Source organism: Salmo salar, chromosome 13 (genome assembly GCF_965601325.2).
Source record: "Salmo salar chromosome 13, fSalSal1, whole genome shotgun sequence".
NCBI classification, from domain to species: Eukaryota; Metazoa; Chordata; class Actinopteri; order Salmoniformes; family Salmonidae; genus Salmo; species Salmo salar.
Window position 1 is genome coordinate 85,319,592 of NC_138303.1, and position 113,915 is coordinate 85,433,506.

General features: G+C 42.8%; 5 protein-coding genes and 1 non-coding gene across 16 annotated transcripts; 3 read left to right on the forward strand and 3 right to left on the reverse strand.

Moving 5' to 3' along the window:
- Positions 1-3,357: 3,357 nt before the first annotated feature.
- LOC106567858 (ribose-phosphate pyrophosphokinase 1-like) lies at positions 3,358-21,169 on the forward strand. Of its 3 annotated transcripts, XM_014137686.3 has the most exons (8): positions 3,360-3,519; positions 3,622-3,750; positions 5,681-5,870; positions 10,414-10,512; positions 10,742-10,866; positions 11,199-11,372; positions 11,596-11,755; positions 19,092-21,169. In XM_014137686.3, exons 2-8 carry the CDS (start codon positions 3,629-3,631, stop codon positions 19,182-19,184), a joined length of 963 nt encoding a protein of 320 aa, XP_013993161.1. In that variant the 5' UTR covers positions 3,360-3,519; positions 3,622-3,628; the 3' UTR covers positions 19,185-21,169. The 3 variants fall into 3 exon arrangements, with proteins under 3 accessions (XP_082816526.1, XP_045548228.1, XP_013993161.1); XM_082960400.1 differs by having other exon boundaries at positions 3,358-3,750; positions 5,681-5,864; XM_045692272.2 differs by having other exon boundaries at positions 3,359-3,750.
- Positions 21,170-24,927: 3,758 nt separating this feature from the next.
- LOC123726086 (uncharacterized) lies at positions 24,928-29,822 on the forward strand. The gene is made up of 4 exons (XR_014380169.1): positions 24,928-27,039; positions 27,408-27,547; positions 27,683-27,837; positions 29,511-29,822. It is a non-coding gene; the product is annotated as an uncharacterized LOC123726086 (transcript).
- A 4,195-nt stretch (positions 29,823-34,017) lies between these two features.
- On the forward strand, positions 34,018-41,974 carry LOC106567857 (zinc finger protein 711). Of its 3 annotated transcripts, none has more exons than XM_014137681.3 (8): positions 34,018-34,199; positions 37,417-37,514; positions 37,620-38,066; positions 38,936-39,094; positions 39,195-39,332; positions 39,468-39,602; positions 39,765-39,908; positions 40,011-41,974. In XM_014137681.3, the coding sequence occupies exons 2-8, from the start codon at positions 37,436-37,438 to the stop codon at positions 41,186-41,188; spliced, it is 2,280 nt and encodes a 759-aa protein (XP_013993156.1). In that variant the 5' UTR covers positions 34,018-34,199; positions 37,417-37,435; the 3' UTR covers positions 41,189-41,974. The 3 variants fall into 3 exon arrangements, with proteins under 3 accessions (XP_013993156.1, XP_013993158.1, XP_013993157.1); XM_014137682.3 differs by having other exon boundaries at positions 34,028-34,199; positions 37,420-37,514; XM_014137683.3 differs by lacking the exon at positions 38,936-39,094.
- Positions 41,290-55,891, reverse strand: LOC145860074 (uncharacterized). 2 transcript variants are annotated; one of them, XM_082960401.1, is made up of 8 exons: positions 55,717-55,891; positions 55,194-55,302; positions 51,363-51,545; positions 50,666-50,756; positions 47,980-48,056; positions 47,788-47,859; positions 46,952-47,075; positions 41,290-46,758 (listed from the first exon to the last, which is right to left on the reverse strand). In XM_082960401.1, the coding sequence occupies exons 1-8, from the start codon at positions 55,790-55,792 to the stop codon at positions 46,645-46,647; spliced, it is 846 nt and encodes a 281-aa protein (XP_082816527.1). In that variant the 5' UTR covers positions 55,793-55,891; the 3' UTR covers positions 41,290-46,644. The 2 variants fall into 2 exon arrangements, with proteins under 2 accessions (XP_082816527.1, XP_082816529.1); XM_082960403.1 differs by lacking the exon at positions 55,194-55,302 and having other exon boundaries at positions 55,717-55,828.
- A 3,533-nt stretch (positions 55,892-59,424) lies between these two features.
- Positions 59,425-81,808, reverse strand: LOC106567856 (transcription initiation factor TFIID subunit 1). 4 transcript variants are annotated; one of them, XM_014137679.3, is made up of 39 exons: positions 81,536-81,808; positions 81,180-81,294; positions 80,830-80,953; positions 80,538-80,654; positions 80,237-80,362; positions 79,793-80,034; positions 79,478-79,699; positions 78,967-79,218; positions 77,938-78,139; positions 77,614-77,724; positions 77,275-77,442; positions 77,008-77,138; positions 76,789-76,896; positions 76,482-76,655; positions 76,164-76,337; positions 75,867-75,971; positions 75,537-75,737; positions 75,236-75,377; positions 70,271-70,401; positions 70,085-70,165; positions 69,834-69,983; positions 69,515-69,640; positions 69,236-69,411; positions 68,898-69,121; positions 68,592-68,799; positions 68,317-68,488; positions 67,790-68,001; positions 66,366-66,474; positions 66,127-66,225; positions 65,779-65,956; positions 65,608-65,675; positions 65,302-65,424; positions 65,001-65,093; positions 64,649-64,801; positions 63,201-63,317; positions 61,553-61,648; positions 61,210-61,426; positions 60,445-60,619; positions 59,425-60,331 (listed from the first exon to the last, which is right to left on the reverse strand). In XM_014137679.3, the coding sequence occupies exons 2-39, from the start codon at positions 81,291-81,293 to the stop codon at positions 60,124-60,126; spliced, it is 5,829 nt and encodes a 1,942-aa protein (XP_013993154.1). In that variant the 5' UTR covers position 81,294; positions 81,536-81,808; the 3' UTR covers positions 59,425-60,123. The 4 variants fall into 4 exon arrangements, with proteins under 4 accessions (XP_013993154.1, XP_013993155.1, XP_013993153.1 ...); XM_014137680.3 differs by having other exon boundaries at positions 81,542-81,804; XM_014137678.3 differs by having other exon boundaries at positions 68,323-68,488; positions 81,436-81,804.
- Positions 81,809-83,386: 1,578 nt separating this feature from the next.
- On the reverse strand, positions 83,387-87,285 carry LOC106567855 (rho-related GTP-binding protein RhoG). 3 transcript variants are annotated; one of them, XM_014137674.3, is made up of 2 exons: positions 87,184-87,285; positions 83,387-86,482 (listed from the first exon to the last, which is right to left on the reverse strand). In XM_014137674.3, exon 2 carries the CDS (start codon positions 86,448-86,450, stop codon positions 85,875-85,877), a length of 576 nt encoding a protein of 191 aa, XP_013993149.1. In that variant the 5' UTR covers positions 86,451-86,482; positions 87,184-87,285; the 3' UTR covers positions 83,387-85,874. The 3 variants fall into 3 exon arrangements, with proteins under 3 accessions (XP_013993149.1, XP_013993150.1, XP_013993148.1); XM_014137675.3 differs by having other exon boundaries at positions 87,189-87,275; XM_014137673.3 differs by having other exon boundaries at positions 87,114-87,251.
- Between the last annotated feature and the right edge of the window lie 26,630 nt (positions 87,286-113,915).

Consider the following 113,915-nt stretch of genomic DNA (forward strand, 5'->3'; position numbering starts at 1 on the left):
GTCAGTTACAATACTAGCGCAGCAATGCGAATAAACACTAGGTTCGTTTTTTTCTGTTAAATTAACCCGTGTGCTTTGCTGGAAAACAATTACGTCCATTGTGGTATGGGTCAGATTGACCCACACAGTTTAAACACATTCAAGACAGTCAAAGATTTAAGTAACAACAGCCCAAACTGTATTTTGTCTTTCCAGACCTTTAAAAAAGAAGAAATACAAGAACATTTGATAAAAATAAAAAAAACTATATTTATGAACTATTTGTTAAACATACTTCCTTCTCACAAACAAGCATTTTCTGTTTGGAACTCATTTTTGAGTGTCTGTGTCAGAGATCTGCTGCTCTTGCATTGAGAAGGAGAAGCTTGGGAAAGCTCATTTTCACCCAAACAAAATTATAAAAATGATACCAGAAAAAGTCAAAACAGAAGCTTTGCCTTCACACAGCCTGTCAGCCCACCCTTGGTGTCCATGTTGTCTTAAATTCAGTCATATTAAACACTCCAAACAGCCTACCCGACTGCTTGGAGGCATCTGAGTGGTCCTAAAGCACATTGTCACCTTGTTTTGTATCACATTCCAATTTATGTTACCTTTATTTAACTAGGCAAGTCAGTTAAGAACAAATTCTTATTTACAATGACGGCCTACCCCGGCCAAACCTTACCCCAGACAATGCTGGGCCAATTGTGAGCCGCCCTATGGGACTCCCAATCCCGCCTGGTTGTGATACAGCCTGGAATCGAAACCAGGGTCTGTAGTGACACCTCTAGCACTGAGATGCAGTGCTTTAGACCACTGCGCCACTCGGGAGCCATTGATAAAACTGTAGGGGACAAAAATCCAATTTCAGAATGGGGGGGACATGTCCCAGTGAAAGTTGCGCCCCTGCTTTAAATATCATCCCTCAAAAATCGCAAAGTAACAAAGTCGTCCAATTTTTTGCGTTCATTTAATGTTCAAAGCATCCTGAATACACCTGACCTGTGTTTAAAAAAACATGTATCCACCCTGGTCATACGCCTAAGCCATGTAAAAACAGTAGAATTGCAGGAAATTCACTTTAAAACAGTAAAATGCCCCCCACCCGTCTAGGGGTTGTGCTCGGGGGCAATGAAATTCACATAGCAAATCTCACTCCAAGCTTTCTTCAAAAGTTGGCAGCGCTGTCTATGTGCAATGCTGGATGCCATGGTTAACACAAACGCAGGACATTGAATGCTACCTGAATTGACTCAGAAAATATAAATAAGTAGGCCTACAGTATCACAGCGAGGTCAAACAGGAGTGTGTGTTAGTCAGATTATCCAGTGTCCACAGCAACACTACTGATTATTCTCTACCCCCAGTGCATGTGGTGTGTACTATGGTCTTAGCCATGTTCACACTAAGCCTCATCTTTTCTCTTTCTCCACATCCAGAGGGCCTGAGGCTTTAGGACCATGACTGAGGACACCCTGGCCTGACACCTGGATATGCCTGGCCCAATCCCAACTGGACCCCGCTACCTCCTACATTCCTGTTGCTGCCTCCACTGGTTATTTTTCCCCCTCAAGTCACTCACTCCCCACACACCCAGAAACTTGAATTCCATTACTTACCACAACGTCTTTATGAAAAGCCATCTGACCATAGGGCTTTGAAGTGTTAGTACTTTCTCTATAGTCATTATGGATATTGTCTGAACCTGCTGGCCATGAATACTGGTATAGCGCTTTCCTTATTGAAATGATGAATAAAGGAAGACTATGCTTTCATTTGCAATTAAGACAATGATGCCCAAGCATTAGGAAATCATTGGAGAAAGAATTCACACTTCCAGTTTGCACTAATCTTTATTTGACTTGCTGTAATACAGAGATACAGACCATATAAAAGCATACATTAAAATAACTGTGTATTTTGTCAGTTATCAGTTATTCCATATCAAGGATAGATGGGGCTGAATGGCAACAACTGCAATGCAACTAATGCAATGCAACTAATTAATCTCATTGGTCCATGACTGTGCAGTCTTGAATATATATGTAGATATGTATGGTCAAAAGACAATACCGCTCCCGTGTCTAGCTAAGAATCCACACCCCCGAAGGCCCAAATTCCTGCCTTTATCCTATCACTAACACACTTACCACAGTACAATGAATGGGAAAAAGGGGGAGACAAAATCTAAGATACACTATTAACAAAAGGAATATATCTCAGTCAGGGAAATATAAATCATAAAGGTATGTACCTAATATTTAATCATATACATTCATATATTTACACACACAGTGCTCTGAATGTTCTGTCTTTTATGCATATATGTCTAAATCAGCTCTAACAGAATGTTTTATTAAACCTTCAAAAGGGACACACACCTACACAATAATGGAAGTTTATCAAAGTAATTGACAGGAAAAGTAATTTACTACATCAATTATAGTAGCAGCCTCTCCCCCTTATTTGCTTAACTGGGGGAATGGGATGGAGAAAAGCTATACTATAGGCAGGGTGGGCCTCAACAGGTTCAATGCATCCCAATGGGCATCCTTTTCCCTGTATAATGCCCTACGTTTGACCAGAGCCCTATGGCCCTTGGTGAAAATTAGTGCACTATGTATAGGGAATAGGGTGCCATTTGGGACACATCCAGTCCATCTGTTGATGAAGCCACATGAAATCAATGGCTGCATATCAATTGTCTATCCAAGCATTAGACAGGTGTAAGTACTGGCTTGAGATACTTTATACCATTATTAAATCCCTGAGATGAGAAGAAATGTGCAAGTCCACACTTTGGGAGAAGGACAATGGATATGCAGCGAATGTTAATGGTCACATAACTTTGAGTCATTAGTAAAAATTCAGTAAAAAAAGGTATTCTGTAAAAGGGCAAATAACTGACAAGTTGTTGCAGTAGTATGTAAGACAATGGATGCAGAGTATAGGTTAATTATGGACTTAGAAAATTGCGGTTAACAGCGCCACACTCAGGCCGAAAACGGAATGTTATATTCTCAGCCAGGCCCGTCTTTTCAAAGCAAATTTAATTATATCTTTATTTGTATTTCTAATGTATTCCAAACACAGGTTGTAACCAGATGATCCCAATAAGTTAGGTAGTAAACGATGCCCCCTCTGGTATGTTCTGTTGCGAACTGTTTGGGACTCGTTGTTTCCCTGTTTAGGACTACTAAAAAAAAAACGAAATGAACTGCAATACATTGGTCTCAAATATACTAGCATAACTAGTCTACACAGAACCACCGCTGACCCATAGCAAAATGACAGGCTATAAATCGTGTCCCGGTGTAACATGTTTAGCTCGGTCCACTGGGGCGTGGCTTACGGAGCGCTCTCTGAAGTAAACGCTCGTATCGTATTTCAACCGATCGAGTTCTCACCACACAACCTTTCCCCGTCATCAATTTGGGCACCCGGCGTGTCCATTTCAGCACCGTATAGTAAGAGTAACCCAGCCAACCTATAGACAAAAAAATCATTCACTATCCCAAGCGCTCCTCTTGGCTGTTGGTGGGTTAGCTAAAGAGAAGACTTATGTATGTTTTTGCTTGTTAGCCGTGTATTTATGTAACTACGGGTGTTATTTGGTTAATTCATTCGTATCCCTTGTAGGTCCAAAATGCCTAACATAAAGATATTCAGCGGCAGCTCTCATCCGGACCTTGGCCAGAAAATTGCCGACCGCCTGGGACTTGAACTGGGGAAGGTTGTGACAAAAAAATTCAGTAATCAGGAGACATGGTAGGTTGTGTTTAAGCAATTGAGATTTTACCGAATACCAGTTATATTGCAAGCAAACGTTAGTTACTTTTGACATGTGTGAATTTTGTAGTAATTGTTTGCTAACGTTAGATAACGGAGAGTTATGTTAGCCCACTTGGCCAATTGAAAGTACGAGTGAGTGGTCGTTGTTGCTAGCTATAGTGGCTAAGATGAGTTTACCACAAACCGGGCATTGGAGTTTAAACAGCCTTTGGCATCTACAAACCTGTACCAGTAGTATCTAGTTAACTAGTTGTGTTGGCAATTTTATATTTACCATCAAATGAGACCGGATAAGGGAAGGAGGCCTCGAACTTCTACTCCCAAAAACCGTTTGGATTGTAATCGTGGGATGTCATTTCAATGACCTTTCATGGGATCGTCACTTGTTGCCACAATGTCAAACCCCGTCTATTTCTAAAATACATAATCAAACTTAACGTTACGCCTAACCTTACATTAAGACCAAACAGCAAATGTACCATTTTTACGATTTCCGATTTTGACGTTGTGGCTGCTATCTAGTGGAAACCCCTTCGTGGCCCTTTACATGTATAAATGGCTAGCAAGCAGAGCGGGCTAGTTAACCTTCTCCCATTAATACAGTCACAGTGAATCACATACCATTCATTGTTCCTCACGTGTGAATACTATGCGCTACTTATGCATGGATGCCGCGTTCACGTGCTATTCGGAACTAAGAAACTCAGAAATTTCTGGTTTGTTAACTGGATGAACGCAGCACGTGTATAACTACAACCAGTTAGCAAGTCTGACATTTCCGAGTTTTTTTTTTTAGTTCCGACTATTACGGGAACGCTGCATGAGACCATGGCATCATTACCTTTCTTCAGGTTGACTGTTGGTGTTTCAAGACAACTGTGAACTCGTACTTCAGAACGGAAAGTAGGAACGCTAGAAAGATGCCGCGTTCAAAACAACTGGAAACTCGAAAAAATACGAGGTCAAATCATGACGTCAGTGATCTTCATGTCGGAAATGCAGAGCTCTATAAATAGTTTTCGAGTTGGATGAACGTTAAAATCGTTTTTTCCCGCGTTCCCAGTTGTTTTGAACGCACTGAAGTCGGAGATATCAGAGTTCCCAGTTTTGAACACGGCAAGAGGCCAGAGTTTCCGATTTGAATTACCTTTAAACGATTTCCCCCCAGTTTTTCCGAGTTCCAGTTGTCTTGAATGCACTGAAGTCGTAGATTTCCGAGGTCCCAGTTGTTTTGAAAGCGGCATTTGGCAAGCTAACTTTACATCCTCCAAGTAGTGGGAATCATTGACTTCTAGCCAATTTGTCAGGCTAAAAGCTTATAATTGTATTACACTACTTCCTTTTGATGCTAGCACCCACACTGACTTTCTAGCAGTAGGAGAAGTTGGTAGGCTATATACTCTGTTGCAACAAATTATTTTCCATCCATCACAGGAGTTGTCTTATCAAACCAATTTAAATTATTTTCATATAACCATATTAATACTTCTGAGTTATACTGTGTTTTACTAGTGTTGTAAAATGATCCTTTTGACAGTAGACATGGGACTTGCTTGCTTGTTGCAGGGGTATAAGTAGCAGGTGCCTTTGACATGTGAAAAGCTTAAGAATATTGTTTACCTGGAGGTTTGTAATAATAGCGCTCATCCTGAGTGTAGGGATAGGGTTATAGGGTTCTTCAATATCCTCTGTTTCTTTTTCAAGTTATGATGTTGGTATAATGTTAGATCACAGAATAGTTGGTAGAGCAGAAATGTATGACTGTGAATATACGGAACATTCATTCATTGAGTTGTAACCATTGACCTGGAAGCCCATGATGCTATGATCTTAATGTTCTCTACCTGTTATGGTCCTGTCACCATGTATAGTCTACTGTCTGACACTGCATGATTTACCCCTGCAGCGTGGAGATTGGGGAGAGTGTCAGAGGAGAGGATGTCTACATTGTCCAGAGTGGTTGTGGTGAGATTAACGATAACTTAATGGAGCTCCTCATCATGATCAATGCCTGTAAGATTGCCTCTGCCTCACGAGTCACGGCTGTCATCCCCTGTTTCCCATATGCAAGACAAGACAAGAAGGACAAGGTGGGGGTGAGGGAAACTTAAATAGTTTGTTCTCTATTCACAGCACCAACACACTACACCAGGGGTTCCCAAACCTTTTTGGCCCACGACCCCATTTTGATATCTAAAAATTATCACGGCCCCAACCATGTGGACATTTTTTGTTGTAATTAACAGGCAATGTTAACTTTGTTTTATTTGGGGCAATGGCAGTCAATTGAAAAACATTCTAATACTATTTCTGATTGTCTTCTCAAATTATCACATACTTTTAATGTGGGGCTATGACAGTCATTTGCAAATTAGTCTGATGTCTCTTCTCACCGCCACTAATGAGATGGGTGTGCTTGATGCATGTCGCGTCAGGAGGCGTGGTCAAAAGTGTGCACCTCATCTCTGCTGTCACATCCAACCTGGATCTATATTTGGTTTTAATGCAGAAAAGATAACTGAATCCAGCTTCACACAGATATGAGCTGGCGAAGGATACCATGAGTTGTAATGCTTAGAGGGAGACGGCAGGTTATTCCCTTTGAGTTGGGAGCGAAAACTCCTACGTTGTCTGCAGCATTCGGTCACATGACCGCTTGATCAGCTGTTCGATTTCACTTACCGGCATGTCAACTGAGTCTGGATTGGGAAGTAGGTCAGAAAGTGCTCTTCCAAGTGTTGGAGGTGAGCAGCCATCACTTGTGTGGGACACTTACTGATTCTGTTATCTGTTAGAAACATGCACAGCTGAGGGAAGGTGTCATGGTTCACTTTGGAAAGATAAGAACTCCTATTCCAATAAGAATTATTTCCTCTGAATCCACTGATTCACTCATCTGTAAAATGTTTTTGTATTTCCCCTGCATGCTTGCGTTCAGTTTCCCAAATATGTCTGTTACATGACAACAGTTCATCTCTCAATGCAAAAAAATCTTTCCAACACTCCATCTCGAAACTGCCAAGCCTTGGTGTGAAATAGAACATTGTCATGCTCTGATCCCATATCTCCACATAGTTTTGCGAACAGGTGTGTGTGCAGTGGATGTAGTTTAATGTAGTTTACAATCAAAGTTACCTGCTGCAATTTATCTCAGAGTTCTGTGCTCAGCTCTTTTGCCGCCAGTTGCTCTCAGTATATCCATATGGGAGAGGGAGACATTCATAACTAGAGTGCAGAGGCTTGCCCTGCCCGCCATAGATTGAGCCCCATCTGTGCAAAAGTTCACCGTTTGAGCCCATGGAATTTGTTTTTCGTCAATATGGCCCACGCAGCACACTGAACATCTCCTCTGCCGTTTTATGCTCTTGAATCGTGAGACAGAGCAATAGGTCCTTGTGAATAGCATTCCCTGACGTGTGTAGCGAACAAAAGTCAATGCGTGGGCATCTCGGCCCTCACAGCTAATTTTCATTTGGAGAGCATAAGCTGGAGAGTTTGTCATTCAGTCAGTTTTCTTTTGATTGCTAGCAATAGCATTAATTCTTAGTTTAACAGTGTTATCTGACAAAGGTATTGATGTGAGTTTCTGCACCTCTGCCTCCCCACACATTGTTTTCACTATATCAATTGTGTCCGGTGACATGAACGTCTCTGCAATAGTGTGTGGTTTCATGTAGCGGGCCTAGCAATTCACAGTGGGAATGAAATTCTCCCGCGACCACCATTTTTAACATCAGGAGACCACACATGGGGCTCGTAACCCCTAGTTTAGGAACCGCTGCTCTGCACTATCAATATCAGTCAGTGATTTGATTTGATTGATCTCAGCAAATATTTGACTGCTTTTCAAAAACGCCCTATTGGACGAACCACTTTGGTTGAATGGACTAACTAGGGTTGCACATTTTGGGGAATATTGAGGTGGAAACTTTCCATGGGAATTAACGGAAATATATGCAAATTATTAATACCATTTCAATTTGGATGATTTTTGCATTGCATATATTTACCATATTATATGGAAACAGAAACATAAGGTAAAATGTTTATCATAAGTAGACATAATTGCAAATTACTAAATCCTTCCAATAGAAAAAGAAAATTGCTATGAATTGAACTTTAATTAAATGAGTTGACTCTTCACATGGGATGATTTCACTGAACAACAAAAGAAAGGGAATATTGAATGATCCATCGCATCTCCCAAAAATGTTTTCAACGTGCATCTGTAAAATGATAACCAAAGCTTTAGTTTCTAGACTGTCTTCCTCTCAGGCTTCCATGTCTTCTCCCTGGACCTCCTCAATGTCCAACTCTTGAACATCAGACTCTGAGGTCTCATCTTCACTGTCACTTTCCAACCTTGTTGAGGATGGCTCAAATTTGCCTGGATGGCCACCAATTTTTCAACCCTTGTATTGGTCAGCCTGTTGCGTGCTTTGGTGTGTGAGTGTTCCCAAACAAGGACCAGTTACGCTCTGAGGCGGCTGATGTTGGTGTGATTTGGAGGATGATGAAGGCAACAGGGGAAAGAGCCTCCGATCCACAAAGTCCCTTCCACCAGGTGGCTGATGAGATATGTTGGCACGACTGCTATATTGCATCTCCATCCCAATGCCCTTGCTTGGAAGTGTACTTCACCAGACTGCCAAGAACCGTGCCCTCATCCAGGCCAAGGTGGCAAGACACGGTAGTGATGACACCATAGGCCTTGTTGATCTCTGCACCAGACACGATGCTCTTGCCAGCATACTTGGGGGTCCAACATGTACGTTGCGGCGTGTATGGGCTTCAGGCAGAAGTCTTCATGCTTTTAGATGTATTTCAGAACTGCAGTTTCCTCTGCTTGGAGCAACAGTGAAGTGGGCAGGGCAGTATGGATTTCTTCTCTTACATCTGCAAGCAGAGTCTGAACATCAGACAGGATGGCATTGTCTCCCTCAATCTGTTCAATGGCTACTGCTATAGGTTTCAGGCTGCTTACCACTGTCTCCCAAAATACATAATCCAGGAGGATCCTCTTGATGGCAGACTGTGATATGGCCATTTCTTGGAGACTGCTTTTATTTATTTTACCTTTATTTTACTAGGCAAGTCAGTTAAGAACAAATTCTAATTTTCAATGATGGCCTAGGAACAGTGGGTTAACTGCCTTGTTCAGGGGCAGAACGACAGATTTGTACATTGATTCCCCGAGCTGACAATCTTGCAACCTTTCGGTTACTAGTCCAACGCTCTAACCACTAGGCTACGCTTCCCCTCCAGGAGACTGTCAAACAGTTAATTATTGTAGTTAATTATTCCTTGCCCACAAACATTTGACCACCCATCAGAGATGATTGCAAAACAGTCTGCTTTCTCTATGATTTGCTTGACCTTCACTTGAACTCTGCATCCAGAAAATGAGAAGATAAAGCATGTCTGGTTGGAGGGGTGTATGCTGGGCGAAGAACATTCAGAAAGCTCTTCCAATACACATTGCCTGTGAGCATCAGAGGTGAACCAGTTGCATACACAGTTCGAACAAGACATTCATCAGCATTTCTGACTACGTTCCTCCATTGAGTCCAAAAAACTTCTGATTCCAGGAGGACCATGAGCTTTTGCTATCGATAAGGTGTCTGATTCATAATTTTCACCTCGAATAGAAGTAGAGGGACTCTTGTCAGAGGTTGCTTGTTGTGAGAGCTGAGGGAACATTATGCACTTGGCCAGATAATTCTGCATCTTTGTTGCATTCTTCACATATGATTTGGCTCAGTATTTGCAAATGTACACAGCTTTTCCTTCTACATTAGCTGCAGTGAAATGTCTCCACACATCAGATAGTGCCTGTGGGATTTTCCTGTAAAGATTAGAAAAAAATGAGTAAAAAAATTATAAAACAACTCCATGTACGGAAATAGTTTAGCAGTTAGATTAAACAACTACTTTCTAAGATATATTTTTTTAAATGAAGCATGTATGGAAACAGGTGAATTAACACTCCTCAGTTAGCAGGCTCAAGCAAGCTAAAACCCACATGGTAGCAAAAACGAACTAGCAGAAATTGTTAACAAGTTAGAAATGATTTAAACACACTTTGCTGTAGGCTACTATTTACTAGTTAACAAAAAATAATGTATGTGATATAAAATATATTCACCCCAGCCAGTATTTTAATCAAAACTTACCAGAAAGCATGTAGTCCTTGACTCAGACAGTGTAGTAGTGTGGGCTAAATAGCATCTCATTTGTGTGCAAGATCTTGAGAATCAGCTGTACATGTGATGGAAGAATGCACTGTGCATGCAGAGGGTTACAATTCCATTGAATTGGGGATAGTTTAACCAAAATATGCCACAAGACCTATAATTAACTTATGTGTACCGCACAAAAATGGTTCACTGTTATAAGCACATTTTTTTTGATGAATTTAAGCAACATTTCCAAAATCCTAGGGCTTAACTTCCCATGAAAAATTTCGGGAAATTTACCGGAAAGTTTCCAACCCTTTGCAACCCTACTGACAAAGCTAATTCAGAAAGGAGATGGGTATTCCTCTTTTATATATATATATATTATATATATATAATTACAGTGGCTCAATGGTCCTTCAGGCATTGTATAAGCATAAAGGTTAACAATGTTTTTCTTCAGAGTCGGGCACCCATCTCTGCAAAGCTGGTGGCCAACATGTTGTCAGTGTCAGGAGCCAATCACATTATCACCATGGACCTGCATGCCTCGCAGATACAGGTGAGCAATCTGGCACATTAGTTGTCTCATTCCATCAGTATATTGCGGTCACTATTGTAGTATTCACAAGTAAGATGTAAAAACTATTAATTAGACTATACTTGTGTTACATACTATAATGAGCCACATTACATTTTCTCCAAAAAGCTGTTGCAAGTAAGGAAGTTTGAGGACACTGACTAATGATCCTGTATCTTATAATGGTTTTGCTCTCTGTATGCCTCTGTAGGGGTTCTTTGATATCCCTGTGGACAATCTATATGCTGAGCCAGCTGTGCTGAAATGGATCAAAGAGAACATCAATGAGTGGAAGAATTGCACCATTGTGTCTCCTGATGCCGGAGGAGCAAAAAGGTAAAGCAGGTACCAATGGGCCTACAGATGCTTCATCAATTCAAAGGGACACATTTTAGTTGTTAGAAATATCAGCACGTTGAAAGGATGATTGTGGATCAATTCATTAACGTGTTTGTTACTTTCACCTCGTTCATTATTACAACCATTTAGTTGTAATAGGCAACAACCTTTTTGATACTGTCATCAGTGCATGCGTTTGCAATTTGGGATTTATCATATAGTAAGAAACAGGTTTATAGTTCTATGTTAATTGTGATGTAACTTTTTGGGGTGAGGTTATGGAACTACAGATGATGTCAATTATTCCAATCTGTGGATTCCCCTTGCAGGGTCACCTCTATAGCAGACAGGCTGAATGTGGACTTCGCGCTCATCCACAAAGAGAGAAAGAAGGCTAACGAGGTGGACCGCATGGTCCTGGTGGGGGACGTGAAGGACAGAGTGGCCATCTTGGTTGATGACATGGCAGACACCTGCGGCACCATCTGCCATGCTGCAGATAAGTGAGTCACTACTGTGTTTTAGCTGCATAGATCTTTACAGAGCAGAGACTGAATATTCAATCTTTAAATGTACTACCGATACTGACGAGCTATTACAATTGTTTAGGGAACTGTCTCTGAAAATATAAATTTGATAGCAAGGTTGTTTACAAACAAAAGGGGGGGAATTCGACCTATTTTAGTTGTCTTTTTTGTTTATCTTTTTTTCCTTCTGGACATCCAGGCTCGTCTCTGCTGGAGCTACAAAGGTCTTCGCTATCCTGACCCATGGGATCTTTTCAGGCCCTGCCATCACCCGCATTAACAATGCCTGTTTTGAGGCTGTGGTTGTCACGAATACCATCCCTCAGGAAGACATGATGAAACACTGTTCAAAAATACAGGTCAGAATAGGGCTGGGCGATATGGAGATCCGTAATATATATTTTTGTACAATAAAGGTAAAATACACTGCATGTCAAACAGTCAGCAATAATCTAATGAATTCAGGGCTTGTGAAATTATACCTAGGCTAAAATATAAGCCGTCCACAACCATAAGACCCACTAATAATTAGTGCTGAGCGACTAACTGAAATGTAGGTTATTTTTTGTTTTTTAAACAACTGACAGATTTTGACTACATTTGTTTGAGTTTCATTTCATTTGTTTTTTTTCTTCCTGTGAGCTCAAGGCGCACGTTGCACAGTTTCTCTACAGATAAATCAGATCCATCCTGAACTGTGTGATGTAGTAGGGAGTTGTAATTTCCAACAGGCCAATATTCTACATACAGTACCAGTCAAAAGTTTGGACACACCTACTCATTCAAAGGTTTTCCTCTATTTGGACTATTTTCTACATTGTAGAATAATACTGAAGACATCAAAACTATGAAATAACACATGGAATCAAGTAGTAACCAAAAAAGTGTTAAATATTTTAGATTCTTCAAAATAACCACCCTTTGCCTTGACAGCTTTGCACACTCTTGGTATTCTCTCAACCAGCTTCACCTGGAATGCTTTTCCAACAGTCTTTAAGGAGTTCTCACATACAGTGAGGGGGAAAAAAGTATTTGATCCCCTGCTGATTTTGTACGTTTGCCCACTGACAAAGAAATGATCAGTCTATAATTTATAATGGTAGGTTTATTTGAACAGTGAGAGACAGAATAACAACAAAAAAATCCAGAAAAACGCATGTAACATTTTTTATAAAATGATTAGCATTTTAATGAGGGAATATATTGGAATCTGATAAGTATGGAAAAAATTCGCAAAATTGGACTCCAGACCAAAGGATTTTCCACCGGTCTAATGTCGGGGCGGCAGGTAGCCTAGTGGTTAGAGCATTGGGCCAGTAACCCGAAAGGTTGCTTGATCGAATCCCCGAGCTGACAAGGTAAAACTGTCGTTCTGCCCCTGAACAAGGCACTGTTCCTCGGTTGTCATTGTAAATAAGAATTTGTTCTTAACTGACTTGCCTAGTTAAATAAATAATAATGATACATGTCCATTGCTTGTGTTTCTTGGCTCAAGCAAGTCTGTGTTTCTTTGCAGCAATTTGACCATGAAGGCATGATTCACGCAGTTTCCGCTGAACAGTTGATGTTCAGATGTCTTACTTGAACTCTGTCACATTTATTTGGGCTGCAATTTCTGAGGCTGGTAACTCTAATGAACTTATCCTCTGCAGCAGAGGTAACTCTGCGTCTTCCTTTCCTGTGGCGGTCCTCATGAGCCAGTTTCATCATGATGGTTTTTGCGAATGCACTTGGAGAAACTTTCAAAGTTCTTGACATTTTCCGGATTGACTGACCTTCATGCCTTAAAGTAATCATGGACTGTTTGTCTTAGCTTATTTGAGCAGTTCTTGCCATGATATGGACTTGGTCTTTTACCAAATAGGGCTGTCTTCTGTATACAACCCCTAACCTTGTCACAACACAACTGATTGGCTCAAACGCATTGAGGAAAGAAATTCCACAAATTCACTTTTAAGAAGGCACACCTGTTAATTGAAATGTATTCCAGGTGACTACCTCATGAAGCTGGTTGAGAGAATGCCAAGTATGCAAAGTTCAAATCCAATTTTATTGGTCACATACACATGTTTAGCAGATGTTATTGCGGGTGTAGCGAAATGCTTGTGTTTCTAGCTCCAACAGTGCAGTAATATCTAACAACTTCACAACAATACGCACATCTAAAGGAATGGAATTAAGAATATATCAATATTTGAACGAGCAATGTCGGAGCGGCATAGACTGAAATACAGTAGAATAGAATACAGTATATACATATGAGATGAGTAATGCAAAATATGTAAACATTATTAAAGTAACTAGTGTTCCATTATTAAAGTGGCCAGTGATTTCAAGTCTATGTATATAGGGCAGCAGCTTCTAAGGTGCTAGTGATGGCTATTTAACAGTCTGATGGCCATGAGATAGAAGCTGTTTTTCAGTCTCTCTGTCCCAGCTTTGATGCACATGTACTGACCTCGCCTTCTGGATGATAGTGGGGTGAACAGGCAGTGGCTCGGGTGGTTGTTGTCCTTGATCTTTTTGGCATTCCTGTGACATCGGGTGCTGTAGGTGTCCTGGAGGGCAGGTAGTTTGTTCCCAGTGATGCTCCACCCTCTGGAGAGCCCTACGGTTGCGGGCGGTGCAGTTGCCGTACCAGGTGGCAATACAGCACGACAAGATACTCTCAATTGTGCATGTTTGAGGGTTTTAAGTGCCAAGCCAAAAAACAATCAGCCTGAAGAAGTGCTGTTGCGCCTTCAGCACACTGTCTGTGTGGGTGGACCATTTCGATTTGTCATTGATGTGTACGCCGAGGAACCTTAAACTTTCCACCTTCTCCACTGCAGTCCTGTCGCTGTGGATAGTGGGGTGTTTCTGCGGTTTCCTGAAGTCCACGATCCGCTCCTTTGTTTTGTTGACATTGAGTGAGAGGTTATTTTCCTGTCACCACACTCCCAGGGCCCTCACCTACTCCCTGTAGGCTGTCTTGTCATTTTTGGTGATCAGGCCTACTACTGTTGTCATCTGCAAACTTGATTGAGTTGGAGGCGTGCGTGGCCATGCAGTCATAGGAGTACAGGAGGGGGCTGAGCATGCACCCTTATGGGGCCCCTATGTTGAGGATCGATGAAGTAGTGGTGTTGTTTCCTACCTTCACCACCTGGTGGTGGCCCGTCAGGAAGTCCAGGACCCAGTTGCACAGGGCGGGCTTCAGACCCAGGGCCCCGAGCTTAATGATGAGCTTGGAGGGTACTATGGTGTTGAATGCTGAGCTATAGTCAATGAATAGCATTCTTACATAGGTATTCCTCTCGTCCAGATGGGATTGTGCAGTGCGATGGCGATTGCGTTGTCTGTAGATCTAAAGGGCGGTAAGCAAATTGAAGTGGGTCTAGAGTGTCCAGTAATGTAGAGGTGATATGATCCTTGACTAGCCTCTCAAAGCACTTCATGATGACAGAAGTGAGCGCTACGGGGCGGTAGTAATTTCGTTCAGTTTCTTTTGCTTTCTTGGGTACAGGAACAATGGTGGACATCTTGAAGCATGTGGGGACAGCAGAATGGAATAGGGAGAGTTTGAATATGTCCGTCAACACTCCAACTAGCTGGTCTGCGCATGCTCTGAGGACGAGGCTAGGGATGCCATCTGGGCCGGCAGCCTTGCGAGGGTTAACACACTTAAACGTCTTACTTACGTCGGCCACGGAGAAAGGGAGCCCACAGTCCTTGGTAGCTGGCTGCGTCGGTGGCGTTGCGTTATCATCAAAGCGGGCAAAAAGGTGTTTGGCTTATCCGGAAGTCAGATGTCCTTGTCTGCGATGTGGCTGGTTTTCCTTTTATAATCCCTGATTGTCTGTAGACCCTGCCACATACGTCTCGTGTCTGAGCCGTTGAATTGCGACTCCACTTTATCTCTACTGGCGTTTTTCCTGTTTGATTGCCTTACGGAGGGAATAACTACACTGTTTTGTGTTCGGCCATATTCCCAGTCACCTTGCCATGGTTAAATGTGGTGGTTTGCGCTTTTAGTTTTGTGCGAATGCTGCCATCTATCCATGGTTTCTGGTTTTGGTAGGTTTTAATAGTCAGTGAGTACAAAATCTAAACATTTCCTAAAGCTCAGTCACTGTATCCGTGTATTTGTCGATATTATTCCGAGGCTGCCCAGAACATATCCCAGTCCATGTGATCAAAACAATCTTGAATTATTTTTAAAAATGTAACCTTTAACTAGGCAAGTCAGTTAAGAACAAATTCTTATTTACAATGACGGCCTACCAGCCAAACCTGGACGACGTGGGCTGATTGTGTGCCGCCCTATGGGACTCCCAATCATGGTATAGCTTGGTATGTATGATATAGCTTGGAATCGAACCAGGGACTCTAGTGACGCCTCTTGCACTGAGATGCAGTGCCTTAGACTGCTGCGACACTCGGGAGCCCTGAGTGAAGCATGGATTCCGATTGGTCAGATCAGCGTTGAATAGTCCGTAGCACAGGTACTTCCTGTTAGAGTTTCTGCCTATAGGAAGGGAGGAGCAAAATTGGGTTGTGATCAGATTTGTTGATGGGAGGGCGGGGGAGGGGCTTTTGTGAAGTTGAGTAGCGGTGGTCCAATGTTTTCTCAGAACGAGTGCTACAGTCAATGTGTTGGTAGAACTTCGGTAGCGTTTTCCTCAGATTAGCTTTGTTAAAATCCCCGGATACAATAAATGCGGCCTCAGGATATGTGGTTTCCAGTTTGCATAGTATCCAGTGTAGTTATTTGAGGGCCGTCGTGGTATTGGCTTGAGGGGGAATATACACGGCTGTGAGTATAACAGAAGAGAATTCTCTTGGCAGTAGCTCTATAGAGATGAGATGACTCATAATTTGAGATGAGATGAACATAATTTACACAACTGAAATATTTTATTAAGGTAATGTGAATACATTAAGTGATAAGCAATCACTACCATCATGGGACTTTAATTGTTTTTTTTATTCTGTGTTACAGCATTCAATCAAACTGATTTATTTACATAATCGAACCAATCTCAAAGCACTAATCGCTCAGCACTACTAATAATTTAATTATTTTATCAAAATAGTTTAACTAGCTTTTTTTTTTTTTCAATAATCACTGATCTGGCTTTCAAGTCAAATGCCTTTTGGTTACAAATTTAACCAGAACCATGCACATTCACTAATAATGACCAACTTAGCAGGCAGTATAGAAAATGAACACTGGCCTCAAACATCTCTCAAGCATAAGCCCACGTGCTAGGGAGTAGCCAGCTAATCTTTATAGTTAAAGTCTAGCTAATTTGGATCAATTTGCTTGCTAACAAGGTAGAACAGTTGAATAATTAACACACCCTTCTGTCAGTCTCCAACTGTTTGAACAGCATGATAGACTATCCACTTTGTTCAGATGTTGAATTCAAGTGGCCTACCTTATTTCTCAGAATGAGAACGAGTTGCCAATTCCTTATATAATTGTTGTTTATGCTCATTGCACATTTTATAAAATAAGTCTGGCTAAAATGCTGCTAGGGGAATCTGCACCTGACAAACTGAGCATTCATTTTCCAGACTCAATATTCATTGATACTCCTGTTTTTCCAGTGTCTGCTCATTGAGGAGTTGAGACACAACCTTTCCAATGATACCCTTTTTAAGTTCTCGTCTATTACAGTAAAATAATTTCTCAATGTGTTTCGGTGTCCATATGACCGATTCTGTTGGACCAAACCTCAAATGCAAATGGAAGTTGAAACCACTTGTCAGAAGGTTTTCTTTAATCTTTGTTGTGCATGGGAGGATGCGTGTGTGATAAGAATGTGCACCATCGCAGAAGTGAAAACAACAAGACCAAAAAGACATGAGAACAAGTGGGCTTAAGCGCTTATACATTAACATTTTTTTATAGAGAGATTCTTGTGATATAGGCGTTTGGAATATCGCACTAAAACATAATTAATTTGTTGAATCGCCCAGCCCTAGGTGCTGAGGCAGGGATTCACACCTAACGCTTTACTGGTTGCAGGGTTTAGGTCACTTGGGGAATTTAAACATTATATTATTTTCTAAAATAATTTAATTGTAGTTCATTTTCTGAACTGTAAGAAATTCACTGAAAGTTGCTGAAGTTTGGACAAATGTTTTGCTTTCACAAATAGCAGATCACATGACACCAGTACAGAGCACACATACCAACCTCCCTCCACTCCATAGCAACCTCTTTAAACAATGTCCAATGATTAGCTAAGCAGCAGGCTGTGAACATCTTCATTTCCATGGCTCAGCATGTTGCCTTAACTACAGTATCTGCTTGATTCATTCTTACTCTGTATTGCATTGTCCTCGCTCTTTACTGTGTTGAAACTACGCTACAGTGTCTTCAGAAAGTACTCCGACCCCTTGACTTTTCCCACATTTTGTTACGTTACAGCCTTATTCTAAAATAGGATTGAAATAATTGTATCTACACACAATACCCCATAATGACAAGGTGAAAACAGGTTTTTAGAAATGTTTGCAAATGTATTAAAATTAAAAACAGATGCCTTATTTACATATGTATTCAGACCCTTTGCTATGAGATTTGAAATTGAGCTCAGGTACATCCTGTTTACATTGATCATCCTTTGTTTCTACAACTTGATTGGTAAATGGGACTTTCCAGAAGGACAACCATCTCTGCAGCACTCCACCAATCAGGCCTTTATGGTAGAGTGGCCAGTAGAGTGGCCACTCCTCAGTAAAAGGAACATGACATCCCACTTGGAGGTTGCCAAAAGGAACCTAAAGACACTCAGACTGTAAGAAACAAGATTCTCTGGTCTGATGAAACCAAGATTGAACTCTTTGGCCTGACTGCCAAGCATCTGGAGGAAACCTGGCACCATCCCTATGGTAAAGCGTGGTGGTGGCAGCATGCTGTGGAGATGTTATTCAGTGGCAGAGGCTGGGAGACTAGTCAGGATCGAGGCAAAGGTGAATGGAGCAAAGTACAGAGAGATCCTTGATGAAAACCTACTCCAGAGCGCTCAGGACCTCAGACTGGTGCGAAGGTTCAACTTCCAACAGGACAACGGCCCTAAGCACACAGCCAATACAATGCAGGAGTGGCTTTGGGACAAGTCTCTGAATGTCCTTGAGTAACTCGGGCTTGAACCCGATCGAACATCTCTGGAGAGACCTGAAAATAGCTGTGCAGCAATGCTCCCCATCCAACCTGACAGAGCTTGAGAGGATCTGCATGGAATAATGGGAGAAACTGCCCAAATACAGGTGTGCCAAGCTTGTAGCTTCATACCCAAAAATACTCTTAAGGCTGTAATCTTTGCCAAAGGTGCTTCAACAAAGTACTGAGTAAAGAGTCCGAATACTTATGTAAATATGATATTTCAGGTTTACTATGCAAAAATGTCAACCTGTTTTTGCTTTGTCATTATGGGGTATTGTGTAGATTTTAATGGAGGGGGGGCTATTTTTATCCATTTTAGAGTAAGGCTGCAACGTAACAAAATGGGGGGAAAAAGTCAAGTGGTGTGAATCATTTCCGAATGCACTGATGTGTGTGTGTGATAGATAGATAGATATCTATCTATTACTGGTGTTTAGTTGACCAATTGTTTTATCTTTGGCGTTTTGAAGTTATCCGTGGGGAAATATTCAATAAGTCTGAGTGAGATTCTGGTTTGTTAATTAGTTTTCTTATTTCAGGTTATTGACATCTCCATGATCTTGGCAGAGGCTATTCGTCGGACACACAACGGGGAGTCTGTGTCGTATCTCTTCAGCCATGTTCCCTTGTAACAACCCCACCCTTTTTCCCGGTGAACCTGTACCAAAGGAGGGATGTCTGGAGCACCACCATCACAGCCCATTCTTTCCCCGTGTCAAGAGAAGGGATGGAAGTAGTTAGTAAATACTCCTACTGTGGGGTAGGCTACTTTTTCCGATATTCTGTTATTGCACTGGCTATCTACAGGTTTGACCTTTTGACTTGTCAAATGCAGATTTGAGTTACTTGGTGTAATAATATGCCAGGTTGTTGTTTCATATAAGCATTGTCTATTGAAAGTTGTAGTTTACATTGCTGCTGACGCCACATTTGAGAGAAACGCTCCAAGATGGCTAGTTCTGTTTTATGAGTTATTTTTTTTTTTTCACTGATATTTTTTTTTATGTTGGGGGGGACTTGGGCCTCCTTGAAAAGTGAAGCTATCCATTTGCATTTCCTAGACAGTATTTTTAGTTTTACGACAAAGGTGCTTTTGGCACAGTTGTTCAAGAATAAAGCATTGTGTATTGTTTACATCCTTGCTTTAGTTAAGCTAGTCTCTTTAGTTGTCTTTATGCTAAATAAGCTTGTTTTTTATGCGATATTCTAGGAAGCGCTTGCCGTTCACAATTCCGTTAGTGTCCTTAATTCTATGCCTTGGCGTGTTGATACCATGATTTAAATATTTAGTTACATGGTTTTATGTAATTGTAATCAAAACATCACTTGCTTGCACACACACTGAGTGTACAAAACATTAGGAACACCTTTGCCCTCAGAACAGTCTCAATTTGTCTGGGTGTGGACTGTACAAGGTGTGATGTGTTCCACAGGGATGCTGGCCCATGTGTGAAGTTTGGCTGGATGTTCTTTAGGTGGTGGACTATTCTAGATACACACGGGACACTGTTAAGTGTGAAAAACCCAGCAGCGTTGCAGTTCTTGACTCAAACCGGTGCATCTGGCACCTACTACCATACCCCGTTCGAAGGCACTTAAATATTTTGGTCTTGCCCAATCACCCTCTGAATGGCACACAATCCATGTCTCAAGGCTTAAAAATCCATTAACCTGTCTCCTCCCCTTCAGCTACACTGATTTGAAGTGGATCTAACAGGTGATCTCAATAAGAGCTAGCTTTCACCTGGCAAGTGTGTCACAGGTGTCAAACTCATTCCACGAGGGCAAAGTGTCTGTGGGTTTTCGCTCGCCTGGCACTAATTGGCAAGGAACTTCCCACACCTGGTTGTCTAGGGATTAATTGAAAGGAAAACACATAAACCTGCAGGCACTAGGCTCTCCGTGGAATGAGTTTGAAACCCCCTAGTCTATGTCATGGAAAGATTTTGTACACAGTGTATACCTAATGAATGTGATTCAATGTCTCGTGCACATCTGCCATCTTTTATTCGTCAAGCAATAAGGCCTTTAATGCATGGAGCTTCTAATGTCGCTGTCACATTCGTTTAGCTTTACTAACCCAAGTATTTTTACGAGGTATTGGAAAGTTCAGCGCTCAAACTCGGGAAACCTTCAGGCTCTCGCCGCTTGGGGTAGCATGCGCCCCTTCAACTTCAGTTCAGTCTTCGTCCATTTAGAAAACAACTGCTTGCGCAGCTCAAAAGCCTGCGTATGTGTAAGGCCTAATATTTTCTCCTTTTGATTGATTATAAAGTATTGTCAGCCATATAACTGTCAAACAAGGCTGTATCTGCGTTAATAACTGGTAAGCGCAATACACTGCAAGGCCGTTATACCCCAGAATCAAATCTTTATGATGTTTTTACTATTTAAATTAGTCCGATTTTTGAGCTGAAATTATAACTCCCTTTTAAAACCGAGCCAACTCTAAGAAAGACATCTGCAGATTGATTTGAGGATCCTTGTTGCCTTATGTGGAAAATGGGCAGGATTTAACATTGCTCCCATGATATGAGATATCCTGCCCTCCACAACATGGATACTTGAAATGGATTTATTGGGTTATGATCTTGGAACAATAAAATGATATCTGTAACTTTGAATTGTTTTCATTATTTGTTATGTTTTTTTATCTATGCAATTCAAAGTGAAACTATGATTGGGGATCTTGTCAGTCAGCAGAGGTCTAAAGTTGCTGTTTTAATATGTATGCCTTATATTCCTTTGCTGTAATAAACCATTTATTTTGGGGTAGATGCATCACACAAAAACAGTGCATGCCTACCACCAAGTAATGAGAGTAAAGTAAGGTGTCCACAGCAGCCATAGTACTAGGGCGGTAGTAGCCTACCTGGCACTGCTGACAAATTCAAAATGAATAGAACAATCTGTAATGGGGAGGGGGGGAATGACTTTGGCGGTGGGCTGACCCCGGTTGTCTACCGTTATCAACTGGCCTTGTGTGGTGAGGCGTATCAAATAATGGCTATCAAACAAAAACACATTGTTTTTACTAATGGTACCATATATTCGATTGTTATACATAGAAATTGCTAGCTACACGTTTTATATCGTTAGAATAGGAGAATGTTAGGTGTGTGTGTGTGTGTGTGTGGTATTACAGTTGAAGTCGGAAGTTTACATACACTTAGGTTGGAGTCATTAAAATTAGTTTTTCCAACCACTCCACACATTTCTTGTTATCAAACTATAGTGTTGGCAAGTCGGTTAGGACATCTACTTTGTGCATGACCCAAGTAATTTTTCCAACAATTGTTTACAGACAGATTATTTCACAATTCCAGTGGGTCAGAAGTTTACATACACTGAGTTGACTGTGCCTTTAAACAGCTTTGAAAATTACAGAAAAGGATGCCATGGCTTTAGAAGTTTCTGATAGGCTAATTGACATCATTTGAGTCAATTGGACCTGTGGCTGTATTTCAAGGCCTACCTTCAAACTCAGTGCCTCTTTGCTTCACATCATGGGGAAATCAGCCAAGACCTCAAAAATAATTGTAGACCTCCAGAAGTCTGGTTCATCCTTGGGAGCAATTTTCAAATGCCTGAAGGTACCACGTTCATCTGTACAAACAATAGTACGCAAGTATAAACACCATGGGACCACGCAGCTGTCATACCGATCAGGAAGGAGATGCATTCTTGTGTAGTCCCGTGTAGCTCAGTTGGTAGAGCATGGTGTTGCAACGCCAGGGTTGTGGGATCAATTCCCACGGGGAACCAGTGCGGAGAAAAAAATGTATGAAATGTATGCATTCACTACTGTAAGTCGCTCTGGATAAGAGCGGCTGCTAAATGACTCAAATGTAAAATGTAGATGCATTCTGTCTCCTAGAGATGAATGTACTTTGGTGCGAAGAGTGCAAATAAATCCCAGAACAACAGCAAAGGACCTTGTGAAGATGCTGGAGGAACAGGTACAAAAGTATCTATATCCACAGTAAAACGAGTCCTATATCGACATAACCTGAATGGCCGCTCAGCAAGGAAGAAGCCACTGCTCCAAAACCGGTATTTAAAAAAAAGTCAGACTACGGTTTGCAACTGCACATGGGGACAAAGATTGAACTTTTTGGAGAAATGTCCTCTGGTCTGATGAAACAAAAATAGAAATGTTTGGCCATAATGACCATCGTTATGTTTGGAGGAAAAAGGGGGACGCTTGCAAGCCGAAGAACACCATCCCAACTGTGAAGCACGGGTGGCAGGATCATGTTGTGGGGGTGCTTTGCTGCAGGAGGGACTGGTGCACTTCACAAAATAGATGGTATCATGAGGAAAGAAAATTATGTGGATATATTGAAGCAACATCTCAAGACATCAGTCAGGAAGTTAAAGCTTGGTCCCAAATGGACAATGACCCCAAGCATACTTCCAAAGTTGTGGCAAAATGGCTTAAGGACAACAAAGTCAAGGTATTGGAGTGGCCATCACAAAGCCCTGACCTCAAGCGTGTGCGAGCAAGGAGGCCTACAAACCTGACTCAGTTACACCAGCTCTGTCAGGAGCAATGGGCCAAAATGCACCTAACTTATTTTGGGAAGCTTGTGGAAGGCTACCTAAAACGTTTTGACCCAAGTTAAACAATTTAAAGGCAATGCTACCAAATACTAATTGAGTGTATGTAAACTTCTGACCCACTGGGAATGTGATAAAAGAAATAAAAGCTGAAATAAATCATTCTCTCTACTATTATTCTGACATTTCACATTCTTAAAATAAAGTGGTTATCGTAACTGACCTAAGACAGGGAATTTTTACTAGGATTACATGTCAGGAATTGTAAAAACTGAGTTTAAATGTATTTGGCTAAGGTGTATGTAAACTTCCATCTTCAACTGGGGTGGCAGGGTAGCCTAGTGGTTAGAGCGTTGGACTAGTAAGCGAAAGGTTGCAAGTTCGAATCCCCGAGCTGACAAGGTACAAATCTGTCGTTTTGCCCCTGAACAAGGCAGTTAACCCACTGTTCCTAGGCCGTCATTGAAAATAAGAATTTGTTCTTAACTGACTTGCCTAGTTAAATAAAGGTAAAATAAATAAAATAAACTGTATATATCTCGGCAAAAAAAGAAACTTTCCTTTTTCAGGACCCTGTCGAATTTACAAATCCAAATAACTTTACAAATCTTCATTGTAAAGGGTTTAAACACTGTGTCCCATGCTTGTTCAATGAACCATAAACAATTAATGAACATGCACCTGTGGAACGGTCGTTAAGATACTAACAGCTTACAGACGGTAGGAAATTGAGGTCACAGTTATGAAAACTGGGGACACTAAAGAGACCTTTCTACTGACTCTGAAAAACACCAAAAGAAAGATGCTCAAGGTCCCTGCTCATCTGCATGAACGTGCCTTAGGCATGCTGCAAGGAGGCATGAGGACTGCAGATGTGGCCAGGGAAATAAATTGCAATGTCCGTACTGTGAGACGCCTAAGACAGCGCTACAGGGAGACACAGCAAGAACTGGCAAATCTGGTGCAATCCATGAGGAGGAGATGCACTGCAGTACTTAATGCAGCTGGTGACCACACCAGATACTGACTGTTACTTTTGATTTTGACCCCCCCCCCCCCTCCCCTTTGTTCAGGGACACATTCAATTTCTGTTAGTCACATGTCTGTGGAACCTGATCAGTTTATGTCTCAGTTGTTGAATCTTGTTATGTTCATAGAAATATTTACACATGTTAAGTTTGCTGAAAATTAATGCAGTTGACAGTGAGAGGACGTTTCTTTTTTTGCTGAGTGTATTTATTTATATGTGTAATATATATATATACACTGCTCAAAAAAATAAAGGGAACACTTAAACAACACAATGTAACTCCAAGTCAATCACACTTCTGTGAAATCAAACTGTCCACTTAGGAAGCAACACTGATTGACAATACATTTCACATGCTGGTTCTGCAGGTGGGGACCACAGACCACTTCTCAGTTCCTATGCTTCCTGGCTGATGTTTTGGTCACTTTTGAATGCTGGCGGTGCTTTCACTCTAGTGGTAGCATGAGACGGAGTCTACAACCCACACAAGTTGCTCAGGTAGTGCTGCTCATCCAGGATGGCACATCAATGCGAGCTGTGGCAAAAAGGTTTGCTGTGTCTGTCAGCGTAGTGTCCAGAGCATGGAGGCGCTACCAGGAGACAGGCCAGTACATCAGGAGACGTGGAGGAGGCCGTAGGAGGGCAACAACCCAGCAGCAGGACCGCTACCTCCACCTTTGTGCAAGGAGGAGCAGGAGAAGCACTGCCAGAGCCCTGCAAAATGACCTCCAGCAGGCCACAAATGTGCATGTGTCTGCTCAAACGGTCAGAAACAGACTCCATGAGGGTGGTATGAGGGCCCGACGTCCACAGGTGGGGGTTGTGCTTACAGCCCAACACCGTGCAGGACGTTTGGCATTTGGCAGAGAACACCAAGATTGGCAAATTCGCCACTGGCGCCCTGTGCTCTTCACAGATGAAAGCAGGTTCACACTGAGCACGTGACAGACGTGACAGAGTCTGGAGACGCCGTGGAGAACGTTCTGCTGCCTGCAACATCCTCCAGCATGACCGGTTTGGCGGTGGGTCAGTCATGGTGTGGGGTGGCATTTCTTTGGGGGGCCGCACAGCCCTCCATGTGCTCGCCAGAGGTAGCCTGACTGCCATTAGGTACCGAGATGAGATCCTCAGACCCCTTGTGAGACCATATGCTGGTGCGGTTGGCCCTGGGTTCCTCCTAATGCAAGACAATGCTGGACCTCATGTGGCTGGAGTGTGTCAGCAGTTCCTGCAAGAGGAAGGCATTGATGCTATGGACTGGCCCGCCCGTTCCCCAGACCTGAATCCAATTGAGCACATCTGGGACATCATGTCTCGCTCCATCCACCAACGCCACGTTGCACCACAAACTGTCCAGGAGTTGGCGGATGCTTTAGTCCAGGTCTGGGAGGAGATCCCTCAGGAGACCATCCGCCACCTCATCAGGAGCATGCCCAGGCGTTGTAGGGAGGTCATACAGGCACGTGGAGGCCACACACAATACTGAGCCTCATTTTGACTTGTTTTAATGACATTACATCAAAGTTGTATCAGCCTGTAGTGTGGTTTTCCACTTTAATTTTGAGTGTGACTCCAAATCCAGACCTCCATGGGTTGATAAATTGGAATTCCATTGATTATTTTTGTGTGGTTTTGTTGTCAGCACATTCAACTATGTAAAGAAAAAAGTATTTAATAAGATGATTTATTTCATTCAGATCTAGGATGTGTTGTTTAAGTGTTCCCTTTATTTTTTTTGAGCAGTATATATATATATATTCACAGTTAAGTCAGAACGCTAGCTACCGTTAACTTAGCAGACTTGTAATATCAGTCTTAGGGTATGTTGTTGAGATGTAGATAAGCAAGCTATATTAATAAATGTAGATGGTTAAAACCCCTTCATATCCTTCACTTGGTCATTTAAAAATGTCTAGATGTGCTTGTTTTATTAGCGATCACGACCATCTGATCTGCTAGGCCAGAACAGTAAGGGTTCATGGCCGAGGTCGAGTATGATGAGTGACTGTGTGTGACCTGACCTATGATGGCTAGCAAGTCATTACTCATCACTTATGAATGCAGGTGTCACCAAGTCGGCTCCTCGGATTTCCTTTGGTTTTCTTCAGAGGCAGCTTGTCAGACTCTTTAATCCACATTAGAACCTGGCACTGAGCTTTAAAGCCATCCAAGCGTGCTGTTGAGTCTCTCCTGCTGCAAGTCTGGGTCAGTACACAAGAGTGTAGTGGATGTATACAGTGGCTCTACATTTCGAGGGTTGTTTTGGACGTTGATAATATTGGGTTTACTTGATGTCACTTTTAGATACATTTTACATTTGGTTTCTGAATTCAGTGTATATTTCAGCTGGAGCTTTTTATTTTTCAGTGTGGTCATCTGGTCAAGTAGTGCTGTTCAATCAGTGAAAAGTAAAGAACGCTGCAGAATTGGAGAAAGGTTGAGGCCGGACACAGGGATGAGCAGGACATTACTGCACTGGAACTGGGAGAAGTGCGCAAGATACATGAATTAGTGCGGAGACTGGAAATTGAAAATGAAGCTCTAAGCGAGAGGTGAAGAAATTTCAACACCAACAACCAGGCTCTCTCTGGTGGGCTCATCAGCTGTCCCTCTTTGCTGGAGGAACGTCAAATTGTATGTGATTTGCTGGACCCTGAACCAGCGGAGGTTAAAAGCCTGACAGAGAAACTAATGGGGCAGGATGTACACATATATGATGGCTGTTATGCACACTTGCCCCACAGTGACATGTTGGAGAAGACACACTGGCTGGGATGCATGGGGTCAGAGGAGCTGGTAGACAGGGACACAGAGAAGGGAGCAGAGCAGTCTGCGCTCAACCTGGTGGACCTCCTGGGCCTAGAGGAGGGCTGTGAGCTGGAGAATGAAGAGAGCTGGTAGGTACCTGCACTTTTTGATAAAAACTGAACTGTGTATACTGTCAGTAATAAGACTATTCTAAATCATTGCAGCAACATTTTTGTCCATGTATCCCTTTTCAAACAACCTGCTTTTTTAATACTTCAATTGCTTAGTTTTAATTCAGTGCTTAAAGAGATGCTCCAGAACTTTTGTATAATTTCAGCCAGTAGTTTTGAAAGTGGTGCTCACGAGCCAAAACAGTCCCTGTTATTTGTGTACTACATCATCCAATTGTGTACTACCTCATCCAATTCATACAATATGTAACAAATTTATTGTGTTTAAGATCCTGGACTGCATCTTTAATCAGAATCCAATAACATACTATCTCATTCGTTCTTAGGTTATATGAGTCACCCAAGAAACAGGCATCTGCTGAAAGAAGCAATAAGTCACCTATAAAGTGGTGCAGACAGGTTCTGGACAACCCCAACCCTGAAACAGAGGTGGCATGTCACACATTAATTGATATCCTGGACCAAAGTAAGTACTGCACAGTATATTACAATCTCTCATTCAAATTGACACAGACTAAAATTGGCCAATTGGTCGTGTCTATGCTTTATTATCCTGAACAGGTAGCTTCTATTAATTAAATATCCCTCTTCTTTCCCTTAGAGACAAGATGGAGGAGTATCTTTCGCAGTCGCTTCCACAGACATCCTGTAGCCTTTCCTGACACTGGCTATCTTTGCATGGGCTCACCTTCCACTCTGTACCACAGATCAACTAACAGAAGTCAACAAACCAATAAACCTAACAGCTCATGTAGGGTACGATCTGTAGAAAATAATTCCCAATTTGTAAAACTGTTCTCTACGAAGGGTGCCTGTACATGTAGTGATATACAGTACATTCGGAAAGTATTCAGACCGCTTGACTTTTTCTACATTTTGTTACGTTACAGCCTTATTCTAAAATGGATTAAAGAAAAAATGTCCTCATCAATCTACACACAATAGCGGAAACAGGTTTTTAGACATTTTTGCAAATCTATTAACAACAGAAATACCTTATTTACATAAGTATTCAGACCCTTTGCTATGAGACTAGAAATTGAGCTCAGGTGCATCCTGTTTCCATTGATCATCCTTGAGATGTTTCTACAACTTGAGACCACCTGTGGTAAATTCTATTGATTGGACACGATTTGGAAAGGCACACAACTATCTATATAAGGTCCCACAGTTGACAGTGCATGTCAGAGCAAAAATCAAGTCATGAAGTCGAAGGAATTGTCCGTAGAGCTCTGAGACAGGATTGACTCGAGGCACAGATCTGTGGAAGGGTTCCAAAAGATTTCTGCAGCATTGAAGGTCCCAAAGAACACAGGGGCCTCCATCATTCTTAAATGGAAGAAGTTTGGAACCACCAAGACTCTTCCTAGAGCTGGCCTCCCGGCCAAACTGAACAATTGGGGGAGAAGGGCCTTGGTCAGGGAGGTGACCAAGAACCCGATGGTCACTCTGACAGAGCTCCAGAGTTCCTCTGTGGAGATGGGAGAACCTTCGAGAAGGAGAACCATCTCTGCAGCACTCCACCAATTAGGCCTTTATGGTAGAGTGGCCAGACGGAAGCCATTCCTCAGTAAAAGGCACACGACAGCCCTTTGGAGTTTGCCAAAAGGCACCTAAAGGACTCTCAGACCATAAGAAACAAGATTCTCTGATCTGATGAAACCAAGATTGAACTCTTTGCCCTGAATGCCAAGAGTCACGTCTGGTGGAAACCTGGCACCATCCCTACGGTGAAGCATGGTGGTGGCAGCATCATGTTGTGGGATGTTTTTCAATGACAGGGACTGGGAGACTAGTCAGGATCGAGGGAAAGATGAACAGAGCAAAGTACAGAGAGATCCTTTATGAAAACCAGGCCCTCAGACTGGGGCAACGGTTCACCTTCCAACAGGACCCCGACCCTCAGTACACAGCCAAGACAATGCAGGAGTGGCTTTGGGACAAGTCTCTGAATGTCCTTGAGTGGCCCAGCCAGAGCCCGGACTTGAGCCTGATCTAACATCTCTGGAGAGACCTAAACAATAGCTGTGCAGCGACGCTCCCCATCCAACCTGACGGAGCTTGAGAGGATCTGCAGAGAAGAATGGGAGAAACTCCCCAAATACATGGTGTGCCCACCTTGAGGCGTCATACCCAAGAAGACTCGAGCCTGTAATCACTGCCAAAGGTGCTTCAACAAAGTACTGAGTAAAGGCTCTGAATACTTATGTAAATGTGGTATTTCAGGTTCTTTGGGGGGTATTGTGTGTAGATTGATGAGGGAAAAAACAACAATTTAATCCATTTAAGAGTATGGCTGTAACGTAACAAATAGTGGAAAAAGTCAAGAAGTCTGAATACTTTCCGAATGCAGTGTAACTCCCACCGACTACAATTTCAGATTGTCCTGGTTGTATTTACTCAGTGTCTCTAATGCTTTGGTATTTCAGATAACAATGATGCTAGTTTACCACCCTGCATGGATGAGAATGAGCCAAGTGTCTCAGATGACTCCATCACCATGGGCTACAGGCTGCAGGACCTCACTGACATCCAGGTCATGGCTCGCATGCAGGAGAAGAGTGAGTGTGGAAACCCTCTAGTTTTAATTCATACATAGGTCATTCTTGGGCTGCAGTAATATTTTTTACAAATATACTTTTTTTTACTAGAATAGATGCATTTTCTGAACACCCCACAACATTCAAGAAAAAATATTTTCCCACCTCAGGCATTAAGGCTCTTTTATTATTGTACATTTTTGTTTGACATGGACACCGTTTATCTTCAATATGGAAGTTGTCTGTATATGATTATAAAAGATAGTTGTGTCCCCCAAACCAATTCAATTATTATAAATATAAAATATATGTCAAATCTCAGAATTTTGTTGTATTAAACCCTGAAATAGACACATTATTTAAAAAAAGTTTTAAAAAATGCTTTCAGTTCAGAATTTTAACATAAATCTAATCTTCTTGGGATTGTCCTTAACATTTCAGACTGAGCTCAGAAAACATTAAATTCATATTTATTCATCTTTGCCATTTTATTTAATACATATTGTCATGTGACAGGGTTGAGACTAGGGTGACAGGGTTGAATACTGTAACGGGGTTAAAGAGACATATCGGTTTCCAGATAAACTAGTTTAGTTTACTATCAAAATCCCTCCAAGATTTACCCCAAAACATTGCATTTCATTGTATGCAACCATGTAATAAGGACATTAGATATATTTAGAATAATCTGGGTTTTATTAACCAAACTGCAGTAAATATCGAAACAAATAAAAACACATCAGGGTAATTAATGACATTCAACAGATTTCATCATCAAACTGTAGGAACATTTTCCAAGGGCATTTAGAATTAGAATTTTTACCTTTGTTTAACTAGCCAAGTAAATTAAGAACAAATTCTTATTTACAATGACAGCCTAGGAACAGTTGGTTAACTGCCTTGTTCAGGAGCAGAACAACAGATTTATACCTTGTCAGCTCGGGGATTTGAACTAGCAACCTTTCGGTTACTTGCCCAACACTCTAACCACTAGGCTACCTGCCACCCCAGGCTGTTCTAGAATGCTAGAACAGCACTAGTGTCAGCATGACTATCCTTCTCAGGAGCACCATATTCATTCATTCATGGTTTTCTTCCTGAGAGTATCCCACACATCTCTCTCAACCTCTACGTGGCGGGATGTCACACGCTGTGAGGGTGGAATCATTTCAAGGACTTCATCAAACTGATACCAGTGGATGTCGTTTCAAGAAGGCCATAAAAATCTGTTTGGTCCTACACGATGCATACATTTCACTTGTACACCCATTTCATCCGTGCCGAGGATGATGCCTGGATAAAGGTCATCATCATATTCCACTACACACCACTGCCCAAGAAGACCTGGATTTCGTCCATGGGTTGTGGATTTTCCTCATTGGCTGACTGTTCTGGAGCAGCCAGGACCTTCTGCCTGGAACTGAAGTGCTGTGAGTTAAAGCATGTAAAGTTTAGGTCCTTTGTTGAACAAAGGCAGCTGATCATCAGGAGCAAGGGTGATGACCTGGTGTATTCTCATGGTGGAGGGCACTGCTTTTATCGGGCTTGGCATCATCTCCATCGCACGTTCAACATCAGCACTCTTCATAAAGAACAGCTTCACTGACGTGTTTGTCTCACGGAGGGCTTTGTAAAAGCTCCTGTGCATCACTGATATCACGGCCTTTAGCCACCAACCTGTCCGCCGTTCACTTCAACGTTCCTCCCACACCATCAGGAGACCCTTTTCTATGGCTTGACTCCAAAAAGTTCCATGTACCAGCTTTGAATCCACGTTTGTGTAATTCGGTTGTGAAAAGCAGGAAGTTGCCATCTCTGACGCTCTCTCTCTCAAGGTATTGTTCCCTTTTTTCTGGGTCAGCATTTTGACGTGCTCGACACTACCTTTTGTCTTCTTAAAATATATACATGTATACACTATAATCCTTGAGTAATTTAGGATCTAGAGCGACTTAAAGGAACAACTGAAGTTAAGATCCTTGCACAACTCTCCTAACACTAGGCTACCTGCCTTAAAATATATTTTTTGTGACCCAATTCTTGTAATATAAAAAGTCAGAGGGACTAAAATATTACCTGTGCCCAAGAATGACCCACATACTATGCATAATTACTTTACTTGTGAAGAGGGTGTTTGACAGTGTTTTCCTTCTCCCAAGGTTTAAGACAGGACTATTCCTCCATCCCTGCTGCTGCCACACCATTCAGGAGTGTTGGTACAGCCATGCTGTCACCTTGTAATTATGGCTACAGTGATCTGGAGTTCGACAAGTATAGTCTGGAGAACACAGTCGCATACACAACTCCTCCCGGCCAGCTGCCCCACTACCGGCCCTCCCCATTGGGCCAGTCATCCAGATCCATAGCCCAGCCTGGTCACAGCAGCCAGCTGCCAAGGCCTCCCAGTCAGGCCACCACTCAATCTAAGCTGCTTAAACTCGCAAAGAGAATAGATAAAAAGAGCGCCTGAATAGAAAATTAAATTTGACACACAAATTCACATATTGACTTTTACTTGAAAACAAAAACAAATCGACACTACCAGTTTAACATGATCTGCTATGTGTGTTTGACCGATTTGTATATGTGAAATGGGAGTTGACCCAGATGTAGGTTGTTGTTGTTGTAGAGGAGCTGAAAAGCTGCATGCAAAACATGGATTTACCACCTCCTCGCACCAGCCTCCACTCCCTCCAAGCAGTCAGGAACAGCCGCATCCTGGAGGCTAACGGCCAGCTCCCCACAAACCAGCCCACCTCCCGCCTGACCCCTATCGCAGGTTCAACCAGATCTCCACCTGGTGGGTTAGTATTTTAGTAGGGAGAGCATATACTAAACCATAATGTCTATACACACCATCATGTACATACATATTTCGGACTATGACATTGTTTATTCTGATATTTTTTGGATATTGTTAAGTATTACTGCACTGTTGGAGCTAGAAACTGAAGAATTTCACTGCACCTGCGATAACATCTGCAAAATATGTGTACACGACCAATAAAATTTGATTGCATCTCAGCAAGCGTATAGAAATCCATAGGAATTGAATTTTGTACTTGCTTTTATTTCATACACATGTTTAGGCCATAATTCCAAACTTATGATTACCTCCTACAGTAGGTGCGTCTTCAGTCAAGCTTGGGAGTGGTGGCCGATCTTCATTTGTCCCTACCAAAACCCTGAGCTCCAGTGACCCTGCAACTGGAGCAGTACGCCAGTCCCTGAGAGAATGATTTCAGGCCTCTTCCATCAGAGGGCTGCAGAGACCCCAGTCCCTTAGCCCCGCTGGTTTGAGGAACCCCTGTCCCAGTAAGGACCTCTCAGTTGGAGAGTACCTGTCAAGTCATGGTCGTGTCTATGCCTCCCCTGAGAGATCCACTACCCTGGCTTGGGACAGAATGGGGCAGCCTGCCAATGCACGTAGGCAAAACGGTGTACTCAACATTCCTTAGTAATCTGTAACAAACTCTCACTCAAAATAATTTCACTTAATGTATTAAAGTACATTAAACAGTAGGTTTGATTTCTGTGCATTTCAATTGAGTTGTCATTTTCTTCTGCCAATCATACAGTACTGATTTATTTAGTATGGCTTCACAATCTCTTCCACTGGAACTGGACACATCCCTCCTTTCGCAGTTATAAATGCAAGGTGCTGCACAATGCTACATTCCAAACGACCTCCAACAAATCAATCTTAATTTGATTCAAATGTTTTGATTTGACACACAAATCCACATACTTAGAACTGATACAGTATATCATTATTAACATAAAGTATCACACAGGTCTCGGTCATAAAACACCATCCTTTTCTTCATACTACTTTTACACTGGTTTACATGTAAATGTCTTCCTCAATCACTCCAGTACCCCTGCACATTGAAATAATGGTACTGGCACTGCACTGACCTGTATATAAAACCTGTATATAACTGCATTCTCGTGTTTCATTTTTTTCTTCTCTCCATTTCACTTGTTTTATTTCTTAACTATTTTACTATATCTATTGTGTATTATTGGAAAAGAGCTCACAAGTTAAGCACTGTACTGTTTACACCTACTATATTCTGTGCATGTGACAAAAATTGTAACAATTTATACCACAACATGTTTCAGTTGAAAAGTCAGAATTTAACACTGAGGACAGTTACAATATTGGGCAGAGCTCTAACTTCAGATATTCTTGGCAATTTGTTGCAAAGTGAGTGAGCAGTTGTGGTATACACTGCACTTCCACCTATACTTAGTACATACAGACATATGTTTAAGATTTCTAAACTTTACAATAGTTACATGACGTATGTCTAGTTGTAGAGACAGGGACCAGCAGTTTTGGAATAAAATATTGAAGACTGAGCGCAGTCTACTCCCCCACCGCCCCCACCCTTCCGAGCTATCAGGGAGCTACGTGATTGGTCCAGGCCTGAAAACAGCCTTAAGGATCTAGAATGTTGTACAGGCCTCTCATTTGCACCATGAGAAATATAACCTAATTTAATAAGAAGACTGCGGAAAGACTGTTCGAACCCGAAAAGTGTAATTTAAAAAAGACACCAGTGACTTGGTTTGGTAAGTATGTATTACGTTTAATGCAATATGACAACGGGGCCTTGTCACGAAGGCCTACGGGCCTCCACCCCAGTCGAAAAAAACAACAATGGTGGCTAGCTAGCCAAGCTAATTAACGGCATAGCTAGCTCGGAAATATATCGTGGTTTTTGCAAGCCGATGTTCATTTGTGTTTTCTTTCAGTGCACACTTTCTAAAGTATATACACAGTTGTGGGTTTACTGCGTTTATTTTACAAATAATATTGATTACAATTGTTGGGAATGCTATTGCTAACTAGTTAGCTCGCTAATTTAGCACAGGACAGAAAACATTTGCAGAGCGTCAGTATTGCAAACTTGTTGGATCCCTGAAAAAAATCGTAGATTCGATGTATGCTTAAATATCATTTAGCATGTTATTCATGCGTATTCATTATTTTTGCTACATTCACCTGCGCGCTCGAGCTATACGTCATTGTTGGCTGGGTTATGTGCCCACAATGTAAACAGAAGCCGCCATATTTATTGCGTCTGGGCGCTCTCTCTGCTGTCTGTCAGTGGGTTGTAACTAGATGGGAGTACAGCTACGACCGGAAGGGACTTTTCCTAGCAGGTTAGGAGAGCATTGTAGCTAACCCTTTTCCTAACATTAACCTAATTCTCCTAACCTGACACGTTCATTATTCTAACCTGCTACGAAGAAGTCACTTCCAGTCGTAGCTATATAACGCCTAGTCAAAATTAACTTAAGCAGCAGGTTATGAAAATTAACGTAGAGGTTAGTAGAATTAGGTTAAGAAAAATAGTTATGGTCGCGTGGAAATTCTTAAACAGGGACACTTGAATGATTTAGCATAATTAATTGATCATTACCGTTTCATTCATGTGACTGACTAATACTGGTTCATAACATTTTTTTTTCTTCATGTGAACTCCAGTAATATCACAACTCAACCTATCCAAACGTTGTGCATCACCTGTGAGAATGTATGAATATAAACATGATTTTGTAGATTTTTGCTTCCCATTAAATGTATCAATGCATCATCAACCATATTACTTCTGCATTGATCGGATAGTTGACCCTTTCTCCTTATAATATAAATCAAATCAAATGTATTTATATAGCCCTTCGTACATCAGCTGATATCTCAAAGTGCTGTACAGAAACCCAGCCTAAAACCCCAAACAGCAAGCAATGCATGTGAAAGAAGCACGGTGGCTAGGAAAAACTCCCTAGGAAAAACTCCCTAGAAAGGCCAAAACCTAGGAAGAAACCTAGAGAGGAACCAGGCTATGAGGGGTGGCCAGTCCTCTTCTGGCTGTGCCGGGTGGATATTATTACAGAACATGGTCAAGATGTTAAAATGTTCATAAATGACCAGCATGGTCAAATAATAATAATCATAGTAGTTGTCGAGGGTGCAACAAGTCAGCAACTCAAGAGTAAGTGTCAGTTGGCTTTTTCATAGCCGATCTTTGAGAGTATCTCTACCGCTCCTGCTGTCTCTAGAGAGTTGAAAACAGCAGGTCGGGAACAGGTAGCACGTCCGGTGAACAGGTCAGGGTTCCATAGCCGCAGGCAGAACAGTTGAAACTGGAGCAGCAGCACGGCCAGGTGGACTGGGGACAGCAAGGGGTCATCATGCCAGGTAGTCCTGAGGCATGGTCCTAGGGCTCAGGTCCTCCAAGAGAAAGAAAGAAAGAGAGAATTAGAGAGAGCATATTTAAATTCACACAGGACACCGGATAAGACAAGAGAAATACTCCAGATGTAACAGACTGACCCTAGCCCCCCGACACATAAACTACTGCAGCATAAATACTGGAGGCTGAGACAGGAGGGATCAGAAGACACTGTGGCCCCATCCGATGATACCCCCGGACAGGGCCAAACCGGCAGGATATAACCCCACCCACTTTGCCAAAGCACAGCCCCCACACCACTAGAGGGATGTCTCCAACCACCAACTTACCGTCCTAAGACAAGGCCGAGTATAGCCCACAAAGATCTCCGCCACGGCACAACCCAAGGGGGGGGGCGCCAACCCAGACAGGAAGACCACATCAGTGACTCAACCCACTCAAGTGAAGCACCCCTCTCATGGACGGCATGGAAGAACACCAGTAAGCCAGTGACTCAGCCCCTGTAAAAGGGTTAGAGGCAGAGAATCCCAGTGGAAAGAGGGGAACCAGCAAGGCAGAGACAGCAAGGGCGGTTCGTTGCTCCAGCCTTTCCGTTCACCTTCACACTCCTGGGCCAGACTATACTTAATCATAGAAGAGATAAGTCTTCAGTAAAGACTTAAAGGTTGAGACTGAGTGCGTCTCACATGGGTAGGCAGACCATATCGTAAATGTTAGCAACACCTCCGCCTTTGCCGGATGCATGGGGGGTATGGTCACTAGTGTAACCAGGGGGTGAGGCCTCATTTAACACAGTAAATTCATCAGGCTTAAGCCATGTTTCTTCAGTCAGGCCAATCACATCAAGATTATGATCAGTGATTAGTTCATTGACTATAACTGCCTTTGAAGTGAGGGATCTAACATTAAGTAACCCAATTTTGAGATGTGAGGTATCACAATCTCTTTCAATAATGGCAGGAATGGAGGAGGTCTTTATAGTAGTGTGATTGCTAAAGCGAACACCGCCATCTTTAATTTTGCCCAACCTAGATCGAGGCACAGACACGGTCTCAATGGGGAAAGCTGAGCTGACTACACTGACTGTGCTAGTGGCAGACTCCACTAAACTAGCAGGCTGGCTAACAGTAACAATAATATAAGATATTATAAAGGCCCATCCAATCTTATAAAAAGTAATCAAGCATTATAGCTGTCTGCTTTATTTCCACACAAAAATAAATTTTTCAGGATAGATAATATAATGGAAACTGATTTATCGGCTATGTGTTTTCCTTTTCTCTATTTCAAGTGTCTTCTCCCTTGCTGATGACAACAACAAAAAAGCATAACACTTCACTGATGGTTTGAGAGCTCAGCATCAATTATGAATGCTGAAATGCAATGTGTTTTTAATCTTAATCTTAACATTTAGTAATTTTGTCAATGTTTATTCAGCATTGATTACAGCATTGATGAAGATCAGTCTGTTGATTATTTAATTGAATCAAGTGTGTTGACACATTTGTATTGATTTATGCATTGACAGAGGTCCTGATTGATCAGATAAAATGAGGTCAACTTAATCCTCTCCTCTTTTGTGTTTGTAGCAGACAGGATACAAATAGAATGGACCGTGGTGGAGGGGTCCTGAACTTTCAGATGCAGAACTCAAAGATGCAACACACAATGATAATGCAGGATTTTGGTATGTCATCTTTATCAATACTCCATGGCCTTTTGTTTATTTGACTGTGTCTGTGTATGTTCGAACTGATAAGATGAGTCTAACAGTTCCTCCTGACTTCCCCAGTGGCAGGTATGGGTGGCATGGCTCACATCGACGGTGACCACATTGTGGTGTCTGTGCCAGAGGCGGTGCTGGTGTCAGATGTGGTGACTGATGAGGAGGGCATCACATTTGAGCATGACCTGGGCTCAGAGGTTGTAGAGGGGCCAGACATCTGCTGCAGTGACGACCCTGACGGCATGATCATGACTGAGTCAGTCCTGGGGGCCGAGGTGGCCATCGATGAGGTGCTGGACTCAGACCACCATCAACATGTGCTGACAGCAGAGCTCATAGAGGAATCTGACAGTGTTCCTGACCGGGTGTTTGAGATGGTCACGGAGGAGATCATGGTCTCTAACTGCAACTCAGAGACATATGTGGAGGAGATGGAAGACTCTGCAGTCACCATCGAGGAGCAGGACGATGAGGATGGGGGGAATGTCTCTGAGGACTACCTGGTGATCTCCTGTAAGTCGCATACATCTTCTGTTCTTAGAACTACTAGCATTTGATGTTGTATTCGGCCCATGTGACAAATCCAATTTAATTTGATTTGCTCCAACACTCACAGAATAATTGCCTCTAATAGGATGAATCAGAGAATGTGCACACCCTACATATTTATTTGGACAGTGAAGCTTAAACGGTTAATTTAGCTCTATACTCCAGCATTTTGGATTTGATATCAAATGTTTTATGACGCGAAAGAACAGAATGTCACCTTTTATTTGAAGGTATCTATTTTACCGTTTACAAATGAAAGCACTTTAGGTATCTAGTCCATTTGAAGGTGTGCTAAGTATTTGGACAAATTCACTTATAGTGTATTAAATTTAGTCTAAAGTTTAGTATTTGGTCCCATATTCCTAGCACGCAATGACTACATCAAGCTCATGACTCTACAAACTTGTTGGATGCATTTGCAGTTTGCATTATTTACCATACATTTCTATTGGGCACAACATAATCTGAAACACAACCAAAACAAACTGCAAATGCATCCAACAAGCTTGATGTACTCATTGTGTGCTAGGAATATGGGACCAAATACTAAACTTAAGACTAACTTGAATACATGATAAGTGAATTTGCCCAAATACTTAAGACACCTTCAAATGGGGTGACTAGATACATAAAGTGCATTCATTTGTAAACGGTAAAACAGATATGTATGAAAATACCTTCAAATAGAAGGTGACATTCTGTACTGTCGCCGCATATGAAACATTTGATCTCAAATCCAAAATGCTAGATTATAGAGCCAAATTAAAAGTTTTTAGCTTCACTGTCCAAATAAATACGTAGGGGAGTGAACAATAATTGTGCTGTTTGTGCAGTGGATGATGTTGAGGAGAAGTTGGACATGGAGGACACACCCCTGAAGATGGGTTCTGAGGTGATGCCTGAGGAGGATGGCTCCAAAGAGGGCGACTATGACTCTGAGTGCATCAAAGTCTACATCTTCAAGGCAGAGGCTGATGATGATGTTGACATAGGCGAGGACTGCTATTATTTGGCTTTCTGAAAGTTACGACTTATTTGAAAGGCACACCTCTGTTTAGTTTTCCTGACTTCAGACGTTTACTGTGAGTGCAGGTGGCACAGAGATTGTAGCTGAGAGTGACTTCCACAACGGTCACGCAGTGCTGGAGACTGGGGGCATTGGCAAGCTGTCTCGAGAGAAGATGGTCTACATGGCAGTGAAAGACCCTTCCCAGGAGGATTCAGAGATCAGTGAGTCCCCTGAATTACCAGCACTTCCTCCAATCCCTTATACACATCAGATCATATGTCTGTCTTATTCTTTTTGTCCCAATAAGTGGTTGTAGTATTAAATATAGTGACTACGTTTTGCTTGTCTCTGAGCAGACTGTGCTGAGATGGCAAATGAGGTGTACATGGAGGTGATAGTGGGAGAGGAGGATGCCCCTGCCATTCAGGACTCACTGGAAGACTCCAGCCACAATAAGAACTTTGGCACCATAGCCTGGGCTGCAGCTTATGGTAAAGCTGACTCCTTTCCTTCATAGACATACACATACTGTATGCAGTAAGATAGAATTCTACATTTAGCCTTACATTTGGATTTTGTTCACATCATGATTTTTGAGTGTGTTGAATTGGTGGATGTTGTATATGACATAGGCTCAAAATAATTTTCTCTAGGTAACAGTCTGGACTCCAGGCTGGAGAACAAGAACAACACAGGTACACAATACCTGAAGATCAGCGACAGCCTGAGTACAAGTAGAGCTCTCAAACAGAATATCAAGAAAAAGAAGAAGGGAGAGACACGTCAGTGTCAGACAGGTATGGGGTTCTATGTTCATTAAACCATACAATTTTATAATATTAGTTTTTAGCTGTAGTCCTAACACAGCCTGGTCTTTTTTCTTCCACTCTTCTCCCCAGCCGTGATCATTGGTCCAGATGGCCAACCTCTGACTGTGTACCCCTGTCACATCTGCGGGAAAAAGTTCAGATCACGAGGCTTCCTGAAGATCCACATGAAGAACCACCCGGACCACATGTTCAAGAAGAAGTACCAGTGCACAGACTGTGACTTTACCACCAACAAGAAGGTCAACTTCCACAACCACCTGGAGGGCCACAAGCTCATAGTGAAGAGTGACAGGGTACCAGAGTTCACTGAGTTCACGCGGCGTTACTGTGTGGAGAGCCCCCTCAGCTCCAACAAGCTTATCCTGCGTGACCAGGAACCCAAGCTGCACCACTGTAAGTACTGTGACTATGAGACAGCCGAGCAGGGTCTGCTCAACCGCCACCTGCTGGCCGTGCACAGCAAGAGCTTTGCCCACGTATGTGTGGAGTGTGCAAAGGGTTTCCGCCACCCCTCAGAGCTCAAGAAGCACATGAGGACCCACACAGGTGAGAAGCCTTACCACTGCCAGCACTGTGAGTTCCGCTGTGCCGACCAGTCCAACCTGAAGACCCACATAAAGAGTAAGCACGGCGCTGAGCTGCCCTTCAAGTGTGGACACTGCCCCCAGGCCTTCCCTGACGAGCGGGAGCTGCAGAGGCACATGGAGATCTTCCAGGGCCACAAGACGCACCAGTGTCCGCACTGCGAGCACAAGAGCACCAACTCCAGTGACCTGAAGCGCCACATTATCTCTGTGCACACCAAAGACTTCCCTCACAAGTGTGATGTGTGTGAGAAGGGATTCCACCGGCCCTCGGAGCTCAAAAAACATGCAGAGACTCACAAAGGTGCCAGGCTGCACCAGTGCCGCCACTGTGACTTCAAGACGCCGGACCCGTTCATACTCAGCCGCCACATCCTGTCCGTCCACACCAAAGACTTGCCATTCAAGTGCAAGCGCTGTCGACGGGGCTTCAGGCATCAGCTGGAACTGAAGAAGCACATGAAGACCCACAGTGGACGGAAAGTGTACCAGTGCCAGTACTGTGAGTACAGCTCCTCTGACGCTTCCGGTTTCAAACGGCACGTCATATCCATCCACACCAAGGACTATCCCCACTGTTGTGACTACTGCACTAAAGGCTTCCGTAGGCCCTCTGAAAAGAGCCAGCACATTGCGCGGCATCACAAGGACGTTTTAATGTAGAGTTCTACTTCACACACCCTTTCACATATTCAGAACAATCCTATTCTCACTCACTATAGAGCAGGGAAATACAATGGTTTCAATGTGGTAAAGGATGACAATTGTCACATTTTCTTACAACTTTATTAGTTATTTAATAACCTTGTCCTCACATCACCATTAGTACTCAAACCTAGGGTGCTATTCAAACAAACCTCAAGTCAGGCAAGTCCTGAATCAGAACATTGCTGAAAGCACTTTTTTTTTCAGTAGTATGCTTGTGCATGCCTGGATTGTTTGAATAGCACAACACTTGTTATATGCAGTATCAGTGCTAAGATAATTTGATTTGAACTAATGCCATGTTTGATTGACTGCTGACTATTCTCATTTTGACCTTGGGATAACTGTTCTCTGACAAGTCATTGTTTGGTTTTTAGTACTGTTTCTGCTAGCAGTAAATTGTGAAAATAATGCATTTTAAAGACCCAGTTATAATTGCAAATGTAAACAGTCATCTGAGTCAGTTTTCTCTGTATTCAAAGGGATGGAAAGGGGATGTGGACGACTCGGCTTTGTACTCGTATGTGTCCATTATGCATTGAAATAATCGTTTGTCAGACAATCAGGGGTTTTCATTTTTTTCACGTGTGCGCTAGTAAAATCATCTTGCTCAGAGCCAACAACATCATGTTCACTATCAGGAATGTCTCTCATGCATCAGACAAAATCAGTGTTATCTATTCTCATGTCTCAACTGAAATGTTAGGAGCTCCTTTAGTAAATAAAGACATCTGATAAATTGTTCACCTCAACCTATTACTTTCATTCACTCTTCATATTAACTTTTTGCCATCATTCATTCAGTAACAAATAATGTAGCAACAGGTGGATTTGTGTTAGGATGACACTGCTTGCATCTTACATGGGCACCTACTGACATCAAGTCATCCCATGATTGACCTAGAGAGGTGAAATCAAGATTGTATTTTGTTTATTGATTTAGAATGATGAACATCTGATTTGGGGAAATGTACTTTTGAAATAATATGTTTGAGGGGTATAGATTAACCCCCCCCCCCCCATGACAAAAATGATCAGTTTCTCTGATTTTACTATTTATAGGTATGTGTTTGGGTAAAATGAATATTTTTGTTTTATTCTATAAACTACTACTCATTTCTCCCAAATTAAAATTTTATCATTTCTAGCATTTATTTGCAGAAAATGACAACTGATCCTCCACCAAATTTCAGTGGGTGCGAGACCTGGAGAGGCCTACAAGCCACAGTGTCTCTCACCCACTGTGAAATTTGGTGGAGGATCGGTGATGATCTGGGGGTGCTTCAGCAAGGCTGGAATCGGGCAGATTTGTCTTTGTGAAGGATGCATAAATCAAGCCACTTACAAGGTTGTCCTGGAAGAAAACTTGCTTCCTTCTGCTCTAACAATGTTTGCCAACTCTGAGGATTGGTTTTTCCAGCAGGACAATGCTCCATGCCACACAGCCAGGTTAATCAAGGTGTGGATGGAGGTCCACCAGATCAAGACCCTGTCATGGCCAGCCCACTCTCCAGACCTGAACCCCATTAAAAACCTCTGGAATGTGATCAAGAGGAAGATGGATGGTCACAAGCCATCAAACAAAGCTGAGCTGCTTGAATTTTGATGCACCAGGAGTGCATCAATGATGTCGCTCTCGCTGCTGGTGATTCTCTGATCCACCTCTACGCAGACGACACCATTCTGTATACTTCTAGCCCTTCTTTGGACACTGTGTTAACTAACCTCCAGACGAGCTTCAATGCCATACAACTCTACTTCCGTGGCCTCCAACTGCTCTTAAATGCAAGTAAAACTAAACGCATGCTCTTCAACCGATCACTGCCCGCACCTGCCCGCCTGTCCAGCATCACTACTCTGGACGGTTCTGACTTAGAATATGTGGACAACTACAAATGCCTAGGTGTCTGGCTAGACTGTAAACTCTCCTTCCAGACTCACATTAAGCATCTCCAATCCAAAATTAAATCTAGAATCGGCTTCCTAGTTCGCAATAAAGCATCCTTCACTCATGCTGCCAAACATACCCTCGTAAAACTGACCATCCTACCGATCCTCGACTTCGGCGATGTCATCTATAAAATAGCATCCATCACTCTACTCAACAAATTGGATGCAGTCTATCACAGTGCCATCCGTTTTGTCACCAAAGCCCCATATATCACCCACCACTGCGACCTGTACGCTCTCGTTGGCTGGCCATCGCTTCATACTCGTCGCCAAACCCACTGGCTCCAGGTCATCTACAAGTTTCTTCTAGGTAAAGCCCCGCCTTATCTCAGCTCACTGGTCACCATAGCAGCACCCACCCATAGCACGCGCTGCAGCAGGTATATCTCATTGGTCACCCCCAAAGCCAATTCCTCCTTGGCCGCCTTTCCTTACAGTTCTCTGTTGCCAATGACTGGAATGAACTGCAAAAATCACTGAAGCTGGAGACCCATATCTCCCTCACTAGCTTTAAGCACCAGCTGTCAGAGCAGCTCACAGATCACTGCACCTGTACATAGCCCATCTGTATACAGCCCATCTATCTACCTCATCCCCATACTGTATTTATTTATTTATCTTGCTCCTTTGCACCCCAGTATCTCTACTTGCACATTCATCTTCTGCATATCTACCATTCCAGTGTCTAATTGCTATATTGTAATTACTTCGCCACCATGGCCTATTTATTGCCTTACCTCCCTTATCTTACCTCATTTGCACTCACTGTATATAGATTTTTCTTTTTTCTACTGTATTGTTGACTGTATGTTTGTTTATTCCATGTATAACTCTGTGTTGTTGTATGTGTTGAACTGCTGTGCTTTATCTTGGCCAGGTCGCAGTTGTAAATGAGAACTTGTTCTCAACTAGCCTACCTGGTTAAAAAAAGGTGAAATAAAAAAATAAAGTCACTAAACATCAATGTGAAAGACTGGTGGAGAGCATGCCAAGACGCATGAAAGCTGTCATTGAAAATCAGGGTCATTCCACCAAATATTGATTTCTGAACTCTTCCTAAGTTAAAACATTAGTATTGTGTTGTTTAAAAATGAATATGAACTTATTTTCTTTGCATTACTTGAGGTCTGACAACACTAGAAGAGCCTAGAAGAGACAACACTGCATTTTTTGTTATTCTTACCAGTTGTCATTTTCTGCAAATAAATGCTCTAAATGACAATATTTCTATTTGGATTTTGGGAGAAATGTCAGTAGTTTGTAGAATAAAACAAAAATATTAATTTTACCCAAAAACATACCTATAAATAGTAAAACCAGAGAAACTGATAATTTTGCAGTGGTGTCTTAATGTTTGCAGTGGTATGTATATATATATATATAGTACCAGTGAAAAGTTTGGGCACACCTACTCATTCAAGGGTTTTTCTTTAGTTTTACTAGAATAATAGTGAAGACATTAACACTATGAAATAACACATATGGAATCATGTAGTAACCAAAAAAGTGTTAAACAAATCAAAAGATATTTTATATTTGAGATTCTTCGAAGTAGCCACCCTTTGCCTTGATGACAGCGTTGGCATTCTTTCAACCAGATTCATGATGTAGTCACCTGGAATGCATTTCAATTAACAGGTAGGCTTTTTTAAAAGTTAATTTGTGGAATTTCTTTCCTTAATGCTTTTGAGCCAATCAGTTGTGCTGTGACAAGGTAGGGGTGGTATACAGAATATTGCCCTATTTGGTAAAAGACCAAGACCATATTATGGCAAGAACAGTTCAAATAAGCAAAGAGAAATGACAGTCCATCATTACTTTAAGACAGTCAATCGGGAACATTTCAAGAAGGAAGACCCAGAGTTACCTCTGCTGCAGAGGATAAGTTCATTAGAGTTACCAGCCTCAGAAATTGCAGCCCAAATAAATGTTTCACAGAGTTCAAGTAACAGACACATCTCAACATCAACTGTTCAGAAGAGACTGTGTGAATCAGGCCTTCATGGTCAAATTGCTGCAATAAAACCACTACTAAAGGACACCAATAAGAAGAAGAGACTTGCTTGGGCAACGAAACACAAGCAATGGACATTAGACTGGTGGAAATCTGTCCTTTGGTCTGATGAGTCCAAATTTGAGATTTTTGGTTACAACCACTGTCTTTGTGAGAAGCAGAGTAGGTGAACGGATGATCTCCACATGTGTGGTTCCCACCGTGAAGCACGGAGGAGGTGGTGTGATGATGTGGGGGTGCTTTGCTGGTGACACTGTCAGTGATTTATTTAGAATTCAACCGACACTTAACCAGCATGGCTACCACAGCATTCTGCAGCGATACACCATCCCATCTGGTTTACCCTTAGTGGGACTATCATTTGTTTTTCAACAGGACAATGACCCAACACACCTCCGGGCTGTGTAAGGGCTATTTTACCAAGAAGGAGAGTGATGGAGTGCTGCATCAGATGACCTGGCCTACACAATCCCCCGACCTCAACCCAATTGAGATGGTTTGGGATGAGATGGACCGCAGAGTGAAGGAAAAGCAGCCAACAAGTGCTCAGCATATGTGGAAACTCAGCATATGTGTAGAAAATAGTAAAAATAAAGAAAAACCCTTAAATGAGTAGGTGTCCAAACTTTTGACTGGTACTGTGTGTATATTTCTATATATAATAATTTTTTTTACAAATCAGACTAGTCTAAAACGGGTATTACTTAGCAGGGTTGGGGTTAGTTTCACAAATTCAAATTAAATTCCCTCCCTGTAAATTCCATTTAATTAAATTCAAATTCCAGGTCAGTTTAGAGAATTCAATTCCTCTCAATCCAGTGTTAGGTATATTCCAAGAATTCAATTACCAATTTCATATTATCCACAATGCCACAAATTCCCATTTGAATTCATTTCCTTCAGGCTGATAATGTCACCGTTCAGGCAGCCTAGCTATACTGGAAATATAGAAATACAAGCTGAAATGATTTAAAACAAATCCTGCAGTCAATTTTTGATACTTGTGCATTAATTAAATTAACTGGGAAATGTACACATTCCAATTCCAATTGAATTCCAAAAATTTGTTTTTATTTTACAATTCCAATTCAAACAGTCAAATTCCATAACTTGAAGATTGTTGAAATTGGAATTGAATTCAATGTAAATTCTCCACTTCATGAGTGAATTCAAGAATTGAATTGGAATTTCAAATTAAATTGGAATTGACCCCAAACCTGTTACTAAGGCCTAGATTAAATCCATAGCACAGAAGATCCATCTTATTGCGCGATTAACATTTAAAGGTAATTTTTCTGTGAATGTGGGAACATTGCCTTTAAATTTAAAATGTTTACTATGTTAAATGAAAGTTGAAATTAGATATGAATTCTACTTTGGTCATTGTAATAGTGAAATTGGTGGAGCTCCACTTCCTTCCTAGTTCAGTCCAGGGTCCCTCTGTTTGTCCTCAGTAGAGTCTCCCCACCTGGGCTCGGGGAAAGTGGGACCTGGGGTTGTACTCCGAAGCTGAGTAGAGGGGAGCAGGTGAACTGGGCACAGGATACCCAGACATGCCTTCTCTCTAGAAGATAGAAACAGATCTCATGTCAAAACACTGCTTTCTATATCAGCCTGGTCATATAGGGACTAACTAACATGGACCTTTAGGCTAAGATTAAAGCCACGTTTCAGCCACAGTTTCACCCTACAGTTTGCTTGTCCAGTTGATCAGTTGAATTTATCATACTGTTCAATAGGGCGAAGCAATCACTCACCATCATGCCGTTGTATCCAGGTGGGGGCTGTGTTGGTCTCATGTGCTGGTCGTCATAACGGTCTGGAGGTGGCGCTCTGTCTTCATAGGGGTTACCCAGGGGCTGGGTCATACCTGTAGCATAGCTGACAGTTCAAAACAATACTTATAATGTAGTTGAAAGGGCACATGATCATATAACTTGACATAGAACAAAGTACTGTATCCGATTGAAAGCACACAAATCAAAAGAAACGGGCTTATATGGCTGGCTCCCAGGGTTGGCTAAAAATTATCTATTTAAAGTAGGTCGCATACTGCTTGGTGAAGGGCTGAGAGAGCATAGAGATCAACATTTCAACAGTAGATTTTTTTTTGTCAATAACAAAAGATAAAATAACATGCTGGAAATGGGTATGGATAACGTCAGTGTCATGCTCCTCAAATCACTGGATGACTACTAAAACTGTGTAGGGGGAGCAATGTCCTGTTGTCGTCTCTAATTTTGTTGAACTTTTTGTCTATCACGGAGTATTGTATGTTAACACAAATAAAATGTGTACAACATCACTGCCATTGAACAAAGTATTACATTGAAAAACACAAAAACTAGCTTAGTTGTATGGCTGGCTTGGAGGAATGGCCAAAGACGACCTATCTAAAGAGGGTGGAATACTGTTTGGTGAAGTGCTAAGAGAATGAAGAGAACAATATAGTAAACAGGATGATTTTTTCTTTTTTGAAAAGAGGACCACAGTAATTCCTGATTACTTTTGGGGGTTTAACAAAGTAAAAACTTTTTTTTTGCTTAGAATGTATTTTGGATACATTCCATTTGACAGTCTTACATGGGCTTACCTGTTCAACTGGCTTGCAACGTTTGTCAAAGACAATCTATCTAAAGTGGGCTGCATGCCATTTGGTTGGGGGCTAAGAGAGTAGAGAGATCAACATTTCAATTAAAGCACATTATAACATTGCAGACCAAATAAGGATCCCATAATGAAAGTGAAAACCAGTGGCATGTTGAATTTTGTTCAGACAGCTAACCTGTAAGGGCGATTGGGTAAGTTGGCCATGGGAAACCTCTCCTGGGTGGGCTGAATACTGGAGGGCTTTGGCTGATTCTTCAGAAATAAGACAAATAGAGACAGTTGCTCAGGGCAATGTTTACTCTTCAAAATGTAAAAATGTAACTTGACAGTGTAATAAACTAAAACAGAGATTGTTGCTACATAATAAGTGTTAATCTAACGGGGCAAAATAATGTACAATAACAAAGACAAAGAAATGCTTCAATGTTGTGGTGTGAAACTCCTGGTGAAATGCATAGCACACAGAATTAAACAGGTTTCACTAGATAACTGTTCATTCTGATCCGACAGGCTTTTTACATGGACGATACATTGGAGATAATATACGACAATTACTTGAAACAATAGAACACTATGGAAAATCAAAGAAACCGGGCTTAGTTTTCATAGCAGATTTTGAAAAGGCTTTTGATAAAGTACAATTACAATTGATATATTCAGTAGCAGTCAAAAGTTTGGACAAACCTACTCATTCAAGGGTTTTTCTTTATTTTACTATTTTCTACATTGTAGAATAATAGTGAAGACATCAAAACTATGAAATACCGCATATGGATTAATGTCGTAACCAAAAAAGTGTAGGACAAATCAAAATATATTGTACGTTTTAGATTCCTCAATGTAGCCACCCTTTGCCTTGATGACAGCTTTGCACTCTTGGCATTCTCTGAACCAGCTTCACCTGGAATGCTTTTCCAAACGTCTTGAAGGAGTTCCCACATATGCTGAGCACTTATTGGCTGCTTTTCCTTTAGTCTGTGGTCCAACTCATCCCAAACCATCTCAGTTGGGTTGAGGATGGGGGATTGTAGAGGCCAGGTCATCTGATGCAGCACTCCATCACTCTCCTTCTTGATAAAATAGCCCTTACACAGGTGTGTTGGGTCATTGTCCTGTTGAAAACAAATGATAGTCCCACTAAGGGCAAACCAGATGGGATGGCGTATTGCTGAAGAATGCTGTGGTAGCCATGCTGGTTAAGTGTGGGTTGAATTCTAAATATATCACTGACAGTGTCACCAACAGGGCACCCCCAGACCATCACACCACCTCCTCCATGCTTCACTGTGGGAACCATACATGCAGAGATCATCCGTTCACCAACTCTGGTCTCACAAAGACACGGCGGTTGTAACCAAAAATCTCAAATTTGGACTCATCAGACCAAAGGACAGATTTCCACCAGCCTAATGTCCATTGCTTGTGTTTCTTGGCCCAAGCAAGTCTCTTCTTATTATTGGTGTCCTTTAGTAGTGGTTTCTTTGCAGCAATTCGACCATGAAGGCCTGATTCACACAGTCTCCTCTGAACAGTTGATGTTGAGATGTGTCTGTTACTTGAACTCTGTGAAGCATTTATTTGGGCTGCAATTTCTGAGGCCGGTAACTCTGATGAACTTATTCTCTGCAGCAGAGGTAACTCTGGGTCTTCCTTTCCTGTGGCGGTCCTCATGAGAGTCAGTTTCGTCATAGTGCTTGATGTTTTTTTCGACTGTACTTGAAGAAACTTTCAAAGTTCTTGAAATTTTCCAGATTAACTATCCTTCATGTCTTAAAGTAATGATAGACTGTCATTTCTCTTTGCTTATTTGAGCTGTTCTTGCCATAATATGGACTTGGTCTTTTACCAAATAGGGCAATATTCTGTATACCAACCCAACCTTGTCACAACACAACTGATTGGCTCAAACGCATTAAGGAGGAAAGGAATTCCACAAATTAACTTTTAATCAGGCACACCTGTTAATTAAGATGCATTCCAGGTGACTACATCATGAAGCTGGTTGAGAAAATACAAAGAGTGTGCAAAGCTGTCATCAAGGCAAAGGGTGGCTACTTTGAAGAATCTCAAATTGAAAATATATTTAGATTTGTCCAACACTTTTTTGGTTACTACATGATTCCATATGTGTTATTTCATAGTTTTGATGTCTTCAATATTATTTTACAATGTAGAAAATACAAAAAATAATGAAAAACCCTGGAATGAGTAGGTGTGTCCAAATATTTTACTGGTACGTACTGTAGATATCTATATATATATAAAAAAGAAAAATATATATTTCTGTTACCTGAACACTGTGTAAAAAAGTGCCATGTATGTATGTATGTATGTATGTATGTATGTATGTATGTATGTATGTATGTATGTATGTATGTATGTATGTATGTATGTATGTATGTATGTAATATGTAAAATGTATATGTAAAATGTATGTATTGGTAGCAAAAGAGCTGTAAAAACAAAAGTTATTTTTGTCCTCCGAAGAGGGGGTTAATAAAAAAAAAAAAATTAAACACAAAAAATTTGAAGACTAAGGAATTCTGGACTATTCAGCTATGTACAATAGCCATGGTGGTGTAAATCATCCTGTGATTTGTACCAGTGCAAAGGCTGTTTCTCGCCATCTCCTATGGTCACTAGAGTTTAGTACCCTGTGATTTGGTTGGTTTTATGACCTTAGAAGAATAGCTGAAGTTGAATTTATCTGAGGTAAAAGATTGACTGCATAATTGCTGGGAGATAAAGAATCCCTAATTTAGCAAGATCTCTGGATGTGTCATCACTTTTGGAAATACCATTATACTATATGTGGGTCAAATACCATGTGGACATTTAAGTAAAGGACTCGAGCTACTCACCGGCATGTCTGAGGCAAACACAGTGTTGGTGAACATGTCATCTTGGTTATTTCTATCATATGTTGTTGGTGACATTGCATTATTTGTGTAACTGAAAAGAGTGAAATGTACATTATAAAAATATGATAAGTGTCTAGTCATTTCAAACCTGAAACAAGACTGTGGACAAATGTACCCTACAGAGGGTAGTGCATACCGCCCAGTACATCACTGGGGCTAAGCTGCCTGCCATCCAGGACCTCTACACCAGGCGGTGTCAGAGGAAGGCCCTAAAAATTGTCAAAGACCCCAGCCACCCCAGTCATAGAATGTTTTCTCAACTACCACATGGCAACCCTAACCCTAACCGGAGCGCCAAGTCTAGGACCAAAAGGCTTCTCAACAGTTTTTACCCCGAAGTCATAAGACTCCTGAACAAGTAATCAAATGGTTACCTGGACTATTTCTTTACTTATCTATTGTTCAACAATTACCTATTTTTTATTTAAAAATCGCACTGTTGGTTAGGGCCTGTAAGTAAGCATTGCACTGTAAGGTCTACACCTGTTGTATTCGGCACACGTGACAAATAAACTTTGATTTGATTTGATCTGAACCAATTCTGCTAAATATTTTTAACAAGCTTATTTCCTGATACTAGGTGCCATACAATGTGCAAAACACATGGAAATAATGAGCCTTGTCCAAACCCTCTCACCCCTCTGTCCGATCCTTTTGTTTCTCAGCTGGTTTCCTTGAGTAATGGACACACTGGACCGTCACACCAACAATAGCAGCCAGGGCCAATCCTGGTAGAGTTGCTACCAGGGCGAAAGTCAAGATGGTCCACTCAAAGTCACAATTCTCCCCTATGTACCACGTGTTTATGTAGTTGTTACACCTGAAAAGGAACACAACAGCAAATTCTGAATACTTTTCTAATTAGGTCTGATGCCAAAACCCAAAATATACAAATATATACAAATATGCACTGAGTGTACAAAACATTAAGAACACCTGTTCTTTCCATGACATAGACTCACCAAGTGAATACAGGTGAAAGCTATGATCCCTTATTGATGTCACTTGTTAAGGGAGAGATCAAAATGTACACAATAGTTACCCAGAGAAAAATGAGGGAGGGTCATGCTTTTTCAATTTCAGGCAGGCGGATGGTTTAGTATTTTTTAGATTTTGTCCAGGGGAGGGTCATGTAATTTTTTATTGATTAAATTATTATAGTAGGCTATCTCATGGCTTTACGAAAAGCATGCTCGGAAAAGCACAGGGCAAATTAATATTTCTAATGTACTTCTTTCCCAATCATGCCGGCCTGCCCTGCTCTTGCTGATGTAAACCCTTTCGTACTGCCTAACCGATGACTGACTGTGCTGTGTAGGTTGGCACTTCAGGAGGCGAGACAGAAAATAAAGCCATACATGTGAGCACGGACTACGCATACTGATGTCCTGTTCAGTTTGAGAGGGAGAGCATGAAGGTGAGAAGGAGGACCGTAGGTAAGCTTGCTACAGCTATAATTGATTTTAATAAAAACAATGTTTCTTTGCCCATAATGAAGTTATTTATCAGAGTTATTGACCTTACATAAGCCATATTCGAGTAATTTACAAAACTTACATTACTATGAAGCGGCAGCCGTGGAGTGGGCAGTGTATGGATGCTGAATAGGCTAATTCGAGAAGGCCTAATTCATTTATTCAGTCTTCATATTGTAATTTAAGTTAGGTAAATTACTCGAATTGTAATTTAGGCTATTAACAACAAGAGGTATTTGTGTTGGAGGCTATTTCTTCCTATTCAATAAATGATCGAAAAGCCTACCTGTTTGACAGACAAAATGATAGTCTACTATCCAAACATAATAGTCCATAGATGTAGCTATGCTCTCCTGGGTAAATAAATGAAACAAGCTCCAGTAGGCTAATCATTTTGAGTGTGGACTGTATTAATGTACTGTATTGTAATATATGGACTGGATTTACGCTCCTCGTTCAAACCATGATGCTGGGAGAGAACATGCGATCATGGTGCAGGACATGTGGCCTAAATAATTGCAATTATACATGTAGGCTAGAGAATTTGATTTTAATTTTGAAATATAATAGGGACTGTTTTACATTTATATAATTAGTAGGCTGACACATATACACCTTTCATAATATTTCCCCTAATGTTATTGGCCAACCGACCCTTTTTCTCTCTGTTGTTGCTTCATTCCTTCCTGGCTTTTAACAATTCAATTAAATACGCTTTGTTGTCCTTATCTTCATCATTGTAATGAATAATATAGGACTAGAATAAGATGCAGACGGCTTTCACTTCTCTTCATTAAGATTGAATGGTTATGGTTTCTGAATAAATAACTGCTATAGCCTACCGCCATCACGCGTTGGCTCTTTCAAACTACACGTGAGTTCTATTGGCTGCTGTATTTAACGTTCAGAATAAGAGCTTGCATCCTTCATCGAATGGTCTATTAGTATAAATGTCCAGCAAGCTATTCTAGTCTAGCTTCTCCTGCGTCTCCAAGAGCTAAATAGCCTTTTTTTTAAGGAGAGAGGCCAGCAGAGCACAAGTCCTATTTTGACTGGTACTGTATATAAACTCAGCAAAAAAAGAAATGCCCTCTCACTGTCAACTGCATTTATTTTCAACAAACTTAACATGTGTACATATTTGTATGGACATAACAAGATTCAACAACTGAGACATAAACTGAACAATTTCCACACACATGTGACTAACAGAAATTGAATAATGTGTCCCTAAACAAAGGGGGGGAGGGGGGGTCAAAATCAAAAGTAACAGTCAGTATCTGGTGTGGTCACCAGCTGCATTAAGTACTGCAGTGCATCTCCTCCTCATGGACTGCACCAGATTTGCCATTTCTTGCTGTGAGATGTTACCCCACTCTTCCACCAAGGCATCTGCAAGTTCCCGGACATTTCTGAGGGGAATGGCCCTAGCCCTCACCCTCCGATCCAACAGGTCCCAGACGTGCTCAATGGGATTGAGATCCGAGCTCTTCGCTGGCCATGGCAGAACACTGACATTCCTGTCTTGCAGGAAATCACGCACAGAACGAGTAGTACGGCTGGTGGAATTGTCATGCTGGAGGGTCATGTCAGGATGAGCCTGCAGGAAGTGTACCACATGAGGGAGGAGGATGTCTTCCCTGTAACGCACAGCGTTGAGATTGCCTGCAATGACAACAAGCTCAGTCCAATGATGCTGTGACACACTGCCCCAGACCATGACGGACCCTCCACCTCCAAATCGATCCCGCTCCAGCGACGGTGGGTTTGTGCCCATAGGCGACGTTGTTGCCGGTGATGTCTGGTGAGGACCTGCCTTACAACAGGCCTACAAGCCCTCAGTCCAGCCTCTCTCAGCCTATTGCAGACAGTCTGAGCACTGATGGAGGGATTGTGCGTTCCTGGTGTAACTCAGGCAGTTGTTGTTGCCATCCTGTCCCGCAAATGAACTGTTCGGATGTACTGACCCTGTGCAGGTGTTGTTACACGTGGTCTGCCACTGCGAGGACGATCAGCTGTCCATCCTGTCTCCCTGTAGCGCTTTCTTAGGCGTCTCACAGTACCGACATTGCAATTCATTGCCCTGGCAATATATATATATAAATATCAACTCTTCAAAAAAAGAAACGTCCCTGTATATATATATTATATATATATTATTTTTTGTGTCTGCATAATATGCATAAAAATGTATTTGTGAAAATTATTCAATTTTATTCCATGATATTGTTGTTACAAACTAGATTTGTGTTGACTGTGACATTCTTGGGAAGTAGGGTTGTAGGGCAACCTCTGAATATCATAGAGACAAACCAGGACTACCTGATGATATGCGGCTGCTGTATTCAACATTGATTGGCTTTCTCTCTAATTCATTGATGGTCAGATACTTCAGTTGTAACTGGTTCTGCTGCGCTCCATTTTTGCAGTTGACAGACAACTTTAGCACTGTTCCAAACTTAGACTATCCTATTTTTGAACAACAGCTTGTATAGAAATCAAACCGTCTCTGGTGCTGCAGCATGGGCTAATTCGTTGTCATGCTCTGCTGTAGTATTAAAACACATTCTAGTTGTCTCCATTCATGTAAAAGGACATATAATTGTATGAAATGCATTTATAAAAAGCCATTTTTTCAAGGACCGCAAATAAGATGGTAGATTCATGCAGTGCTTTGAGTGTAATGGATATCTTTTCACCCCTACCCTTGTCCACAGTGATCTGCGAATCCACAACCTTCTTGCTACTTTGCCATGTAAAGCTGCATATCTAAGTCTCTGGTCTGTCCTAGGAGTGAGGGTAAATGGTAGGCATGTTCTCTGCTATCAACTTTATGTTTTAATTAGTATATGGCAGGGTTACTTTTTTTTAAGCGTTCAGAGAGTAGGGCAAACAAAAATAACTCAATATTAGGAAGATGTTCTTAATGTTTGATATATGCAGTGTATATCCAAATATTGATGGAAAAGATTGTGGGAAATGCTGAAACATACCTACAAAATGCTTTATTGTCCTTACAGTAGCATTTGCTCTTGTCACTGCATTTAGGTGGTATATGTATCCTGCACACTTCAAAGTCCTTTATTCCTACACACAATGTCACTGGACGTAAAAACAAAACATGTAATTGAAACATTACATTTTTCAATTGTTTTGGCCAAACAACATCATGAGCAACTAAAGACACAATTTGATAAAGATCACTACCTTCACACAAAGAGCCCATAATGCAGCAGGACAATTATTTAAACCTATTTTTAACATGCCCATTTTAGAAATGCCATCAGTGCATAACTGCAGTAATGTTACAATATGCCATTCAGCAGACACTTTTATCCAAAGCAACTTAGTCATACATGCATACATTTTTATGTACAGGCAGTCCCGGAAATCAAACCCACTATCCTGGTGTTGCAAGCATCATGCTCTACCAACTGAGCTACAGATGCTATATAATACAGGCTTGCGTTCCAGATTTCTTCAAAAGATTGCATTGCAGAAAAAGATGCTACTCACGATCTGGTGCAGTATATTGTCCAATAACTGTGACAGAGGGCAGACATATTAAACCCAGCAAAATATAGCCCTTCATCTTCACTCTTCTTACTGTACTATGACCAAATGTGTATGAGAGAAGTAATACCAGTCAAACATTTATAGCCTTCTCCCACGTCAGAGCTATACTCATGTTCAGATAATGAGACAATGTAAAGTTTATGGTTAGGCAGGGTATGATCACAAGTACTATCGTAATGATTAGAGTGGTTCTTCCCCATGTAGTGGGGTAGTTCCATGAAATGAGCACCTTTTGCATCCATTTGGTATTCAAAAGAGACATTGAACATATAATAGTCAAATCATATTGTAAAAGCAGGTGAGCTGGTTCTACTCTTTTTGGCCATTTTCTGGTGGGTGGCAGACCAGGGGGTTTGATCAAAAGGTTTACACTGATTAGACACGGATACAAGTGTGAGCTCAGTTTCAAGCGGGTTACCGTCTTCTGGGCTCCGGGTTACCGTCTTCTGGGCTCCGGGTTACCGTCTTCTGGGCTCCGGGTTACCGTCTTCTGGGCTCCGGGTTACCGTCTTCTGGGCTCCGGGTTACCGTCTTCTGGGCTCCGGGGGGGAAACCAGAGCCCCCTCGGTTCTAGCAGACGACTATACGGGAGCAACACAAATCTAGTTTGTAACAACAATATCATGGAATAAAATTGAATAATTTTCAGAAATACATTTTTATGCATATTATGCAGACACAAAAAATAATATATATATAATATATACTGCTCAAAAAAATAAAGGGAACACTTAAACAACACATCCTAGATCTGAATGAAATAAATAATGTTATTAAATACTTTTTTCTTTACATAGTTGAATGTGCTGACAACAAAATCACACAAAAATAATCAATGGAAATCCAATTTATCAACCCATGGAGGTCTAAATTTGGAGTCACACTCAAAATTAAAGTGGAAAACCACACTACAGGCTGATCCAACTTTGATGTAATGTCCTTAAAACAAGTCAAAATGAGGCTCAGTAGTGTGTGTGGCCTCCACGTGCCTGTATGATCTCCCTACAACACCTGGGCATGCTCCTGATGAGGTGGCGGATGGTCTCCTGAGGGATCTCCTCCTAGACCTGGACTAAAGCATCCACCAACTCCAGGACAGTCTGTGGTGCAACGTGGCGTTGGTGGATGGAGCGAGACATGATGTCCCAGATGTGCTCAATTGGATTCAGGTCTGGGGAATGGGCGGGCCAGTCCATAGCATCAATGCCTTCCTCTTGCAGGAACTGCTGACACACTCCAGCCACATGAGGTCTAGCATTGTCTTGCATTAGGAGGAACCCAGGGCCAACCGCACCAGCATATGGTCTCACAAGGGGTCTGAGGATCTCATCTCGGTACCTAATGGCAGTCAGGCTACCTCTGGCGAGCACATGGAGGGCTGTGCTGCCCCCCAAAGAAATGCCACCCCACACCATGACTGACCCACTGCCAAACCGGTCATGCTGGAGGATGTTGCAGGCAGCAGAACGTTCTCCACGGCGTCTCCAGACTCTGTCACGTCTGTTATGTGCTCAGTGTGAACCTGCTTTCATCTGTGAAGAGCACAGGGCGCCAGTGGCGAATTTGCCAATCTTGGTGTTCTCTGGGAAATGCCAAACGTCCTGCACGGTGTTGAGCTGTAAGCACAACCCCTACCTGTGGACGTCGGGCCCTCATACCACCCTCATGGAGTCTGTTTCTGACCGTTTGAGCAGACACATGCACATTTGTGGCCTGCTGGAGGTCATTTTGCAGGGCTCTGGCAGTGCTTCTCCTGCTCCTCCTTGCACAAAGGCGGAGGTAGCGGTCCTGCTGCTGGGTTGTTGCCCTCCTACGGCCTCCTCCACGTCTCCTGATGTACTGGCCTGTCTCCTGGTAGCGCCTCCATGCTCTGGACACTACGCTGACAGACACAGCAAACTTTTTTGCCACAACTCGCATTGATGTGCCATCCTGGATGAGCTGCACTATCTGAGCCACTTGTGTGGGTTGTAGACTCCGTCTCATGCTACCACTAGAGTGAAAGCACCGCCAGCATTCAAAAGTGACCAAAACATCAGCCAGGAAGTATAGGAACTGAGAAGTGGTCTGTGGTCCCCACCTGCAGAACCACTCCTTTATTGGGGGTGTCTTGCTAATTGCCTATAATTTTCACCTGTTGTCTATTCCATTTGCACAACAACATGTGAAATTTATTGTCAATCAGTGTTGCTTCCTAAGTGGACAGTTTGATTTCACAGAAGTGTGATTGACTTGGAGTTACATTGTGTTGTTTAAGTGTTCCCTTTATTTTTTTGAGCAGTGTATATATACAGGGACGTTTCTTTTTTTGAAGAGTTGATATATATATATTGCCAGGGAATTGCAATGTCGGTACTGTGAGACGCCTAAGACAGCGCTACAGGGAGACAGGATGGACAGCTGATCGTCCTCGCAGTGGCAGACCACGTGTAACAACACCTGCACAGGGTCAGTACATCCGAACAGTTCATTTGCGGGACAGGATGGCAACAACAACTGCCTGAGTTACACCAGGAACGCACAATCCCTCCATCAGTGCTCAGACTGTCTGCAATAGGCTGAGAGAGGCTGGACTGAGGGCTTGTAGGCCTGTTGCAAGGCAAGTCCTCACCAGACATCACCGGCAACAACGCCGCCTATGGGCACAAACCCACCGTCGCTGGAGCGGGATCGATTTGGAGGTGGAGGGTCCGTCATGGTCTGGGGCAGTGTGTCACAGCATCATTGGACTGAGCTTGTTGTCATTGCAGGCAATCTCAACGCTGTGCGTTACAGGGAAGACATCTTCCTCCCTCATGTGGTACCCTTCCTGCAGGCTCATCCTGACATGACCCTCCAGCATGACAATAAACGCAGTTGACAGTGAGAGGACGTTTCTTTTTTTGCTGAGTTTAGCATATTTTGTCCACACACAAAGTCCTCAAGGAGGTATACTTTATACTTGACACATCTATGTGAGTCCCTACAATAATAATCTATTTATACTTGACACATCTATTTGACTCCCTACAATAATAATCTATTTACTGTGGAGCAGAGTTCATGTTCCAGCACCAGCTTTAATGACCACTGTCATGAATAAGATGTAAATGTGGCAGGATAGGAAAAAGGCTTGGCAGGACAGGAAAAAGGTTTGGCAGGACAGGAAAAAGGTGTGGCTGGGTAGGAAAAAGGTGTGGCAGGACAGGAAAAAGGTTTGGCAGGACAGGAAAAAGGTGTGGCTGGGTAGGAAAAAGGTGTGGCAGGACAGGAAAAAGTTTTGGCAGGGTAGGAAAAAGGTGAGGCAGGGTAGGAAAAAGGTGTGGCAGGACAGGAAAAAGGTTTGGCAGGACAGGAAAAAGGTTTGTCAGGGTAGGAAAAAAATGAAACACCTTGGTAATAGAACACTCAACATGGCACCACATTAACACAGTCCTTGGACTATACCCTGTGAGAGCAGACAGCAACGGTAGGTGGCTCCCTAATATAGTAATACAATGATTTGCTGCTAAAATATTGTTAATGTGCCACTACTGTATATTGGTATTGAACAGTGCCTTTCTTTTTATAAGCAAGACATGCGTAACACAAAAAGACAACTTCAACTTGGTTACATAAGATACTGTTAACATTTAGTCACAAAAACAATGAAAAAATGCAGGCATCATATCTGGTTTTACAGCATTTATTTAGGATCTCCTTAAAAGTTTGAGAGTTTCCTAATAACAGTACTGGAAACATCTCAAATGCCTGAACATCCAGGCTGCAATCATAATAGTTGATGGGGAATAACAGTATCACGCAAGCACTCAACTCAGTGTCTCACAGACACAAGGTTAGGATGAGACCTGGCACTGCTAACAAACAATGGTTAAAGTTGACTATTCAAATATTCAATAATCAAACTTTGCACAACCATGAAATAAAATGCTATTCAAGGTAAATCATTGTAAAAAAAATAATGTGTATATATATATATATATATACACACACACACACGTGTGTTGGTACATTGAAAGAAGCATAACCAGTATAATGTAAACCTGCCATAATAGAAGAGCTCACTTTCAACTGATTGAATATTTTGTACAATATTGATCTCACAGAGAAGTTTAATTGTAGAGACGTTATAGGTGTGTTAATGACTGGGCAGAAAACAAAGTCTAACACTGAGGGATTGACTGACACCAAATAAAGTTATGACAGTACAGGCTGAAGTTCAGCCTGCAACTTCAGGGTGTATTCATTTACTGAGCCTGAGATCATCTATTCCTGTGTATAGGTGTGGCTCTCTCTGTCTGTGTTTATGGTTGTAAGAGCATTTGCATCTCTGTGTGTGTGTGTGTGTATGTATGCAGGAACACTTCTCTAGTTGTCTGAGTCTAAGTCACTTTCTCCCCCGATGGACCTGAACTCTTCGCTGTCCTCCTCATCCTCACTCAGCTGCACCTGGGACAACACACTGGGACCTCTCCTCCGAGCTGCCTCTTCGTCCTCTTCCTCACTTATGCCGTAGCCCTCTCCATTGCCCATGCTGGAAGTCTGGGTGTGGATCTGACCCTCATAACTCCCATAACTATGGGGAAGGGGGGAGAGAAAGGTAAAGTATGGGTTAATAGGGCCCAAGATCCAAACAACGATGCAAATACACCTTGTACTGTATATAATGTGTCGGCCATGGTGTTGTACCTGACATTACTGTCCTCCAGGTGGGTCTCATCCGGCACCTCTTCCCCGTATGACATCATGCTCTCGTCCTGCTCCAGGCCCATGCGGGCCGTCTCATGGTGGGGTCTGGGAGGGGGCGGGGGACGCACCTCCACCTCTCTGTCTGAGTCACTGCCACTCTCTGACAGGTGGATAGCTGGGGCGGGACAGGAGAGGCAACACTGTTAGAACCTCACATTTCAAACACAGTCCCTAGTGTACTCCAGAAATCCTCCAATCATAGGATGAAGATTTTAAAGGGAAAGTTCACCCAAATTACAAAATGACACATTGGTTTCCTTACCCTGTAAGCAGACTATGGACAAGGTATGACAGCAATCCATGCTTTGGTTTAGTTTCCTTGCTACTGTTTCTACATGCTAACATTTTAGCATTTGTAGCACAAATCCCATTCAAGTCATGGGACAGATATTAGCATTTTTCATGCATCATGTCCAAATCGTCCGAAAGTATCTAAAATTGATTGTGAAGCTCAACAGAGTCACAGGTCATTTTATCATGATATCGGTCCCATGACAAATGCTAAAACGTTAGAAATGTGGAAACAGTGCCAGGGAAACTAAACCAAAGCATGGATTGGTGTTATACCTTGTCTATAGACTGCTTACAGGGTAAGGAAACCAATATGTCATTTTGTAATTTGGGTGAATATTTTTTTACCCAAAGCACATCTCTATTCACCATCTTACTCCATCCTATGACAACCTCCACCCTAGTGTGACTCACAGGAGAACGGGTTATCTCCCTCCTCTTCGCTGGCGTCATCCTCTCCGTCTGACATGAGCAGGTCCTGGTACAGCACGCTGGCCTGGGCTGGCCGACTGGAGCCTTCATCCTCGTCATAATCATCATCCTCGTGGCCCTGCAGCCTTCTGCGGGGCGGCAGCAGCAGCATCTCCTCTTCATCTTCCTCATCCTCCAGGTCTCCCTCACCATCCTCTGCCTGGGGAACAGGTCATCATCATCAAAATAACTAATTTGCCTGAACTACAGTCTTCAAATCTGCCATTTCTCTCTTTCAAAAACCATCTCTCAAACCCATATGGTTTCTTCATGATATGAGTCTTACAGGAGCTGGTGTCTTGGGCTTCCCGTCGTCATCCTCCTCCTCGAAGCCCTCGATGTCCACGTCCGACTCCTCCTCTCCTAGCCTTCTATGACGACCCTGGAGACACACGGAGAAGTTAAGCGACACTGAGACAGGAAAAGATACTTCTGGGGAAAGACAGATTGATAACTTGTGAAGCAATGGAGATGCCTGAAAATGTATAATTGGCCAGGCAAACAGAATGCTAGTATGACAGGGAGTCACAATTAGGAGCAAAAGTAACATACAAGCGAAACTGGCAGACAAATGAACCAAATGAGTTATGGGAAGGAACCATCTTTGTCTTAGGAATGAAAAGCACAAAGGGATCTTAGAATGGCTCCTAGTTAGGAGGAGCATGCACCAGTCAGGATCCACACTGGGAATGCAGAGGGAAGAACTGGAAGGGAGGACCAGGTGAATGTGCAAGGAGGAACGGTGGGAATGGGAGGGGAGAGGAGGGTGACCCCTGGATGAGACAGACGCCCGTTGCACTCCTGGGTGATCTCTCTCCGTACCTGCCCTACCCCCCTCTTCTCTGGAACAGCCATTAGAGATGCCTCAACCTCAGAGAAAAGGCTGGTCTCTCTGTGCAGGCTCACAGAGGCACTGCTGTCAAACACATCAGCAGGCTGCCCCCCCCCACCCCACCCCACCCCGACCACACACACACAGAGACAGGAAAGAGGGAGAAGAGATAAACACATGGTAGGAAGGAGAATATACAGTGCCTTACAAAAGTATTCATCCCCCTTGACGTTTTTCCTATTTTATTGCATTACAACCTGTAATTTAAATGGATTTTATTTGGATTTCATGTAATGGACATACACAAAATAGTCCAAATTGGTGAAGTGAAATGGAAAAAATCACTCTGTAAAAAAATTCTAAAAAAGAAAAACGGAAAAGTGGTGCGTGCGTATGTATTCATCCAATTGAGAATCTGTGGTATGACTTAAAGATTGCTGCACACCAGCGGAACCCATCCAACTTGAAGGATCTGGAGCAGTTTTGCCTTGAAGAATGGGCAAAAATCCCAGTGGCTAGATGTGCCAAGCTTATAGAGACATACCCAAAGAGACTTGTCGCTGTAATTCCTGCAAAAGGTGGCTCTACAAAGTATTGACTTTGGGGGGGTGAATAGTTATGCACGTTCTGTTTTTTTGTCTTATTTCTTGTTTGTTTCACAATAAAAAATATTTTGCATCTTCAAAGTGGTAGTCATGTTGTGTAAATCAAATGATTACAACCCCCCCAAAAATCCATTTTAATTCCAGGTTGTAAGGCAACAAAATAGGAAAAATGCCAAGGGGGGTGAATACTTTCACAAGCAACTGTAGAGACTAAGGCATAGATAAACTATAGAAACAGCTACTAAATTGATACATACAAGAGTGCTAAAGAGGAACGACGAGGCAGAGAAAGACTAGAATGTGAAGAGGTATATGTAATATGGAGGGAGAGACTACAGCAGACAGAGGTTAAAAAGTAGGTCTTTGGAGAAGAGTGGCATTCCCCAACTCTGGAGCAGGTGAGGGGCGTGTTGAGGTACTTTATTTGGTGACTCTACGGTCTTATTGTTAGTATCTGGGTTGTTTCCGGGCCATAAATGGGACAGGAACATTGCTACCTGTGGTGTGTAGGTTCCAGGAGTCATGGGGTCCAGGCTATCCAGGTCTGCTGCATCCAGAGCTGCCTCTTTAGCTGTGGAGATGTCCTTCTCCAGCTGGGTCAGGTGCTCATCATACTGGGGAGATATCAAGCAACAGTCAAATTCTCAAACTATCCTTAGCAGAGGCAACATAATGAAGCCATAAATATGATTCATCATCTGACAAGGCATAAAGATGTCAATTAATTATACTGAACAAAAATATAAACAACATGCAACGATTTCAAAGATTTGACTGAGTTACAGTTCATATAAGGAAATCAATCAATTGAAATAAATGTATTAGGACTTAATCTATGGGTTTCACATAACTGGGAATACAGATATGCATCTGTCGGTCACAGATACCTTAAAAAAATATATAATTTAAGTAGGGGCGTGGATCAGAAAAACAGTCAGTATCTGGTGTGACCACCATTCATTTGCCTCATGCAGCATGGCACATCTCCTTCACATAGAGTTGATCAGAATGTTGATTCTAGCCTGTGGAAGGTCCCACTCCTCTTCAATGGCTGTGCAAAGTTGCTGGATATTGGCGGGAACTGGAACACGCTGTCGAACACGTCGATCCTCAGCATCCAAAACATGCTTAATGGGTGACATGTCTGGTGAGTATGCAGGCCATGAAAGAACTGGGACAATTTCAGCTTCCAGGAATTGTGTTCAGATCCTTGCGAAATGGGGCCGTGCATTATCATGCTGAAACACGAGGTGATGGCGGCGGATGAATGGCACGACAATGGTCTTCAGGATCTCGTCACGGTATCTCTGTGTATTCAAATTGACATCGATAAAATGCAGTTGTGTTCGTTGTCTGTATCTTATGCCTGACCATACCATAACCCCACCGCCACTATGGGGCACTCTGTTCACAACGTTGACATCAGCAAACCGCTCACCCACACAACGCCATACACATTGTCTACGGTTGAGGCCGGTTGGACGTACTGCCAAATTCTCTAAAACGACATTGGAGGCGGCTTATTGTAGAGAAATGAAGATTACATTCTCTGGCAACAGCCCTGGTGGACATTCCTGCAGTCAGCATGCCAATTGAACGCTCCCTCAAAACTTGAGACATCTGTGGCATTCTGTTGTGTGACAAAACTGCACATTTTAGACTGGCCTTTTATTGTCCCCAGCACAAGGTAGCCCTGTGCAATGATCATGATGTTTAATCAGCTTCTTGATATGCCACGCCTAAGAAATGTCCACTAACAGAGATGTAACAAATACGTGCACAAAATTGGAGTGAATTAAGCTTTTTGTGTGTATGGAACATTTCTGGGATCTTTTATTTCATCTCATGAAACATGGGACCAACACTTTACATGTTGCATTGACATTTTTTGTTCAGTGTAGTTTCATTATGACCTTCTCTTGCAGTTTCTCTTTCATACACACACCTCTGCCAGGGTCTGCTTGCATACGTTGACTATCTCCAGGGCCGTATTGGTGTAAGGGCTGTCTGGACCGTTGTACTTGACACTGTTGGTGTGGACCAGGCTGACGTCAAACAGGAACACATCCCGGTTCTGGTACTTGTGTTTGGATATGTTCTGTTGGACCACAGCACACAGGGAGACTTTTAAATAACACTAATGGTTATATTATACATATGACCATCTACCTGTATATTACAAATATTACCATCAACTACATATAGGTTTGATCCATCTTGGCATCATAGGGATCCAAAAGGTGTCTTGTTGTGGTTTTCCTCAAGGCTAACACTGAAGTCTCCTTCCCATAACTCACCTTGCGGACATTCTCCAGGTCCATGGGTTGGACTATCACTTTGTAGTAATCTGGAACAAACTTCTTGTTGACTGGATGGTGGAATGGCCAAGACTGAAGAGGAGACAGAGACAGAATAAGGACAGTTATAACACTATCACACTGTGTGCTTGATTGAACTGCTGGCAGAATTGTCAATATGTTTGTACATTTAAGAGCAAAGAAAAAACTGCTCAGTGAAATGACTTAAGTCACAAAGAAAATACAAATAGCAGATAGTCTCAGTAACATCCAAAGCGCCCGAAAGAAAGCAGACACTCACGTCAGGCACGGCCATCATCTTCTGAGTGACGATGTTGTCCAGGATGAAGGAAAAGGCCACCTGGTCATCATCGTCAAGCAGGGGGTTGATGGCTTTCTCCAGTCTCACCAGCCTGTCTTCCTTCTGCACAGGACAAAGGAATGTACCCGTTTAATTATTAACAAGTACTATTGAAGGCCACTTCCATTGTCTTCCAAGAGTTGCTGAACATTTTCCTCCTCCTTCTGCACACAGAGGACCAGAAATTGGGCTGTGTCTAAAATGGCACCCATCCAGGAATCCATCAGCGTGAACATTCACACGTACCTCTTTCAGTTTCTCATCACAAAGGTCCAGCATAGTCTGAGCCACCTGGGTTATTGGATGCTTGGCACCTGAATACACCGCAACAATTACAGTCTCAATAAGTTACAGAACAGTCGGTCACAGTAAAATATTAGTCATTCTCTTAAGGCTTCAAGTGGTTTAGAGTTGTACCGTTGTATGTCGCGCTGTTCTTGACAATGAGCTCCACGTTCTCTCTGAACTCCTCCCGGGAGGGGTACACACGCTTGCGCACATTCTCCCGTAGCGTCTGCAGATCCATGGGACGAGGGATGATCTTATAGTAGTCCTTCACCACCTTGGCATTGACTGGTGTGTGGAAGGGGTACGTCTGTGACAAGAGGTAAAGACAACCCAATTAGAGAGAAAAAAGTGTGTTTGTGAGAGAGAAACCTATATAGTGGTCAGAGCAGTGTAGGCACTGTCTGTCTGTAAGCAGTAGGTTGTGGGTGTGTGTTGGTCTTGCAGTGGGCTGTAGGTGTGTGGGTGTGTGTGTCTTACATTGGGGTGATCCCGCATGTCGTTGATAATACTCTCCAGGACTGAGGACAGGGTGACCATGGGGTCAGTGCGTCTGCGGTGGATGGATTTGTGGGGCCTCTGTGAGAGGATGAAACAAAACAAAAACCACCGAGAGCTAAGCCATAACTATCACAGTGTTAAATATTCTCCAGAGCTCGCTTTAACTGAATAGTCATACGCAACCAATGCAAAATATGGTAACTGGCAACCAGGCTCACATTTAGGTAGTCACAGTGTACGTTGTTCCCAACACGTCTCTTCTTCTTGGGGGGAAGCTGCTGTTTTGGGAACTTCAGCACCAGGGACTTCCTGCGCACCTCATCAGCACTGTGAGAGGAGACAACATGGTCCTTTACACAGCAGCACCAGGTAATATTTCCCTAACATTTAGACAGACGTAGAGAGCATAAGGAACACTATAGGAGCTTTTGGTCCGCAAAGAGAGTGGAAAAGACTACTGATATTCAGTCGTGATTTGGAAAGAAATTAGAACTGTCCCCCTCTCCTGTCAGTGTGTTTTAAAAATATATATTTCACCTTTATTTAACCAGGTAGGCAAGTTGAGAACAAGTTCTCATTTACAATTGCGACCTGGCCAAGATAAAGCATAGCAGTTCGACACATACAACAACACAGAGTTACACATGGAATAAACAAAACATACAGTCAATAATACAGTAGAAAAATAAGTCTATATACAAAGTGAGCAAATGAGGTGAGATAAGGGAGGTAAAGGCAAAAAAAGGCCATGGTGGCAAAGTAAATACAATATAGCAAGTAAAACACTGGAATGGTAGATTTGTAGTGGAAGAAAGTGCAAAGTAGAAATATAAATAATGGGGTGCAAAGGAGCAAAATAAATAAATACAGTAGGGGAAGAGGTAGTTGTTTGGGCTAAATTATAGATGGGCTATGTACAGGTGCAGTGATCTGTGAGCTGCTCTGACAGCTGGTGCTTAAAGCTAGTGAGGGAGATAAGTGTTTCCAGTTTCAGAGGTTTTTGTAGTTCGTTCCAGTCATTGGCAGCAGAGAACTGGAAGGAGAGACGACCAAAGGAAGAATTGGCTTTGTGGGTGACCAGAGAGATATACCTGCTGGAGCGCGTGCTACAGGTGGGTGCTGCTATGGTGACAAGTGAGCGGATAAGGGGGGACTTTACCTAGCAGGGTCTTGTAGATGACCTGGAGCCAGTGGGTTTGGCGACGAGTATGAAGTGAGGGCCAGCCAACGAGAGCGTACAGGTCGCAGTGGTGGGTAGTATATGAAGCTTTGGTGACAAAACGGATGGCACTGTGATAGACTGCATCCAGTTTATTGAGTAGGGTATTGGAGGCTATTTTGTAAATGACATCGCCGAAGTCGAGGATCGGTAGGATGGTCAGTTTTACGAGGGTATGTTTGGCAGCATGAGTGAAGGACGCTTTATTGCGAAATAGGAAGCCAATTCTAGATTTAACTTTGGATTGGAGATGTTTGATGTGAGTCTGGAAGGAGAGTTTACAGTCTAACCAGACACCTAGTTATTTGTAGTCCACATATTCTAAGTCAGAACCGTCCAGAGAAGTGATGCTGGACGGGCGGGCAGGTGCGGGCAGCGATCGGTTGAAGAGCATGCATTCATTCCAGTGTGTGTGGTGTGTACCTCTCGATGAGCTGCTTGCCCAGGACGATCTTGGTTCCCTCCACTTTAATGAGTTCCTCGTTGTCATTGTGGATGACAGTCTTCTCAAGCTCCTCCTCCTGCTCCTCCGTCATGGCAACCGGGTTGGAGGGCGGAGCATTGGTCTGGTAGTATAGTGGGCAGAACTTGTTGGTTCGCATGTGCCCGATGGCACCGCAAGCTCCGCACTTCAGCTAGGGCAGAGGGGGTAAGAAGAGATGTAGTTAACAACCAGACAAACACTGTACATAACAATGTGGACTGCACGTCACTGCATCACATCATGCTACCTTCACTGTAGTACACCAAACACTACGTTATCATGCTTATTATAAGCAATATAATATATTGCTAATAAAGAAAAGTGTGAAAAAAAGTGAGGAAGGTTTATCTTGAACTAAATGATCCTATTTTCGAGACAGCAGGTCAGCAGGAAAACAAACAGTAGGTTATGGAAAAGCAGGTGAGGATAGTCTTGGAGATGAATCATTATGGGCTGGCAAGCTTACTTTTACCTTGAGGTCTGGCCTCTCCTTGATCTTCTTGGCCTTCTTCTCAGGGGGGCTCTTGAACCGGTCCTTCTCCTGGTTCCTCTTCAGCCTCCTCAGCTGCTCCTGGATCCGCCTGCGCTCCTTCCTCATCTCCTCTCTATGTTGCTCATCAAACAGCGCAAACTTCTTTCTACATTGGCAGAAGGCAGACAAAGACTGTGTGAGGTTGGGTACACTACACACAGACCAAACACTCATATTACACAAACACACACACACACGGAGGAACTTACATGAAGTCGTCGTCCTTGGTGGTTCTGATTCTGGTGTAGGCGTCTATGACGGAGGGTTTGCGGACCGTCTCACAGCGGACATACTCCTTGCCGTCCTCGTCTCTGAAGGTGCGGTAGATTTTGAGGCGCCGTCCCGTAGCGGACGAGTTCAGGCTGGTGACCGAGGACGTGTCGTCATCTTTATGGGAGCCCGTGGACAAAGCACTGGCTGCAGGGACACACAGAGAGAGATTCGACTTGCACACACACTCCAGTAAACACGTATGAAAAAAGCCTGAAATGCACATGCATACACACGCCACTTACAGAAGCCCTTGCGTACTTTGCGTCCCTTGTGGTCGCTCTCCTCTCCCATCAGCATCCTCTGCAGCTCCTTCCTCTCCTGCTCCTCCCTCTCCCTGGACAGCTGGGAGCTGGTCTTCTTGTTCTGCAGCATGTTCTCAATGTTCTTCCCCATCTCCTCAAAGTCACTGTCCTCCGCTGAGCTGCTGTCTGTGTCTGTGGACAGGACCTCTGTGGACTCTAATACTCTGGGGAGCAAATAGAGGGTAGAACATCACATCATCTACAGCATCCCTATAGGAAATGAGTGGTGAATTATGGTTATCTGGATAAAGGGGGAATGGAGGATGAGATGGCCTCACTTGTTTTGCAAGTCAAAGATCCTCTGGCACTCCTCCTTGTAGCGCTCCTGGTGTTCGGCTACAGAGAAGCGGGACCCGCGGGCAAATTTGCTCATGGGCCCCTCGCCAGAGCGCGCCTGCTCTGTGGACATGGTCCTCACCACGTCAATCACCTCCCAACGAGACAGCTTCTTTATCTGAAACGCACATATACACACAGGTTTAAGAGATTGATCTGACCTTCATACTTAGGTTGGTGGAAGAAATGAGGGAACTGAAGACATTATTATGTAATAATACCTCCTCCTCTGGAACACCAAACTTGCGCAGCAGCTGCTTGGCGTTTTTTAGTGATAGTCTTCTCAGATCAGCGTCTGTCCCTGTCACGGTCTTCTTAGCGGGTTGTGGCTCCCGGTCATCCTGGGCCTAAACACGACAAATAACCTTTAGCTCAGTAATAAATGATTAAATAATCATCAAAAAACAATTGAATGGTTATAACAGAAAATATTTTTGTCAGAAAGGCTATGAACGCATGACTGGAATTATGGCCCCCTGATCTGAATACAGATCTAGCAGAAGTGTTTCAGTGCACTGGGGTAAAACAAAGAGGAAGTACCTTTTGTTGAGTGGGCTTGTTGGGCACTTTGACGTAAGAGAATCCCTCTCCACAACCTGTAGGGTCGGCCACCCCCATGACCTCCAGCAGACACTTCCCCTTCATGGCAGCGATGAAGGCTCGCGTCGTGTTCCAAGGGGCCGTGCGGACCTAGGGTGGACCACCGAGAACACTGGTGAGATCATGGATCATCCTTTTTTTCAACATCAAAATCATTGTTTTATGAAAAGGAAGCAGGAGTAGCGCTGAACCTCATCATCAATCTTCATCTGGAAGTCTTCCTCGTTCTCTTCCTCTGGAGCAAAGAAGGACTTTTCACCATATCCAGCATCCTGGTGGAGAGAGAGAGAGAGAAAAGTTATGGTATAGTTCACACAGTGCCATACAGAATACCAATATGACAGATAGGCTCTTTGTTTAGGTACTGTCAGTCTTACCTTCAGTCTCTGCTCTGCCACCAGCATGCTGTAGTAGGCACAGCACTGCTCTGGAGACACCATGGCCCTGATCTCCTCCTCAGTAGGCAGCCTGAAGTCAGGCTTCAGCACCCACCAGTTGGAGTCCATCCCTGGGAACAGGGGGAGGGCAAATTCTATTAAATCATATAACAAATATTAACCACGTTCTCTTAACTCCACCCTTATTGCCCAACTTAGAGCTTTGTAAGATTAACCTGTTAGGGCTAGGGGGCCGTATTTACACGGCCGGATAAAAAAACGTACCTGATTTAATCTGGTTATTACTACTGCCCAGAAACTAGAATATGCATATAATTATTGGCTTTGGATAGAAAACACCCTAAAGTTTCTAAAACTGTTTGAATGGTGTCTGTGAGTATAACAGAACTCATATGGCAGGCAAAAACCTGAGAAGATTCCAAACAGGAAGTAACCTCTCTGACCATTCCTTGGGCTTCTTGGCTCTGTTTATTGAACATTTAGGATCTTTGCTGTAACGTGACACTTCCTACGGCTCCCATAGGCTCTCAGAACCCGGGAAAAAGCTGAATGATGTAATTCCAGCCGCTGGCTGAAACACATTAGCGCCTTTGGTAAGTGGCCGATCAGAGGACCATCAGACTGAGGCTCGTGCACGAGGGGATCCCATGTTTTTATTTTCTCTCTCTTTGAACGTAAACATGCTTTCCCGGTCGGAATATTATCGCTTTTTTACGAGAAAAATGGCATAAAAATTGATTTTAAACAGCGGTTGACATGCTTCGAAGTACGGTAATGGAATATTTAGAATTTTTTGTCACGAAATGCGTCGTGCGCGTCACCCTTCTTTACACTTCGGATAGTGTCTTGAACGCACGAACAAAACAGAGGATATTTGAACATAACTATGGATTATTTTGAACCAAACCAACATTTGTTATTGAAGTAGAAGTCCTGGGAGTGCATTCTGACGAAGAACAGTAAAGGTAATAACATTTTTCTTATAGTAAATCTGACTTTGGTCAGGGCTAAACTTGGTGGGTGTCTAAATAGCTAGCCCTGTGATGCCGGGCTATCTACTTAGAATATTGCAAAATGTGCTTTCACCGAAGAGCTATTTTAAAATCGGACATAGCGAGTGCATAGAGGAGTTCTGTATCTATAATTCTTAAAATAATTGTTATGTTTTTTGTGAACGTTTATCGTGAGTAATTTAGTAAATTCACCGGAAGTTTGCGGGGGGTATGCTAGTTCTGAACGTCACATGCTAATGTAAAAAGCTGGTTTTTGATATAAATATGAACTTGATTGAACAAAACATGCATGTATTGTATAACATAATGTCCTAGGTGTGTCATCTGATGAAGATCATCAAAGGTTAGTGCTGCATTTAGCTGTGGTTTGGGTTTATGTGACATTATATGCTAGCTTGAAAAATGGGTGTCTGATTATTTCTGGCTGGGTACTCTGCTGACATAATCTAATGTTTTGCTTTAGTTGTAAAGCTTTTTTGAAATCGGACAGTGTGGTTAGATTAACGAGAGTCTTGTCTTTAACATGGTGTAAAATAGTCATATGTTTGAGAAATTGAAGTAATAGCATTTCTAAGGTATTTGAATAACGCGCCACAGGATTCCACTGGCTGTTACGTAGGTGGGACGAAATCGTCCCACTGGCCCTAGAGAAGTTAATGGACGCATGTCGCATGAGAATTCCCCAAAGATCTTATACCCTTTGGATATTTGTTTTATTTCATCAACTGAAGCGTCTTGTAGGCTTAAAGCGGAGGTGTTGCAGGAGCAGAACAGCAGATATTAACGAAGGACCATGAAAACCTCTGGTACCTTACTGATGCTTTCCTCAGACCACACCTTACCTCCACAGTAAACTCCACATCCAGAATATTCTGACATCCCTCTTTCCTGACGCATGTCAGTCAAAGGCACACGATCTTTGACCTCACACAGCTAAGCATCAGAGTCACCTCTCTTTCTTACACCTCAACACTTCTCTGAGATCACACAGGAGTAGAAACGTCAAAGGGATACTGCGAGATTGAGATTTAGGTTGTTTCTCTACTTACCCAGAGTCAGACGAACTCATGGATACTATTTCTATGTCTCTGCGTGCAGTTTGGGGAAAGTTTAAATCAGTATATCGCAATTGAAGTCTTAAAAGCAGAGAAATTGACCTAACTACTCCAAATCTGGGTGGTTGATCATTTATAGTCTTAGAAAGCTATACCTAGTAATCAATATTGTGTTAATTAAGAAACAAGATTCTATCCACTTCCTCATTCTGTCCCGTTGGGCAGTGCCAAAGAGACAGAAACAATATTGCGATCTCTATACATCTCTATGCGACAATGGGACAGAGAATGAGGATCTCGTTTATGATTATCAGTAACATTTTGAGAGGAGCTGGCTGGAGACTTCCAGCAATTGCGCAAAGCTAACAATATGATAACTTCAATAATATCCAAACTGTACGCAGAGTAGTGCTGAGCGATTAGTGTTTTTTGAGGTCTGTTCGGCTTCGGTTCGATTATTAAAAAATAATCCCGGTTTTCTATTTCATTTTTTTTTTTTTACTATGCATGTGGGTTGAATGCTGTAACAGAATAAAACAATTAATAAAAGTCCAATGAAGGTAGTGACTACCCATTACTGCTTATTACTTATTAACCATCATTTATTCACATTACTTTAATAAAATATTTGCTTTATTTCATTACTGTATTATTTCATGTCATCATCTCATTTCTTTAGAGCTGCTGCCTACGCTGTCTGACAAAATCACTATAATTAGTAGTTCTTCAAAGTAAATAAGGACTACTTTTATGACTGCTGAATACCAACTATCAATCACTTAGACCATGTATTTTCAGATAGCGTGGTTAGAGCGTTGCTCCTGAGAAGGATAGTCATGCTGACACTAGTGCTGTTCTAGCATTCTAGAACAGCCCGGGGTGGCAGGTAGCCTAGTGGTTAGAGTGTTGGGCCAGTATCCGAAAGGTTGCTAGGTCAAATCCCCGAGCTGACAGGGTATAAATCTGTCGTTCTGCCCCTAAACAAGACAGTTAACCAACTGTTCCTAGGCCGTCATTGTAAAAAAATAATTTGTTCTTAACGGACTTGCTTAGTTAAATAAAAAATGAATAAATAAATAGCAAAGCAACTGCTTTCTATCCCTGATGATCGCGCGTTCTCTCTGTCTCCCTGTCTGCTCCACACAGACCAGACAAATAGATGGACGCGCAATGGATTATGGTCATTGTAGTTAATTACCCCGTTTTCTGCACTAAACTATGCAGAATATTGGCCTGTTGGAAACTACAACTCCTTACTACACTACATAGTTTGGGCTTGGTCTGATTTCTCTCTTCAGAAACTGCATATCCAGCTCACATAAAAAACAGAACGAAATGGAATTCAAATAATTGAACCGACGTCAGTCAGTTGTTTAAAAACAGAAAAATAGCAGATATTTTGGGTAACCACTCAGCACAGAGATACAAAAATGGTATCCATCAGTTTGTCTGACTCTGGGTACATAGAAAAATTACCTAAACATTTCGCAGTATCCCTTTAAGAGGAAATCAGGATTTTTTGTCCTTCAAACAATCCTCAATAAACTGGATGCAGTCTATCACAGTGCCATCTGTTTTGTCACCAAAGCCCCATACACTACCCACCACTGCGACCTGTACGCTCTCGTTGGTTGGCCCTCGCTTCATACTCGTCACCAAACCCACTGGCTACAGGTTATCTACAAGTCTCTGCTAGGTAAAGCCCCGTCTTATCTCAGCTCACTGGTCACCATAGCAGCACCCACTCGTAGCACGCGCTCCAGCAGGTATATCTCATTGGTCACCCCCAAAGCCAATTCCTCCTTTGTTCGTCTTTCCTTCCAGTTCTCTGTTGCCAATGACTGGAACGAACTGAAAAAAATCACTGAAGCTGGAGACTCATATCTCCCTCACTTACTTTAAGCACCAGCTGTCAGAGCAGCTCACAGATCACTGCACCTGTACATAGCCCATCTGTATACAGCCCATCTATCTATCTACCTCATCCCCATACTGTATTTATTGATTTATTTTGCTCCTTTGCACTCCAGTATCTCTACTTGCACATTCATCTTCTGCACATCTACCATTCCAGTGTTTAATTGCTATATTGTAATTACTTTGCCACCATGGCCTATTTATTGCCTTAACTTACCTCATTTGCACTCACTGTATATAGACTTTTTGTTTACTTTTGTTGTACTGTATTTTTGACTGTATGTTTTGTTTATTCCATGTGTAACTCTGTTGTTGTATGTGTTGAATTGCTATGCTTTATCTTGGCCAGGTCGCAGTTGCAAATTAGAACTTGTTCAACTAGTTTACCTGGTTAAATAAAGGTGAAAAAAAAAATATTATAATAATAAATAAAAAAAGAAGGACAGTGCGTCATACTGTACTACTGACAAACATGAGGCTATACGGTATTATTGGGTAAGCATAGTCTTACGTTTCCATTCGTCCAAAATCACATCGCTTTCACGCCTCCCTTGGAGGTCTGAAGACTTTTTTATTGCGAAAGCAGTTTGATTGGTCCGCTGGCTCCCAGTAGCAAGACTTTGATTGGATGTTACATTTCATGAACCCTTGCCCCACATGCCCGTTGGTGGTACGTGTTAAGTTCGTCTGTTTTGCCAGAAGTGTGCTCTATACACAAAATCAACATACATCAACATATTTTGATGGGTTTTAATCTGCAATTTCCCAGCCATCCTCACGCACTGTTGCACCTACAACACTAGGCATTTGATTTGTTTGACGTGTTGCGTAGCGTCACTGATTGCAAGTCTCCACCCATATTTAGCCATTTTTCTGCCATTAAAACTTCCCCAGGCTTCCCGTTTTAGGGAAGCCTGATTCTCGATGAGGCTAGGGTAAGTAAGGTTAGCTGTTTCTACCTGTACGCTTGAAGTCAGCACAGAGTTTTAGGCGTTTGCGGATGCTGCTTTCTGAATGTGAGGGGAAGGCTTTCTTTATGTCCTCCATGCGGATTCTCCTAGGGCGATCTTTACTCTTCCAGAACAACCGATAGATAAACACCTGCACAGAAGAGGAGACATGAGTGTCGGCAAGAATGCATTCTTATAGTGTGCTTTCTCTTGTGTGTGACAATGTGTGTGTGTGTGTGTGTGTGTGAGAGAGAGAGAGTGTGTGGATTTGCAGATGCTGTAATGCGCGCGTGTGCATCGCAAGGTATACCTGCAGGAAGTCTCTGATATGAGTGTTGGCTCGTTTGGAGTTGGGTCCAGGGACCTCATAGAGCGGACACTGCTGTCCAACCACAAAGATGTCCACCAGCTCTCTGATGAAGTAGCCCTGCCGTGTACGCAGCACCAGGAAATCTGTCTCTGGCATCTTGTGGAGGTAGATGGGGGCGCGGAAAAGGTTGTTCTCAAAAGCCTAAAATAAAGAAAGACATGACAGAGCTCTACATTCTCTCTTTCTGGGTATCAGGCTCATTCAGAGCAAATTATTTTTCAAACATCAATAATTTGTCATGTAAATGACTGTAATGAACGTGGTACTGACCGGGAGCAGCTGTCCGGGGTGCAGGGAGCCCAGGAAGGGAGAGGTGTGGCAGTACACCGTCTCGCCGTACTTACAGTCTGGAGCTCCAGGGTCCTTGCCTGGTTTCTGAGGGGAAACAGCCATGTTTCACATTTATTCGATTTTAAAGTGTATTCACACATATGTTAACAAAACAAAACACAATTCATAGACAATAGAGGAAGGAAAATAACCACTGAGGTGGTTCTGTTTTGAGTAAATGCTAATCAATGTTGATACAAGGGAAATGGTAGTTGAAAGACTAGTGCAGTGACTCACTCTCTTGTAGTAGTTCTTGATCTTGGTTGCCATGCCGACTTGCATGATGAGCGGAGGGTATTCCTCGCTGTACTCTGCCAGAATCAGGTCTCCGTCTTTCCCTGTCAGATCCTGAGCTGTCCGCATGAAGAACATGTCACCGCCACCGGAAGCCTGGCGTTCCTGCTCTCGCATCTATGGGCACAGAAAAATACATTTAACACAAATCACACACAAACAGGGTTATCAACACACACAGACAGACAGACGCATTCCTGATGACCTGTGATAAGACAGAGAGAAGGATGGAGGTGGATGAGGTACGTTCTGGGGCCTCACCTTGGCCTTCTTCTTGATCTGTTTGAGTAGGGGCTGTGCTGCGTGGGGACCTGGCTGGGACAACGTCCCGAACGAGTACTTCTTCAGAGAGGGCCGGTGGAACCCGCGCAGCTTCATGGGTCCCATGTGAGTAGGGAAGAACGGCTGCCTCAGCTCCACTGCAGAGATGGAGTGCTGGAGGGAAAGATAGACAGAGAAGGTTACATACAACTACTGTGAACATTCAGTACATAGCTAAGTTTATCCTGCGCTATAGTTAAGATTATCCTCTTTAACTGCTGATCACAGGAGAGAATCTAGTGCCCACCTGAATGATGTTGCCACCGAAGGTGCCCCTCAGGCCCTGCTGCTTGGGGTAATAGAACTCATCGTTGGACAGGTTCCATGGGTCCTTCACCTCAGGCTGGGACATGTTCTGTAGGCAGCAGACCAAACAGAAAAGGAGTTAACAGGCTAGTTCAGGGACTGCAGAATGGCATTTAAGATGCAGATCTACGTTATGTTCTCTGTTTCAGTCCTGTAGTACCTGTTGAGGCTCCTCCTTTATGACCCCAGTCTTCCCCAGCAGGATGCGACTCTTCTTCAGTGCCGACTCCTTCTTGTTCTCCTTGGACGGGGAGTGGGACGTACGCTCAGACTCCTTCTCATCTGGGATTTCTGCAAGAGGCCAAGTTCAGAGATTTGTGGATAGATCAAAGCATTCAAAAGGTTACAGACCATCAAGATATTTCATAATATGTTGAAACTGACTGAAAAATGGTGTACACACAGTTCACTAAGAAAGGGGCAGTACCTAAAATGATGTTCTCATCGTTGGGGTCCAGGGTGAGGACAGGGGGTGAGAGCATGCGGTCCATGGCCTGGTCGTCCCAGATGATGTTGTCTTCCCAGCGCCCGTACACCAGCTCCTCATTGTCAATGGGGAAGATGGAGAACCAGGGGGCGTCGTCTTCATGAGAGGCTGTGGCGAGATCAATAGGGAATCAGTAGTGATAGATTTACTCTTTAGTGGTGCGTTCACCGTGTCAACTAACAGAGATAAGTAGGAATATGTTGTAATATCACGTTGTTCATCATTATAACAGTCAATTACACTCGACAACAGATACCAGGTAAACTAGCCTCCTCGTACCATAATGGTCATGGTGGTGTTTGTCTCTCTTGGAGCCAGAGCCGATGGAGGGGGCTTTGGGCATGGGTGGAGGAGTGGGGGGCACCAGCTGAGAGTTACTCCTACACAGACCTGTAGTGTAGATAGACATCATGAATACCTAGATAACCCAAAGCAGACAAATACACAACAATTATATCAGTTTATATTTGCCACTGTAGTCCTAAAACCCCTGCACGGATGGGGTTTACGCTTTGGTGATGGGATTTCAATGAGGTAGGAATCTCCAGTACGCAGGTCAGTCTGTGTTCATTGGTACTGGAGTGGAGTGGGTGAGTCTCTCACCCTGCTGTGCGTTGTAGGCATTGGCATTACGCGTCATGCTGGAAGGCAGCCACCCTGCCAGACTGGCTCGCTGGGTCTTAGTGCCTTTGTGTTTCACGTCCTCTCCGTTCCAGATGATGTCGTCCTCCCACTGAAGCTGGGTGACCATCAGAAAGAGCTCGTTCTCCAGGGCCTGTTCATCCTTTTCGTCACCACTGCCCTCCTAGACAGAAAAAAACACAAAGAACATGGTAAGTCTTAAATGTAATGTAAAATGTAAGTCTTTATAGAATGTTGTCTGTTCTCTTCTAACTAAGAGTTGGAAGAAGGTGTAGCTAGAAATGGAAGATTGAGAATCAAAAAGGAGCTGAACTCAAAAACCAACTTCTCTGGTTGAAAACGGCCTATGTGGCAACGATATTGTTCTTAAACAATTGTACTAGTTGCAACATTTACTAAAAAGTGTAAGAACTATGGTCATAATTTGCAAGATTTAAGGAATCTAGGGTACGTCACAGTTTTCCTTGGGTTGGGTTTAGATTTAAATCCTGCCCACATGTCCACGGCTGGCAGCACCCAAATAATCATTGATTTGGAGCACAGCTGCGACATAACATCAGGCAACGAATGAGACGAATATCGCCGGCAATGTTATTTTGAAAGAATGAGACTTGTTTGTTATACACGGCTTGGTTTTTTCCCCAACTCAAACATCCTCACATTCGTGTGCTAACTTTAGCATCACAAACACAACTTTCATTAAAGATTCTGATACGCTAGAAAGCAGGAAATGCTCTGAGCTTGGGATTCTTGACCAATCACGTTCACGTTGTCATGCTGCGCCGCACGGTTGCTAAGCCATTCATCACACGTACGGTGGCTGTTTGGGATATTTCAAGTAAAGAGGAACACACAACGGTATCGAACATAACACACCCACTTAAAACTCATTGCTTCTAGCATTTCTTAATGAGGATGTAGAAAAGCGAGGCAAAATGAGTGAGTTCAGCCCTAATCCTAAAGCATCAGTGAAGTGTATGGGTTGCCAACCTCTTTGGGAGGTTGTGAAAATGGTGGTGGTGGTTCTGGCCTCTCCTGCTTCTCCTGCTCATCTTCCTCCTCCTCCTTCAGTTTGAAGCCATAGTGGAAACCACTGCCATCCTCAGGGACCCCCATCATGTCATACCAGAGCTGGGCCGGACCATAGCGCCACTCTGCCACCTTGGGCCTGGACTCTGTCACCTTGTCCCCGTCTCCAGAGGCCTGGGAGAACTTGGACTCTACTGGGGCCATCATGGTGATCTGGGGGAAGGAGAGAGGGACAAGGAATTAATTATTGAAGATGATCTTTTTGAGTAATCTCTTTTGTCCACTTCATTTTCTAAGGAGAGAAAACCCATACAGAATTATACTGCGACTGAATCACATTACTAAACCTTGTAAGCTCTCATAAACAAGCTGTGAAAATTATACAGGTAAATAACCAAACAGTTTCACAGGGATTTCAAACAAGTTTTCACAGTTCTACATATCTCTGACTAAGAGATTGTTGCACACTGACCTCGTCATCAGACAGGCATTGTTCTGGGGGTGGAGGTGGGGCGTATTCATAGTCCCAGCCAGACTTCTTCTCTGGTCCCTGCTGCTCCATGGGCTCAGCGCCCTCTGGTGGGGGTGTCTCTGGCTGGGGGTCGCGGTGCTTCCTCTTCCTCTTTCTTCGTGCACTCCGCCACACCGACGGCATGTTCTTCCCAGGGCCAAACAGTCGAAGGAACCGCAGCACCTGGATGGGTTCAGAGGAGTGGATGGATAGACGTTAATTTATGCTCTGTGATATTTGGTGACCTATACAGTGTGTCCAAGGAGGACAGCTCACCCTTCCAGGCCTGAACTCTGGGAAGAGCTGTGTGACGCCAGGCAGGGCTTTGGCAGCATCCTTCTGCATGATGCCAGCCAGGGGCAGGCTGAGGGAGGTTGGAGGACCCCCAGACCCAGAGCCTGTGGAGGGGCGGTCTGTCTCTGACTCAGAATCTGAGGAGCTGCTGAAGTCCACTTTGTCTACTAGAGAGGAGGGAGCGATGATGGAGGGCAGGATGATCCCGTCTCCTTCATCCCCAACTGTGGAGAAAGCAACAATAGCAGACACTGGGGTTAGAGCCCTTCTGACTCTATGAGTGCTAATTACTAGCATGTATTCTTGACATTAAATACATCAATATCCCTGTATTTCTTTTCAGATTGTGAAGAATCATGCTTGTTCAATATAAGTACAAAGTATCTTTTCACTGGCACTTTTGGCCCTTCCTCATCCAATCCTTACCACTTGCAGCCGTAGGAGAGGAATCCTCTTTCTTGCCACCAGGAGTGGGGAGACTTGGAGGAGGTGGAGGGGGCATAAGCTTGGCATCAATATCCTCACAATCCGCATCATAGTCATCCTCATCATCTGAGACAGAGAGAAAAGGTGTCCAGTTATCGGCCATGCAAAGTCTCTGATAAAGAGGGTGGAAATTAAATACCATTCATTTATCTGTTCTGGTAAACTAGGGTACATGCACTCCTAGATGGCTGTGTACAGTATATACATGTACATATGTGGGGTTGCATGGGTATTACTGCACCTGTTCTCCTGGTAGGCTGCAGGCTGCCCATGGCCTGACGATACTTCTTAGTCTCATCTTCAGCCACCTCGTTGATGTCAGAATAATCAACTGCATCGGCATCGTTCTTCACCCATCCTGCATAAGAAAAAGGACATGAAACCGTCACTCATTTATCACAGTATTTACACACACACACAACTTACAAACACAACTAAGGAGCATATTGACTGTCATGTTGAGCCAGTTAAAAAACAGTTCCCAGCCATGGTACTACCCCACCCACAGCCTTACTTCATGCCCTTCCTCTTACCCTCTGCATTTGTGCCACCTGTGTCTCCATCCTCGTCAGGATCGTCCTCCTCACTGGCTGTGATCTCTGTGATGAGGTTGCCCAGGCCCAGAGAGCCCAGGCCAGCCAGGTGCTTCTTGGACTCCTGGGGTGTGGAAGGAAATAGCATTGTCAAACAAGCATCGCATTTGATATGCCAAAGTGTATTGGAATATACCAGGTGTGAAAATGTCTGTTGTCTTTATAAGTAACATTGCACCAAAGACATAGTGGACAAGTGATCAACATAATAACACAAAACCCATATTCAGCAAATGTACATCTCAGTCCTGCAGAATGCTTTATTCTTTTAACAAAATATAGTCACTCACAGTGTCCAGCACACTGTCTCCCTCCAGCTGACCATCTTCATTGATGTTCCCGAAGAGAAAGCCAGTGAGAGAGAAGGGGCGGTCTTGGTCTTCATCACTGTCTGAGTCCGACATCCTGAGAGAGCAATGAATGTCAATGTGTGATTCATCTATTCTCTCTTGTTTATATAGTCCTCACAGTAGATGAAATGCAGTTAACTGAACAAAAGTGAAACTAGACATTTTGGTTTTGTGACAAAGGAGGTGGCAAACCCACCCATGATAATCAAAACAAACGGGATGGAATGACAGACAGCAAAACATACAAACTAAATGAATAGGTATGTTGAAGGTTTGATCTTATTAACTTGCGTTACTTTTACACAGTTAGGAAGGCCAGTTGTCCTCGGATTAAGGCCAGCTTGATAATATCCTCGGACTCAACTTGCCGCTAACTTGGCAAATTAACGTTAGTATCCTATGCGACCTCCGTTCACTACGCCAGTATCCACACGCGGTAAAAGGGTGGGTATCTCACCGACCCGTTATTTCGAAAGAAAATATATGGGTTTCATTGTTTTCAAATGTAGTCGATGAAGACAACACCAACCAACATTGAGCTATGCGCGTGCGCATAGTTCATTTCCGCTCCATGAAGGATGGCAAGTGACGGATGGCCCTCCCGCTTTTTTTTCTTTCTTTTTTACGGTTGACGCGTACTTTGTCGCCACCTACAGGATAGTGTATTTCATGCGCAATTTTTCATTATTTTTGCACAAGGCCGTTCAATGCAACCACAGACTGTGTGAAAGTGCAGTAGCACACTGGCACAATAGAACTCTGGCCACGTGATGTTACCTCAACAACAAGACTCGTGTTGTTTAATACGTGATGTAACAAGTTGGTGTTACCTGATGTGACCTGACCTGACTCCTAGCCCTTCTTAGGCCTTAAGTAACCAAGCTCACTGGTCTGAGAATGTCAGTGAACACCCATGGCTTGGGTTGTCTCTGCCTTTATGACATAAGTGTCTTGCTACATTTATCATGTTCATCCAAAGAATTAGGTGTTAGCAGTGTTGGGGAGTAGTGAACTAGATTAACATAGTTCAAATAGTCATTTAACTACATTTTCCAGTAGCTTGGTTATAGTTTAACTAAATTCAAACCTTGGTAGTGTTTTCAGTAGGTTAATTACTTTTTTTTTGCCATGTAGTGGTGTAGCTAACTACTAGAACTACACACTACTCTTTTTGCAAAAATAAAATAAAGGTGAAGTAGGCAATCATGTCCTTTCTTTTTTGGCATCAGACCTGCCTAATTCTCACTTGAAACATTGATTTTGTGTTTAATAAGCTAAATTACTAATTCTGTTAACATATTACACCAAAGTGATCTGTTCTTGCAATTTGTCATCTATGACATTTCAGATTTAAATATGATAATTTTTGAAGAAGTAGTTTGGATGTAGTGAACTCCTTCTTCAAAGTACATTTAGTTAATTAAACCATATTTTCCTTAAGGGTAGCTTAACTTCTTTCAGAGTGAAGTAATTGGTAGCTTGGTAAACTACATTTTCATAGTAGCTCCACCAACACTGGAAATTAGAATATAGTCAATATGTTCCCAACCATTGAAATATAATTCATTATATGGTTCCCACTACACATCTATGTGCCCACCACCAGGTCAAGAGCCGTCATCCATGCTTCAGCACAGGCCATGCATTTACATTTTAGCAGCCACTTTTATCAGTAGAGCGACTTACAGTAGTGTGTGCATATATTTTCATACTGGTCCCTCATGGGAATCAAACCCACAACCCAGGCTTCGCAAGCACCATACTCTACCAACTGAACTACACAGGAGCTACACCAAGCACAGTGACAATGAAATGTTTGTGCACAGTGTTGTCACAGCAAAGTATGATGTAAGAGTGTTCAATGTGAATGCTGCAGCTGCTCTCTCTGTCCTTTGTTGTGGTATGTGAGCAAACTGTAAAACCAAATCTAGGCGCTTGTCTCAGAGTATATAGAAAGTGTTTTTTGGGGGGGAGCCAGCGAGGGGTGACTTCCCCTCGCTGGCTGTCAATGGAGGTGTTGAATATTCCTCCAGTTTATACAAGCATACAGTCTAATATTTAATCCGTTTTTGTGTTGAGGTCTTCATCATTCAATAGTGCCTCAAATATACAATGGAAGACATGTACAAAGTTGAGAAACACAAATGTAAACTTTTGAATTTATTTGGCATGACTGATATTTTCAACAGAATTGTTATTCAAGTGTGTTGCAGTTAAAATGACTTTTTAACACACAAATCAAAAACCACATACGACCATACACTCCTTCAAGGCCAAGTCATCCCTTTCAGCTAAAGGAGATTAAAAAAGGCTGAACTTGAGTTTTCAGCAATTTAAGGCTGTGTGCAGCAGGGCAAGTCTGGGGAATACCAAATATATGGTTTGGGTTCACTGTACCACACAGGACCCAGCCTTTCAGTGATTTGTAAGTATAGCAGAGAAACTCCCCAAAAAATGTTTACTTAGGTGATGTTTCCTTGATGCCTGCTCTGACGACACAATAGATTGAAGAAATTAGTTGCCCATTCTTTTACATTGCCGTAATTATATAAGCGTAAAAATCTAATTTTAAGAAATTGTTATCAAAGTAATTTGTAAAGGTAATGCATGTGTTACTACATAATCATTTATCTAAAATATTATGTATTGTAAAGTACACACAGACTTCTCATTGTAAAAAAGGATTAAATCAAAATATATAATCAAGTTGAGTGTTTACACATAATAGGTAAAGACCACTTGCATCTGGAATTAAATGGATTATAAATTATCCAATGCCAAATGTCACTTTTGGATCATAAATACCAAACCAAGCATCTTTAGTCTGCAGTACAGAATGGCATTGAGCTGCAAAGATACAAGGGAATATGTATGGCGTATAAAAAAAAAGTTAACAAAATTGCACTTCTTAATTTAACCTTTATCACCTGTTATACATGTCATGGCAGGTTACCTGTTAAGAAACCTATGACATTCCACCAGAACCCATTTATTAATCGGGTAGTGGTGGGGGGCAATCCATCTGTTTGAGAAGACAAAGACTTCCACACAGAGGAGGTGCAACTTTAGTTCTCAAATGTTAGACTCTGTAGGTTTCCACCACATGTATCATCCAGTCAGCAGATTTACTATGACTTATAAAACAGGTGTCCATCAAATGCAATACTTTATATTCAATTCAACCAGCTGACCCTGTGGCCCTTAAAGACATAAGGTGCACAGACCCCATATGACATCACCAAAGGCACGAGGCAAACGACAGAACTAGTCATACCAATAATAACCATCAGGCACTGAAAGAATCCTGCTAGAGTGGTTTGGATAAAATATGTAGGCACTCTCCTCAGGCAGGCATCTGCCCTGCAGCAGAGGCATATACCTTTCCACAACACTACCCCACAAACATGTTCATGCAGCCCATGCAACATTAGTAACTGTTAGGGTTGCAGCCCGGCGATTAGTCATACATACTTGCCATTACGCCTAGATAAGTTAACACAGTTAGCCACAAATGAGTAGCATCACTGCTGACATCTGGTACCTTCAAAACACATACGTACCTACATGAGGGAGGTAACGCTAAACAGTACAGGATTTTTATGACATCCTAATGTGTAGCATTAATCAGCACATAGATTTCTGTGACAATATAACATGGAATGTATTTGCCTTGTGGTTTCTGTTTGACTTCAGACAAAAAAAAGAAAGAGTTGATTACACATAAGCAGGTAAGCAGACAGAAGTTTGACTTTTGGGGGGAGTGGTCTCAATCACTCATAAAATTATTGCTTCCCAACTTCTTCCAAGAACAGCGATACAAATGGAAGATCCATCTTTGGGATCTGTTTACCTAGCAGACACGGACATCCAAATCTGTATTCAATCTGAGACAATCAGGACTTTGTTTTAACAAGAAAGCATTGTGTGCAATGGCAAGCTCATGGCTTTACAGAGTAAGAGAGAGAGGAGTGTGAGTAACTGAAAGAGCAATAGGAGACAGACTGATCTAATCAGAGTGCCTGTGTTTGGGGTAACAGTGTCATACATACACCCACCCTTGCTTGTCTCATTCCAGTAAGGCTAGTTCAGCAGATGTCCTGCGACCCCGTGTTATGAGCCACGTTAGATGCAAACTGTATATCTTATTGACAGCTCTAATGCAATAAGACAATAACTATAATGGCACAGGGGATTAACAAAATGTTTAACATGGTAGATATTGATTGACACAAAATTCCTGTGATTCACATCAGATGAAAACAAGGGCAAAGTTAACAGAAAACATCCAACACATAAGACTGGCCTGATGAAGGAGAAAAGCAAAGCAGATGTAATCTTCTTAAACATGTAGCTGTAACATGACACTTAAGGCAGCTGAGAAGACCATCGAAATCCCTTGGCATCTTCATTTTGGTTTTTGATTTCAGAGGTACAAAAAAAATCCATAGGAAGGTTGATGGCATCAATTAAAACCATATCTTAGTTGAGAGGACCTCTTGACAATCAATTAATATAGAAGCCAGGCAAAGCTAACATTGGTGAGGGTTAGAACGTGGAAGGCCTATTGGGAGCCAAAATGGCCTAGCCAATCATTTGAGTCTCTTCCCCCAGTCCCCCTGCAGTCTAGGCACAAAGTTATAACAGAACACACTTCTTGTCATTCTTCTTGGTAACGGGGTAGAGCACAGCTCGCACAGCCTCTGCGAACACCTCCCTCACACCTTCCTGCATCAGAGCTGAGCACTCCAGGTATTTGACAGCACCAATCTGCTTGGCTAAGGCATTGCCCTGCTGTTGGGTGGTGGGGGTCAGGCCGTGCTCCTTCAACTTCTTTACCGCTTCCGTATCTCCACGCAGATCCTGCTTGGTGCCCACCAGCAGCACTGGAACTCCGGGGCAGTGGTGGGATACTTCTGGGTGCCACTTGTGCCGTACGTTGGCATGAGAGGAGGGGCTGCCGATGGAGAAGCAGATGATGAAGACGTTGGTCTGGGGGTAGGAGAGGGTGCGCAGGCGGTCATATTCCTCCTGGCCTGCCGTGTCCCACAGGTTGAGGCTGATGGCGCGGCCGTCCACACTTATCTGGGCGCTGTAGTTGTCGAACACGGTGGGGATGTACTCCTCTGGGAAGGCGTTGGTCGTGTAGGAGATGAGCAGGCAAGTCTTACCCACAGCGCCATCACCCACCACCACACACTTTATGGTCTGCATGCTTCCCTCAGCCACACTGGCGACTAGGGTGCCTGAAACAAGGGGCAATGAGAGTGAGTCAAGAAAGGGAAGAAATATGACCATAAGTTCTGACAGTGAACTCAGAGGATAAAACAAAGTGTTTTTCAACACTTATTTTCAATGTGGTCCTCAATGTAAAGAGGCAGAGATGGTTTACCAACACACAGTAAGATAAAAACACGTAACTAGAACATTCGCAAGAATATAGCTAAATGCATGCAACAAATATGATAGCCAAATATTAACGTTACCTAACTAAAGTTACTTGCTCAGCTAGCTACTTCGTTAGCAAACAAGATAGCTAGTTCACTTTATTTATCGTTAGCTAGAAGAAAGTTATACTATTTACTTTGCGAGCTAAGTAGACAAACACAATAGTATAATTGAATGAAATGAAAATGGTTGTGTACAGGAAGGACAGCAGGAAAACCAGATAGCAAGCTAGTTGGATCAAAGTTATCTAACTAGCCACCTAGCACGCGCTTGTTTCCGTAGCTAGATAACGTTAGCTAGCTATGAACTTTAGCTAGCGTTAGCCACAGCTACACGCTAAACTAAACGCTGGGTTGTAAAATTGGCCAAGAATAAGAATAACTTGTTAGAAATAATCTGTAACCAGGCTAAATTAAGAACACAACTCACGATGAATTTAGTAGGGAAGTTGAAATGTTCCATTAACTGAGCTGAAAGTCAGGTTATTTTGATAAATTACCCCACCACTTCTTGTCTCGCGCCCTCCTCTTTTCGTTGTTGTAACAAGTATTTCATCCGGGGATTCTTGCCCAAATTGTATTGTGTTCTGGTTGTTGTAGTAGCTAGCTGCTACAGTACAGTCTGTGTACAGTGGAGGAGTCAGTTATTTAACAAAAGCCACACAGATAACAGACCAAATTACATTTTCGTAGTTGTATTGTTTTGTGTAGAGTTGGAACTAGCATGAATACAAGGTACGAAATATAGAAACTTTCAATGCATTTTCAATTAATCAAGTCACCTACAAGCACACAAACCCCATCAAAGTGGGTCTTATTCCTGACCAGATCCTTCTCTGTTCATCCCCTCCTCATCCATTCACTCCATATTCAAACATCTTGTTGAATATACCACCTCATCCATACATCATTTTTCCTTTATTTTGCAACATTTTATTATTATAGGTAAATTCACCAGACCCATTGGGTGTTCTTTTATTACCTACCTCATAATATTAATCACACTTTCAGTAGTAAATCATTATAAAAATAGATGCATCTATTAAATTAGCTGAATAAAAAACAGCATACAGATAGTGATGAGCAAACATTTCCAATTATTTCATTACCTTGAATAATATGTCTAGCATAGTAATATAATATTCTACTTTCAAAATTTCACCACAGTTCTCACCTCAGATCAACATAATTTAGGGTAGCCTACTCAGCTAAAGCCAAGGAAGTGTGATATTACAAATAATTTTCTTGAATCCCAATTGGAATCTGTTCATATTAGATCTGAGGGTTTTTATGTACGTCTGGGTCACAGACTGAGTGGGTGTGGGCGGCCTCACTTCCACATGGATAGGGGAGTTGGGAGCTTCGACCTGGGGCCAGGCAGCTTTTTAACTGGGGTTTTTGGTAATGTGGACTGGCTGCCCCTGTCCTTATTCACAGCCGCAGCAGCAATGACAGCACAGTGTATGAGCTTGGCACTGGTGGACACAGAGCTCTGAAGGGCACGGCAGGGTATAGAGGTATGACAGTCAGGGTGCAGGGGCAGCCGCTTGGACACACACAGAGCTGACTCCATCACTGGCTACACTTTGACTTCCATCTCCCACCACTTTAGCTTCGTTTTTATCTGCTTCTTCTCCTCTGCCTTTTCTCTCTCATTATAATTTGCCATCTTCCTCTCCATGTCCTTCTCTTTCTCATTGACCTACCTCTTTCCCTCTTTTCTTCTCTTCCTTATGCTTTACCTTCTCTCTTTCCCTCTCCCCTCTCACGCCCTCCCATGATCTCTCCCTCTCCTTCTCTAGCCATCTCTCTTTCCTGCTCCTTTATCTTCTCCTTATCCTTTGGTTTGTCTTTTTCTAGTAGTCGACGAAGTGTGTTCTTTTTTTTGTCTGCTCATTCAGAGAAATCATTGTCTCCCTAACAATCCCTTCCTGTCTGAACTCTGTATGATCTCTGGAGGTGGATGGAGTTGGGGAACGCATTGAGTCCCTGAGAAGGATTCTCTCAGATAGTTCTCTCACGTCACCCCGCTCCTCCGCTCTCTCCACTGGCTTCCAGTTGAAGCTCGCATCCGCTACAAGACCATGGTGATTGCCTACGGAGCTGTGAAGGGAACGGCACCTCCATACCTTCAGGCTCTGATCAGGCCCTACACCCAAACAAGGGCACTGCGTTCATCCACCTCTGGCCTGCTGGCCCCCCTACCTCTGAGGAAGCACAGTTCCCGCTCAGCCCAGTCAAAACTGTTCGCTGCTCTGGCACCCCAATGGTGGAACAAGCTCCCTCACGACGCCAGGACAGCGGAGTCAATCACCACCTTCCGGAGACACCTGAAACCCCACCTCTTTAAGGAATACCTAGGATAGGATAAAGTAATCCTTCTAACCCCCCCCTTAAAAGATTTAGATGCACTATTGTAAAGTGGTTGTTCCACTGGATATCATAAGGTGAATGCACCAATTTGTAAGTCGCTCTGGATAAGAGCGTCTGCTAAATGACTTAAATGTAAAATGTAAATGTAGGGAGAAGTGAGGACCATGTGGAGAATGCCTCTGACCTGCCCTGCATTTTGGGGATGGCAGAGGCTGTGGAAGTGGGGATGGTAGAGGCAGTAGAGGAAAGGGTGGAAGTGGGGCTAGCAGAGGGTGTGGACGCCCTGCTCCTGGGCAGAGTTTTTCTCTGCAGCCCAGAAGCTGGTGTACACAACTTTTTGCTTGCATGTTATCCCCTTGGACCTGGAATGCTGCCGCTCTGTGGACCTGGGATGCTGCCGCTCTGTCCTGCTCCTGCTTGTCACTCAACTGTGAGCAGCAGTGGGCACTCTCCAGAGGCGACTGTGGGCTGTCCACCGGAGGTGTGGTCTCCTGGGCAGGCTGGGCTGGCATACTGTTGATGGGGTCAGAGGGGGGAGCAGCCACAGTCTGCTGAGGCTTTGTCTGGGGTGGTGGTCCCACCTCCAGTGATGAACAGGTGGCTATGGAGCGACATCTCCCTGTCCTGTCCCGGTCCCTCTCCATCTTCCCCCCTCTGCTCGCTTCTGTTCCTGAAGCTCCCTCTTTGCATTCTACTGAAACACAATCAGAAGTGTAATCAAATTAGAATAATCATTTAGGGCAAATAAAAGTGCATCAATGGAGGTCTTGCCAACCAGCACACATGCATTATCGTAGCTAAATAATATTAATTCATATCAATGGGAGAAGTGAAAATATGGTTGAACTCAAACAGATGCTGCTTAGTTGCTGACTTCTAAAGATGTCTGAAAGTGAACGTTGAAGGAGTTAAAGATGCTGCAGGCCTCCTCCAGCTTGAACGTGACATCATCCTCACAGAAGTCCACCAGGTCCTGTTGGGCCTGCAGTAGAGCTTCCACCTCTGCCTCCTCCAGCCTCCCCTCAGTGCTCTAACAACAGACCACAACAAAAGTCTTGCAAACTACCTTTCATAACTTACGATTGTTAGTCCAAATTCCAATCAAATTACTCACAAATTACTTACAATATAAAGTTATTTCTGAAACATTTGAAATGGCAGTCTTGCGGCCTTATTTTGAGGTATTATAAATTATTTTACAGGAAGCACTTACCTAGAGAAGGGATTTGATTTGCTGTTGGAGAGCAGGTTCAGTCTGAATTCTTATCTCTAATGCAGTTAGTCTGCTGTGCAGCTGAGACAGATGCCCATGCACCACATCCACAGACAGTCTGATGGGTGAGAGAGAACCGCAAAAGGTGAGATTAGTCTGTAAAGGGACCTAACATTGTTATTTACAATGGACTGAATGAGTGAATGAAAGAATGAGTGAATGAATAGATGAAGGAATGGCTCAATAAACCAACCAACCAACCAATCCACATAATTGATTACTTTACATCTGTTTTTGAGCTGGGGAAACCCCTAAAACATGCAAAAACTGTTACAGTTGTGGCCAAAAATATTGGCACCCTTGCACTTTTTTCAAATAATGCAGCTGTTGAAATAAAAAAATACATTTTGGTATCCACGTATGTCTTTGGTTTGCAGTTGAACAAAACAAAACAAAAAAATCTGGATAACATACCAAATGTTAGCTTATTACACAAAGAAATCCTAAAACGACACGAACAATGTTATTGGCACCTTCTAGAAGTAGTTTGAAATAATTTGATTTCAAGCAGGTGACGCTCCTTTACTTTGGAATTGAACTCACATATGGTGAGTTGCAGGTGCCTACAATATAAAAATAACTAATTCAACCAGCTTTAACAGAGGAAAGGACTCATTCTCTTGTTTTGCGTGCCTATGTGTGCCGCAATGAGCATGGAGAAAATAATTATATGAGGTCAGACACAAGATTGTAGCCAAGCATGGACAATCTCAAGGCTACAATTCTATCTATAGAGACTGTGATGTTCCTGTTTCCACCGTACGTAATGTTATCAAGAAGTTTAAGGCCCATGGCACTGTAGCCAACCTCCTTGGACGTGTCGGCAAGAGAAAACTTGATGGAAGATTGCAGCAAATGATTGTTTGAATGGTGGAGAAAGCACCTCAATCAACTGCCACACAGATTCAAGGTGACCTTCAGACACAAGTTATGACAGTTAACTCGCACCATCCATCACCAACTCAATGAAATGGGGTTATATGGTAGGACACCCAGGAGGACCCCACTGCTGAGAGAGAGACTTAAGAAAGCCCGACTGCAATTTGCTAAAACACATCTGAACATTTCAAAATCCTTCCGGGAGAATGTCATATGGACAGATGAGACCAAATTAGAGATTTCTGGTAAAGCACACCATCTCTATGTTTACAGAAAACAAAATGAAGCCTTCAATGAAAAGAACACCATCCCTACAGTCAAACATGGAGGTTTGGGGATGTTTTTTAGGGTTGCTTTGCTGCCTCTGGCACTGGGTGCCTTGAACGTGTGCATGGCATCATGAAACCAGGAGAATACCAAGGCATTTTGGAGCGCAATGTCGGACCCAGTGTCAGAACGCTGGGTCTCCGTCAAAGGTCATGGATCTTCCAGCAGGATAATGACCCCAAACATACTTCAAAAAGGACTCAGGAATGTTAAAGGCAAAATCCTGGACTATTCTGAAGTGGCCAGCACTTAATCCCATTGAAAACTTGTGGAGAGATCTGAAAACAGCAATTGGGAGAAGGCACCCTTAAAATCTGGGAGAACTGGAGCAGTTTGGACAAGAGGAGTGGGCCAAACTTCCAGTACAGTGAAGGAAGCTCATCGATGGCTGTAGGAAGGGCTTGATTGCAGTTATTTTGACCAAAGGCTGTGCTACCAAATTAAGTCTAGGGTGTCAATCATTTTGTCAATGCAATTTCTGTTTATTTTCTGAATTAAATGGATATATTAAGTTCTGAATCAAAAACAAAGGTTCTGTAATATTAACAGTGAAATAAAGAATTGTGGAGACCAAATTCTTTGGTCAATTTCAACTTATTTTTTGGGAAAATTGTGAGTTACTTGAAAAGTGCAAGGGTGCCAATATTTATGACCATGACTGTATAATGCTGCTTCTTTTCTGTTTTAAGCATGTGAGAACTATGTCAGCAACTGGTCATGAAGCACTCATAACATCCTAAGTGTGTCACTGAACTGGAGGCTGGACCCACATGGCTCAGCTTGAGGGCAAAGGACAGCAGGGTTAGGTCTTTCCTAATGGCTTCCTTAGAGGGGACAGACATTATTATTTCCTTTCTGAGAGTCCCAAGCAGGACTGTTTTAAGAGTCGAGGCCGGCTCTAACCTTTCAGGGGCCCAAAGCAAGATTTTGTTGGGGGCCCCCCCATCTCGCGGCAAATCATTTAAGTGGCCCCTCTCTTGACAGCGGAGATAAACATTTACGTTTTTTAAGTAAATTTCCTGCAATTCTACATATTTTTCCATGGGGCAGAGAGAAAGATTTTGCAATTTTATAACAATTTGAATGCAATTCTACTCATTTTGCGATGGAGCAGAGAGAAAACTTTTGCAGTTTTACAGCTTATTTCCTGCAATTCTACACATTTTGCCATGGGGTGGAGACATTTCTTTGCAGTTTTAAATGCCTACAAGAGAGAATTAACTTTTTTTCTTCAGCTGAAAGACAATGTCCATAGTTTGCCCATGATGTTGCAAAATGATTTAAGTCAATAAGTCATTGTTTTAGTCAAAGTATGATATATTTGGGATTGAAGTGGGAAATCCGACGTGGTAACTTTGGATATTATCCGTGCCAATGCCGTGTGTTACACCTATGATATGACATTCTAATACTTTTCAGTCTACGTTTCTTTTCAGGGCAGTTTTATTTGAATGTTACCACCCACCAGCACGGCATTGTTTATTAATCAGAAACACCTGCAAAGTTCTTCCTCTAAATTCCTACAACTCAAAAAACAATTCATGACTTATGCCATGTTAAAATGACATGGGAGTGAGAATGACTAACAAAATCAATGGGGGCCCGCTGGAGGTCAGGGCTCCTGGGCGCATGCCCTGCGTGCCCCGTCAGCATTCGGCCATGATTACTACAAGTTTAGATAGCTGGCTAGACTAACTACCAATCAAAGATTTGACATGGCTAATTTTCAGCTAATTGAGTGATTGACATAATGAGAGAAATTGCTGAATCACATCCAAATTTTCGAAATTGCAGCTGGTGTTTTTTACTATTCTTACTCTCAATAATAAGTTGAGACCCCGACTGACTTTGGGGAGGGTTAGGGGGCCTAACCGACTGATTATGTCGCATATGCCTGAAAGGAGTGTTATAACATCCATTTGTGAAGTATTTAGCAGATTTTTACCATGACCACATAATGCAACAGGTTCATGTCTGGTTGGTTGGCTTTGGTGTCAGCGAGTTTGAGCAGAGAGGCGATGCGGAACCCAGCAGCATTACCTGTGTAACCTCCCTGTTGATGAAGGTCAGAAGGTGTGAAACGATCAGATCATTCCCTCCCACTTCCACTCATTCATACTCATGCACTCAACACATTTGGAAAGAAGAGAGAATAATGGTTTTCAATATCTGGCTCCATTGGCTGTCTAGGTGCCAGATGACTGCTACTCCCGGCATTCATGTAGTTTCCTGCCCTCGGGACCAGCCGTAGGATGGAGTGCAACTCTGGGCAGCTCAAAAGCTATAAGAAAGAGAGAAAGAGAGTAATGTCACTAAGATCAAATCAACAGGCAAGTCAAATAAATCTTCTAAGAAAGTTCAGGGATCTGAGAAAAACAATCGCAATCACTCTGGCTCATGCGATCTCCTCACCTGTGGCTGCAGACACCATGCAGCATGCTGAAACACACAGTGAAGACCAGCCACCAAAAAAAAATGTAATCACCTGGGTACCTCCACTAGTAGGAGCATGAAGAGGTCAGAGTCTTCAAGATGGTTATGCTCCGCCCGGTATGCCCTCAGACGTCTCTCCTACAGAACAGGACACATGAGTCAGTACTCTGTAGGACAGAAAACCATGTAGACATAAAGACCTCTAAATACAGACAGATGATATGAAGAGACAGACAGAACGCCACTGTACCTCCTCAGTCTCAGGCAGCATTTTGCACAGTTCACTGAGCATGTCACTCCCATAATGCTGCCCAGCCCCCTGTCTTCCACTATCTACCTCACTGCATTATGAAGACATGAGACAACAGCCATGAGTTATAATGAGATATAACATGGGTCATACCTCTGTCTCTGTTTGTTTGGCCAGGGGCATGTTACATGGCAGGGATTACATTTTAAAAAAAGTCTGATAGTGACATTATGTTGTAAGCCTGATGAAAGTGGGCTTAAAATATGTTTCCCACCTCTTGAACTGCTGGAGGAAAATCCCTCCGTTCATACTGTGCTTACCTGTAGGCATCACCAGAAGTCAGACATACAGAAACAGAGAATAACAGTCAGAACAACAATCAACATTGTTGCTTGATCCTGAAACACCTCTATTATTCCCCAAATGCTGTCCCTTTTCATAAATTGAGCCTCTTTTTAATCCTCCCTTTCTTACATGTCACTGTCCTTCCTTTCTTCACTTTCCTAGCCTTGTTATTTCACTCTAATTCCTTATGATGTCATCCTATGACTGTTTATGTGCTATATAGCGTCTTGAATAGATTCAGAGATGGTATGAACAACTAAAACAACATATTGCAGTGTATTTTTAGCATATCTAAAGACGGTAATTACATTTATATTGATTAAAGGTCTATTTTGTGCAATTTTACAGCTGGGCAGGACCCTGTCCAACTATTCAAACCCCATTCAGGGGAAGTGTGACAGTACTATCAATCAGATTTTCATAAAATATAAAAGCTGTTTACATGAATGGTTATTATATTTCAAACCAATAACAAATATTAATTTTAACACCAAAAGCTAGATTGTTGAATTATAATTGGCAGAATGACAACCTTATCATTCTAGAGCAAGGTTTAATAGTATGGCAGTTTTTCATGGTTTTCATTGGGTCACCTCATCTAAGAAACCTGACCACACACACTAAAATGATGTTACACTAACCAAAACATTTTTGTCATTCAAAGAACACATTCAGCAACAACCCAATAACATCTGTTGTGATTAGGTTGCCAAATTACCATAGTACAGTAGCCTACCCTCAAACAGAAAATGTTCTACTACATCTGATGTTCCACTAATGCTGACTTTACTCTAAATGCCATGCCAATATACACTACATATACAAAAGTATGTGGACACCCCTTCAAATTAGTGGATTTGGCTATTTCAGCCTCCCCCATTGCTGAAAGGTGTATAAAATTGAGCACATAGCCATGCAATCTCTAGAGACAAACAGTGGAAGTAGAATGGTCTTATTGAAGAGATCAGTGACTTTCAACGTGGCACCATCATAGGATGTCACCTTTCCAAAAAGTCAGTTTGTCAAAGTCAGTTCGCTGCCCCGGTCAATTGTAAGTGCTGTTATAGTCAAGTGGAAACATCTAGGTGCAACGACTTAGCACGACATGGTAGCCCACATGATGTGGTAGGCCACACAAGCTCACAGAATGGGACCACCGAGTGCTGAAGTATGTAGCACATAAAAATCGTCTGTCCTCGGTTGCAAAACTCACTACCGAGTTCCAAACTGCCTCTGGAAGCAACGTCAGAACAACAACTGTTCATCAGGAGCTTCATGAAAGGAGTTTCCATGGCCGAGCAGCCGCACACAGCCGCAGACAAGCCATTCGTCGGCTGGAGTGGTGTAAAGCTCGCCGCCACTGGACTCTGGAGCAGAAGAAATGCGATATTTTGAGTGATGAATCACCCTTCACAATCTGGCAGAATCTGGGTTTGGTGGATGCCAGGAGAATGCTACCTGCCCCAATGCCTGTGCCAACTGTAAAGTTTGGAGGAGGACGAATAATGGTCTGGGATGTTTTTCATGGCTTGGGCTAGGCCCCTTAGTTCCAGTGAAGGGAAATCAACGCTACAGCATACAATGACATTCTAGACGATTCTGTCTCCATTGATTCAGAGTATATCATTTTCATAGTTATGGCAGGCTTTCTTTAACCCTTTACACTCGTGGGAATTGGCTAATTTGGATAGGACTACATGTAAATGTTTCTTACAGAATAAATATGAAAAGCATATGCATAAACCATGATAGCAATTCAAAGGGAACAATTTGGAGAAAATTGAAAAATGATTAGACCAAAGATGAGTACACAACACCTGACAAGACTAAATCCAAACATTACACAGTTTATATGCATTATACATTTACTGTACTTTTTTTGCAGCGTTTGTTGATAATGAAATCTGAAAATACTCTGGATACATTCAGTATCATGATAAGACTATTCCTGGAAAATCTGGGGGTATGTGCAACATGAGACAAAGAAATTATTAGGGTTTAAGTGAGAGAACTAACTGGTGTCTCGAAGTGGCCACCACCTCTCCAAAGTGTGCAGAGTTCCTAAGCAATTTAAATGCACTTTTATGACTCAAAAAGTCTTCAACTATAAGCTACTTTTTGGAGCTCTCCTAGCGGTGCCGTTGAAGAACTAGAGCAAGCACACTTGTAGAACCCTGCATCCCCACAATCACACAATTACTGTTACACACAATTACACATAATTCAACCATTATTGGGTTCAAATACACATTTAGATTTGTGAACAGGCATCCACAAACAATAATAAGTGATATCCGTATCGCCGTAGACTACACCACTACTGGTGTGATACACATTTGCATTTCGTCTTTATAATAAGTTTAGGAAGCAACATGTGAAAATGTCCTATTGATCTTATGGTCTAAGACATTGGTCGCTCCCGTGGGGGACCCAGGTTCATATCCCGTATGTTACAATGGTGCCCAACGTGGGCGGTCTCTTATGGGCTAGGAGATCAAAGGGGGGTAAATGTAGCGTCCATGGTTACGTGATGAGGTAGCCCCGCCTGCAAACTTCCAAATCTTTCAGAGAGTTTATTTCTGTGATCAAAGCCGTTCCCAGTGGTCTAACTACACTAATGAAAACTCTTCTTAGCTTTGGTAATGATCACAAAGTTTATCCAGAACTTAGATTGGAAGGCGTGGGCTTACTTGAGAAATCTTGTTGTAGTAAATATATAAGACAAATTCTTCATTCACAAAACCAACTTACACCGAGAGGAACATTTTTCTGGAACATGCTTATTCCTGACATTGTCTGGAAAAATGCATGGTTAAGGCCTTACAAATATTGTATACCAAACAAAGATAAGAAAGTGCACTTCACAATTTTACATAAGATATATCCATGTAATTCTGTGATATCCAAATTTTTGGCAATTGATGATATCTGCGGTTTCTGTGAAAAAGAAGGTGAGAATCTGTCTCACTTGTTCTTTGAATGTAAATTTGTGTCAGAATTTTGGGAAAACCTTGCAAAATACTTATTTACCATTATTTACCAACACTACCTATGTTTTTGACATTAAATATATAATATGTTACTATTGCAGTGATAACAAGACCACTGAAATGATTGTGAATTTTTTTATTGTTGTTGCCAAATACTTCATACACAAACAAAAATACCAAAATTCTATACCAAAATTACTATTTTTTTTTATTGAATTTAACTATTTTATTAAAACATTAACTCTAGTGAACAATAACAAGAATGACATTTTCCTAAATCATTACAATAAGATTTTTTCAGAGTGATTACAATTGCACTAGAATTGTTTATTTTTAAAAAAAATTTGTTTGTTTCAGTATTTTCTCATTAATACCTGCGTTCTGTTTTGTATGATGTAAGAATGTAAATTGTTGATCTGTAATTAAAATAAAACAATTATAATGCGTAGAAACGTCATCAGGTCTAATGACGGCCGTCTCGCGTCAAACTGCGCATATGCTGGCTGTCAAATCAAAGGCACTCCTATGATGTTATTTTCTACGAAAATGTAAACGTGTCAGTTTGTCACTTTCACAAAGTTGGAGTATTAACATGTTAAACTACTTAAGACATTTGCTCGAATCTAGGTTGTGACTTTAGATTTCTCATTGACTTCTCAAACCCCAAACCCAGATTCAGAATATACCATTTCCATAGTCATGAGATGCTTGGTTCAATAACTATTGTGGAGAGAAACCCGAATAGCCACCGAATATCCAATATTAAAAAGTTACTTTAACTTTTTGGCTGCAGTTCAGTGTTGCCTCCAGCAATACAATTCCACTTACTAAAGTTTTACAACTTTTGGACTGTCCAAGCGCCCGAACCCGATGCACTGAGGTAAATGAGGCTACCCCTACCCACCTCTGATTGGGATGCACCGCTGAGCTTGGTGTTCTTATTTTGTAAACCAAATCAACGTCTGACAAATGCACTATGTAAATCTTCTCAAAGTTTAAATCAATCACCTGAGTAGCAGTAAAACACTTCAAGGTAAGGATATTCTTGTCTGTGGAGTCACCAAAGGACATGGAATAGGATAACTCGGAAACACATTGCTCACAATACATCATTCTGTAGCTAGAGGACTCCTGGTACAGTATCTCCAGGAGTGATAAGTATAATTATTTTGTCTTTATCTGTTGTGGTCTAGTACTGTTTTTTGATAGCTATGGCCATCTACTTTAAGTGTTGCCTGTCTTCCCAGTGCCCGACTTGGTGTGTGAACTGCTGACTGCTCATAATTTGCAGATAATTGTAGACACATCAACTAGGATCAAGGGGCAGGTCACCTGTGACCTGTTTTGGTAATCAGTGGCTGTGTTGGAAGGGGAGTGGTTTCACCTCTGCGAGGTAATCAGCAATTAGTACATGGAGGTGTGCGTTCCACCTCTGCTAGGCAATCAGCAATTAGTACAGGGAGGTGTGCGTTCCACCTCTGCTAGGCAATCAGCAATTAGTACATGGAGGTGTGCCTTCCACCTCTGCTAGGCAATCAGCAATTAGTACAGGGAGGTGTGCGTTCCACCTCTGCTAGGCAATCAGCAATTAGTACATGGAGGTGTGCGTTCCACCTCTGCTAGGCAATCAGCAATTAGTACAGGGAGGTGTGCGTTCCACCTCTGCTAGGCAATCAGCAATTAGTACATGGAGGTGTGCGTTCCACCTCTGCTAGGCAATCAGCAATTAGTACAGGGAGGTGTGCGTTCCACCTCTGCTAGGCAATCAGCAATTAGTACAGGGAGGTGTGCGTTCCACCTCTGCTAGGCAATCAGCAATTAGTACAAGGAGGTGTGCGTTCCACCTCTGCTAGGCAATCAGCAATTAGTACAGGGAGGTGTGCGTTCCACCTCTGCTAGGCAATCAGCAATTAGTACATGGAGGTGTGCGTTCCACCTCTGCTAGGCAATCAGCAATTAGTACAGGGAGGTGTGCGTTCCACCTCTGCTAGGCAATCAGCAATTAGTACATGGAGGTGTGCGTTCCACCTCTGCTAGGCAATCAGCAATTAGTACAGGGAGGTGTGCGTTCCACCTCTGCTAGGCAATCAGCAATTAGTACAGGGAGGTGTGCGTTCCACCTCTGCTAGGAAATCAGCAATTAGTGTTAGTACTCCAGTCTCCCCTGGCGTCTCAGCGGCAGATGTAAGCAGGGATTGTGTCAGTAGTGGTTTTGTTGCAAAACTAAGACGGTTCTGCAGAGTTATTTATTTTTTATTTGAGGAGTGCTCCACATCACTATCTCAATTGAGTATCTTACCTAGTTATTTTCAGATCTCCTTTTTGCTCTGTTGGAGCTTTGGCAACTATGTGTGTGTTTTCGCACCTGTCCCCTTGGCTGCAATCCTTCTAATTCAGTGTACCCTGTGCGCACAACCCATGTGGAATTCCGGGTCTCTGGCAGCATTTGGAACTGCCAAACTGCGGTCAAGAAAGCCAAGTTCATCTCAGCATACAGTGCATTCGTAAAGTAATCAGACCCCTTGACTTTTTCCACATTTTCTTATGTTACAGCCTTATTCTAAAATGTATTAAATATTTTATTTTCCTCATCTACACACAATACCCCATAATGACAAAGTGAACACAGGTTTTTAGAAATGCTTGCACATTTATTAAAAATAAAAAACAGATCATATTTACATAAGTATTCAGACCCTTTGCTATGAATCTTGAAATTGAGCTCTGGTGCATCCTGTTTCCATTGATCATCCTTGAGATGTTTCTACAACTTGATTGGAGTCCACCTGTGGTAAATTCAATTGATTTGACATGATTTGGAAAGGCCCGCTTAGAGTTTGCCAAAACACATCTAAAGGACTCTCAGACCATGAGAAACAAGATTGAATGCCAAGTGTCACGTCTGGAGGAAACCTGGCACCATCCCTACGGTGAAGCATGGTGGTGGCAGGATCATGATGTGGTGATGTTTTTCAGTGGCAGGGACTTGGAGAGTAGTCAGGATTGAGGGAAAGATGAACAGAGCAAAGTACAGAGTTCCTTGATGAAAACCAACTCCAGAGCGCTCAGGACCTCAGACTGGTTCACCTTCCAACAGCACAACGATCCTAAGCACACAGCCAATACAACGCAGGAGTGGGTTCGGGGACAAGTCTCTGAATGTCCTTGAATGGCCCAGCCAGAGCCCGGACTTGAACCTGATTGAACATCTCTGGAGGGACCTGAAAATAGCTGTGCAGTGACACTCCTCATCCAACCTGACAGAGCTTGACAGGCTCTACAGAGAAGAATGGGAGAAACTCCCCAAATACAGGTGTGTTAAGCTTGTAGCGTCATACCCAAGAATACTCAAGGCTGTAATCGCTGCCAAAGGTTCCTCATCAAAGTACTGAGTAAAGTGTCTGAATACTTATGTATTGTTAGATTCTAGGTGAAACTTCGAACATTGTTATACGCAGAAGCATAGTATATAAAGGACTGAAAGAGATTGCTTTTTACATCAGAAGTTAATGGTTATCTGTAGGAGACAGATGGCTTTGGAATGTGTTGGGTGAACAGGAGGAAGTCACAGGATTGCTATAGGGGAAGCGAATGGACATCTGTGGATTAGGTGAAGGAGGGGTTGAGGTCAGATCCCCTGAAGGGAGAAATGGTTTATTACCCTCTTCCTGTCGAACCATAAAATGTAAGGATTGGAGCGAAGGAGTACCTAAAGTGGAGTGTGTGTGTGTGTGTGTGTGTCTGTGTGTGTGTGTATATATATATATATTACATATTACATATTACTTGTGGTGGTGGAACATTTTTTTTGGTCTGAATACAACTGTGTTGACCCTTTGGGAAGAATTAAAATTGGTTAGGCTTCTCTAGTGTCCGTGAGTTATTTACTGAAAATTAGAACGTAACAGTATGTGATATATATTTATTTTTGCCAAAGATTTCTAAAAACCTGTTTTTGCTTTTTCATAATGGGGTATTGTGTGTAGATTGAGGGGGGAAAAAATGATTTAATCAATTTTAGATTAAAGCTGTAATATAACAAAATGTCAAGGGGTCTGAATACTTTCTGAATGCACTGTAAAGGTGAAACTAGGATTCATTCTTCAAATCTATTAAACTATAACTATGATAATTAACCTATTCAGAGAAACCCTATCACAACCCAAAACAGTGGTATGAAGTATTGAAACTGGTAACCTAATGTTGGAGAGTAGGACATTGTTCCCAGGTGGATGACACAAAGACAACCAGAGATGAATTGCTGAATCCCCCCAGTACTGTGGATGTGTTTCGATTTTAACTCTCATCAGGTTGTGTTTCACACACGTGCGCACACACCAGACCACGGGAAACATACAAAGGCAGGTTTCACTTGCTACCACTGCAACATTGTATAGTCATGTCCCTCAAAGCTATTGGGTTTAATTCTCTACAGTTGTTTTAATCATTCATCTAAATAGGATGTTTACAAGTAGAGCTGCATTATACTGTTCTGTGGTCACTTTAACACTATCAGATTGAATTGTTTACTTAAGGTAGCTATTGTTGTCTAGATGGACTCTGAGGAACACGAAACATTATTCCTGATCTTACTGTATAAATACATTCCTTTGTTGCTGGGCAGGTTCTTCCTGCCAAAAATGTGACTGGGCCAGGAGACCTACGTCAACCTTTGTTGTACCGAGAAAACATTGTCTTTTCCCTGTCAGATACCATGACCTTATCATGCACTGTTGTCTCTTTTGAGTTCAAGGTACAGTGAATATACAGAAAATAAGTTTGGTTTTAAATAGAGCTTTGACTGGAGTATACATCTAACATCCACTCAGAGCTGTGAGCTACAGTTCTACTGATGGCCTCAAGTGGGAGCCAGACACCCTAGTCTCTCTCATGGAGGCTACAACACCACCATCTAGTGGTGTAGAGAGCACAAGCTGCAAAATATATCACCTGGTGTTGATGGACGTTCCCACTGACAGCTAGGAGGACGCCTCCACATGTATTATGTTATCCGTTACGTTTTAATCGTAAGATTATACACACCAGCACACATATCCACTGTTATGTATCATATCTAAGTGGTAGGAGGAGTAACACTTTTTATCTGTTGAGATGCCACAGGAGAGAGCTTCCTCTGCCTGGTATCTCAGCTGCATTCCTTAGGCCCTCAGACTTACCAAGGCAGATCAAAGAAGGAACATGCATGTGTTAATGCAGTGTATCAATTACACATTGCTCTTGTCTACCTTAGCCCCTACGAGCATGTATGCCAACACTGTTGTATGACGAGTGTCTCTATCAGGTCAAGCTGTGCCATATTTATGGCCACTGGCTGGTATTGGAAATAAAACGCTATAATTGTATTCATCATTATGTTTTAGATTGTTTATTTGTCCCTTTATGAATTACACTCTTTGGAATTATTTGTGTAAATATTATAGTTTTGAGTAATAAAACTGCCATGCGTGCTCTTCCATTTTTAAAAATGTGTTATTTCATTTTATTTAACCAGGTAGGCCAGTTGAGAACCAGTTCTCATTTACAACTGCGACCTGGCCAAGATAAAGCAAAGCAGTGCGACAAAAACACAGAGTTACACATGGGATAAACAATCGTACAATCCATAACACAATAGCAAAATCTGTATACAGTGTGTGCAAATGAAGTAAGGAGGTAAGGCAATAAATAAGCCAATAGTGGCGAAGTAATTAGAATTTAGCAATTTACACTGGAGTGATATATGTGCAGATGAGGATGGGCAAGTATAAATACTGGTGTGCAAAAGAGCAGAAAAACAAAAACAAATATGGGGATGAGGTAGGTAGTTGGTTGGTTTACAGATGGGCTGTGTACAGCTGCAGCGATCGGTAAGCTGCTCTGACAGCTGACGCTTGAAGTTAGTGAGGGAGATATAAGTCTCCAACTTCAGTGATTTTTGCAATTTGTTACAGTCATTGGCAGCAGAGAACTGGAAGGAAAGGCGGCCAAAGGAGGTGTTGGCTTTGGGGATGACCTGCGAAATATACCTGCTGGAACGCGTGCTACTTGTGGGTGTTGCTATGGTGACCAGTGAGCTGAGATAAGGCGGAGGTTTACCTAGCAAAGACTTATAGAAGACCTGGAGCCAGTGGCTTTGGCGACGAATATGTAGCGAGGACCAGCCAACGAGAGCATACAGGTCGCAGTGGTGGGTAGTATATGGGGCTTTGGTGACAAAACGGATGGCACTGTGATAGACTGCATCCAATTTGCTGAGTAGAGTGTTGGAGGCTTTTTTGTAAATGACATCGCCGAAGTCAAGGATCGGTAGGATAGTCAGTTTTACGAGGGTATGTTTGGCAGCATGAGTGAAGGAGGCTTTGTTGCGAAATAGGAAGCCAATTCTAGATTTAACTTTGGATTGGAGATGCTTAATGTGAGTCTGGAAGGAGAGTTTACAGTCTAGCCAGACACCTAGGTATTTATAGTTGTTCACATATTCTAAGTCGGAACCGTCCAGAGTAATGATGCTAGTCGGGCTGGCAGCGATGGGTTGAAGAGCATGCATTTCATTTTACTAGCATTTAAGAGCAGTTGGAGGCCACGGAAGGAGTGTTGTATGGCGTTGAAGCTTGTTTGGAGGTTTGTTAACACAGTGTCCAAAGAAGGGCCAGATATATACAGAATGGTGTCGTCTGCGTAGAGATGGATCAAAGAATCACCTGCAGCAAGAGCGACATCATTGATATATACAGAGAAAAGAGTTGGCCCGAGAATTGAACCCTGTGGCACCCCCATAGAGACTGCCAGAGGTCCGGACAACAGGCCCTCTGATTTGACACACTGAACTCTATCTGAGAAGTAGTTGGTGAACCAGGCGAGGGCGTCATTAGAGAAACCAAGGCTGTTGAGTCTGCCGATAAGAATACGGTGATTGACAGAGTTGAAAGCCTTGGCCAGGTCGATGAAGACGGCTGCACAGTACTGTCTTTTATCGATGGCGGTTATGATATCGCTTTGGCCCTTGAGCGTGGCTGAGGAGCACCCGTGACCAGCTCGGAAACCAGATTGCATAGCAGAGAAGGTACGGTGGGATTCGAAATGGACGGTGATCTGTTTGTTAACTTGGCATTCGAAGACTTTAGAAAGGCAGGGCAGGATGGATATAGGTCTGTAACAGTTTGGGTCTAGAGTGTCTCCCCCTTTTGAAGAGGGGGATGACCGCGGCCGCTTTCCAATCTTTAGGAATCTCAGACGATATGAAAGAGAGGTTGAATAGACTAGTAATAGGGGTTGCAACAATTGCGGTGGATAATTTTAGGAAGAGAGGGTCCAGATTGTCTAGCCCAGCTGATTTGTGGGGATCCAGACTTTGCAGCTCTTTCAGAACATCAGCTGTCTGGATTTGGGTGAAGGAGAAGGGGGGCGGGGAAGCTGTTGGCCGGGGTTGGGGTAGCCAGGTGTAAAGCATGGCCATTATGCTTCAGTGTTGGGGAGTAGTGAATTACATGTAGTTCAAATAGTAATTTAACTACATTTTGCAGTAACTTGGTGGTAGTTGAACTAAATTCAAATTAAAGTAGCTACAATTGATTGTGTAGCTCAATGAAGTGACTTCTAAATGATTTCGACATGAAGCGCGGAAATGATAATATACTGTAGGTACCATTGACTTGCATTGGATTTGTGCCACAAATGCTAAAATGTTCTAGCTTTAAACAGTGGCCAGGTAAACAAAACAAAAGCATGGATTACTGTCATAACTTGTCCATAGACTGCTTACAGGGTAAGCAACCTGGACTCAAATTTGTATGATATGTTATATTTGGTATGGTATATATTCATTTGTGGATGTCCATCATACATTTTTTTATGATATGTTATGGATAACAATTCATATGATATGTTGCAAATTGCAATTCACATGATATATTACGAATTACAATTTGTTGTGACTAACGTTAGCTAAGTGGCTAGGTGGCTAACACTAATGTTGGCTAGGTGGCTAACGCTAATGTTAGCTAGGTGGCTATAGTTAGCTAGGCTAAGTGTTAGGAGTTAGGTTAAAGGGTTCAGGTTAGGGGAAGGGTTAGCTAAAATGCTAAGTAGTTGCAAAGTAGCCAAAAAGTAGTAAGTAGCTGCAAAGTTGCAAATTAGCTAAAACTGTAAGGTTGTCTGTGATGAGATTCAAACATGTAACCTTTGTTTACGTTAAACGACCACTAATCCACCCTGACCAACCACCCTCCTTTCATTTTTGCCTTAAGTAACCTTCTGTCTTATGTTACATTTGGGATGGTTAAATATCTTAATAATTTAAGTGTCCCGGATTTTCATTTAATACGTTATGTCTAGTCTATGAGAACAGGCTGGGTTAAGGAAACCAATGTGTAATTTGGTTGAACTATCCTTTTAATAATGGTGGCTTTAGTATCTGTGTCACATAAGTAACTTGACAATATTTAGTGTGTAGAGACTCAAAGCCGGGGGGAAACAACTGGTTCTCACATTATGGTATGAACGATTATCGTTCTGCTTTTATTGTTATCGCTAAAACGTTTTCACTGTCTGGTGCTACTAGTGTTAACCTCATTATTCACACATTATTCACATCCTCACAGAAACAGAGATCTTCTGTTGAATCTGACAATTAATCTTGATGGTTGTACAGTCGTCTCAAAAAAACTGAAGGACCTCGGCGTTACTCTGGACCCTGATCTCTCTTTGACGAACATATCAAGACTGTTTCAAGGACAGCTTTTTTCCATCTACGTAACATTGCAAAAATCTGAAACTTTCTATCCAAAAATGATGCAGAAAAATTAATCCATGCTTTTGTCACTTATAGGTTAGACTACTGCCATGCTCTACTTTCCGGCTACCCGGACAAAGCACTAAATAAACTTCAGTTAGTGCTAAACACATCTGCTAGAAACTTCACTAGAACCCAAAAATGTATCATATTACTCCAGTGCTAGCCTCTACACTGGCTTCCTGTTAAGGCAAGGGCTGATATCAAGGTTTTACTGCTAACCTACAAAGCATTACATGGGCTTGCTCCTACCTATCTTTCCGATTTGGTCCTGCCGTACATACCTACACGTACGCTACGGTCACAAGACGCAGGCCTCCTAACTGTCCCTAGAATTTCTAAGCAAACAGCCGGAGGCAGGGCTTTCTCCTACAGAGCTAAATTTTTATGGAATGGTCTGCCTACCCATGTGAGAGACGCAGACTCGGTCTCAACTTTTAAGTCTTTATTGAAGACTCATCTCTTCAGTAGGTCCTATGACCTACTGGCCCAGGAGTGTGAAGGTGAACGGAAAGGCACTGGAGCAACGAACCGCCCTTGCTGTCTCTGCCTGGCCGGCCTGGAGTCACTGGCTTACTGGTGCTCTTCCATGCCGTCCCTAGGAGGGGTGCGTCACTTGAGTGGGTTGAGTCACTGACGTGATCTTCCTGTCCGTGTTGGCGCCCCCTTGGGTTGTGCCGTGGCGAAGATCTTTGTGGGCTATACTCGGCCTTGTCTCAGGATGGTAAGTTGGTGGTTGAAGGTATCCCTCTAGTGGTGTGGGGGCTGTGCTTTGGCAAAGTGGGTGTGGGGTTATATCCTGCCTGTTTGGCCCTATCCGGGGTATCGTTGGACAGGGCCACAGTGTCTCCCGACCCCTCCTGTCTCAGCCCCCAGTGTTTATGCTGCAGTAGTTTATGTGTTGGGGGGTTAGGGTTAGTCTGTTATATCTGGAGTATTTCTCCTGTCTTATCCGGTGTCCTGTGTGAATTTAAGTAGGCTCTCTCTAATTCTTTCTTTCTCTCTCTCGGAGGACCTGAGCCCTGGGACCATGCCTCAGGACTACCTGGCCTGATGACTCCTTGCTGTCCCCAGTCCGCATGGCCGTGCTGCTGCTCCAGTTTCAACTGTTCTGCCTGCGGCTATGGAACCCTGACCTGTTCACCGGACGTGCTACCTGTCCCAGACCTGCTGTTTTCAACTCTCTAGAGACAGCAGGAGCGGTAGAGATACTCTGAATGATCGGCTATGAAAAGCCAACTGACATTTACTCCTGAGGTGCTGACCTGTTACACCCTCTACAACCACTGTGATTATTATTATTTGACCCTGCTGGTCGTCTATGAACATTTGAACATCTTGGCCATGTTCTGTTATACCTGGCACAACCAGAAGAGGACTGGCCACCCCTCATAGCCTGGTTCCTCTCTAGGTTTCTTCCTAGGTTCTGGCCTTTCTAGGGAGTTTTTCCTAGCCACCGTGCTTCTACACCATGAATTGCTTGCTGTTTGTGGTTTTAAGCTGGGATTCTGTACAGCACTTTTAAATATCAGCTGATGTAAGAAGGGCTTTATAAATACATTTGATTTGATTATTCTACATGCAATGCATGGTCGTTCTGAGAAAGTTGCACCTATACCCTCCTGTGTCATGCAAACTATGTACCCTCCCTCCTTAACCTGTTCTTTTGCATGCCTATGTATGTTCCAATTAGATTAACACCAAGGTTGGCTCTAAGCTAAAGAACATGGTTACCACACACAAGGCTATCCCAGACAACCCTGAGGCTACGGCTGAGGACAGGAACAAATACAAGAAGTCCCGTTATGACCTCCACAGAGTCATCAAACGAGCAAAAGGCCAATATAGTAATAAGGTGGAATCATATTACACAGGCTCCGCTGACCGCCACATGTGGCAGGGGCTACAGTCCATTACAGATTACAAAGGAAAACCCAGCCGTGATCTGCCCAACGATGCCTCTCTACCAGATGAACCAGATGCATTTTATGCATTCTTCAACAATAACAATACCCTTCCGGGTGTGACGACCCTCACCAACCCAGATGACCGGATGATCTCGCAGATGTGAGTTAGGTCTTTAATCAGGTCAACACTAGCAAGGTCATGGGCTGACGGTTTTCCTGGGCGCGTTCTCAGAACATGCGCAGAACAGCTGGCAGGCATATTCACGGCGATTTTCAAACTCTCCTTGACCCAGTCTGTAATCCCCACATGTTTTAAGATGACCATCATCATTACTGTTCCACGTAGCACTCACATCTGTAATCATGAAGTGCTTTGAAAGGCTGGTTATGGCATAAATCAACTCCATCATCCCAGACACCCTAGACTCACTCCAATGTGCATACCACCCCAACAGATCCGTAGACGACGCAATCTCAATTGCCCTCACCCACCTAGATAAGAGGAATACTGGTGTGAGAATGTTGTTCATTGATTACAGCTCAGTGTTCATTGTCCTCTCCAAGCTCGTCACCAAGCTTAAGACCCTGGGACTGAACGCATGCCTCTGAAACTGGATCCTGGACTTCCTGACAGGCTGACCCCAGGCAGTGAGGGTAGGCAACATCACCTCCACCACACTGACCCTCAACACGGGGGCCTCGCAGGGGTGTGTGCTTAGTTCCCTCCTGTACTCCCTGTTCACCCACGACTGCGTGGCCAAGCACAACTCCAACACCATCATCAAGTTTGCTCACGACAAGATGGTAGTAGGCCAGACCTGGCAATGTGGTGCTGGGACAACAACCTCTCCCTCAACGTCAATAAGACCAAGGAGCTGATCGTGGACTACAACAAAACACCCCCATCCACATTGACGGGGCTGCAGTGGAGAAGGTCGAAGGCTTCAAGTTCCTCGGTGTCCAAATCACTAAGGACTTAAAATGGTCCACACACACATGCACAGACGTGAAGAAGGCGTGACAGCACCTCTTCCCCCTCAGGTGGTCCAAAAGGTCTGGCATGGGTACATACAGTGCATTCAGAAAATATTCACACCATTTGACTTTTTTCCACATTTTGTTGCGTTACAGCCTTATTCTAAAATGGATTAAATAAATAAAAATCTTCAGCAATCTACACACAATACTCCGTAATGACAAAGCGAAAACAGGTTTTTTAGAAATGTTTGCAAATGTATTAAAAATAAACAACAGAAATACCTTATTTACGTTTTCAGACCCTTTGCTGTGAGACCCGAAATTGAGCTCAGGTGCATCCTGTTTCCATTGATCATCCTTGAGATGTTTCTCCAACTTGGAGTCCACCTGTGGTAAATTCAATTGATTGGACAGGATTCGGGTTTGTAAAGGCACACACCTGTCTATATAAGGTTCCACAGCTGACAATGCATGTCAGAGCAAAAACCAAGCCATGTGGTCGAAGGAATTGTCCGTAGAGCTCCGAGACAGGATTGTGTCGAGGAACAGATCTGGGGAAGGGTACCAAAACATTTCTGCAGCATTGAAGGTCCCCAAGAACACAGTGGCCTCCATCATTCTAAAATGGAAGAATTTTGAAACCACCAAGACTCTTCCTAGAGCTGGTGGACCGGCTAAACTGAACAATCGGGGGAGAAGGTCCTTGGTCAGGGAGGTGACCAAGAACTGTTCCTCTGTGGAGATGGGAGAACCTTCCAGAAGGACAACCATCTCTGCATCACTCCACCAATCAGGCCTTTATGGTATAGTGGCCAAACGGAAGCCACTCCTCAGTAAAAGGCACATGACAGCCTGCTTGGAGTTTGCCAAAAGGTATCTTAAGGACTCTCAGGCCATGAGAAACAAGATTCTCTGGTCTGATGAAACCAAGATTGAACTCTTTGGCCTGAATGCCAAGCGTAATGTCTGGAGGAAACCTGGCACTATCCCTACAGTGAAGCATGGTGGTGGCAGCATCATGCTGTGGGGATGTTTTTCAGCAGCAGGGACTGGGAGACTAGTTAGGATTGAGGGAAAGATGAAGGGAGTAAAGTACAGAGAGATCCTTGATGAAAACCTGCTCCAGAGTGCTCAGGACTTAAGCATTTCATGATAAGGTCTACACCTGTTGTATTTGGCACGTGACAAATACAATTTTATTTTATTTGATTTTGACCTCAGACTGGGGCGAAGGTTCACCTTCCAACAGGACAACAACCCTAAGCACACAGCCAAGACAATGCAGGAGTGGCTTCGGGATAAGTCTCTGAATGTCCTTGAGTGGCCCAGCCAGAGCCTGAACTTGAACCCGATCTAACATCTCTGGAGAGACCAGAAAATGGCTGTGCAGTGACGGTCCCCATCCATCCTGGCCGAGCTTGAGAGGATCTGCAGAGAAGAATGGGAAAAATCCCCAAATACAGGTGTGCCAAGCTTGTGGCGTCATACCCAAGAAGACTTGAGGCTGTAATCGCTGCCAAAGGTACTTCAACAAAGTAAGGGAGAGCGAGGTATGTTGTCGCCTTCCCTGTGGCTCAGTTGGTAGAGCATGGTGCTTGCAACGCCAGCATGGTGTGTGCAACACCAGGGTTGTGGGTTTGATTCCCACGGGGGGCCAGTACAAAAAAAAATGCATGAAATGAAAATGAACTGTATAAAATGTATGTATTCACTACTGTAAGTCGCTCTGGATAAGAGCGTCTGCTAAATGACTAATGTTGTCACACTTTTCACGCTGTGTAATATTAACTGGGCACAATACATCACAATGGTATAAATGTCATACCAAATGAAAGAAGGAAGTCTTGGGAACATATTTTGTATTCATTACAGCTTCCTATCTCATTTCAGTACGGAGTTGTAGACCGTTAAATAGAGAGTGTGCACTTGTGACAATTTGCCCCATCAGCGGGTAAATTGTCACATTGGATTATCAACAAATAAGAACACAACTAATTAATTGTGAATATTGATTTTAATTTCAAATTCAAAACCAAATTCAACTTCATTAAAGAACTCAAAATAAAAACAATCATGCCTAGACAATCTGGCAAATCATGCCTTTCAATCAAAATAATAATGTTGGCACAGCACACGTTAATTAAGCTGCATGACCACTTTACTTTGAACTTTGAAATCTAAAGTTCTCTGGCGTGCACATAGATGCACGGTAATTGTTGGAATCGTAATGGAATGTAATGCTGCAGATAACTGGCTTAAATGTCGAAAGTCTTTAACAAAACAGACTGGTGTTTAAACACACTAATGCACTAACACACCGTTTTGTAACAGCCTATACGACATACATCTGTATCTGATTAATCAGACTCATCTTCAGAGTCACAGTTCTAGCACACAAATTGCCTGGCCTGAGGTGTAAGCATCATGGGCCCATTTGTTGCATCTCACACACTTCACCCAAGTCTCCTTTAGAAGGCTGTTTGAAAATGGCTCCACACAGATGAGGCAGAAGCACTCCTCTTCATCTGATGATGAATCTTCTACGATTTTTATTTTTTAAGCTGCTGCATTGTTCTTTGCAGATCCAGATTTTGACTCTCCCCACCCCCCCTTGCTTCCCATTCTTTCGGAAACAGCCTTTTGCTAGATTGTGACTTATTCTTTTCTATTTATATTACCTGCTTCACTTGTGTGTCAGATAGAATTGCTGTTTTGCGCTGTTTTCTTTCTTTGCAAGCTGGTTTTCAGGGGCCAGCTTTTGGATATTGTCGGATGTCCTCTGGAGTTGGTAGTCCGCTGTCAACAATGGCATTGCTGGGCAAGGGTGACTTGGTGCTAGCGTAAGAACTGGGCAGGTTTGTGTCTGATCTCGGGCTACGCAGGGCTGGAATGGTGCTGGGGCCTGGCAGGTTAGTGCTGGGGCCTGGCAGGGATGAAATGGTGCTGGGGCCTGGCAGGTTAGTGCTGGGGCCTGGCAGGGATGAAATGGTGCTGGGGCCTGGCAGGTTAGTGCTGGGGCCTGGCAGGGATGAAATGGTGCTGGGGCCTGGCAGGTTAGTGCTGGGGCCTGGCAGGGATGAAATGGTGCTGGGGCCTGGCAGGTTGGTGCTGGGGCCTGGCAGGGCTGGAATAGTGCTGGGGCCTGGCAGGTTGGTGCTGGGGCCTGGCAAGGCTGGGATGTTGCTGGGGCCTGCCAGGACAGAGTTGGTGCTGGGGCCTGGTAGGTTTGGGTTCTGAATGGGGAGATCTGTAATGTAGGATGGTGCAAACTCGGTTTCCAGAAATACATCCCTGTGTGTAAGGTTGTACTCCAGCCACCCTAAAGCCAGCCTGAATGTTCAAGGGGGTTGCAGCCAGAGGATAGGCAATTGCCATAATCCCAGGAATACCATAAATTGACAATGTCTTCCCGGGATTGTTCCTCATCCAGGCACCACACGCAGTGTCTATGTGCCTCTTTAGCCGATGAGAGCAATGGGGTGGGAATAACAGCAAAACTATGCAATTTTCTTTGGCATAATTGAGTCAATCAATGGATAGATGAGACTCGTGGTTTTGTCCAAAAGGAGTAAACAGGGCTTCTCCTTTGAGCACTTCGCATGCTCGACAAAATGTTTCAGGAAGTCAACAAAGTGCACATCTTTCATCCACCCAGAGGGATTTGCCCCTCCTTTGCTGCCAGGTGACCTGTTGATCAGGAAATGATCGCGGAAGTTGACACAGGGAAATAAAATATGGAGGTATACTATTCCCTGTGTCTGAGACAGCACAGGCCAGTGTGACGGGGGTTCCCCTTTCAGCGGTCAGTGACCATACATGCATGAATCCACGTCTGCCCACCACTTTGTCAGGTTTATGTACAGTGGTCACCCCAGTTTCATCGACATTCCATATGTATCCTGCTCCAAATTGATATGTCTGTAGCACTTCTGCTACATTGTCGAAGAAAGCATTAACATTTTCTCTGTTGAAGCTACTTGCCCTGGCGAGGCTAGTTGCCTCTGGCTTTCTCAGCAACAGCGTTGGGTGCCATTTTAAGAAGCCTGTAAACCACTCTGAGCTGGCCTTTTTCTGCCCACATTGGCGCGAACTTCAGCTGGTGTGCCACAGCAAACTGGTAGGCAAGTCTTCCTACCTCACTTGGTGACAGACCAAAATAAATGTCAGCTGACCTAGTAATATACTGAACAAGCTGCATCTCCAAATTCATGACACTGTATGAAGTAGTGTGTGTGTGAATATACTGTCTCATACAGTAGGCATAGTGTGTTAGTAGACACACACACCAGAGCCTGTCTTGTGTAGTCCAGGGACATGTCTGCTGCTCTAAACAATACGTGCATATATTATAATCCATTTACAGTAACATTTAATCTTATTATCAGAGCTGATTACACAATCACAATGATTTTTTAGCATTTTCTATGAGTCTATGTATACTGGGGCAAGTTGTCAAATGTGAAGACTTGCCCCAAGGTCATTGAGACAACTTTCCCCAAACTGACATGTGTGCTAATGTTGGCTAAATCTCAAGGTTAGCTCAACATAAGACAGCAGCTAAAGTATCAAAAGACACGTTATTGTCTCCTCTACTCAGTGCAAAATTATAATTTTGAACATTCATACCTAACAAAGTTTTATTGCATAAAATGTAAAGTGCCAATTTTTTACCTTTTTGAAGGGGAA

Coding starts and splice junctions, on each gene's coding strand:
- LOC106567858 (XM_045692272.2), top strand. CDS start 3,629: ATGCCTAACATAAAGATATTCAGCGGCAGCTCTCATCCGGACCTTGGC. Junction 3,751..5,680: donor TTCAGTAATCAGGAGACATG/GTAGGTTGTGTT, acceptor TTACCCCTGCAG/CGTGGAGATTGGGGAGAGTG. Junction 5,871..10,413: donor ACAAGAAGGACAAGGTGGGG/GTGAGGGAAACT, acceptor GTTTTTCTTCAG/AGTCGGGCACCCATCTCTGC.
- LOC106567857 (XM_014137681.3), top strand. CDS start 37,436: ATGGACCGTGGTGGAGGGGTCCTGAACTTTCAGATGCAGAACTCAAAG. Junction 37,515..37,619: donor AATGATAATGCAGGATTTTG/GTATGTCATCTT, acceptor TGACTTCCCCAG/TGGCAGGTATGGGTGGCATG. Junction 39,909..40,010: donor GACACGTCAGTGTCAGACAG/GTATGGGGTTCT, acceptor TCTTCTCCCCAG/CCGTGATCATTGGTCCAGAT.
- LOC145860074 (XM_082960401.1), bottom strand. CDS start 55,792: ATGAAGGGCTATATTTTGCTGGGTTTAATATGTCTGCCCTCTGTCACA. Junction 55,303..55,716: donor ACAATATACTGCACCAGATC/GTGAGTAGCATC, acceptor TTTTACGTCCAG/TGACATTGTGTGTAGGAATA. Junction 47,076..47,787: donor GTTGCAAGCCAGTTGAACAG/GTAAGCCCATGT, acceptor TTGAACTGTCAG/CTATGCTACAGGTATGACCC.
- LOC106567856 (XM_014137676.3), bottom strand. CDS start 81,482: ATGTTTTGCTGTCTGTCATTCCATCCCGTTTGTTTTGATTATCATGG. Junction 69,984..70,084: donor AGATGAAGATTGATGATGAG/GTTCAGCGCTAC, acceptor GGTCCACCCTAG/GTCCGCACGGCCCCTTGGAA. Junction 60,332..60,444: donor CTGGAGGACAGTAATGTCAG/GTACAACACCAT, acceptor CCTTCCCCATAG/TTATGGGAGTTATGAGGGTC.
- LOC106567855 (XM_014137674.3), bottom strand. CDS start 86,450: ATGCAGACCATAAAGTGTGTGGTGGTGGGTGATGGCGCTGTGGGTAAG.